Genomic DNA, 118,325 nt, shown 5'->3' with positions numbered 1-118,325 from the left:
ATTCACGTCCAAATATTACCCAACAGGCTTTCACTCTGGCTACACCAAGAAAAAGAGAGGGGTCTCAATATTAATCAACAAAGATGTAGCCTTCTCACTTCAAAAGAAAGTGGGTGACAGGGAGGGCAGGTTCCTTCTCATCCAATGTCTCATTAATAACGAACATTATACTTTCATTAACATATGGCCCACATGACAACCAGATATCCTTTCTGAATAAGATCTTAGCCCTGGCAGACAACCACAAACTTGGCCACTTGATCATAGGAGGCGACACAAACTTCATATTGGATGGCTCCTTTGAAACTTCCTCCACTTTACATGTCTCCCGCAAAACATCCAATAGACGTACCATCTCCTCCTGTGCCATTAGAAAATGACTACATGACTCAGGTTACGTAGACATATGGAGGATCCTCCACCCCACTGAGAAAGACTACACCTTTCATTCACAAGCACATAATTCCTACTCAAGAATAGACAGATTTCTCGTACATACATCCTTAATAGCCAAAGTTCACTCCACACATATAGGTCTTATACAGTGGTCGGACCATGCACCAATCACCCTTACTATATCAACCCAATTCCCCACCAAAGGCCGAGGTTCCTGGCGACTAAACGAGTCGTTACTAAGGGATCCCCATCTCACAGCACAAATCAAAATGGAACTAGAATCATACTTCCTCATCAATACCTCACAAGATACTTCGATAGAAACCGTTTGGCAAGCCCATAAAGCTGTAATTAGAGGCCTATTAATCAAACACGCTAGCTTTGCCAAAAAGCGACGGACACAGGCATCACGACACTTACACACTGTAACAAAACTAACCCTTCTCCTGAACAATACGACAAACTGAGGACCCTACAAACCACACTCAAGGAACTCGAACTAGACAAAACTAATCTCATATATTGCAGAGATTTAAACATAAGTTCTTTGCCCACGGGAACAGAGCAGGATCACTTTTGGCGTCCAAATTGTAAGCACGCATGACCAACTCGAGAGTTGCATACCTTCTCAAACCCGATAACACGAGAATTATGAACCCACAGGACATTGTGGAAGCGTTTGCACAATATTACAGTTCTCTATATTACATTGGAAGTGACCCTGCCTCACCCCCACCATCTAAAACACAAGTACAGGAATTTCTGAACACTGTAACTCTCCCTACCTTGACCCAACTTCAACTAGATTCAATTGCCAAGCCATTCACGATAGAAGAAATAAGCAAAACGATTGCAAACCTACCCCTACACAAATCACCAGGCCCAGACGGTTTTACAAATCTCTATTACTAGACCTTCTCAGGCACACTTAGTCCACACTTTACAAAACTTCTTAACCACTGCTTCAATGCCGGAGAATTACCATCAGATATGTTACAGGCCCACATTTCCACACTCCCGAAACCGGGCAAATCACCAACAATTTGCCAGAATTTCAGGCCGATATCGCTACTTAACTGCGATACAAAGATCTATGCTAAAATCCTGGCAGACCGCCTCAAACATATACTAACTCGAATAATACACAACAACCAATCAGGATTTGTCAAACACAGACAAGGTTCAGACAACACGAGGAAAATCTTAAATATACTGGCACACATGGAAACACACCAAATGGAGGGCCTTCTTTTAGCGCTGGACGCGGAGAAGGCCTTCGACAGACTCAATTGGGTATATATGCAACAAGTCTTGCTCAAATTTGGCTTCCCCAACCTATATGTAAAGGGCATAATGGCACTATACTCCAAACCATCAGCTAGGGTTACAAACGCAGGGTTTATCTTACAATCTTTCCCAATCACTAACGGCACACGCCAAGGGTGCCCACTCTCACCTCTATTATTTATACCATCGTTAGAGCCCCTAGCCTATAAAATTCGGAACCACAAAGATATAAAAGAAGTCCACATTAATAACACGGAATATACACTATCAATGTTTGCGGATGACATCCTTATCTCCGTAACTCAACCACATTACTCCTTACCGCATCTCATTACTACCCTAGATGAATACAGTAAGATTTCCTATTATAAACTAAACCAGACAAAAACCCAGGCACTACCGATACGACTCCCTCTGACGGACATCGTAACACTTAAAAAAGAACACTCCTTCGACTGGAGACAAACGTACCTTACATATCTGGGAGCAAAGATAGCGGCCACGTACAGGAGCATTAGCACACTTAATTTAGCTACCCTACCGCAGATGTGCCAGCAAACACTACATAAATGGAAGGATATCTTGTTGTCGTGGTTTGGCAGAATCAATGCTGTAAAAATGGTTATACTCCCGAAGCTGCTCTATATTTTTCGGATGCTTCCGATACCCCTTTCACCCACACTGAGCAAGCAAATCCAAAATATAATTTTAAAATATGTCTGGGCAAATAAGCGACCTAGACTTCCTATGTCTCTCCTCCAATCTCCCACTAAAGGCGAGGGCCTAGGACTCCCTAATGTGGCAACCTATCATAAAGCCGCTATCCTTGAAAACGCAATTAAACTTCATGCACCAAAACACACACTCCAATGGGTGGATATTGAAAATGATTATGACCCCAACAACGCAGTAATAAACTATATGTGGACACCCAAACATCTGAGGGACAAACGAATGACACTGCTACCCCTCACTAAATATACAATACAGTCTTGGGACCATCTCCACCGCTTTCATACGGACAACTCAACCTTTTCCATCTGGGCACCTATAACAGCCCTTAACTCTATCTCCCCATGGTTGTCCCTGCACAAGTGGAAAGAACTGGGGGTTTCCCGTATCACAGATATTTGCAAGCAAGGAAACATAATACCTTTCCCGGAATTACAAAATACATTCCGGCTACCACCATCCTTTATTTTCCCATATCTCCAGTTAAAGAGTTTGATATCACATAGGGTATCTTGCCCCCCAACATCCGTACGAGACTCACACCCTCACCTTCTACTCCTGTATACTGCTGAACGCGTTCGACTGAATTAAAATGGCCGCAGCCACATGTTCGGATGTCGAATGGCAGCCACTTCGACTACTTTGGCACTTCAGTTGCATCGGAAGTGCCCTTTCAAAAGTGCAGATCCTTTCCCATATGATTTAAAGGGGCAGAAATAGTGTAAAATACTGCAACAAGTAAGGGTAGGGACAGTTAACAATAAAAAAGGTGATGAGTAGCAAAACATAGTCTGCTACAGGGTCAATGGCATCATTAACTGATGCCTCTTCAGGGAGAATGAGCCTAAACTTGCCAGGCTCCTTTTTTGGCACAACACCCAATGGTGAGATTGCCAAGTCTTCCATAGGTGGGATAGCAAAGGGGCCAGCTATCCTACCCATACAGACCTCTTTAGCAAGTTTGTCCCTGACTACTTGGGAGAAAGAATTGACCAATTGAAGATTTCTTTGTAGGAACCGTACCAGGGGAGTAACCGAAACTGGCATCATAAAACCCTCCTGAAGACCAGACAGAAGCCATTCAGCTTGCTGCCGGAGAGGGTAAAAAGTCAGCCACCTCTCAATTGGATCGACCTTCAGTGGGGTTGGATCCTTTGAGAGAGGAAAATGAGTGACCAGAGAAGGCCGGCGACTGAGAATGTTACTTGCACTCAACTCTGGGATGGCCACCCCCACAGAATCTGAAGACGTGACAAAAGGAGCAAGCAGCTCCCTTATCATATTGCCTGTACTAGAATTTCCAGCATTTACTCCCCTTCCGCCTGCCACGGTTAAAAGTGCGTGAATAATGGGGAAAAAACGCTAGCTCTAGGAGGCAAGACCTTCTCTGGCTCCAAGTGCGACCAGAGGTACATATCTTGCACACCAAAGGACCAAGAGGGATTACTTGCCATGCGCCTTCTAAACTGGGATGTTTTGTACCAGACTCACCATCAGCTCTCTCCTGAAGTCTATAAGCCTCAGAAGAGAGTTTTAAAAATTCGGACATATTTCAATTCCCAAATATTCGCCTACACCTTGGGCTTGAGGTGCACATGCAAGGAGTAAATTGAATAGCTGCCCTGAGCAACTCTTGGCCAAGTGAAGAAGATGGGGAAGTCAGCGATGCCGAGGGCGGAACAGATCCGCCCATAGCACCTGAGTGATGCCCCCTTCCTTGCACTAGCAGTAATATTCTGAGAATGCGAAACATCAATTTCTGACCTTTAGAGGACAAGCCTAACGCGCCTTCATCCTGGCAAGTGTAGGAGGAAAAGACTCACCGACTGGCGCAGCTGCCTCCCGTGATCGGAGGAACAGCAACTCCCGTCTGAGATGTTCCAGCCACTAGATGAATGGGGCAAGCTGTATCAGTCCTCTGTGGTGATGTATCTTGACCTGTGGATCGCCTGGATATGTTGCGAGTGGAGGGATGTTCCATGTTTCTCAGTACCTCCTGCAAAACAGAAGATAAGATGGGAGCACCAAGGGCAGAGGACACAGCGGTGGCTGAATCAGCAGAAGTAGAGGCATGATAAGAAACAGGATCAGCAGTGAATGTAGGGTTAACAGGGTTGAAATTAGAGACCGAAGACATGCAAGGAGTGCTGCTTGGCACGTCTACCCTAAGGAGAGCGTGCATGGCAGTGATGTTAGACCCTGCTGCGTAGGGGCCACCTATGCCAGCAGCCGAAGACAGTGGTGTGGCATTGGACCCACTAACAGTCTGTGCGTAGGTAAAAGAACAGAGGCCGTACCCCCCCAGATGCTCCCCTTCAGAAACTGACAATGATAGCCCTGGTATGTCCCTCCAAAATTACTGGTCACCCCTAGGCCCAGATCTAAAGTCAAAGGAGTGCTAAAGCTCTGGGACCTGGAGAAGAAGTAGCAAAACCCGGGATGGTGAAGCCTGGAGAATCATAGACCCAGTAAAGGTGAGTTTAGGTCTAGCTCGTGACAGCCGCCATCCCCACCCCCTCCCCCCAGGAGCTCCCAAACTTACTTTTCTTGGGCCTGGAAGAGCACGGGGGACCTCCATGATGCTGGCCGTTGAAAATCGAGGGACCGGAAGTAACAGGCACGTCACTTGCGGCGGCGCCATTAATGGCGGCCGCGGAGTGGTCATGTGGAACCACCGGAGTTGATAGAAGCAGGTAGGTAGACAAATAAACACTCTTTCTCACCTTGCTGCAGCACTCGTTCACAGTCAGAGAGGCACAGATTCTCCAGTTCCAGATAAGGGAAAAATCATTCCTGGGTTTCGGCACCAATTTTGATACGGATAAGAAGTTACCCGCAGATATGTTCAGTTGGAAACCAAATTGTAGTTTTTATTCAAGCTGCTCGGGGCAAAGTAATTAGATCAGACCAGACAGTTTTGATTCAAAGATTACTTCCTGTTTTATTTCGCTCAACTATATTGGAATCTAATCTAAAAGATTGCAGTTTATTGATAAGCCTTCTATGTGCAACAGTGTCAAAAGAAAATTATATACACAAACACTACAATTGCTATAGATACACATAGACTACAGCCCCATTACACATACATTCACACTACAGCTAATAGATACACAATGCAACCCCAATCCATATACACACACTGCAGACCCTATACACACACTATAGCTACTAGACCAGGCATAGGCAACCTTCGGCACTCCAGATGTTTTGGACTACACCTCCCATTAAACTTTGCCAGCCTTATAGGTGTAAGAGCATTATGGGGGATCTAGTCCACAACATCTGGAATGCCAAAGGTTGCCTATTCCTGTACTAGACACACATACACAATGCAACCACAATACACATATACTCACACACTGCAGCCCATATATACACATGCACACACTCTACAGGACTTATACACACACCACTACAGCCCCTGCCAACAAACACAATTACTACAGCTTTATACATGTGCACCTGTACACACATTAGAGTCCCTAGCTAAACCTAGTACACCAGAAACAGCATGTTTCTATACACATTCAACACCACAAACAGCCCGTTCTACACATACCAGCTCTGTGACAAGTGCGCCTAGCTCATAATAGAAAATAGCTGCTGATGCCGGCAGCAGGGCCACATGCCGCGGCTTTTATCTCATGGAGTCAAAGGAATCCATGGACACTTACACGATCCTGCATGAGCTCATGAAATGGACTCTTGCATGGATTCCCACACTTTTTTCCAGGACTTTACACGTCTCAGAACTTATTCCAGCACTGCAGAACCAAGCTCATTGACTGAGTGTGATGATCCACTGCACTTCTTAAACATGGAATTAGCTTGGGAGACCTAACAGAAGCTCAAAAGCACTTATGCAGGAGAATTTGGTTGTCTGGCTGAGGTAGTGGAGTTGAAGTACAGAGCCTGGAGAACAGCAGGTAAGAATGAGGTCAAACCATTCTGATTCATTGGTGGTTTCTATTCTTCTTTACAATGGGGAGGGCTTCTCCGCACCAAAAGTACTACAATCAGTTTAGGCCTAGCTCGTGGTAGCCGCCGTCCTACAGTCCCCCTCTCCCTCCGGGAGCTCACAACTTACTTTTCTTGGGCCCGGAAGAGCACGGGGGACCACCTCTGCTTAACTTGTTGGAAAAGCTGAAAAATCAAGCTTGAGAACATGTTATTTAATTTGACCACATTTTTAAAAAAGTAACCAAATGTATTGAAGAAAATTTGGACGAACAGAAAAGCGTAATGTACGAAATATGGTTTGAAGTATATATTTTTTTAACAAATGGGAAGAACTGATTTTTCTCTCTCTCTCTCAGCATATAGACAGCATAGTGATAGGAGGAGAAATAGAAGCAAGGTTTATGTTTTTTCCATGCAATGTGTGTCCTGGCTCTGTTGCGACCAAATCATTTATAATATATTAGCACCATTCCTTGCCTCCACTAATTCAGACAGAGAGACAGACGTTCTTTTTCTAAACAAAGCAGTGCAGGGCTTAGCTAATTTCCTGAGAGCAATCAGCCAATGACCTTTTAGCCAATGACCTTGTCCTGCACTGCAAGGCTTTGCTCAGGAGGACTAACGGAAACTCCTCCTTAGGAGCTTCTGGCTCATGGTGATGGAGGCAGGGAGCAGCTCCCAGCAGACCCCAGGTATGAAGTCAAACCATCCTAAAATGGTTTCTCTACTTATGAAGGGGGAGCACCAGGGCACTCCAGGCACCATAACCACTACAGTGGTCTGTAGGGTTATGATGCCTAGAGTATTTCTTTGAATTATGTGAATAAATATTTCCCTTTAGATAAATTGTGTTTTATTTTCACTGATGCATATCCAGTGTAACTTTCCTGTAACCAAAAAGTCTTCTAATGTGCTGTTTAATATATTTTAAGTATCTGCAGCACCGGAAGAAATGCCATTAAATACGTAACGAAAAGATACTGAAAATGAAGAGAAAATTTAAGTGATGATGAGAAAAGGATGCATTGTATGAAGGGAGAGAAAGTGGTCGGAAAGATTTCAACATGTCACCTGACTGGCCCTGTATTAAAATATTGGGAAAATCATTGGAGTACAAATATAGACCTTTTCGAAGCCCCCACTTGATATATACAGTGTATACACAAATATATTCTCCTTTCCTCTCGCCCCACCACTTGCCTGCTTAATCCTGTCCTGTCTCACCTTATCAGATCTCTGTCCCCTTGTCTTGTGCCTTCCTTAACACACATCTTCAATTTCTCGCTCTCTCTTCTGGTGTTGTCCCTGCTGCCCTTAAACATGCTACTGTAGTACCCATCCTGAAAAAAAACATCTCTTGACCCGTCCTCCTGCCATCCTGCAAAGTTTCACTGCTTGCATTTCTTCCATCTCTGACTGGATGTCCTCCAGCTTTCTGAAACTCGATCTCTCTTAAACTAAGCTCCTTGTCTTTTATCCTCCTAATACTGATCCTCCTCTTTCACGCTCCCTTCAAGTTAGTGGTAACCACATCAGCCCATCCTTGCAAATGCGCTGTCTTGGCGTTATACTTGATTCTGGCCTTACCTTTGAGCCTCACATCCAATCTGTTACCAAATCCTATAGATTCCACCCTAAAAACATAGCCCGCATCCACCCCTTTCTTACGCAAGATACTACTAAGGAGCTTGTCCATGCTCTAGTAATATCTCACATGTGTTATTGTAACCAACTCATAATTAGTCTTCCGCTACAGTCTTTAATGAATGCTGCCTCCAGACTGATTTTCCTCTCCAGTCGGTCCTCTCACACCTCACCCCTCTGTCAGTCCTTACATTGGCTTCCTGTATCCTATAGGTGTCAATTCAAAGTACTAATCCATACCTATAAAGCATTGAACAATCCTTATATCTCTTCACTGATCCATAGGTATGCCCCTTCTCGATCTCTACACTTTGCCCATGACCTTCTCCTGTTCGCTGCTTGCACCCGTACGGCCAACTCACGCTTGCAGGACTTCTTGTGAGTGGCTGGAATTGCCTGCCTACCAACATCAGACTCTCCCCTAGTCTTCAATTGTTTAAGAAGTGCCTTAAGACCCATCTCTTTAGGAAACGGATGGATTCCCAGAGTAACCACTACCTCAAACACCTGTCCCTTGCTCTCTCCTAAAGGGCAGCACTCTCTCTTCCAGCTCTGCTTCACTCCCACCTTGCTTGATTGCTATCTCCTGTCCTATTGTGTTTTTTTTTACCCCACCTCCTATAGACTGTAAGCTTATTTGAGCAGGGTTCTCTTCAACATATTGTTCCTGTAAGATTATTGTAATTGTCTTATTTATTGTTAAATCTCCCCCCTTTTATAATATTGTAAAATGCTACAGAATTTGTTGTCGCTATATAAATGACAATAAGAATAATAAAATATTTATCCTTGCATACTAGTGTGCGTGGGTGTGGCATACAGAGACACGTTTGGACATTTACACAAAATGACTTTCAGTTGTATTAAGGATGGATGCCAGTATTGAGACTTTCTCTGTCCTAGATGCTAGGCTATATATACTAGGCAATCAAACTTCTGAGATACTTGATGTAGGCATTAAAAATGCTGAAGAAAACCTAATAAGTAAGATATGCCACAATCTGTACATATATAATACACGGTCCATATATAAGATCAGTGGAATGTCCAAATTATATAAAGATGGTTCACACATGAAGAGTTCTGCCCATATAGTCACTGATCTGAAATGTGCATGTAAGAAGAGTAAAGACCAGCCAACCCAGCCCAGTGGTATGATCTGATTGATTCCTCAATCACAGGGGCTCTCAACCCAGTCCTCAAGGATCCCCCTACCAGTCCATGATTTAGGGATTACCTAGGTGTGTCAAAGGTGTTTAGAAAGAGAAAAAAACACCTTAGACACACCCAGGTAATCTCTAAATCCTGGACTGGTAGGGAGTCCTTGAGGACTGGGTTGAGAACCCCTGCTCTATCAGGTCATAATGTGGAACAGCTGTGGACTTCTGAAAACATGCCTTGCTTTGTAACAACAGCAGTGGGCATGGAAGCAGGAGAAACTCGTGAAAAACAGTTATCGCTTTTATTGAAGAAAAACAAATATGCCTACAATCTAAAGAGGAAAGTTCAGCATTCAATACTGCTTCTGTGCTCCGTTACATTTGGGCTTTGATGTTGGTGCAATCCAAAATCCCTCTTTTGTCCTCCATGTGAAACGGATAGCCTTTTAGGATTTCCTAGCACCCAAATTAGTTTTGTCTCTCAAACAAGACTTTCTTAATGGCTGGCTAGTATTTTGAAGTCCTTGCTTATATAGCCACACGTACAATTGCAAATAAAATGTTTAAGGATGGAGGAAATTGTACAAGTTCATATGTAAACAAAACCTTGAATTTGTGCTATAAATCTGTTCAACTGTAATTCACCTCTTTCATATTAAATGCACCCACACTAATTATATATAATTTTGTTCAGGAGATACAGGGCTTTCATTACACATCAAATATTTATATATTAAACATAATTTAATGTGAATAGATGTAAAAAAATAAGAAATTTAAGTCTTATATTTGACTCTGTAACTCTGAAAACAACAAAAATCCTGTACATGGGGGGTACTGTTATACTCATTAGACTTCGCTGAACACAAATATTAGTGTTTCAAAATAGTAAAACGTAATGGATACCTTATGATCACATGGACGGCATAGCCCCTTGTGTGGGTTGTAGACTCCGTCTCATGCTACCACTAGAGTGAAAGCACAGCCAGCATTCAAAAGTGACCAAAACATCAGCCAGGAAGCATAGGAACTGAGAAGTGGTCTGTGGTCACCACCTGCAGAACCACTCCTTTATTGAGGGTGTCTTGCTAATTGCCTATAATCTCCACCTGTTGTCTATCCCATTTGCACAACAGCATGTGAAATTGATTGTCACTCAGTGTTGCTTCCTAAGTGGACAGTTTGATTTCACAGAAGTGTGATTGACTTGGAGTTACATTGTGTTGTTTAAGTGTTCCCTTTATTTTTTTGAGCAGTGTGTGTGTGTGTGTGTGTGTATATATATATATATATATATATATATATATTAATAGCAAAATACACATAGAATGATATTGATTAAATGTATATATAATTATATATATATATAATATAAAATAAATATGTAAATACGTAAAAAGAATTAGTTAAAAATAATTTAAAAAAAACATTTGTAATTTCGTTCTAACTCTATTTTGATATTAATATATATATATTATCAAAATACACGTAGAACAAAATATATATATATATCTATATACATAAGTATATACGTATATATCACCTATTATAGGTATTATATATATATACCTATATATAAATAAATAAAAAAAATATATATCAACACACACACATATATATACATATATACACACACACATTAATTCTACATATATATTTATGTAATATTTTTACATAATTAGGTGATTTTATTAATTACAATTTGCGGGACCTGCCTGACAACCCAGACCGAAAGCTTGCTAGCACTATATTTAACCCTGTAACTTTCCAAAACACCATAAAACTTGTACATGGGGGGTACTGTTTTACTCGGTAGACTTCGCTGAACACAAATATTAGGTTTTCAAAACAGTAAAATGGATTACAACGATGATTTTAAATGGCACTTATACTGACGATATAATTGTTGTGATACGTTTTACTGTTTTGAAACACTAACATTTGTGTTTAGCAAAGTCTCCCAAGTATAACAGTACCCCTCATGTACAGGTTTTATGGTGTTTTCAAAAGTTAGAGTCAAATATAAGGCCTGCGTTTCAGTTTTTTCACATTGAAATTCACCAGATTGGTCATGTTGCCCTTGAGACCGTATGCTAGCCCAGGAATGAAAATTACCCCCATGATGGCATACCATTTGCAAAAGTAGACAACCCAAGGTATTGCAAATGGGGTATGTTGAGTCTTTTTTAGTAGCCACTTAGTCACAAACTAAGGAGCAGGAAGGGTCTGCAAGGAGCAGGAAGGGTCTGCAAAGAGCAGGAAGGGGCAAAAGGAGCACAAAGGTAAAGTAGGAGAAGTAGCAGAAAGGGTCTGCAAGGAGCAGAAAGGGATCAGAAAGAGAAAGGAGCAGAAGGGCGCAAAATAATCAGAAAGGAGCAGAAAGGTGAAGGAGCCAAGGAGGAGAGAAGACAGTGTCAGGAGAAAAAAAAGACTGTGTCAAATGAAGGAGAAGAAAAGGAGATTGGAGCAGGAAGGACAAGTGAAGTAAACCCTCCACTTTATTCTGGACACCACATCATAAGGGTTTGGTACCTGGGCCTGTCAAAGAAACATTGGACCTTCTCATCTCCGCAGGTAAAAAAAAAAATATCAGTGTTAATGTGTTCAATTTTATTTACTGAGTGTCAGGAAGCACAGAGTGCAGCTGGGTAGGGGTGTCGCTGATTGGCTAGAGCGGTCAGCTGGCACTCTAAGCCAATCAGTAGCTCCCCATTCATAAAAACTTGTAGATCTGGAGTGTGGAGGAAGCGTTTGGGGTAAAACCATTTGAGAGCCCTTTAACGACACATGACATGTGTGACATGTCATGATTCCCTTTTATTCCAGAAGTTTGGTCCTTAAGGGGTTAAAGGAAAGAGAGCACCCAGGGGCTTCCTAGCATCATAGCATTTTCATTTAGATGCAGTTGTTATGGTGACCAGACTGTTCCTTTAATTTGCTTAAAGGAACACTATAGTGTCAGGAATACAAACATGTATTCCTGACACCATAGTTGTGAAAACGCTATTCACCCTGGCTTTATGTGATAATGACAATGCCCCTTCTCTTTCATGACACTGTCAAAAAAGGACCAAGCATGGATGTCATTACAATTATGCCCCCCCGGGAAAAATTCCTGCGGACGCCCATGGTGCTCACCCTTGCAGATATACGCAGTCCAAGGTGAAAAGGATAGAAACCACCAGGACTGTGAGTCTGTGCACAGGGGCTTAGGCAGGAATAGTAACCGGGTACGTGGAAACAGACCAGGGCAAATCCAGAAGAGTAGTCAGACACAGTTCCAAAAGTCAGGGCAGGCAGCAAACAGGCAAAAATGAATAATCCAAACAGAAAGGGTCACAAGCCAAGTCAGTCTTAGGAAACAGGATACAAGAAACAACTAACTGACAATGTTCTCAGGAAGGGGCAGTGTTTTATGCCCAGCTAATGAGTGAACTGCCTCAGGTGAACTTAGATGGACAGGTAGGAGTCACTGGTAATATCCAGCCCCCCAGTGCTGCAGGCAATGCCAGGAAAACAAGGTTTGAACCAGAGTTCAGAAGTGGCTCAGAGGCAGGAACTCGGGTTCAAATCCCCTTTTGGGCACTTCTGGGGGGACCATGCCTGGCTGTCTGTCACTTCATATCTCTCGTGCCAAGTAAATACTAGATAACATTTAGCTTCAGTGGTATTATGACTGAGCAGTTTAACATGCAGTTTAACATATGCTGGATAAAACATCATCACCTAACTGGAGTCCCCACCACACACATCTTTTGCTCTATCACGTACTGACCTATCCAAAGGCCATAACGTGCCAACCAACTACCCTTTTAAACAGGTACTTCATCTAATGTCTTTTATGTGATGCCACGTTTTAGTTTTGAGCGGTGGACCCAGTGGTAATACAAACTAATACTTCTCACCTGTTAAGAGACAACTATACTGTGCTAGTTCACACACCAATGCCTAGTCTAAGCTGTGCCCCCACGCATATACTTTGTAATTTTGTCCCAGCACCTATGTATGCCAGATACCCAACTAATGCCTGGCATAGACTGCTCTGCTAGGCATATATGTTGTATCTCTAAAGCATCTGTTACATCTATTCTCTATATGTCTCGACTAGCATGTGACAGAATACTTAACTGTAACCTTATGTTTATTTAAAAAAAAAAAAAGAAAAGAGGCTTAATATCACAGAGTCTAATATTCTATGTATACCTGTCAGGATTTTGTCCTGTACGTTGATTATTTGACTCATTTTACCCATTATCTAATATGCCTCAAATAAAAAACAGATTGACAAAAAAATTATTATATATATATATATATATATATATATATATATATATGTATATATATGTATATGTGTGAAGGTAAAAATGTCAGTGCAGTAAATGCAAAGTGAATAACACATAAAACATGCTTCAAAAATGCCACTGGAGTGGGTTGGGTGATCTTTACTATTCTTATGTGCTCATTTCAGATCCGGAAGTATATGGGCAGAACTCTTCCTGTGTCTGTTATTTATAGAATTTGGACATTCCACTGATATGATATATGGGCGGTGTTATATATATATATATATATATATATATATATACAGATTGTGGAATATTTTTACTTATAAGATTTTTCTGCTTCAGCTCTTTTACTATTTTACCACATAAAATGTTATTATCCTTGCTTTTTTGTGTGTTTATTATATTTTAAGGGCAGCTTACCTTACATAATGTATTCTATTTTATTAGTAGGTAGCGTGTCTCTTACAGAGTAAGCAGCAGCTATGTTATATCTAGTTTTGATACTCATAGCACTAGTTAGCTTATTTTAGCATATTAAAAGTTATGTGTTCAAACCAGGGACCTACTGATTGAGTTGTAATCCATCCTAATATAGTTATTGATATGTATGTATCTGTGTCCTGTATCTTGCTTAAATTAAAGTATGTGTCTTTGATCTTAAGTCTTTGAATGTGGGATCTGGTGAAGAGGCTTAGGTTCTTCCTAACCAGAATAGTTATAATCACGAGGCAGTTACATTCTGACTACCTGGGCTCTAGCCACATACACTACTAAGGACAGCAGCTGCACTGTCAGATCACACATGATGTTATCATTGACCTTGACCAGAGAGATGCCCAATGCCCATATGTCAGTCCTGCATCTGATAAGACATGTAACCAGGCACAGCGCAACATGAGTGATGTAGGACATCCCACATCCAGGGCTCAAAATGTCCACTCGTTTTTCCAGTTTGTGGAAATTGAGCTCTGGTGAGAAATTTTTGGGATGTGTCAGAACTCAGAAGCTGGCAGTCCCAGCAAGCAGTGCAGCCATGGGGAGAAGTGCTGCTTATATAGGCTTTACAATGGGCTGATTGTAGGCAGTGAGGGGCCAGATAATATTACACTCAGCCCCTAACATCACAGAGTAAATTAAATATATTGATGGGCAGTTTTTGCATGCTCTTTCCCCTTCCCTGTTGGGCCTGTTCACCACTCTGTCCTACTCAGCCTTCTGCTTGCAATGCCAATTGCCATGATTTGCTCTGTGCTGTGCTCCGACTTGCTAATCTGCTCACTGATTTTCTCCTCAGTCTTTGCCCTGATCTGTTCTGCCCTCTTCCTTTATCTGCACTCTTCTCTGCCCTGCTCTGTTCTTTTCAGCAATTCTTCATGCAGAAAGGCTGGCAAGGAGAGAGACGACAGCATATTTCACCATTCTAAGAGGGAAGAGCCCAGTCAATCTTTCAGCACAGTAACAGAGAAAGTGTCCAGGCACTTGTAACGAACCCCTTGTACTTCATATAGTACATTCGTTCGCACTCTCCCAAACTTCTATAAAGTTTTGTGATTATAGCCCGTTCGCATAGTGCTTTTCTTCATACTCTCCTGAAATCCCAGCAGATTGGGAGGACTATCAAGCACTTTGTTTTTCGCATACCCAAACATCGGTCATGACTTGATGAAGGGTACAACAGGAATGTTTTATTATGGCCAGATGGACCACTTTTAAACACAGACCCCCAGCATGGGGTCTCCAGCAAAAGTATAGGAAAACACGCCCAGGCGACTCTGTCTGGGAGATAATTAAGTATACTATACTTAACCACTTAAGGACCAAACTTCTGGAATAAAAGGGAATCATGACATGTCACACATATCATGTGACATTAAGGGGTTAAACTAATTATCTCCCGGGCACTGGAGGTACAGAAAATATAACATATTATACCCCAAAACATACATAAGATTAATAGGGACCCCACAAGTCTTATATCCCTGGATAGCCTGGATTTGAGTGCCGAAAGTGTCCAAATAGCACTCAGATCCCACAAATACAACCAAATTGCCAACGGGTAAAGTTTTGAACGACTGCACACATGGCGTCTGCCATGGTCGATCACTTTCGGGAGTTCCAAAATGAATAAAATACCGAACAGTTCCCCTGGCTCATAGGTAGCGATTGATCCTCTAGCTCGTGCGTACCTTTTCACCAAATAGCACTCTCCTGACTTGTTGAGAATAGAAGCAGGCGGTGGTACCAAGTTACCGATATTCGCGAGGTAGTGTGACCGGCTCGGAGTTCCAGACACTTGATGACCAAGTACCGCTGCCTTCTTTCGGGAGACAAGATTGCCACCATTTTCCAGTGCATGTGTTGTTCAGTTATACCAATGACGGCCGCCCAAAGAGAGCACTTAACTTTATGTTTACTTTGAAGATAATGAGCCGGGGTGGGGGGGTGGGGTGGGGTGGGGTTGGTCGTCATTCAGTAGATCAAACTACCGAATGCAGGGAAAATAACTGGGGAATGGGAACTCACAGGGTTTTTTTTCAGGGTGGTTTGACACATTTATTGGAACCGAAGGAACGCTGCAATGTTTTGACCATAAGGATAAGATGGGTCTTTGTCAAGCTTGACAAAAACCCATCTTGGGGTGGAAACATTGCAGTGTTACCTTGGTTTCAGTAAATGTGCCTGAAGCTATAGGCGTGCCTGACGCTGTATTCGTGCCTGGACTCTTTCTCTGTTACTGGTAATTACATCTGTTAGACTGGTGCTGGCCCTTGGTCTAGTTTAGCACCCTTTGTCTTATGTCGAGAGTGCGATTCCTTTCTGTATATTGTAAATCTTTCAGCACAGAAAAGAGATAGGTAGTGTCCTTCCTAGCCATGCATCTCACTTGTAGAGTAAAATTTCAAAGTAGGAAGGGGGAGGGTGATTGTAGTTAAATGTGGAGTTCTGTTCTGTAATTATTCACATTTAATAACTGCCAGACAGGCACACACGAGATCACCATACAGTCATCCTTGCCTTCTACACACAAATACACCCCTGCATTAACCGACACACATACACCCTGTTCACACATGCACTGTATCTTAATTCACACACAGATCTGCATTCGCAAAACACATGAGCTCAACACATACTGTAAAACTGCAGTCACAAAGTACAAATGCTAAAGATGCAGAAAAGGGGTATTTCTATGACAAAAGGTCCTAATTGGGACTGAAACATTGCAGAGTCAGTTGCTAACGGAATAACCATAATAAAGAAATTACCCTAAGCAACAAAAGAACTTTAGCAGAAGCGGTTTTGATGTTTAGGTCGTGCCCCTGTAGTCTTACTGTTCAATTCACTAATTGAACAGTAAGACTATTGGGGCAGCCCTAGCCACAACTCCAAAGTTGAGAAAAACGCGGTGAGTTCGTTTTCAAGAATATCTTACAGTGCAGTGTGTTTTCTTTATCTCATGCTCCGTTAATTAAACTTTAATGACAGGAGAGCCTGAAGCTAAGGGAAGCTAAAATAGTGTAGACTTATTTTGGAAGACAGCCACTGGAGGTGTGTTTAACCCTGCACATAACTGCAATATTTTACATTTCTAGGTTAAAATTACAGGACTTTTGCACCCAAACCACTTCGAGATGAAGTGGTCCTTTAAAATACTTTAAAGTAGGAAAAAAATTAATAAAAAGAGTAAGAATCCCCAAAACTGAAATGAGCCTGGTAAAATGTGCCTTTATCCAAAAACGAAAGCAAGTATTTGAATTACCGGTACATCTATTTCATCACCCACAGAAGAAAAGAAAGGGTGTTACGGGTAAAGACACCAAGTAAACTGGGGTCTTTTTTTTTCTTTGAGAGGAAGACAATGCTTTGAGTTCTAACCAGTTTTGGTCATCATTTTTTCTGAATGTAGTGGTTCTGTTGTCTATTGATAAGCCTGTTTCCTTTTTTATAGGAAAGCAACCAGCATGGGATAAAAGGGTAAGTAAAATGGCATTTTACTTCCTTACAAGGGGAGCCAGGGACCTAAACATTTAACAACGCCAAAGTGTTTATTTATGATAGTTAGTTAGTCAACTTGTGTTGAGTTATAAAGATTTTGAACTCTGATAGCATTTGATTCTAGTAAGTAATATCAAACACATGGTAGAAGCACTTTCAGCTAACAGCAATTTGTCCTGTAAGCATTGAACAGTAGTTTAAGGGGATACTATAGGCACCAATACAACTTACTGAAGCAGTTATGGTGCATAGATCATGCCACTGCAGTCTCACTGCTTAATCCCCTGCTATTTAGAAATGTAATAACTTTTGTTTATTGTTATGCAGGTAAGTATGCCCTACAACCATTACATTTCGGACCTTTTTTTTTTTTTTTAAATTCTTTATTTTTGAAATGTTTTCTTTTTCGTTGGGGTTAGGGTACAGAATAGAACAAGGGAGTAAGATTATTGTTACAGAGTTCGCAGAGCTTATTATCGCAGTTCATGACAATCTTACATATGAAACAGGTTTATGACGATTTTTCTTTGGTTACAGTATCTGTCGTTTGCTTATACGATATTACTCTGTACATAACATTTGTTGCTGCTCTAGATCTAAGGATTGGGGAGGGGTACAGAATAGAAAAGGGAGGGAATCGGGGTGCCCTATTTTTCTCTTCTTTTAAATCTTTATTTTTGTATTTTGCCCTTTTTTTTTTTTTTTTTTTTTTTAATAAATCTTTATTTTTCAATTCATGCACGTAGCAGTGTATAACATTAATTGAGCGAGAGGACATGCTTGTTCTATAGCATAGGTCTCATTTAGACATTGGCTTTACAATTTGACAACATACAGTGCAATAATGCCTTCGTATAGTGTGAACGGGGGAAGGTGGCAAGTCCTTGTCGTTTTCAACTCGTACTATGTAGGTAGGTGGTGTCCTCCGTTCTGGCGGTGTGTCCGATAATTCTATAACTCAGGGCTATAGATTGCCTTCGGTTGTATATGTCGAAAATTGCTTATGTCCTTTGTCACCGTGTACCTCCATTCTCACGGGGTACAGATATGTGATTAGCATGTTATATCATCTGCATCCCCTACACTCCTTTTTAGCATGAACAGTTTTAGAACAGGGCCAATCGACAGGTCCCGGTATACGAGAAGAGAGAAAAGGATAGAGGGGGAGGGGAGGATGGGGGGATAGGGTTGGATACGGGCATATCCATCGTGGGGTGAGCGGCACTTGGGTCGTTATTTTCTTCTCAGCGTGCTTGGTCAAATCTATCTGAGGCGTGCCTCTCAACGATTGGTGTAGTCCTCCCATGGCTCCCATGTTTTAAGGAACAAGGGGTATGTGTTTCGAACTTGTGCCGTTAATTTGTCCATGAGGTAGGCCTCTCGGATATTGCTTATGATTCTTTCCTTTTGTGGCATGTCAATTTGTAACCACGTCTGGGCTAGGGCTCGTCGTGCTGCCAGTGTAAGTTTGTTGTACAGCTTCTGCTCTTTATTAATCAATGTGTCAACAGGTCTAGCTATTAGGAATGACCACGGGTCCGGCCTGATTGGTTTGTTTAGCACTTCGGTCAGGAGGTGAGCTACCTCCTCCCAGTAGGTCACCACCCTGGGGCATGTCCACCACATATGTAAATATGTGCCCTTCTCTCCGCAACCCCTCCAGCATGTGTCGGTAGGTGTTTTACCCATGCGACATAATTTAACCGGGGTGGTGTACCACCTCATGAGTGTTTTGTAGCACTGCTCTTGGTGTATCACGCATATAGATACCTTTGCTGCTGCCTCCCAGATATCTTGCCATTCCCCCCCCTCCAGAGTTTGCTGTAGGTCATTCTCCCATTGTGTAACATATGAGGGGGTGTAGGCCCTGTCTGGTGGTGCACTGAGCTGGTTGTATAAAAGGGTGATGAGGCCGGTACGTGGTCCCTCCGACACGCATAAATTTTCATAGAATGTGGGCTTGGCCCTGGCGGCTGTTTTGACCTGTGTCGTGCCTGCAAAGTCCCGTAGCTGAATGTATCTAAAATGGTCTCTGGTGGTTAGTGGGGCGAGGGCATTGAGTTCCTCGAATGTTCTTATCTTGTTAGTGTGGTATAACTGATGATATCTTTGTATACCCGTATTTTCGATTCCTCTGAAGTCCCTAGCGTATTTCGGACCTTTTTAATAAAAACTTCTAACATCAATTTGTATCAACATATTTGCTTACACTGTTATATTTTTATATTCTAATCTACTGTACAATATTTCTGTGTTTCTTAATTATATGTTTCTTATAAAAAACAAACTCAGAATGCTCAAAATAAAATAGAAGATTAGCATAAAGAAGTTAGTGAGGGTTTTACCACCAACAATTAAATAACCCACTTGTTGTATATCCCCCACTTGTTGTATATCAATTGTGGCTTCAGCCTTCATTATTTTTTTTTATGGAAGCAAAATAAATGTTTTAATATTTAGTTTTTTTTAAATGTATCTTTGTAAGTGCTCTTTCTAATTTTAAGAACTAAGTGCCCCACAAGCATCAAAGTGGAAGCTAGCACATCAAATAATTATAGAAAACTGTGAGATGTGGTCATTTTCTGTAAAATGCTGTGAGTAACAATAGGGGAGAGAAACACTTGTTTACATGTTTATTTGTTTTGCACATTATAGTACACTCAAAGTGCACATACTCGCAGAAATCACACAATATTTTTAGAAGCCTTGTTTTGATCTTCATCCTTTAGCCTTTCATTCCTCCTCACGGACCTGTATATGAGAAAAGATGTCAGAACTGAAAGAACAAAGAGAGATAGAAGGAATATCCGTCATAATGTAATAAGACTTTTCTATCTATAATGTGATCCTATGCGGTGTGTGCGGCAGTAAGTATTGTAACTGGACTGGAGGAGATGGCATGCTTGACTTATTTAGAAACATGCATATAACATTTTAGTATATTATATACTCAACCACATCATCTATGGAGCTCTCTGAGTTAAGATAAAACATTTAACAATTGTTTTTTTACATAATAACCCCCCCCCCTCCTTATGACTGCTGATAAAAACAAGTTTTCCAGCTGAAGAAGTCTTCTTGAGTGAAGACTCAGTGAAGAATCATCGAACAACTACATGTGTCTACTTTCCTCATATTTCCATTTATAACCATGATCTCAAGAACTAGGATTGCAAGATCCATTGTGTTTCCCTGAAACCATAGAACGTTGTCATGCTGTTGGGCAGTATATTAAAACTGCTGCTCTACAGCATCTATAAATCATATGCTGTTGGAGGGAAATCAATATGTCAGTTGACTAAGTCCCTTTGGGATTTCTCTAATTAACGGATTTCCCTTCTTGCAGGATATAAATCATAAATGCAATGGTGGCACTCCAATTATTGCCTATATTATGAAGTGATGTGTGTCCAAGAAAACATGGCGAATCTGGAAAACTTATTAGGAATTGACCTGATTATGCCTTTAGTACGGTTTGATAAAGAAGCATAAATAGATATTCTCTGCATACCTTTATCTCAATGATAAGCTTATTTCCTCTCATAACTATGATGTTAATTGAAATGCCATTCTTTTTACACCAGAAAGAAAAGAACAGCAGTTATTGATATAAAGGAGTTTGATTAATTTATTTACTTACAATTTACTGGACTTTGCAGGCATAGAATGTCTAAAAATACATATATTCATATTTGACGACTGTATATGTATATATTTGTTACAAATCGCTATTTGTAACTGGCCCTTTAAATGAGAAATTGCCCTGCTTCCCTGGATTGTGGAGAAGCATGTTTGCCAGCCTCCTGCCTCATGACTATGGCCCCTGGAAGATTGTGCCCCTGAAAACTTATTAACATTTATTGGGTGTGTATGGCCCTTTAAGAACCGTCTGGGGACATATTGTGACTTTGCTGAACAATGCCCCTTTAAGACTATGTCCCCAGACCGGTAAAATAACTTGTTCCTGGCTTTCCCCCACTTGGTTCAGTAAATAGGGCTTACTGAACCAAGTACCACACAGGCAGACCACCCAGAAGCTAAAGTGTGCAGGCAATTTACCTCCCAGGCTGTGAGGTTACTGCCGGTCAATTGCACGTGGCGGCGGCCATCTTGGTTTCCTCGAATGCGGTCAGCGGTGTATGCTAAAGATTCTGTGGAACTAAAATCGGCTACACATTCTGCCGAACACCGCTGACCCTTACCTTCTCCCATACGGAACTTGCAGCTCCAGAGACTAAGTCCCGTTCAAAATGGGACTTAGTCGTTTTTTCGCATGAAATTGACCGACCGCACAGCCCAAATCTATGGAACTGTTTTGGGCAGGAAATTGTGCTTGCGGTCGGTCATAAAGGACTTCCAGCTAACTTTTGATCCACTGGAGGGATTTGGCTGATTTTTGGAAGGGTTTATGTTTGATGTATGCTGAGTCTGAATATGCAACTTTTATTGAAATTGAATGTATGGTTTTAAAGTTACAGTGTGTGTGTAAAAACTGTATTTTTATTGTATGTAATAATTGGTTTAACTGTTTATCTGAGGGGAGGGAACCTGTGGGCTGTACTATGCTGTTATTGGTTAATTTCATCCTCCCCCTGGGAGTGTCCTGTGTGTACCTTATCCTAATAAAAAGCAGGCTGGGTGTTCCAGTCCTCAGACCTCTTCTGACCCTCAATACGTAGCCGTGTCTCGTTATTGGAGGGAACTGCTATATCACACTGGGGATTGCTATGCGCTGCATATTCCCCTGAGCTCTTAATCACTTAGCTCTTTTAAGAGCTTGTTCCGGATACGCTCTCCAGGAGGAGAGATCTTCCCCACACGGTCCTGAATGCTGAAGGTTCATTCCAGGGTGGAAGGAAGACGGCGCGGCTCCAGTTAAGCTACGGCGGTTGTGGAGCCTGCGGTGGTTGTGGTGTCGTCTGCAGTGCTTGGAGTCCTCTGAGAGCGCTAGGAGCATCCATCAACGGAGGGTACTCGGTCGGGGTACACGGAGCTCCGTTACAGTGGTGGCAGCGGTGGGATGGCGTCCTAGTGCGAGGAGAAGCAGCTCAGAGACACTGGTAACGTTTGGAGTTACAATTGAGGGCAACGCTAGCCATTGGGCAGCGCCCCTGGCTACAACAGGATGGAATCAGCTGGTTTGCGGACAGCGTTCCATGATGAGGAGGAGAAGGAGGCCGCAGATTACAGGGATGCAGCCAGAAAGGAACTCTGGTATGATGCCCTGGAAGACGCCCAGTGGCGGCGAGGTGAGAGTCTCCCCAGTGATGAGCAGCGGCTACAGAAGCGTGTGGCAATGCGAATGTGTCTATTGGGAGAGCAGCCCCTGGATGAATGGGTGGCAAGACTAGAGACCCTGGTATGGCGAGAGATCGGGTTAGACAACGCATACCAGGCCCTCTGGTGGCATACCATTCGACTTACTCCCTGGACAGCCGAGCACGACTTACCGGAGGGGGATGATTATGATGGTCCTGGTCTACTTCTGGACGCCATGGAGGAGGAGCCTGATTTCGGCAGCACGGAGGAGTCTAGGTTCTGGGACATCTACGACTACCGGATGGGCATGTATGTCTGGGCTGACGAACGAGAGGTGAGAAAAGACATGACCCACCTGGCAACAAGGGAGTGGGAGCTGGAGCAGGACTACCTACACCTGCTCAGCTTCGTGCAGCCCCAACCTACCCGACAAGCAGAACCAGACCTCCCTGACTGGTCCGGCGATGCCCTCCAGATGGCAGGTAGAGATGGGACCGAGGTCTCTCTACCGGCCCTACAGGGATGCTGGGCAACCAACCCAGATCTCCAGCGGCAGTGGGAGTTACAGGGGGACGAAGGTGCCGTCCTTCCCCCCCAGCAGCAGTGTGTCCTACAGAGAGCAGAGACAGTTGGTCCCTCTCTACAGCAACAGGACAATGGTAAGGGAGTGGAGACAGGCGGTCTCCCTCTCCAGCGGCAGTGTGTACCCCAGGGGGCCGAAGGTGCCGACCTTCCCCCCCAGCAGCAGTGTGTCCTACAGAGAGCAGAGACAGTTGGTCCCTCTCTACAGCAACAGGACAATGTTACGGGAGTGGAGACAGGCGGTCTCCCTCTCCAGCGGCAGCCTGTGTTTCCGGGAAAGGAGCACAGCACCCCCTCTCCCCAGCGGCAGCTTACCCTAACAAGGGGAGACACCAATCCCCCAGACGGCGCAGATGGGACCGTGGTCTCTGTGCCTGACCTACAGGGATGCTGGACAGCCTTTCCAGATCCCCAACTACCCTCACCGGGACACCCAGAGGAGGGGGTAAGTACAAATTCCCCTCCCCAGGTAACTCCTAGCATGGCACCAGAGTTAACAGAGGCAATGTTAACCCCTACTGACGTCCATGTTCCCTTGGCTACTGAGCCGGACTATGTCCCAAGCATCCCAGCAGACGAGCTGGCAGCTGGGCAGAGTGCAGTCGGCCTCTGCCCTACCTTTGTCCCTGGTCCAGAGCCGGATGTCCGGCAGGCTACCCCAGCCGAAGAGCTGGCAGCTGGGCAGAGTGCAGTCGGCCTCTGCCCTACCTTTGTCCCTGGTCCAGAGCCTGATGTCCTGCAGGCTACCCCAGCAGAAGAGCTGGCAGCTGGGCAGAGTGCAGTCGGCCTCTGCCCTACCTTTTTCCCTGGTCCAGAGCCTGATGTCCTGCAGGCTACCCCAGCAGAAGAGCTGGCAGCTGGGCAGAGTGCAGTCAGCCTCTGCCCTACCTTTTTCCCTGGTCCAGAGCCTGATGTCCTGCAGGCTACCCCAGCAGAAGAGCTGGCAGCTGGGCAGAGTGCAGTCGGCCTCTGCCCTACCTTTGTCCCTGGTCCAGAGCCTGATGTCCTGCAGGCTACCCCAGCAGAAGAGCTGGCATCTGGGCAGAGTGCAGTTGGCCTCTGCCCTTCAAGTACCCTCGGCATGTGGCCTCATTACCACAGCCAAATACCCAGGTGCAGTGACTGTGTGTTGTGGGTGGGCTGTTCCTGTACTTTGATGTTGTGGGGGGGCTACTCGGACATCTGTTTATTGTGGGTTGGTGGATCGACTAACGGAGGCACTGACCGACAGAAGGTCAGTTGCCTGGTTAGTCTTCCCCCCAAAGGGGAGATGTGTTACAAATCGCTATTTGTAACTGGCCCTTTAAATGAGAAATTGCCCTGCTTCCCTGGATTGTGGAGAAGCATGTTTGCCAGCCTCCTGCCTCATGACTATGGCCCCTGGAAGATTGTGCCCCTGAAAACTTATTAACATTTATTGGGTGTGTATGGCCCTTTAAGAACCGTCTGGGGACATATTGTGACTTTGCTGAACAATGCCCCTTTAAGACTATGTCCCCAGACCGGTAAAATAACTTGTTCCTGGCTTTCCCCCACTTGGTTCAGTAAATAGGGCTTACTGAACCAAGTACCACACAGGCAGACCACCCAGAAGCTAAAGTGTGCAGGCAATTTACCTCCCAGGCTGTGAGGTTACTGCCGGTCAATTGCACGTGGCGGCGGCCATCTTGGTTTCCTCGAATGCGGTCAGCGGTGTATGCTAAAGATTCTGTGGAACTAAAATCGGCTACACATTCTGCCGAACACCGCTGACCCTTACCTTCTCCCATACGGAACTTGCAGCTCCAGAGACTAAGTCCCGTTCAAAATGGGACTTAGTCGTTTTTTCGCATGAAATTGACCGACCGCACAGCCCAAATCTATGGAACTGTTTTGGGCAGGAAATTGTGCTTGCGGTCGGTCATAAAGGACTTCCAGCTAACTTTTGATCCACTGGAGGGATTTGGCTGATTTTTGGAAGGGTTTATGTTTGATGTATGCTGAGTCTGAATATGCAACTTTTATTGAAATTGAATGTATGGTTTTAAAGTTACAGTGTGTGTGTAAAAACTGTATTTTTATTGTATGTAATAATTGGTTTAACTGTTTATCTGAGGGGAGGGAACCTGTGGGCTGTACTATGCTGTTATTGGTTAATTTCATCCTCCCCCTGGGAGTGTCCTGTGTGTACCTTATCCTAATAAAAAGCAGGCTGGGTGTTCCAGTCCTCAGACCTCTTCTGACCCTCAATACGTAGCCGTGTCTCGTTATTGGAGGGAACTGCTATATCACACTGGGGATTGCTATGCGCTGCATATTCCCCTGAGCTCTTAATCACTTAGCTCTTTTAAGAGCTTGTTCCGGATACGCTCTCCAGGAGGAGAGATCTTCCCCACACGGTCCTGAATGCTGAAGGTTCATTCCAGGGTGGAAGGAAGACGGCGCGGCTCCAGTTAAGCTACGGCGGTTGTGGAGCCTGCGGTGGTTGTGGTGTCGTCTGCAGTGCTTGGAGTCCTCTGAGAGCGCTAGGAGCATCCATCAACGGAGGGTACTCGGTCGGGGTACACGGAGCTCCGTTACAATATTTATGTACATTCATATTTCTGCTTTTAATGCCTTGTGTTTTTCAATCTGTGAGTTTAGCCCTGCATGTGTAACTGCATGCAGGGCTAAAGATAATCTTAAAAATTATTATGGTGAAGGGGGTTTAAGTTTAGAGATGGGTTTACACCATAGTTGGATTAAATAGGGTGTTAAGAGCATTAAAAGTTTTAGTTGGGTTATATTTATAGTATAAGGCATTGGAAGGCAACCTTTGGCGCTCCAGATGTTAGATGCTTTGCCAGCATCATGGAAGATGTAGTTCACAACATCTGGAGTGCTGAAGGTTGCCTACCACTGGTGTAAGGGGTACTTAGGATAATTAAGTTTATTGTTAGCGTAGGGTTTAATATAGTATTTAGGTACAGTAGGTGTTTAGAATTATTGAGTTTAGGGTTATAGTCGGTTTAAAGTAAGATTGGGCTACAGGTGTTGTTAAAGGGATTCTGTAGGCACCCAGACCACTTAATCACATTAAAGTGGTCTGGGTGCAGTGTCCTTGTCCCCTTAACCCTGCAATGGTAATTATTGCAGTTTCCAAGAAACTGCAATAATTACCTTGGAGGGTGAAGCCTGCCCTTTAGTAAATTAGTCATCTTTTTATAGTCACCCTCATATGATTAATAGTAGACCTGCAGGAGCTGTAATACAGTGTGCACAACTCAATGCTGTCCATGCTAATCTTACAATGCATTCCCTGTGTGAGAGGCTGTTAGTGGTCAGACAGGAAGCGATACCTTCCACTTCCTGTCCAGCCTCATACACAGACCCTGTAGAACCTGGGACAGCACTGAGTTTTACATCTTGTAGAACTGATCCTGCAGCTTTTCTATTAAGCATAGGAGGCTAACTGGACTACACATGACACTTGGCAAGGCTCCTGGTACTTATCTCTCCACACCAGCCCACTTAAGCCCCAAAAAGGCACATTATATGGGCAGAAAACAGGTCTTTAGGCAGGTCCCCACCTTTCCACCTGCATCTCTGGTTTTGCTCCTGAGTTTATTCACTTGAGACTCTGCTATGTCAGCCCTTTCCTGAGCCTCATCCAACTCATGCTGCAGTTTCTTGTATTTCCCCAAGTACTGATTGGCCTGTTCTTCCTGTGAAAATAAGCACATTCTAGTAAAAACACACATTAAGGAAACCATGCACTGCTAACCATAAATGATACACATGGCAAACAGGGCTATTTACTAAAGTGAGAATTGTTGGGAATTCAAGTGAACTCAAAGGGAATTTCACATTTTAGACCAAAGTAGCCAAACTAGAAGCATAGCTAATTTGGGGACTTTTCCCAGTTTTGCTATGTTTGCTGTAATTTGAATTTCCAACGAGTCTCACTCTAGTTGTAATATGCACTTCATAATCGTGGTCCAACCAAGACACAATGAGAGACATAAATAAGAACAATTCTCTTAAATAAAATACATTTTATAAAACTGACAGTTGATTAGTATGTGTTGCCACAATGAATGTCCTACTTTCCAAAGTTTGCCCCCAATTGTTCTTTTCCTGAAATACATATTATGGTGTTTGTAAGCTGCTTTGGAAGACAGCTATAGAAGTCATGGAAAAGATTAGCCTGTAGGTTCTATAAGCCTGGGCAGACTGTTAGAAATAATCAGGAATAATATAAAAACAATGGAAATGTTCTTTTTTTTTGCTTTGTTAAACAATTCTACCCAGTAAACAATGCTTTGCATTTTACCTTGGATAGGAACTCGAGGGCTGCAACTGGAATGGGCTTTGTGAGCTAGTAAGTATATTCTATTCAAGTAGATCTGTACATGAGCAGCCTGTTAGATAGGAGACGTTGTAGAAGTACTGCAATACTTACAGCCTCTTCACATTGATGCTTGTAGCTCTTAACTTTAAGTTGAAGCTTATCTATCAAATCTTGCATACGAATCAGATTTTTCTTATCTTCATCCGCCTATTATGAGAAAACAATGCAAAGAATAAGTGAGAAAATATATTTAACAATAGTGGCTAGTTCTTGGGATTTTCTCCAAATATTGAATTAGGGCAAGTTGGCTTCACTTGCTAACCAAGTTGCAAAATTTAGGCTAATATAATAAAGTTGGAAAGATTATCAAAAACTATTCTATAGAGCAGTGGTTCCCAACCCAGTCCTCAAGTACCCTCTTACAGTCAAGGATTTTGGGATTACCCAGTTGTGTCTAAGGTGTTTAAAAAACAAACAAACAAACAAAAAAACACTTTAGACACAACATGGTTATTCCTAAAATCTGGCCTGGTAGGGAGTATTTGAGGACTGGGTTGGAAACCACTGTACTAGAGGATCAAGTATCTATGTCATGACAATTTCTCTTAGAAAATGAACGTCAACTACCTGGTAAGTTAACTCCTTGATGCGGCGTTCATACTTGCGAACCCCTTTAAGTGATTCTGAATTGCGACGCTGCTCTACTTCCAGTTCATTTTCCAGTTCACGCACCTATAATATAATATATAATATAATAATATTTATTATTATTCCTGGAAACATAAATACTACAAAACTCTTTAGACTTTGCTTTTTTACCATTTACATTTTAATGAGTTGCAATTAAAGAATATAAAGAGGTGGCATGGCATAACAGACACTCGCCATTGTCTTCCTGATAAAACATGCCTGTGTAAAACACCACAAAAATGCAGACATGTCAAAGTCAGTTAGACAATCTATATAATGGGTGGCAAAAAGGTAGACCCACAGCTTAATAATGGCAAAGCATCATGGGGCGTGTAGTTCCAACAACTGGGGGCCTACCTATTCTCCACTTGTGATCTATTTTACATTGTCCTTCCAGCAATCTGCACATCAGTAATTATCATTACAGGTGGGACAGGTATACAGTGCTGAATTATGCTTCTGTTTTTTTAATACAGTAGCAATTCATAAGTGAACCTAGCACCCTTCTTGATATGTTTCTTCAAACTTTATTTTTAATGGTTACATGACATTTTATTCTCACTGAACTAAGTATTGTCTACCAAGTGCTGGAGTAATTTATTTGCACTGTAATAGGATTATATAAACAGAAAAGTGTTTGTTTATTGCTAGGAAACATTATAATGAAGTTCTTAATAACCAAAGACGTAATACTAACAATGAGCATTCAATTCTACAGCTTGCTGTATGTGTTATGCCACAGGTAGATTTCAGTGCCTTTAATGCATGTGTTGGAAACACAAATGAAAAATATCCCGTGCATATCTTAGTCCAATGCATTTAATCTTTAAAAAAAACAGGCCTCGGACCCATGATTGACTGGCTTTTTAAAATACATTTATTATACATTATTCATACCCTAGACTCCAGCTTTTGAATCTGTTTCTTTCCACCTTTCAGTGCGATTTGCTCTGCTTCATCCAGTCTCTTCTGCAGATCCTTGATAGTTTGTTCCATATTCTTTTTCATCCTTTCAAGGTGAGCGCTTGTGTCTTGTTCTTTCTTCAACTCCTCTGCCATCATGGCAGCCTTAATATAAGCATATGGCATGAGCTGTTAGTGATTCCACTGATATGTAAATGTTTGCAAAGATCATGGATTATTAAAATAATCTCCATAATTAGAAAGACATTGAAAATGCCATTGCAACCCAAGAGCAGAGATTCCAAGTAGACAATTATATGTCTACAAGAAAAAATATGCTTTTATGGACCCCTGTCCAACAGTTTTCATACAATCCAACAGTAGACATTGACTTACATCCGTGATTGCTTTTTTTGCTTTGTCTTCAGCATTTCTACATTCTTGAATGGCCTCCTCAACTTCATTCTGCATGTGGGACAAATCGCTCTCCAACTTCTTCTTCTGATTTATTAGGCTTGTGTTCTAAATAATAAATTGATAATTAATAGGTTACACTGTTTCTTGCAACTTCAAGTATTGTATTTGGGACCCAGTTCATAAGACTAGTCTTCCCTTCTATCATATACATAACATGACTTCTAGTCAATTCACAATTTATTCAGTAACCCCTTTCATGTACTATTATAACATTGAAGGGGAAAGCCAAACTTTTATCTATAGTTCGGCAGTCTAGACACCATAACAACAACACTGTAGTGGTTATTGTGCTAAGTGTGCCCTGACGCTGTCCCATGATAACATGTCAAACTTTTTTCAAATGGTTCAAAATTTGGTCAGGTCTGCTTTTTTGACATGGCTTAAGTGAATATTCCCCTTCTGTAATTGAGATATCAATTTCTTTCGTATTTAGATGGTTTCATATCCTATTTAGATGGGATTTATTGGCTGAGAGCTACAGCTCTCTCTATATTAAAGTATGCAAAATTAACACTCCTGTTACCTTTTTGGTGAATTTCAGTATGTGAATGTGTGGATACTTTCAATATAAAATTAATTATAGAGTACCCATTTATTAAAGGGACACTATAGTCACCAGAACAACTACAGCTTATTGAATTTGTTCTGGTGAGTAGAATCATTACCTTCAGGCTTTTTGCTGTAAACACTGTCTTTTCAGAGAAAATGCAGTGTTTACATTACAGCCTAGTGATAACTTCACTGGTCACTCCTCAGATGGCTGTTAGAGATCCTTCCTGGGTCATGGCTGGCTAAAATGCATCCAAACATTCAGTATCTCCTCCCTCTGCATGCAGACACTGAACTTTCCTCATAGAGATGCATTGATTCAATTCATCTCTATGAGGAGATGCTGATTGGCCAGGGCTGTGTTTGAATTATGCTGGCTCTACACCTGATCTGCCACTTTGTCAGTCTCAGCCAATCCTTTGGGGAAGCATTGTGATTGGATTAGGCTACCACTTCTGATGATGTCAGCAGACAGCTTGTTTTTTTTCTGAGTCTAACATCATGCAGATCTACAGCTTCTGGCTTGAATACAGTAAGATTTTTACTATATTTATGGTGGCATGAGGGGCCCAGGGGGGCTAGATGGTGGTTTTAACACTATACATGTTTGTGTTCCTGACCCTATAGTGATCCTTTAATGTATGCAATATTATCTGTGACTATATATTCATATCAAACCTAGAAGATGGTGAAGCTTACACATTAAAGCCCTGAATAATTTCTATAAGGAGTTCATATTCATGCAAACACTTAATATACTGAAACTATTTGCCATAAGATCCACACCTGAGAATGGAGCAGATTGACTCTCTCTGTAGCTTCCAGAAGTTCTTGCTCGGCAAGCTTCCGAGCACGCTCAGTTTGATCCAGTCCGGCCCGTAACTCATCAAGCTCAGACTGAAGGAGAGTGTTCCGTCTCTCATTAACTGCCACCTGCTCCTTCAGATCCTCAGTGAAATGAATGGAATCGTCCAGCTGGACTTGCAAATCCTAAAGGCAGCACAGATAGCAAAGTTTCAGAATAAATCTTACTACATAAATTGGGATTTATAGAGATATTCTAGTAAGATGATAATCCTTGGGGAGGTAAAATCTGTAAAGGTGCGTTTTGAGGGACTTTTTAAAGGATTGACGACTAGGGGAGAATCTGATTAGGGTAGGCAGGCTATTCCTAAGGAACATAACCACCCATGAGAAGTTATGCAAGTATTGGACAGGAGAAGGTCACCGGCAGAACGGAGAGACGGGGAAGAGGCACCTAAGTATTAGTAAAGAAATGTAACTGGGGCTAGGGTTGTTAAGAGATTTATAGGTAAAAATTGGTACTTTGAATTGACTTCTATAGAGTACAGGAAGTCAATTTAAGTAGGGGCGAGGTGTGAGAGGAGTGATGGGAGAGAAGAATCAGCCTGGCAGCAGCATTCATTAAAAACTTTAGCGAGGCAATACAGTCTCTGTGGAGATCAGTTACTTTTGCAGCCTCTCCCCTTGCAGGCATTGCTATTCAGTATTATCTGTCTAAGTTGAATTATTTATACAATGCGGTTTGGTAATATTACACACTTCCAGGCATTACACTGGATCCCATGTACGGACATACTGATACCTTGATATGCGCTTGAAGATTACGCAGTGCTTTGGTGGCTTCTGTGGCTTGGCGTGTAGAATGACTTAGCTGAATTTCCATTTCATTCAGGTCCCCTTCCATTTTTTTCTTCAGCCTAATGGCCTCATTTCTACTCTTAGTTTCTGACTCCAAGGTGGATTGAAGTGATTCAATGATGCGCTGCTGATTTCTCCTAATTTTGGCAGGAAAGTGGTTTAATTTTATATAATTCCATTTGCTTTTTATCATTTATGTGTACACATTTTCTATTCAATATGAGAACCTTCCAGTTTGGATAAATTGGATTAAAGATACAAAATAATTTTTGTAACCAGTAACTCTACATGCTTAACAATGACTGGATTTTGCAATTCAGTCACTGAATAAGCCTGAATTAGGTCCGTATTTCAGCCTGAACGAATTCCGACAGACAGTTAAAATCTGGACCCGAATGCTTCAAATCTGTACTTATATTTAAAAAACAAAAAACAAAAAGACTATCTTTAACCCCTTAAGGACACATGACATGTGTGACATGTCATGATTCCCTTTTATTCCAGAAGTTTGGTCATTAAGGGGTTAATTGCAAGTCCATGAAAATCATGAATACAGTTTTACAACAATCTAGGCAGAGGCAAATATGATGTTTCAATTATCTTGCCTAATCGTGTAATTCATGGAATTAATCCTACATATCCCACTGACCTACATAGCTCATATCTGTCTACTGGGCAGGAGTTATGTGTGATATGCATAGCAATCCCTTTGAGAACAATGGTGGAATCATGGAGTGGTTCATAAATTTCAGCCACAAAGATTTGCACCCAAAAAATGAACACTTTTTCTCTTTATGTCTCTATAACGCTTTTTAAAAAAAAAAAAAAAAAAGGTTAAAAACCAGGGGTGGTCTGGAATGTCTTTGTCAAATTTGAAATATATACATTATACAGTCTAGCAGACAAAGTTTGTTTTTAATACCAGTTTATAATATCATATTCCTGCGTGTCACTCTCTCTATATACCTGTATCAGTTAAAAGACCACTAAAGGCTCCCAAACCACTTCATTTAATTGAAGTGGTCTGGGCACAGTGGTCTTGTTATTTTAAGCCTTCTATGAGGAACACTGCTGTTAAATGCAGCTCTAGTGGCTGTCTTCCTGAGTGGAGGTGTCTTAGCACTGGTAATGAGGTGAGTAAACTTTATTTAACTTACATTTTTACCAGCAAAGGGGTGAGGACAGACATCTCAACAGTAGAAGGGAACGTATGCCCCTCCACCGCCCTCCCCGGTCAAAAAAAAAAAAAAATATTGAAATGTTGAGACTCTAAGCTCCCTTTATTAAAAATAGAGAACTGGATACAATCAACGAATTGGCAGCTCAATTCTTTACGACTTTTCAGGTATTTATGCATTGCTATCATTGGGATCAGTCAAAAAGACTTAATTGATGGAAATTTAGATTCACTGCAATATATTCAGTAAATACCAAATTGTAGAAAATTGATATCTTAACAGCAACATTTAGTCAATAATGGTTGCTTTGGCAAACAAATCTTCAACTCAACTCTAGTCACAGCTTTCCTAATTTCAGATTAAATTGTGCAGTTTGTTTTTCAGCTCACTACAATTCATTCATAATGAATAAACACCAACCATCAGAAATTTCAGGACTGTATATGGCATTACTGAAAGAAGTTATTATTAGCTTATGGCTAAAGATAATATTTGTGAATCAACTAGAATTCTATAGTTTAAAAAGCAATAATGTGCAATAGGGCTAATTATAACACAGCAACACTTGACAAAGACATTAGTTTAAACGTGTTGTGCTGTTATTTATTCTTTTTATGCCATATTTGTGACTTTTTATTATCATCCAACAAAGTGTCTTAACTCTACCTTTACCAAGGCATTCAGACTTTCAGGAATACCGAAAGCTGATCGATTGTGGGTAGACTACCTGGTGATATTATCATATACAAGCGATCCAAGCCACTGCCTGCTATATGAGGCTCTGGTAAATGTGAGTGGTTGTATGTAGCACCTCCTATGTTATATACTTAATAACAATAATGCACTATGTGGATTCTCTTATTGTGTTTTTATACAGATCTGTGATTCTTTTATAACCATATTCAGAGAAGTATCCACACTCCCCATTATTTTATTATTTCCTATTAGATCTCCATAGTGCTCTGATTAATATACTAAACATGTGATATTAGTGAGCAGGACAAAAGGTAGTTAGCCTAGCAATTTTATTTTAAAATATTGCATATAGCTTTAAAATACTGGGGAATTAACAGGGCCATCCTTATCATTGGGCACAGGTGCTTGCCATTCCTCTACATACTTGTAAAGAATTAAAAGTCCCAAATATACTAAAAGTACCAAAATAACGAACATGTTTATAGAACAATAGACAAAAGCCTACATATATTTTAGTGGCAGTAGGCAATGCTCAACAAATACCTGATATTTTCTGTCTCTTCATCTTTTTCTGCAAGTTTTCTTTCAAACTCTGCTCTTATTTGTGACAATTCTAGTTGGAAACGAAGGGATTTGCTTTCTTCATGCTCCAATGCACCCTTTTCATTGAAAGAAAATCTATGTTATTAAGTGGCAAATTACAAATATGTTCTGTAATTTAGATATCACTCCATGTTCTAAGAAACATAAACATTTTGCAGGAAAAAAAGAAAAAAAAAACACATTTTGTTTACTTGACAAGGTCCCCTCTTTCAAGATGTTTCAGATATATGAGATTCACTGGAGACTGGACAAAACCTGGAGGACTAGGAAGATTGTTCGGAGCTCCAGGACATTTATAGTTATCCTTTTTTACTTCTCCAGCATCCAGACTCCCTTGGTGCTACGGCCCATGTTTCCTCCCATAATACCCTCTGGCTGTCTAGCTGATGATTCAATCCAATGCTCTTCAAAGAGAAGCATTGTGGACTGATGTGCATGTACAACAAGCACCATACATGCATCCAAATGTTTTTAATAAAAAATATACTTGAAAATAACAGGTGATATAATACATTATATGCAGTGTAATGTGCTATAGGATAGTAATATCATCTCCAAAGACATTTATAAGACAATTAAACTTCTGTCTCATGGTTTATTATGTCTCTAAGAACCCTCGGTGGTGTGATTTTCCCATAATATACTTCAGATGTATGTATGATACAAAACATACATGTTAATAATGTCACCAGGAAAGCCACCTGTTCACTCTTAAAAGGATTGGTAGTACTTAAAAGATGAACTAAAGCAATGATGTCTAATTTTGACATATCAGGTCATTTGGAACCATATTTTAATGATGTTCAGTTAGCTTTAGTGTTTAGCTTTAAAGGGACACTATAGTCACCCAGACCACTTCAGCTCAATGAAGTGGTCAGGGTGCCAGGTCCCTCAGGTTTTAACCCTTCAGAGAAACTGCTATGTTTACATTTGGGGTTAATCCAGCCTCTAGTGGCTGTCTTTTGGATCCATCGCGCAGGGCGTCCATAGTTAAGCATTGATAAGTGCTTTTCTATGGACACTTTGAATGCGCGCGCAGCACTTGCCGCGCATGTGCATTCAGCTCTGCTGACGTCGGGCGGGGGAGCTGACGTCGGCAGGGGAGGAGAGGTCACCAGCGCCAAAGGAGCCCGGCGCTGGATTAAGGTAAGTGACTGAAGGGGTTTTAACCCCTTCAGTGCCATGGGAGAGGGACCCTGAGGGTGGGGGCACCCTCAGGGCACTACAGTGTCAGGAAAACCGCTTTGTTTTCCTGACATTATAGTGATCCTTTAACGTAAGATCAAAACATTTGCCGTGCTAAGCAGTCACTGTTACAGACAATTCTTTAGTATTCTATTTTAGTTTCATGTTGTGGGTCTCTGTTTGTTTATCAACAAAACAACACTGGTTGCAGGTATATGCCAGGTTGGCTAACAAATTGCATAAAGCAAAACATGTCAGCCAATCTTAACCTTTACATTTTGAAATAACACTATACAATAAAACAAGCTTGAACAAGTTGTTATGAGAAAACATTGCTATCTTGGGATTCTTTACATATATTACACCGGTTAGTCAAATGTTTGTTTTTGTTTCCTTGGCTTCAAACTATTCATAAACAGGTATATCTGCTTTGAGGCACAGAGGTGGATAGATAATTAAATCAGAGTATTCCTAAAAAGATACACCATACAAAAAAAAGAAAAAAAAAGATAATATATACAATTTACATATTTATAGCAAGAAACAAAAACCTTGACATTGCCTGTTCCAGTATACTGTTTATATATGTAACTAATAAGTAATCTCCCTTTTTAACCCTAGTTTTCTATTCCTTGTAATAGGTAGTGTGGGTGTTAGGCCATATCTAATTGTGTTATATATATACAAGTGCCATGGTAGTGGCTTGTATTAATAGGAGCCACTAAATTATATTACATGGCACTTATAGAAAATCAAGCAAACGTACATACATTTTATGTATATATCTTTAACTATTTAACCTGGCATGCTTACCTCTGCTTCTTCTAGAGCAACTTGAACCTCTGACTTTTCTTGCTCTACTTGTTTCTTCACTTTTTCTACCTCATGGAGACTCTTGTTTCCTTCACTGATCTGATCTGTCAAGTCTGATATTTCGTCTGAGAAAAAAATTTGGAAATTATTTTCTTAACAAAAAAGGAACATTATATTGCATACATCATTCACCATAAAAGCAATGCATTACAGCAGATACTGTAGGTCTTTACCCTTTCTGTTTCATTAAAGGGGCACTCAACAGCCCAAATACCAAATAAAGTTTAAAAATCACTGTTTAGTAGATATAACATATAATGGAAACATGCATGCATTTAATTATGCATTTTGTATTGGGAGTATATCTACAGAAAGCTTGCAAAAAGTTCTCTTGACTGCAGCATTTGCAAATCCTCCTCTTCTAACCCCGCCCAGACTTTCTATGGCTGTCCAATCACACACTTCCCAATGCAGCTCAATGAGAAGTCTTTACAAGGCAAGTGCCTCTTTAGTTTAGCTCCACTGAGCTAACCAGACCAGGAAGTAACAGGGCCTGTTGTGTGCTTGAAAACCAATGGGGTGTAACCAGGTTTATTTATAAAAGTGTCAATTTCTATTGAAATCTGCACTTTTTCAAAATGAAAAAGATAGGACAGACACTTCACAAAGCTTTTCAGCAAGCTAAAGTGCTTTAGGGTTCCTTTAATGACTCCTTGACAGGGACACAGAGTCCATGTGCACAGCGCTTAGCATATGGGCTGCAAAGGATCTAATAATCCACTTCCACCTCTTGCTGCATGACATCTGTACACATGGAGAGCAAAGTAGCAGACTACACTTGGTGCTTTTCATTAGCTGTGAAGATAAGAACTCAACAAGAGGTAAAACATACAACAAAAGTAATGGAGTTACAAAAAGGACAGGGCACCAAAAATGTACAGAGCTAGGTAAGATACAAAAAAGACAAGAGACATGGGGAGAATGAGAGGAAATAACAAATGGTGAGGAACCACAAAAGGATCCAAGGAATTGAGTCACCAGGAGAATAACATGCACCATAAACACTACAGTGCACTTGCTAACAGTCAGATTCCTGACCTGCGATCTGCCAGGCCCTGTTCCCCATCTCTCAGCATGTGGAATTAATTCACTGGGAAGTAATAAACAGACACTAATAAAACATTTTTTTACTGAGTAAAAGAACAATCCAAGGACCATGACCACTACACATCTCTGCAGGTGGAAGCGAGAACCAGAAGTCCTGCAGTACAAGACCAGCTCATAGGCTAAGATGTCAGCTGATCACTCTCAGCCAATGAGCCAAGCCTTGCAGTACCATGCTTAGCTCAGAAAGAGAACTTCCATCTGCAGCGAGAGATCTGGTGTGGGACCTGATGGATCCCATTGGTTTGACTAAAAAGTAAATAGAATTTGTGGAAAGTGCATATTTATGGTACAAAATACCAACTGACAAGCTAGGAGTTTATTTTTGACAAATTGAGGTGTGGGGTTTTGTTTGTTGCTCAATAGCTTCAGGGCTTGGTAGCTTATTCATTTTTGTAGGTCTTGCCTTGAAACTTACAAGTTTCTTAGTTTTTTTTTAATAGTAGAGCAGATTACTTGAGTAAATGTGCATAGATAACAGATGGAAAAAACTGCACATATACATCATAAACATCTTTTAGTAGAGATGCCTGAAAGTGTATTTCCACTTAATATAATGAAGTGGTCTGGACGTCACATGCCTGTCTTTGTAACCCTGAAATGTAAAATATGGCCCTTCTGCAGGGTTTAAATGCCTCTAGTTGCTGTCACTCTGACAGCCACTAGAATCACGTCTGTCCGAATAGCTGAATAAAACACTGCTTTTAGAAATAGTTTGGCCTCATAGAGAACATTTGATTGGCTCAGTGTGGCATTCTGCAGCACATGCAGGGTACTCTGAATACTTTCCTTTGGGAAAGCTTTGGATTGGCTGAGATCATTTCAAATTAGAAGGGGAAATTAGGGGGTGGAGGGTCACCCATAGTCAGGGCCGGATTAAGAGCCCAGTGGGCCTGGTGCTGACAATTATGATGGGCCTATTTACAGAACCTTATCGACCAAAAACACTAAAACGGTCATACCTCCCAAGCGTCATGTATCTGATGGAGATGGTGTTGGAGGGAAACTCATAGGATGCAGCTATAAGAAAACACATACTCTATGCTAATCTCTCTCTACTTTATGCTTTCATCTTTCAAGTAAATCCATACCCCCTAACAGCAGTGTCCAGTGAAGCAGGAAGTCAATGGGCGGGGTAAAAGGGTGGGCCACTGGTGCGAATCACGTCACCAGACCTGCCAAAAGGGGAGAACATGCCCAAAAAGGGGGCATGTCTGTCCAAAGAATTTGAAGGACAGCCTGGCATGAATGCATGTCAGGCTGCCCGCCAATCCTGCAGGCTGGCCAACTAAGGGCATACTATGCAGGCAGCATTCTGAGCTTGACATAAATGCGTCTAATGATGCGCTCACTCCATGCTTTCTAAGGACTGTCCCCTAGCACTCGCTGGTCCACTTGTCTCCTTATCTTCTTACTAGCAGGCAGAAGTTCCTGGTATACAGTCTGAGACAGAGAAAAGGTGTATGTAGTGAGTGTAGAAGAAAGGAGGGGACATACCACAGTGTTAGAGAGACCAACAGCCAGTCCACACAGGTTTTAAGCTTCCAAACTTAAAGGAACACTATAGTCACCAGAACAACTACAGCTTATTGTATTTGTTCTGGTAAGTAGAATCATTCCATTCAGGCCTTTTGCAGTAAACACTGTCTTTTCAGAGAAAATAACACTGGCCACTCCTTAGATGGCTGCTAGAGGTCCTTCCTGTGGCAGTACTGCCTAGTGTGCAGCACTGCCATTCAGTGTCTCCACCCTCTGCATGCAGACACTGAACTTTCCTCATAGAGATGCATTGATTCAATGTATCTTTATGAGGAGATGCTGATTGACCAGGGCTATGTTGGACTTGTGCTGGCTCTGCCCCTGATCTGCCTAGTTAACAGTCTCAGCCAATGCTATGGGCAAGTATTGTAATTTGCTCAGACCACCACTTCTGATGATGTCAGCAGACAGTCAGTTCAGAGGCAGAGCCAGCAGCTGCAGACTTGAATACAAGTTATATTTTACTATACTTAGGGAGGCAAGAAGGGGCCAGGGTGGTGGTTTTAACATAATAGGGTCAGAAATACATGATTGTGTTCCTGACCCTGTAGTGCTCCTTTAAGCAAGAGTATGTGAAGAGTAGTTAGGGTTGCCACCTTTCTTGGGAAAAAATACCAGCCTTAATCATTTGTATAATTACAAGGAGTGACATCAGAGAAAATTCTGTAAAATCACCAACAAACTACTCACAGTTTGATTCTGCTGTATAGATGGATTGCTCCCAATGTCTCCCTGTCTCCCAGTGTCTCAGTCTCGCAAGTCACCCAGTGTCTCAGTGTCCCTATGTATCACAGTGTCAGTGTCCCCATGTCGCCCAGTCCCCTAGTCTCCCAGTGTCTGTGTCCCCATTTATCCCAGTGTCCCAATGTCTCAGTGTGTCCCCATGTCACTAGGATACTGGGGACACAGTGAGACCCGGGGACACTGAGAGACATGGGGACACACAGACATGGGGACACTGAGACATTTAGGGAAACTGGGAGAAATGGGGACACTGAGACACTAGGGACACAGACACTGAGACATGGGGACACTGAAACATTTTGGGACACTAAGACTCTAGGGACACAGAGACATGGAAACACAGACACTGGGAGACTAGGGGACACTGACTGGGAGACAGACACTTGGGGACACTGGGAGACATGGGGACAGTTGTGGACATAGACATGGGGACACTGGGACATATAGGGACACTGGGAGACATGGGGACACTAGGCACACTGAGACACTAGGAACACAGACACTGGGAGACATGGGGACACTGCAATATTTGGGGACACTAAGACACTAGGGACACAGAGACATGGGAACACAGACACTGGGAGACTAGGGGACACTGGCTGGGAGACAGACACTTGGGGACACTGAGAGACATGGGGACACTGAAACATTTGGGGACACTGAGACACTAGGGACACGGAGACATGGGAACACAGACACTGGGAGACTAGGGGACACTGGGAGACTAGGGGGCACTGGCTGGGAGACAGACACTTGGGGACACTGGGAGACATGGGGACAGTTGTGGACATAGACATGGGGACACTGGGACATATAGGGACACATGGGGACACTAGGCACACTGAGAGACATGGGACACAGACACTGGGAGACTTGGGGACACTGAGACACTAGGGACACTGGCTGGGGGACATGGGGACACTGGGAGAAATGGGTACATAGTGTCTCCGTGTCCCAATGTCTCAGTGTCTCCCAATGTCCCTATGTCTCACAGCGTCCCCATGTGTCTCAGAATCCCCATGTGTCCCCAGTGTCCCCTAGTGTCTCAGTGTACCCATGTTTTCCAGTGTCCCCAAGTGTCTGTGTTCCCAGGTCTCCCAGTGTCTGTGTCCCCATATGTCCTAGTGTCTCAGTGTCCCCTAGTGTCTGTGTCTGTCCCCTAGTGTCTGAGTGTCCCCATATGTCCCTTAGTGTCCCCTAGTGTCTCAGTGTCCCCATGTGTCCCTACTATCTTTCCCCCCATCCCTCACTTACTGTAGAGCTGTTGTCTGGACTCTGTGCTGTGTTGCTGCTCCCTCATGGATCAGTGAGTAGTAGAGAGAGGCAGGGATATGCTGGACCTTCCTATACCTGCCTCTCTCCAAACACAGTGACCCCTAGTGGCCGGTGCTGGTATTGCAGAGTAATCTCCATTTATTCTGAGAAAAATACCTGCATTTGTATTGCTGGTATTACTGCAATACCGGCACGGCCAGCCTCAAATACCGGCTGTGCCAGTAAAATGCCAGTCAGGTGGCAAACCTAAGAGTAGTGTGTAAAAAAAAAAAAAAATTTTTTTTTTTTAACCCCTTAACGACCGCTGACGGTTCAGGACCGTCAGCGGTAAAACGTGCGTTTGGACCGCTGACGGTCCTGAACCGTCATAACGGTTTTGGGCTACTTACCTGATCGCCGTCGGTCCCACGGCGGCGATCAGTGCTCCACCCGGTCCAGGGGGGTTGCCTGTCTGCCCAGGCAGTCCCCCTTCGGCAGATCAGGACCCCACGGCCATGTGATCACTCGATCACATGACCGCAATAGGTGTCCATGTGTCTGCCTGCAGGGGGACTGTCTGTGCTGACAGGCAGTCTCCCTGCAAGTGAAAAATCCAAAATAAAGTGTAAAAAAAAATCTGTGTAAAAAAAAAAAAATAATATGTGTATATATATGCTATATATACATGTATTATATCTATATATACCTATATATAATATATGTATATATATCATATATATAATGTCACACTAAGTGTATTTTTATATTTATATATACGTATATAATTATAAAAATACACTTATATTTAAATTACACACGAATATATACAATATATATAATAACTATATATATGGTATATATATATTATTATAAAATACAAATAATATGTTAATAAAAATAAATAACAAAAAATAAAAATAATTTTTAATAATTAAAAAAAAATTATATATATATATTCAGTTTTATTCTAACAGTATTTTGATATTGATATATATATATTTATATCAAAATATACTTAGAATGTAATGATATATATATCTATGTATAAATAAATAAATAAAAATAATACGAAATATACATATGTCCACATACATAATTACATAAATAATTTCATAAATATACACGTAGACGTCAAATATATAAATATGTATATATATTAAAATTCTACGTGCATATTTATGTAATATTTTTACCTAATTAAGTAATTTTAATGATTGCAATTTGAGGGACCTGCCTGCCAACCCAGGCCAAAAGTCCAGATAATTTAATTTGCTAGCACTGTGTTTAACCCTGTAACTTTCTATGACACCCTAAATCCTGTACATGGGGGTACTGTTTTACTCGGGAGACTTCGCTGAACACAAATATTAGTGTTTCAAAACAGTAAAACATATCACAGCGATGATATTGTCAGTGAAAGTGAAGTTTTTTGCATTTTTCACACACAAACAGCTCTTTCACTGAGGATATTATTGCTGTGATATATTTTACTGTTCTGATACACTAATATTTGTGTTCAGCGAAGTCTCCTGAGTATAACAGTACCCCACATGTAGAGGTTTTATAGTGTTTGTGAAAGTTACAGGGTCAAATATAAGGCTTGATTTTACTTTTTTTTTTTTATTGAAATTTGTCAGATTGGTTAGGTTGCCTTTGAGAGCGTATGGTAGCCAAGGAATGAGAATTAGCCCCATGATGGCATACCATTTGCGAAAGAAGACAACCCAAGGTATTGCAAATGGGGTATGTTCAGCTTTTTTTAGTAGCCACTTAGTCACAAACACCGGCCAAAGTTAGCGTTTTTTGCATTTTTAACACACAAACAAATATAAATGCTAACTTTGGCCAGTGTTTGTGACTAGGTGGCTACTAAAAAAAACTGGACATACCCCATTTTGAATACCCTGGGTTGTCTACTTTAAAAAATATGTACATGTTAGGTGTGTTTCGGGGATTTATGACAGATAACGGTGTAACAATGTCACTATTGATACATTTAAAATATATATATATTGAAACAGCAATTTCCTACTTGTATTTATAGGCCTATAACTTGCAAAAAAAAGCAATAAAGCATGTAAACACTGGGTGTTTTTAAACTCGGGACAAAATTTTGAATCTATTTAGCAGTTTTTTTCATTAGCTTTTGTAGATAAGTAAAAGATTTTTCAAGTAAAAGTCCAAAAACATGTTTTTTTTTTTTTTTTTCACCATATTTTATTATTTTTTTTTAAATACAATATATGACATAATATATATACTGGTATGTAAAGAAAGCCCTTCTTGTCGTGAAAAAAACAGTATATAACTTGTATGGGAACCGTAAATGAGAGAGCGGAAAATTACAGCTAAACACAAACACCACAAAAGTGTTAAAACTGCTCTGGTCCTTAACGTACAAACATCGCAAAAACAGGCCGGTCCTGAAGGGGTTAAATGGGCCTATTCCATGGGCCTGGGCCTGGAGCTGCAGCTCCATCAGCCCCTATGTTAATCCGGCCCTGCCCATAATGTTATAGGGTTCCTTCAACTGAACACATTAGATTATGATCAGGAATTTAGTTGTGCTGTAACATAGAGGTATCTTTTGCTATGAACAAAAACATATGTCAGTTTGTTGGACAATACAAAATCGTATAAAGTAGATGGTCAAGGTTATGGTTAGAGCATCTTCATTGACTATAGAAACTCGTTAAGGACAATTTTACCTTGCAGATTCTTATTTTCCCTCTTCACGGTTTCCAAGATATCTAGAGCTTCCTCATAGGCATTCTTCAATTTAAACAACTCAGTGCTGAGGCTTCGGGCTTCCTTCTGTGAGGCTTCAAGCTCAGCCTGAGCTTCCTCGTACTTTTGCTTCCAGTCAGCAATAATTTTGTCAAAGTTGCGCTGCTTTTTGTCCATGACTGCAGCAGATGCGTTCGCTCTCTCCAAGTCAATCATTATATCTTCCAGCTCACTCTGCAAACGGTGCTTTGTTTTATCCAGAGAAGCGCATTTAGCATTAGCGGCCTCGACTGCTTCTTCTGCTTCCTGAAGACGGGCAGCTAGCTTTTTCCTAAAAGGTGAGACATAGGAGATAAGTTAATACATATGATAATGTTATAAGCAAGACTCACAAGTCATGCTTTACTAGACAGTCTTAAAGCTACCCAACACTGCATCACTCATAACTGCAAGCCTGGAGTGTCTTAGATAGCTCTCACAAGGGTTGAGTATCTACTCACCAGGCCTGAATTTTCACTTACCAATTGGGAAGTGGAAACTATAAAATATGTACTATATACTATATGGATATGAGAGCACTAACAATATCTATGAGGAGACTTAGCCACAGAATATTGAAATTATTTAATTACTAATGGACAGTGAAAAATGCAAAAATTCCAAACAGATAACCTCAAACCCTGATTCTAAAACTAATACAGAGTGTAACAGCACTGAGTGTGAACTGGTGCAACTGGAAAAAAAAAGTGGTATCCAATCCATTAATAATGACATAGTTCATTTTTTATAGTGAGTAGGTTTGGCATGGTTAGGATGTTCTAGTGAAGAACCACTTTATGAACTTAAATGATTTACTTGGCTTCTTCAAGTTCTTCTGTCCTTTGTATTGCATCTGTTTCATATTTATTTCTCCAAAGTGCCACTTCAGCATTGCCTTTTGACAAGCTCCTTTGGAGTTCAGCTTTGGCTTCCTGCTCCTCATCAAACTGTTCCCTAAGGAGATCACAATCATGTCTGGAAGATTGCAGAGCATGGGCTAATGCATTCTTGGCCTAAACCAACAAAGAGAAATAGAAAATACTGTAATTTTTCATTTGATGGATGACCCACTCCTTTTGAATCTACTGCAATTAAATTGCATCTCATATCAGGTTTGGTAACTGCTTGCGAAAAAAATATTAGTTAGAAAGCTTAGTAGACAATATGGACAAATTTGTCATACTGAGTGAGCAACTGATAGACACAAACCTGGATCAAGTCATAGAAAAGATATTACCCACAGAGGTACTTTTTCGTGTTATTTTTCGTATTAACCGTAACTTGATCAAAATACCAAAATTTGATAATGCTGGCTTAGATATTTCTCCATCCCCTGTGCTGACTGATCCCATCTGCCACTCCTCATATTTTGCTATTCACATTGCATCAATCCCCAACTGGCATACTCCTTGGGACAATAGTGCCTCCATCCATTCCTATACTTCCCTACTGTTCTATCGTCCATCATTCTTACATCCTTCCTGTATTCTATCCGACCAATAGATTTTCCCAGTTTCCCCCTTCAAATCATCCTACGTTTCTACAATGGCTCTCAGTCTTGGATGTTGTACTAAGTAGTTCCCCAAGTTCCTTCTTCTGATTCTATTTATTTCAATGTATCCTATTTTGAATGTACCCATCAATGACTAATCTGTCTTGCTTCGTTCTATGTTATTGTCTATTGTCTAGATGCCGATGCTGATGCTATGAAAATTTCCAATAATTTTTAATTGATAAAAAAAAAACGTAAAAAACATAGCTCATATAATATTTATTCTTGAGCCCATTGTACAGCGCTACGGAATTAGCTGGCGTTATATAAATAATAAAATAATAATAATAAACAGCATCAAGTTGTGACCTCTAAACTCTAAAGATAGAAAGAGAAAAATAAATAAACGAAAAAATGGGTTTTCTACCATATAAGAAGCCTTTCTTCTGAAAGCATAGTTGTTGGTGCCATGCCAAAGTTGGTTCCCCATAAAGATTGCTAAGTGATCTCTCAGAAACCTGCACACAATGTTGCCTAACCTCAATTATTCTAATCCTAACCATAGAAGTAATACTAACATTTCCCAATGATGTTATTGTAACTATTAACCTAACTAAAATCTTATTTTATCCCTAACCTTAAAGTAAAACTGCAGTGTTAGAAATATATATATCTATATTCCCAGGGCTGGATTGGGAATACAAAAGCAGCCCTGGGGAAAAAAATGTATGCCTGCTCTATAATTCATTAAGTCATAGGCCAACAAAAGCAAATACCATAGAAATAACATAGAAGAGGTTTCAGCACTCCAGTAGCTTCAGGCACATTTTTAAAATAATATTTGCACAATGTATTATAGTGAACGCTCTACTGCTATGGGTTACGGTACTTTAGTAATGTATGCAGTCATGATAAATATGGGTGCTAGACGAGAAAAACCTGAACCCCCACCAGGCACATAACAATCATAGAATGTAATACATTCCAAGCACACCAAGAGTTATTGCACATGATAAATGTATTTATTAAGGTAAGTATACCCTGTGTTTACAGGTATATGGGTTTATATGGTTTAGCACTTTATGTCAAAGACACTTTATTGTTACCCATGCAGTTATGTACATATTTGCATGTTCTTGCATTTTTGTTTTGCACATAAGCACTTTGTTGATATGCATTCATTCCAAAAAAAAAAATTGATTATGTGCAATAAGTCTTGGTGTGCTTGGGATTTATTCTATTCTGTTTTGTTTTGTTTTTTTAGAACCAGGGGAAGGGGGCGGGGCCTAACTGCAGAGCTGAACAGACGTGCTTGTCTGGGGCTCCAGCACTGCTAAGCCCAATCTTGTGTAATCCGCACTGACAAAGGCCATAACCGGACTTAAATTGCTGCCCAAAAGACAGAGGACTGGGAGTACTATATGAAGATACCAAAATGTGGTGTTACTCACTGGACCCACGAACTTGGAAGCCGCAGCCTACCAGCATGGACAGTGTGAGGGAGACGGCCGCTCCCCGACCAGCACACCAAGCTGAACATGCCAGTGTGGAACCCCGTTCCCCCCCCCATGGACCGGCAGGGGTCATCCCGGTCCCCACCGACCCAGAGCACACGGCTATACCGCATCCTGCCATCCCCCGGGGAGCCGATGGGAATGGCACCGAAACAAATAAAATGGTTAGGCCAATTCCTTAGCCTCTAGACGGCAACTACGTGGAAGATGCGCTCAAACGCCTTGACAAGATATTCAATGACTTCTGGGTCAAACTATACAAGCGACTGGAACAACCGCCACCCCCAACAACCCAGGAGGTAACGGAGCAGGGGACGGGAGGGCGACACACCATGAGCACACTTCATCCCCAAGCTCCTGCTGTACAAACAGACAGCTCACCCCGTCGTAAGGGAGGCAGAGGACCCACCCTGATGTACCGCACACGCCGCAAGCGAACCCCTCGCCACCAGAGGAGACAAGCTCCCAAGCCCATGATAAAAAGGCCTCTGAGGCACACGCGGAGAGACGAGAGGCACCGGACTGGACCCGCAAGACGGATCGACCGGGCCCAGCAGTCGAAAACACCGTGGCCGACCCAGAGCCCTGTCGGACTACAAATCCCTCACAGGATGCTACAGCCCCTTCTGCAGGTACGAGACTGGACCCGCATTCTTAACAAGCACGGCAGTGCTGCTCCATGCGCCAGCCTCAGACCCAGGCCCCGAACGGGCATAGGATGACTGGGCAGTAACATGACTTTGGAGGGCCGGCACAGGGATTTATGGACTCTAGCCCACCAGGAGGCTACAGGACTCACCCACCGAATAGCAATGGCAACAATACCCGGCAATCTATGGCTCCTGAATAGCAGTTGCAGAGATACAGTACCCACGGACTGGTGATCCTTAAGGTGCAGCTAAAGCCACTTAGTCTATAGACAGTCATAACAGTTAACCTTTCCACATCATATACATGTCGCAATGCATAGTCCCTGAGAGCGGTTGATTACGATTCATACTAGGATGTCTTTCATGTTTTTGTGCAAACTAGTCTAACTACTAATATAGTTGAAACATGCTACTTTTATTCATGCAGGCCAGACTAACAAACATGCCAGGGCCAATCATAGTTAACTACCTCAGGCATATATAGCCTCATCCTGGTTCTCCGTATGTAGATTTATATACTCACGCACTGCTTAATATAACATATTCACTATGACGTAAGCTTAAGCCTGTTTAAATTCAAAGATGTTCTTAAATTGTCTAAGCCTGTTTAAACACTACCAAGTTGTTGAATCTGATTGTCAAACCTCTTAATAATTTAACACATACAACTGTGCACGTATTAACATATACCCTATTATTACAATTGTTTCTTGAAAAGCATGAGGAATGCCGCACATGCTCATTTGTTATACCTTCATGCACTACAAAAATAAAGAATAATAAAAAAAAAAGAACCAAGGGAACACTGTCCTGCACTTGTGGCAGAAATCTTTCTTGGTATCAAGAGATCCCCCAATGTTCCACTTCTTAGTAAGTAATTGAACAGTACTGACTGGCATTTTCAAGTCTTTGAATATCTTTTTATATTCTTTTCCATCTTTATAAAGTTCCATTACCTTGCTACGCAGGTCTTTTGACAATTCTTTTCTGTTCCCCTGTTTATACACAGACACTAATTGCAATTAGTTAATTAAAAAGCCACAGATGTGGGAAATTAACCTATTATTGCCATTTTAACCTGTGTGTGTCACCTTGTGTGTCTATGTCTTTTGATTAATTTGGTTAATTTCTCAAATCATTATGATTTAAAAAGGAGCCAAACAACTATATGATAATAGATGGCTTCACTATCACTATGTGTGTATTTAAAAAATATTAATACAAAAATTGTTCCTTTCATGGTAAAATATGAAATTATGGGAGAAAATATGTGACTTGGCACACCATTGCTCCCCCTCCAGCAGAAAACAAGAGTCTACATACAAGCTACTATATATGTGGTATAGAATCCCACAGATTCTTGATAGGTTTGGTCCCTCACAGGATGGTCGATGCTGGAGGTGCCATGCATTGGGCACTTACCGCCATATCTGGTGGGATTGTCCATGGATAATTCTGTTCTAGAAACTGATATATGACATCATTCAATTATTCACAGCTAAACCTCCACCATTTCAACCGGGATTGTTCCTCCTCCACCATACCTAGGTGGCGACTTTAGCCTGAAAAAAAATCACTAACTATCCGCATCTTAAACACAGCTAAACATCTAATTTCCTTGGTGTGGCACAAACCTGACAGCTCTGATTCTCCAGGCTAGAAGACGTTAGGGAGAAAGAAGAAATCACCTTTAGTGCCTCAGGACATTTACACATATACACGGCTATCTGGACACAGTGGATTATTAATTTAGTAAATGCCCTAACTATAATCTGAGTGTAAAACTAGCTTTCCTTAACTTCCAGGACCTTGCTGAGGAGGAGTTTCCATTCTAGCTGATGCCTTATCATCGGGAGTGATGCGGTGGCCTCGTGCATGCTCCCAGCCTACATTAGATCTCCCTACCAGTCAGGAGTGCTAGCATGCATGTGTAGCACAGGCAACAGCTGATCCACATCACTGGACATGAAGTGGTTGGGAATTTCTGACAGGTATGGAAATCGGAAAGAACACTGGCAAGGTCAGCTGCTTGATGCTGGGGTGAAGGTCAAGTGCAGGGAAGGAACATAAGAGGCACAGATAATCTACTGGGAATTGAGAAGGGAGAGTTACAGTATTCCCTCACTTCTCTAGCCGGCTGCTAACTTTGCTGGTGTATTGGCCACCGGCAGCATGAATGTGACTGCACAGGCCTCCAGCACCTCCCTCCTTAAATAATTTAAATGGCATTAGGACTGACTGGCTCCTGGAGCCACAGCAAACCATGATATTTCCCAATATTCTGGCGACCGAGTACAACGCTGTTATAAAAGCAGAGCTCCAGTCCAATACTCTTTAAAAAAGAGAAAAGGATAAAAATACAATTAAATTATTCACCTTCTCTCTAGCGCTGAGTCTCTTTCGGTGCTGCTGCGGCCTCCTCCTTGTCTAATATAATTATTTTCTGATGCACATAGAGGAGCATGGGGGACCATAGGCACATGTGTGGCACTTGCCACGGTGTGCCTATGACTCTGCCATAGAGAATATAATGAACATTGAATACAATAATTCTCTATGGAAAATCAGGATGGCATTGCACATGCACGCATGATGTTACGGTATGGTAGAGTATAAGAGTCGGGAAGTAACCGTCCCGGCTCTCATACCAAGAGGGTTTGGAAACGCTGCTTCAAGTCAAGCTTCCAAGCCTTCTAATTATTAAAATAAACGGTTTTGGGAAGTAGGACTGAAGGCATTATAACAACTTCAATAAGATTAATTGACATAGTGTCTTCCTCTAACCCTAGATTTCCTAACTTCCTGGGCTGCAATGCAACCCTAACCATAAACTGCCTTAAAACCATAGGTTTACTTACCTTGCAGGACCGAGCTAAGCATACCTCTTCATTCACTGTGCATGTTTCTTACCGAGAGGTCAGGTAACAGATCTTTGGGGGGTCCAACTTTAGCACTACACAGGTTTTATCCTCTCATGATGTGATCTCCAAAGCATTGTATTTGTTAATTGAGATACAGTTTCTAGTTAAAGGGCCATTTCATTAGAAAAAACGGAATGTCCCACATTGGGACTGTGGTGTGTACAAAAAAGAGCTCTAAAGAGATATGAGCTCTATATGTTAGGGGAATGAGACTCAGAAATGGACAAGATGAAATATAGAATCAATCGTTGAGGGGATTAGAGTAAATACAGCCTCACAAAATCTATAATTAATAGAGTAGGGTTCACCCTTAATAAACCATGCCGCTGTAGCTGGATAAATAGTGATGTATTCTATACAAGTGTACAAAGTGGTTACCTCTTATATGGTTGTATTTCAGGGCTAATAAAAAGAGAGCACTTTATATAAATGCCGCTATAGGTAAACTATGTTGTATAGCAAGTGTACAAACTGTGCACTGTATAGTTTAAACAAGCTGATATTTGCCAATGGTTACAAGAAAAGAGCTAGTGGTTAACTTGGGTCACCGTATTATGAAGTCTTCAATAGATGTACGACATTATGTGTATTGTATCTGGATACACTGTGTCTACTGGAGCAATCAAAATATTATCAGCTGCTGAAAATACGTGAAGACCTGATACTCCCAAATTACCACCAACATAGAAGGATCGTATTATGAATAGAGAGATCTATCAAATACATAAAACTCCTAAGTTAGTATAATGGACAGCAAATAAAAAGCCTTTAGAGTACATATCACCATTGTAGGGCCGTTTCATAATCACCTTCTCAAAAAAAGTTCAACTGATGTCTGTCATTGTTATCATCTGGCAGCACCACAGTGTGATTTTATTATTCAGAAATATAGGCATGTTGTTCTTGCATAGGTAAAATTATGTCTTACATTTAACCAAGCAAATACATAAATTACATAAAGCACAGAAATAAAGGACATATTTTCACTTATTTCACAGTAACAAATGTTTACCTAAAATATTCGAAAACACCACACATTTTACCTTTGTCTCTTCTTCAAGTTGTCTTCTAAGCTCCTCGATTTGTTGAGTAAAAGAAGATTTTCCACGTGATAGTTGGCTTATTAAAGACTCTTTCTCTTCAAGAACTCTAGCATATTCTCCTGTTATAAGAATGTCGAAAACAAATGTAATTTACCCATTATACACATCTCCATTCTCTATTAATACATTAGTATATACATATATATATATACACTGCTCAAAAAAATAAAGGGAACACAAAAATAACACATCCTAGATCTGAATAAATTAAATATTCTTCTGAAATACTTTGTTCTTTACATAGTTGAATGTGCCGACAACAAAATCACCCAAAAATATAAAAATGGAAATCAAATTTTTCAACCCATGGAGGTCTGGATTTGGAGTCACAATCAAAATTAAAGTGGAAAAACACACTAGAGGCTGATTCAACTTTGATGTAATGTGTAATGTGTGTGTGGCCTCCACGTGCCTGTATATGCTCCTAATGAGGTGGCGGATGGTCTCCTGAGGGATCTCCTCCCAGACCTGGACTAAAGCATCTGCCAACTCCTAGACAGTCTGGTGCAACGTGACGTTGGTGGAAGGAGCAAGACATGATGCTCAATTGGATTTAGGTCTGGGGAACGGGCGGGCCAGTCCATAGCATCAATGCCTTCGTCTTGCAGGAACTGCTGACACACTCCAGCCACATGAGGTCTAGCATTAGGAGGAATCCAGGGCCAACCGCACAAGCATATGGTCTCACAAGGGGTCTGAGGATCTCATCTCGGTACCTAATGGCAGTCAGGCTACCTCTGGCGAGCACATGGAGGGCTGTGCGGCCCCCCCCAAAGAAATGCCACACCACACGATTACTGACTCATTGCCAAACCGGTCATGCTGGAGTATGTTGCAGGCAGCAGAACGTTCTCCACGGAGTCTCCAGACTCTGTCACGTCTGTCACATGTGCTCAGTGTGAACCTGCTTTCATCTGTGAAGAGCACAGGGTGCCAGTGGCGAATTTGGCAATCTTGGTGTTCTCTGGCAAACGCCAAACGTCCTGCACGGTGTTGGGCTGTAAGCACAATCCCCACATGTGGATGTCGGGCCCTCATGCCACCCTCATGGAGTCTGTTACTGACCGTTTGAGCAGACACATGCACATTTGTGGACTGCTGGAGGTCATTTTGCAAAGCTCTGGCAGTGCTCCTCCTGTTCCTTCTTGCACAAAGGCGGAGATAGCGGTCCTGCTGCTGGGTTGTTGCCCTCCTACGGCCTCCTCCACGTCTCCTGATGTACTGGCCTGTCTCTTGGTAGCGCCTCCATGCTCTGGACAGCAAAACTTCTTGCCAAAGCTCGCATTGATGTGCCATCCTGAATGAGCTGCACTACCTGAGCCACTTGTGTGGGTTGTAGACTCCTTCTCATGCACCACTAGAGTGAAAGCACCGCCAGCATTCAAAAGTGACCAAAATATCAGCCAGGAAGCATAGGAACTGAGAAGGTGTCTGTGGTCACCACCTGCAGAACCACTCCTTTATTGGGGGTGTCTTGCTAATTGCCTATAATTTCCACCTGTTTTCTATCCCATTTGCACAACAGCATGTGAAATTGATTGTCACTCAGTGTTGCTTCCTAAGTGGACAGTTTGATTTCACAGAAGTGTGATTGACTTGGAGTTACATTGTGTTGTTTAAGTGTTCCCTTTATTTTTTGGAGCAGTGTCTGCTCTATATGGGCAAAAGTATTGGGACCCTTGACCATTATATCAACTAGAACTTTTATGACATCACATTCTATATACAATAATACGTAGCTGGTCCCCCCTTTGCAGCTGTATCAGCTTCCACTCTTATGGGAAGGCTTTCCACAAGTTTTTGGAGAGTTTCTGTTGGAATTATTGCCCATCCAGCCAGTAAACCATTTGCAAGATCAGGCACTGATGTTGGATGAGGAGGCCTGGCTCGCAATCTCTATTCCAGTTGATCCCAAAGGTGATAAGTGGGGTTGAGCTAAGGGGTCTGTGTGGGCCAGTCAAGTTTAAACTAATTTAACTATATCTATATGGACCTTGTTTTGTGCACTTGGGCACAGTCATGCTGGAATAGAAAAAAATCTTCCCCAAACTGTTATCAGAAAGTTAAAAGCATAGCACTGTCCAACATGTCTTGATATGCTGAAGCATGAAGATTTCCCTTCACTGGATGTAAGGGGCCTAGCCCAACCGTTTATGATTTTTATACACCTGTGGCAAAGGGTCTAATTGAAATACCTGCATTCAATAATTCAGTTAAAGGTTTGTCCCTATACTTTTGTCCATATATTGTTTGTATGTATACACACTATATATATATATATTTATATACCAGGGTTATTCACTAAACACAGGATTCTGACAAAATCCAGTGGAAATGACCAACTACTGACCATATTAGTAATGCCAAATGCGGTTGGGCTTTGGTCGGTTCAACCAATTCTGTAAAATTAGTTTGGCAGCGTTCATAAAATCACTAATATTTAGTTTGGCAGCATTCATAAAACCAATTTAAAGCACAGGAATCTGAGACGTATCAATGACCGCATGGCAGCCAAAGATAAACCAAATGCATCCACCAGGATGCACATTCACATACTATCATTCACTTGCTTCTTTGCAAGGGAATTGATAATTTTAAGAATTTAAAGAACTGTTTGCCACTAGCAGCCAGAGGGTTAATTATGTAATGGCTAAATAGCGCTTTCTAGCCAACCACCATATAAAAAAAGAAAATAAATAAACAAAAATCTGATGAGGGTTAATAATATCCGCATATTACTATAATGAAGGTATTTTACCCCCACATGCCCCAACTACGTATACATATATACTAAATGTTTAAAAATATGGAGTGGTGTATGAGGGGGATTAGGCATTAACGTTCCCTGTGCTACAAACCAAGTTCGACATACCACCTACGACAATTTTCTCTTACTTTCAACTACTTCCTTTGTCTCCACCATAAATATAGACACAAGACCAACAACACCCCGCATTAGATCCCTAGAGCAATTATGCCTTACAGACAGGCCACCTAAGAAAATCTTGTCACGGATTTTTGCCCTCCTGATGTCACAAACCTCGGACACACCCGAGGAGTTTAGGGAAGCCTGGCAGAGAGACCTGGGCCACAATATAGATTAGCAGACTTGGAAACAAGCCTTTGTAGCAGAGGGCACACTACAAGTGCATCACACTTGGAGACTATAAGGAAACTCCAATACAGCTGGTACATGGTTCCAGACAGGCTATCCAGGATGTACCCAGGGTCACCGAGCATGTGCTGGAGGGGGTGTGCAAACCGGGGGTCAAGTACCGCATTTGATGGCCGTGCCTGGTCCTTGCACCATAGTGGAAAATGGTGGAATAGGTAATAATCAATCTTTTACAACAACAATACACATTAACACTGGAACAAGGTGTCCTCTCTATGCACAAAATCTCTAGACCTTGAACAGAGGGACAACTGATATTTCAGGTACTCATTTCGGCAATTATCCTTATTGCCAGAGCGTGGAAACAACCACAACCACCAACGAAACAAACACTGGTTAACCAAATCTCACTGAATTGGGAATATGAATGTATGGCTAGCAAATTTATCAAACCAAACCTGGCCGCAGAGGAGGCCAAACACAAATGGGATACCTATGTGAACCAACTCACCTAGATGTATGTAACATATAACCAGGGAAGGAACGGAAGGAACAAACATGGGTCCCAATACATGTTGGTGTATGTCACAAACTACATATAGCAAACTACATGACATAATAGCGCAAGTTAATAAAGAATACTACCCTCAAAACAGACATAGCTTAAATTCTTGTACAGACTGGTTCTGACCCTCATTTAGACTCAGAACAGGTTTAAGCTTAAGGTTATCTATATTTTAAGTTTTATTATTTGTTGTTGTTATTTAAAGAAGGTAATGAAGAGGCCCGACAACGCCTAACTATGTTAAAGACCAATCTTCCACTGTATATTAACCAAAACTTAGAAAGGGGAGAATGTATGGTCGGACAGTGTACATACAACACCTGCACCGCTTCCCAAACTCTCCCCATGCATGTTGCGTAAAACGCCCTCAGACCTCAGCACATGGCCTTAATAAATAAGAGGCTAAAAGGCAGTGTTTACATTAAAAGATATGCAGGGATTATCTATACACACCAGAATACCTACATTAAACTGTTGTTGTTCTGGTGATTATAGTGTCCTTTCAATTTCTTTTTTACTTTTTCATATGGTGACTGGCTAGCAAGCATTGACCAGCTGCCACATAATTAACTGTTTTGCTGTTGAGGGGACTGAGTTACACAATTAATTTTGCAGTCCATATGGCCCCATGTGCAGTTGGATGGTTTTGCCCCATTTGTTATGGGGCCATTTGGACTGGAGTGAATAACTCTGTATATGTGCAAAAAAAGAGAACACTAATTAGGCTTGTCTACCAATAACCAAAATAGTTTTATAATTAATGTCTAGCAAAACAACTCAACCAACTGGCACTATAATCTTAACCAGGACTTTTACATATACATCTATATTTCCTCTAAAAGACGCTTTAATGTTATGTATCTTTTATGTTACATGATTTATTTGTAGACATTTTTTTTTATTGAGGTTTTGTTTCACACAGCTGGAGTGCCAGAGATTGTCTGTTCCCTGTCATTCTAGCTGCTGTTCACTGCAACGTACATAAGTAACCAATTTCAGCATGACATTGGGGCTCAGTCCAAGACAGGTGGCAGTTCTTTAGAACAGTGGTTCCCAACCCAGTCCTCTAGTACACCATACCAATCCAGGATTTAGGGATTACCCCGTCGTGTCTACGGTGTTTTTAGAAAAGAAAACAAAAAACATTTTAGACACAAAAGGGTAATCCCTAAATCCTGGACTACTAGGGTGGTACTTGAGGACTGGGTTGGGAACCCCTGCTCTAGAATATCCTACTTGTGTGTGACTGCAGCCCTTTAATCTAACTGGCCCTCTCCCCCTTGCTGATATCCCAGGTGCTGTTGGTCTACCAGGGAAAATTAGACACATATAGTTTTCACTTTCCCCAGCATTAAGTGTTTAACACATTCCTAAATGACATATTCTGCTGTTTATAGAGAATCAGCTGGATGCTGCTACCAAAGTCTAAAGTCATAAAAAAGAAAATAAAATAAAACAATGAATGTCAATAACTCTGCAGAGGTTATACTTGGTTGAACTCACTCAAACGTAATGATAAGGAAAAGTCATAAAGTAATTTTAAAAAAAAAATGCAAGAACATGCAGATTAGCCACACATATAAAATACTGAAATTTCTTGGGAGTTAAAGGGCATGGGATATATCTGAAAGAGAACATGTTTACTCATCCAAAAAGTTCTGCTGACTTTGCATTTTATTTCTGCCAGCTTTTTGCAAGCTGGTTATGAATGCAAAACATAACGAAAAAAACATATCATTTAGTGAATAATTTTTTTTGTTAGTTTTGATCTTGCATACAGTGTTATTTACAGCCCCTTAACTTTTTTCTTGTGCACTGCTAGCAGTTTAAAAGGTGTCCAGTATATGACCTGTGAGCATATAATGTAGTATGTCTGAGTGGAACCTTGGCCAGGTCCCGATTTGACTCTTTTTTTGACAGTGTTATGGACAAAATACTTGAATGGATAAAATGTCTATTTTTCTGTACATGTGTTCCTATTCAGTAAAAGGCTTCCCTTTCCCCTCTGTGTGTTTGTAACTATTTCCTCTGTAAACCCCTCTCACCCCCCCCCCCCCCACCCCCACCCCCCTTCCTATTGAGCAAAGCCTCTGTAACAAAATGTAGATTCAATATGTTAAAGAAGCTGCTCCCTTTCTAACCACTCTCCCGCCCCCTTTGTTCAAATAATGGCTCTCTCTAGAAACATGCCACGTGTAGTAAAATGGAGCTGGAATGGGACTGGGATACAAAGAAATGTCATATGATGATGCTGGGGTCACGCCCAGTAGGGTGGGTTTAGACAAGACCCCCTTAGACTGTTAACCAATTGTTGAATGTATACTTTATGTTAACTGTGACTCTGTACATGACGTATTTATGCTTTAAAAGGGGCTCCCACCCCTTGGAATAAAGGCCATTCCTGAAGTCTTTCATAAACCTGCAATGTGTCCAGTGTGATTTACTTCTAGAAAGCATGCGCACAATCAATTTGGAAAGGAGTAGATAGACAAATAATCAAACAGTTTGATTTGAATCAAATCAACAGGACTCCTGAGCAAGGATGCCACAGGCAACTGTGGTACATTATGTGTGAAGGGGAAATGAGCATGACGAAACATCATAACCCAGTTCTCCCTGTACACATTGTGAAAGTTCTGTTAAAAGAAAGATCCACCTCTGAGTATACCACATAAGTATGTGTGTGTATATATATGTGTGTGTCTGTGAGCATGTGTGTTAATGCATCAGAATAGGACAGGGGTTCCCAACTCAGTCTTTAAGTACCCCCTACCAGTCCAAGATTTATGGATTACCCTGTTGTGTCTAAAGTGTTTTTTTTTTTTATTTCTTTCTAAAAAAACACCTTAGACACAGCAGGTCTGTGGTTGGAAACCACTGGGCTAGGGTGATCAAGTATGATTTGGGACCAATGCCTTGGATTAGGAGGCAAATGAATGCAAACTTAATGATGCAAGTTTGTGGTTAATGTGGCAGTTGTATGTGTGTAAAACTGTGTGTCTGGCAAAGTGTGCATGTATCTGATCTGTACATGTGCACTCCCATCTGGGTATATGGATCTGTGTGTAAGCGTCTGGGAGTACGGATCTACAGCCCTAATAGGAGAAGATGAGTTGGCCAATGGCTTCTTGGTTGAGTTAGACACCTGAAATAGACAGTCCATTTAAACAATGAGGCACTTGCATGGGATATATCTGAAAGTGTACATGTTTACTCATCCTATACCAGGTAAATTGTTTGTAATCTTTAATTCTTTTTTTCTTTTTCTTCTTTTTTTTAAGAAAAAGTAAAAATAAATACATAAATATAATATTGGCTCTTCACAAAGGTTTCAAATCTTGAATTAATTAAAATGACACTTTTACCATTTTCAGTCTGAAGTCTTCCTTTTTGGCTGGTTAGATCATTTACTTGGCGAGTCATCTCGTCTAGCTTTGTCTTAGTTTCATTTAATTGGTCTTCATATGTGCGGCACAATTTTTCTGATATAGCCTAAAAAAAATATAATGATTAGCTTAATAACTAAAAAGGAACAATACTTTATTCTTTGAATAATTTCTCTGTGGAGCTTCCAATTATTTATTTGTGGACAGAATGATAATGGGGCATTTGCATGTACACCCACATCTTTGACCTTAAATGTCAGGCTTCTTTAGTACATGTGTGGGGCACCTAGCTTTCTTTAGCTTATCCTTGTGTATGTGTATTCTGGCAATCACCAGCACAGTGGTAGCGAGGGAACCAGTACATCTGGTTTAGTGAAAGCAAAAAATAAATATTAGGGTTGGCTAATACTGACATTGCCACTTATAACAGCTTCCTCTAATTATTGTGACACAGGGATACAGCAGTAATTCGGTGTTTCCATATGATATCAAAACAAATGAGCAAGGTATTTGATTTTTTTAACGCTTAAGAATGTTATGAGTGCTTGCAGCAACCAAAGTACACAAGGCCCATAGGTTAATTAAAGAAAGATAGTTGATAAAACATGGGATATTAAGTCGATTAGGGCAGGCACAGAGATTGACAGGGGCAGATAAAAGTCAGTTGTTAAAGACATGGGTCCGTATTAGATCTATGTAAAGTTGCATAACATAAAAACAAGTGTTTTCTCTAATTATAAATGGTATCTCATCACATCCCAACTCCTCCAAAACCTATTCTTTCTCACTGCTGGTAAAGTGTTGTGACTTTCTCTAGTAGGGCCAAATGTCAACCTACTTAAATTTATTTTATTTGTTTTAAGTCTTTTATGCAGACACAATGTCTATCCTTTTACTATTTTACTGATGTTTTTTCACAACATATATAAACGTTAATGACTATCAATTGGTTACATATTGTTGCGATAATAGGTTACGTACACATTTACGACTTTTCTAAACAGCTGATTTTACACAATCCAATATTCAAGGCTAGGTAGCTATTTTAATGTACACTATAATGATATGATGAGATTTTTCCTAGCCCATGTCAAAGTCCATTTTAGTTGTCATTTCTTAAACTTTAATACATAGTGTAAACACTGTCATAAAAATATTGCATATTGTTACATATGGACATGTTACATAGCTGAAAAGAGACTTGCGTCCATCAAGTTCAGCCTTCCTCACATTTTTTGCTTTCATGTTAAGTTTATTTTCTACCAAATGATTTTTTTAAATAAGTGTAAAACATGTGCAAGGTTGTCATGGTTTCAAATAATTTAGGTTGTTTACTAAACAGGGAATTTCTCTAAGAAAGTCAAAATTTGTAAAAGCTCTAATTATGTAACTCTGAATAATCCTCAACATTATGTTCATCTTTTGGCTACTAAATGAAAATGCAATAAAAAGTATAAGATACTGGATAATTATGCAAAATCAGATCGCAACTAAATTAGTGAGTTTGAGGGACGACACACAATTTTAGTTTCCCTTTTTTCAGTTGAAAACCAAAACAATTTAAGAAAGCAATATGTCCAAAAGTAAATATAGAACAGTAGCCAAATGTCATCAAAGATCAATGCCTAATAAGAAAAAGGGGGTTCCTTAAGTGAGGGGTTATAAATGTGTAAGACCCTCAGACCCTGCAACAACAGTAATGTCCCTAGATTGTGGCACTCTACCACACCTGTGGTTGGTGGAAAAAAACAAGGAAGAAAAAGACTCCCTATTAACTGGTGGGTTTTTGAAATAATGATTCACTTTATTCCCTCACATCATGGTCAGTGGTATGAGGTTTAAAGATTCTAGGCAGGAGAACCAACAGCTTCCCACCCACTAATTCTCGTCCCATGCTGTTGGGTAGGGAAAATCAACAATATTTCCTTATAAACTGATGTGACATGCAGAATGTTTCCACCTTCTGCCAGAACGTACTATTGTGGGATCTCGGAAACTCCACTTCAATGAGATGAAGGTCCTTTAATAAATTTTGCTCAATATGGATGAAATTTATCCAAATTATTTTTCTGAATTTTCCCAAATTACTTTAAATTATTTTGTCTAAATTTACTACTAGAACTTCAGTATTTAGGCAAAAATAAAAAATAAGATGTCTTACCTTTGATTTAGCTAATTGTTCCATATTAGAGGCCAGGTCATCTGCTTCCAATTTCAGTTCACTCTTCTCCTTTTCAAGTTTCTGCTTAACTCTTTGCAGATTGTCGATGTGTTCTCCTAGTTCCGCCACACTGTCAGCATGCTTCTTCCTAAGAGCAGAGGCTGTGGCCTCATGATGTAAGGTTGCCTCTTCAAGATCTCTACGTAATTTTAGGTATTCTGCTTCTCGTTTTTTATTCATTTCCAACTGGGCAGATGTTGCTCCCCCAGCTTCTTCAAGTCTTTCACTTAATTCTTCCAGTTCTCTAGAAAGATCAGATCTCTGCTTTTCTACCTTTGCTCGAGCTGCTCTCTCTGCTTCCAGCTCTTCTTCTAATTCTTCTATGCGAGCCTACAAATATAAAATGCTGTAAGCTACACTAAGTATCAACAGAGAACCACAACACTTACCCAAACTTTAGAAATAACAATAAAACTGTTAACATTATTTAAAAAAGACACAAAACTGAACAAGGAATAGAGCAGCGCTAAACATGCTAAGAACATTAGAATGGGTGGCAGCACACCTGATAATAGGGGAATCCCTCCAACCCCCAAGAAAACTAGAACAAGTCAAACAACAATACACAGGTACAATAGCAGGGCCGGACTGGGACAAAAATTCAGCCCGGGCAATTAAAGGCAGAGCAGCCCACTATTAGGGGCGGGGCCAGAAAGGGGGCATGTCATGTCACCACCATTAACACGCACACCCCCTTGCCCCCCACCAAATGAGTATGTTAATGTGACGCTCCTCCAGAGCTAAAATAAATGCCATGAGTTTTTTTTGGGGGGGGGGGGGGGGAGAGGGTGGTTTGAGTTTGTGCTGCGTTTGCTGGCGATTCGTCTCTGGTGTCCTCAATAGTGGGATACCAGAGATCAAAACAGGAACCGGACTGTTAAAGAGTGTTGTGCATGTGTGGGGATGTTCCTTGTGTTGTTGTATATGTTTGGACGTTGCATGTGTGTAGAGCAATTGTGTATGTGAAGGGGTCTGTTTGTGACGTACTGCATGTGGCTAGGGGCTGTAGTGTCTGTGTCTCTGGGTTGTAAAGTATGTGTGTTTGTGTGTGTGTATTTATATAGGGCCTGTGGAGTGTGTGTTGTACTGTGTGTTTGTGAGTGTATCTAGGGGCTCTAGTGTGTGTATGCATATAGGAACTGTAGAGCACATGTGTATAGGGGGGATAATGTATGCATAGGTGGTGTAGTGTGTGTCCAGGGTGTGCAGAATATGTATTTATAGGGGATATAAATGCAGGGGGTGTAATGTGTGTGTTTATAGGGGTATAACGTATGAGAGTGCAGGGAGTGTAGTGTAGGTTTATGGGGTATAGAGTGTGTTTAGTGTGTGTATGTGAGTGCCAGGGGAATAGTGTGTATATAAGGGGTATAGAGTGTGTGTAGTGTGTTTGTGTGTAAGTGCAGGAGGTGCAGTGTGGATATAGGGATATAGAGTGTGTATTGTGTGTTAATGCAGGGGCTGTAGTGTGTATGTAGGGGTATAGAGTGTATGCAGTGTGTTTGTGTGTTAGTGCAGGGGGTGTAGTGTGTTTGTGTGTTAGTGCAGGGGGTGCTGTGTGTGTAGTGTGTTAGTGCAATGTTTGTTAGTGCAGGGGAGCAGTATGTTTGTGTGTTAGTGCAGTGTGTGTTAGTGCGTGTTACTGCAGTGTGTGTTAGTGCAGTGTGTGTTTGTGGGTTACTGCAGTGTGTGTTTGTGTGTCACTGCAGTGTGTGTTAGTGCAGTGTGTGTTAGTGTTAGTGCGTGTTAGTGTTACTGCAGTGTGTGTTAGTGCAGTGTGTGTTTGTGTTACTGCAGTGTGTGTTAGTGCAGGGGAGCAGAATGTTTGTGTGTTAGTGGTGCAGTGAGTGTTAGTGCAGTGTGTGTTTGTGTTACTGCAGTGTGTGTTAGTGCAGTGTGTGTTAGTGCAGGGGAGCAGAATGTTTGTGTGTTAGTGGTGCAGTGAGTGTTAGTGCAGGGGTGCAGTGTGTGTAGTGTGTTTGTATGTGTGTAATGTGTTTGTGTGTTTATGGCCTTAAAGTATTATTATTAAAAAGTAAAAAAAAAAAATCCATTTACTCCCCCTTTTAACTTTGCAGGGGGGGAGGGAGCATTCACATACCTGGTGGTCCAGTGAGGGGGCTACGCCACACACACACATCCCTGGCGGTCCAGCGGCAGGTAATTCAGTCTGTACCCCGCAGGGTACAGACCATCTCTCTCTCTCCATCTCGCGAGCGCCGTTTTTTTCAGAGCGTTGCCGCCGGTTACCATGGCAACGCTCTGATAATCTCGGAGCTCGCGAGAAGAAGATAAAGGAAGCTGCTCGCCGTGCGCGGAGGGAGACCGGCTCACTGCCCGATCTCCCCTCCGGCCCGTGATGGGTTAGACCTCCATCTTGGGGCCGGTGCTCCTGCGCATGGGCCGGCAGGGGAAATCTCTAGATCTTTCCTGCCGGCCTCGGCCCATGGCCATCGCGGCCCACCGGGCATTTGCCCGGTTTGCCCGATGGCCAGTCCGGGCCTGTACAATAGTATATAATAAGAACAATAAAATCAATAAGAGCAATAAAAAACCCACAGGATATAAAAATAGTCCACAATAAAACTTAAAAGAATAAAAAATACCAAATGGTACGGTACAGTCTCAAAGGTGGCTAAAAGGCAGGTAGTGAGGTATCCAAAATACCACTTGAGAAAGCCCTTAGGGGAGAAACGCGTTGTGGTTTTTATGCTGTTGTTAAAATGAAGTATTTTGGCTACCTCACTACCTTTTAGCCATATATTTTTAGAACTTATTATTATTTATTTTTATACTTTTACCTGACAGCTGGACCCATCACCTACTCTGGACAACCAGCCAAAGAAATCCTTGTTGGGGAATATACCACCCAGGCTTGATACATAGATCGGTTAGTCTGCTCACACTATTGTAAGTATATTTTTATTTACCTTATTGATACTTACCTATCTATATAGAGAACACTATTGGCTGCTTTTTTGTCATTCCATATGATCTACCTCATCGTTATCCAGTTGTGATTTACCATCATTCTACTTTGTACAAAAACCAGAGGGATATCCTGCAAGTGGGAATTGTATACCACTGCATGCTGTTTTACCTAGAGCTGGTTGTAGCGCTACCATATGTGAGTTGACATCTTATCTAAGTGCTGTTTGTCCTAGCACATACTACCACATTACACTATTGGCTTTCCTCTGTTTTTGCTTCCTTTTCATATTCTGCTATTAAGCAAAGCTACCAAGAAATTCCCATACAAGGACTAGAAGATCTATTGCCACCTTTGAGACTGTGCCGTACAATTTTTTATTTTTTATTCTTTTTTTATCTAAGTTTTATTGGGGACTCTTTATATCCTGTGGATTTTTTTATTGCTCTTATTGGTTTTATTGTTCTTATTATTATATACTATTGTGTTTGGAGTATTTTTCTTGGCGCTACCTGTATATTGTTGTTTGACTGGTTAACATTATTTAACTGCTTAAACAGGCAAAATAAATCACTATGTAGTCATGATTTAGAAACACAGAAACATAGAATGTGATGGCAGATAAGACCCATTCGGCCCATCTAGTCTGCCCAATTTTCTAAATACTTTCATTAGTCCCTGGCCTTATCTTATAGTTAGGGTAGCCTTATTCCTATCCCACGCACGCTTAAACTCCTTTACTGTGTTAACCTCTACCACTTCAGCTGGAAGGCTATTCCATGCATCCACTACCCTCTCAGTAAAGTAATACTTCCTGATATTATTTTTAAACCTTTGTCCCTCTAATTTAAGAATATGTCCTCTTGTTGTGGTAGTTTTTCTTCTTTTAAATATAGTCTCCTCCTTTACTGTGTTGATTCCCTTGATGTATTTAAATGTTTCTATCATATCCCCCCTGTCTCGTCTTTCCTCCAAGCTATACATGTTAAGATCCTTTAACCTTTCCTGGTAAGTTTTATCCTGCAATCCATGAACCAGTTTAGTAGCCCTTCTTTGAACTCTCTCCAAAGTATCAATATTCATCTGGAGATACGGTCTCCAGTACTGCATACAATACTCCAAGTGAGGTGTCCAAGATTGTAATGATGGCATGGAATTCATGTAATTAAGGGTTTAATGCAAAATATATTTGTACCTGTAGCTCTTTTATCTTCTTCTGCAGCTGGGCCAACATAGCTTGTTCATCTTCCATTTTGGAAGTCAGCTGGTTAATTTCAAACTCTTTTCTATTGTGTTAGAAAACAAATTGTAGTGTCTTTAAATACAGATATATTGATGTGGAACCTACAAAGGTTGTTTTTTTTTGTTAAAGGTAAACCATGATGTTATGTGCATTGACTTACAATGACATGTTTTAGAGACTGATAGTAAACCATGCATTAGTACTTTAGGAATAACATGTATTTGTTTTACAAATATAAGTAACCTTTGTGGTGGCAAATGAAGGAAAGATATTGTTTAACATTGTGATAAGATATGATAGCATTATACTGTTATTCACATTGCTTGTACCATAACACAGCAAAAATTGGCTTTCTGCATGGGATAAGCAGTCAAAAGCAACCATTAAGCAGTTATTGAGGCTCAAGTCTCATAATAATCTGCTAGACAGAAAGACCATAATTGGCCACAAGAACATAATCGGATAAGACTTAACCCTACTTTACAGGACTATGGCCCGATTTTATATTTTTGGATATTTTTTTCAAATTATTTAATATGTTTGGATAAACTTTTAAAATGCTTTTTTTCAAAATATTAACCCCTTAAGGACTGGACTTTTTTTGCGATGTTGTACATTTGCGACCAGGCATCTTTTTACACTTTTGTGGTGTTTGTGTTTAGCTGTAATTTTCCGCTCTCTCATTTACTGTTCATATACAAATTATATATTGTTTTTTTCAGGACAAAAGGGGCTTTCTTTACATACCATTATTTATATAATCTCATGTAATTTAATTTTTAAAAAATGAAAAAATATGATGAAAAATTGAAAAAAATACATGTTTTTTGACTTTTATGTGAAAAATCTTTTATTCATCTACAAAAGTGAATGAAAAAAACTGCTAAATAGATTCAAAATTTTGTCCTGAGTTTAAAAATACCCAGTGTTTACATGCTTTTTGCTATTTTTTGCATGTTATAGGGCTATAAGTACAAGTAGGATATTGCGGTTTCAAAACATATATTTTTAAAATGTATCAATAGTGACATTGTAACACTATTATCTGTCATAAATCGCTGAATAACACCCCACATGTACATATTTTTTTTAAAGTAGACAACCCAGGGTATTCAATATGGGGTATGTCCAGACTTTTTTAGTAGCCACTTAGTCGCAAACACTGGCCAAAGTTAGCGTTCATATTTGTTTGTGTGTGAAAAAAGTAAAAAACTAAATTGAACGCTAATTTTGGCCAGTGTTTGTGACCAAGTGGTTACTAAAAAAGACTGGTCATACCCCATTTGCAATACCTTGGGTTGTCTTCTTTCGCAAATGGTATGCCATCATGGGGGTAATTCTCATTCCTGGGCTACCATACGCTCTCAAAGGCAACGTAACCAACCTGGCCATTTTCAATGTAAAAATATTTGACCCATATATTTGACCCTGTAACTTTCAAAAACGCTATAAAACCTGTACATGGGGGGTACTGTTATACTCAGGAGACTTTGCTGAACACAAATATTAGTGTTTCAAAACTGGAAAATGTATCACAACAATTATATCATCAGTAAACGTGCTGTTTATGTGTGAAAAATGCAAAAAAAGTCACTTTCACTGACAATATCATCGCTGTGATATGTTTTACTGTTTTGAATCACTAATATTTGTGTTCAGCAAAGTCTCCCGAGTAAAACAGTACCCCCCATGTACAGGTTTTAGGGTGTCGTAGAACGTTACAGGGTAAAATACAGTGCTAGCAAATTAAATTCTCTAGACTTTTGGCCTGGGTTGGCAGGCAGGTCATTTAAATTGCAATCAATAAAATAACTTAATTATGTAAAAATATTACATAAATACGCACGTAGAATTTAAATATATATGCATATTTATATATTTGAAGTCTACGTGTATATTTATTTAATTATTTATGTCATTTTGTATATGGACATATGAATAGTTCGTATTCTTTTTATTTATTTATATATACATAGATATATATACAATTTCATTCTAAGTGTATTTTGATATAAATATATATATATTAATATCAAAATACAGTTAGAATAACATTTCGTATAGATATATAATTTTTTTTTAATTTTTATTATTATTTTTAATTTTTTTAATTTAATTTAAATTATTTATTATTCGTATTTTATAATAATATATACCGTACATACAATATATATATAGTTATTATATATATTATATATATACGTGTGTAAATTAATTATAAGTGTATTTTTATATTAATATATGTACATATTAATATAAAAATACACTTAGCATGACATTATATATATGATATATAGACATATATTATATAGGTATAATATATGTCTATATATCATATATATATACACATATATAATAATATTTTTTTTTTATTACCTTTCACTTTAAATTTTTTTATGATTTTACAGTTGCAGGGAGACTGCCTGTCAGCACAGACAGTCCCCCTGCAGGCAGAGACTAGGACACCTATTGTGACCATGTGTGTTTTTATTGAGTGTGTATGCACGCATACTGTTTAAAGTTTTACTGTGCACGTATAGTGTGCATGTATAGATATTAAGTGTGCATGCACATGTGTGTTTGTGCACTGTGTTTCAAATTCCCATCTGCTCCTCTTCATCTATCCCCATTCTCCTTCTATTCATTTAACTCTCCTTCTCCCCATCCCTTACTAGTTTCTCTCTTCTTTCTCCTCTTTCCTCACTTTTTCCCCTCTTCTTTCTCCCTTTCCCTTACTTCTTCCTCCCCTTCCCTCACTTTTTCTACTCTTCTTTCTCCCCTTTTCACACTTGTACCCATCTTCTCTCTCCCCTTCCCTCACATGTTCCCTTCTTCTTTCAAACCTACCTTCACTTGTTCTCTCTTATTTCTAACCTTCCATCACTTGTTCCCCTCTTCTTTCCCCAATTTCTCACCTTCCCCCCTTCTTCCTCCCTATTACTCACTTCCACTTCTCTTCTTTATCCCTTAAACCACCTGTTCAGCTCTTCTGTCCCCCTGCTTCACACAATTGATCTCTACTTTTCTCCCCCAATCAATCACTTGTTCCCCCCTAATCTTTCCTTTGCTCATTTGTTCTCCTCATCTCCACTGGTTCACTTCTTCCGTTGCCTCCTTATATGTCTCCCTACTGCAAGCAGTCATAGGTACAGGAGGTTGTGAAGGGTTATGAAGCCGACCTCATCTTTGCATGCTCTTCTGTAGTTCCTTTGGCTACCTGCTAGTAATTGAAGACCTGTCACTGTGGTTGCCGGGCAAGAAGAGGAAAGAGCTATTCTCGTTCTTGCCTTAGCACTCCTTTTGTACCACCACCACCAATCCAGGGTTCCAGCAGTGATGGCCCTCTCCTGGATGCCACCCCGAGGCTATGGTCTTGATTGCCTCATGGGGAATCTGGCCGGGTATATCTCAATGTATCATAAAATTATATATATGTAATATTTTTCAAAACATTAAATTAATTTAAAAGTTTGTTAAAAAATATAAAATCAATTGAAAAGCTTATCCAAAAATATAAAATATGTGTCTATAGCTTTGTAACTTTATAAATCTAAAACAAAACTAGTGCAAGAGATGCAAGAGAGAGTACTATTAAATATCTAAACAGACTCTTGCTAAAGTAACTTTATTCTAATTGTAAACTATTCGATTGTATGTACGGCTAACAAATAAATACTATGTTACAGTAAGGCTATTAAATTAATATTATTTTGCAATGCATTGCACGTACACATTTTTATGAGAATTACGGTAGCTTTTATAATTGCTTTACTTTTTAAGCTTTTCCTCCATTTGCTGTTTATCGTTTTCAGTATCCATGAGGCTCTCCTGTGTCAGCTTCAGGTCTCCCTCGAGCTTACGTTTAACTCTCTCCAAATCCATTCTGACCTTTTTTTCTTGTTCTAGTGAGCCTTCAAGCTGAAAGAAAAATAATTAAACAAATTAAAATTAGTTTAGTAAAAGGTGACTAAGTTATATCTTGTAAAAAGTGATTTTTTACGTTTTATCGTTATCAAATCAATAGATGCTAATGAATTTTATGAACAACCCAAGCATCTAATCATTTGTATTTGCTATCGTGGACATACCTTGCACACACAGACTCCCAATTGTAAGGAGTCTTACAATATATGATCAGTTTGACTTCTTACCTGGGGCCCATGTGGTGTCAGTGCCAGCACCACTGCTGCCGATAGAATGCTCAAAGCTCTCTGTCTGAAGTAAGCACGTAAATAGTTTGACTGTTTATAATGGGGGCCTCAGAGCATCCCTGGCACCATAACCACAACAGCATTCTGTTGTTGTTATGGGTCTTAGAGTGTTCTTTTAATACTGAAATTCTTAAGCGAAGTCCTGGAATAGCTTAATGTTGCATATTACAGTGTTTTCTAACTTTTGAAAGAATTCTAGCTCATATCTTTTTGTAAACATTAAATTATTAAGCAGTTGTGTCTGTAATCAAGCACAAGGAACTTTGAGGGGCGAGTTGGACTAGTTTTGTTGAGTAATTACACAAGTTTCATAGGAAAAAATAAAATCATACTCTGTAACTATTTGACAAAGGCCAATGTGCCTATATGCATTATAAATGTGTTCTAAAAAGAGCACAGGCAGTCATTTGACATAAGTTTATGCTACCAAGATTCATCATCTACTCTCTCAATTTCCTGTGATCTGATACCCCACTTACTTTTGTGGGAATCCCGCTTACAAGTAAGAATTAAAAAATAAATTATAAAAATAATAATAATAATAATAATAATATAGATTCCAATTTGGACACTATTTTTTCACATATATTTTTCATTTAGGAAATACAAGTTTAACATAATATAAAACATTCATACACTTTTCCACTATATAATAGCTATGCTATTTAATAACAGTAAACTTTAATGTAATTAATTTTAACTTATATATGTAAGAGCATTTTGTTAGAATATATTATTTGTACCTGCACTATTAGACATTTTTATTTATCTGATATACAATGTTAGTTACCAGAAAGCTGGGAGATACAATTTTTCATTCCACCTTTCACACTGTCTTGCGTAAGTGCTGGGGATATTGGTTTGCATGCCTCCTATAAATATTAATGCATTTGCCAACATATTCAAATGTATCAAATTATATTAGTACTAGGAGACACAAATTTTAATTGCAATTCTAATTCCACTTTATCATATAATGGCATGTATTACATCATCCACTTGCTGCTCAAGTTTTATTTTCATCTTGGTCAATGAATTGACTTTGTCTTCTTCAGCTTGAAGGTCATCCAGAGTTTGCTGATGTGCCTCTTGTAAAGCTTTCTTTTCTCTGGTTAATTTAGTTATAGTTTCATCAAGAGCTGCCATTTCTTCAGTTAAATTCTTCACCTGTAAAAAAAATAAATCATAGTTTCACTAATAAAACAGCTTACAAAAAATTTAACTTTAGCTTCCCCTAAAATAGAGAACACGACTGCCTGGGAACAAATGTAAATACATACCTTATTTTCAGTTGCATGTTTTTCTTTTTCTGCTTTTGCCAAGGTTATCTCAAGATCATCAATATCTTTCTTAAGTTCTGAACATTCATCCTCTAATTTTCTTTTCTTAGCGCTTAATTCTGAGTTCATCTCTTCCTCGTCTTCTATACGCTCTGTGAGGTCTTTGATTTTAGATTCCATTTGGATTTTAGACTTAATGAGTAAGTCACACCGTTCCTCTGCATCAGCCAATGTGTCTTGTTCCTGAACAGAAATATATATTAAATTCCAACCATAAAGAGATCTAATAAATCCTAAGTATTTTCCAAATAATTAAAGAGTGAATTTATGTATGCACAATCCAGGCCAAGTGCTTTTTTTTAAATTTTGTGCAGGTTACAAAGGTTTATGCACATTTTGTAATTTTCCAATGTGTGCTATTGAATGTTTAGGTAATCAAAATAAGGCTTGTTTTTATGTCTTTACTAAAAATGTCTATATTAAAGCGGCACTGTCACCTTCAGGAGACCCCTGATGATGACATTCCTGCGGGAGGTCTGCTGGCTGGAGGAGCAAGAAAAGGTGAGTTTAACTTACCTGAACCTGTTCCTTGTTGGCACCATCATCTTCTCCCGGGTTGTCCTCTTCTGCTGACGTCACTGCTGCACCCGCAAGAGTACAGCATTGAGGTCTATGGAGGATCCCGCGAGATCGTGTAACGGCTGGGGGATTGACAATTCTAGACGATGGTAGGTCCGCCAAGTGTCTAGATGTGTCAGATGTAAGAAATATACTGTGCCACAGTAGTCCATACTTTATCTCAGTATATCTCTTGACTGGATTGGAATTTCTGTGAAATTCCTATACAGTCAATATTACTATTTCAGAAAGATTTTATCCTTATGAAAAAATCATTTTATGTGTGTGGGGAGGGGTGCTGTTGCTGCTGCTTTAAAATAATATACACACTGCAATGGTTTATCATTAAGCCTGATAAGTTACAACCTTTCACCCAAAGCATGAAGTATAACATATTCCTGTGAAAAAGGGGAGGGCTTACAAAGGCTGCAGTCATAAGAACTGCAACTTTTGCGAGCTGTTTTAGACTGTACCCTCAATGAATACATACATAAAAATATACATGCATTTATTCATTTGGGGGTGTTTCCCCCCGCCAAGTGTGGAATGGGCCTTTAAACTTTACTAGAATAGGCTTTTCATTGACATCATATTCCGGCTCCCGCGGCATCAGCAAAAGGCGCGCGAGGGAGCAGGTCAGAGAGATCAGAGCTCCCTCGCCGCCTCGGAATCCAGTTCAGCCGCACGCCACGCTGGTGATCCAGAAGGTGACCTGGCAGAAGGAAGCACTTCCCTCCTGCCGGTCACTGGAATTTTGCGCCCCCAGAGCCGGTGCGCCCTAAGGCGGCCGCCTGTGCCGCCTTATGGACGCGCCAGCCCTGAATCCAACACTTTCCCTTAGGGAGGCTATCATGCATGTGCAGCAAAACCCACGCTGCACCAATCAGCATCTCCTCATAGAGTTGCATTGAATCAATGCATATCTATAAGGAAAGTTCAGCGCCTCCATGCAGAGCATGGAGACCCTGAACACCAGTGCTGCACACTGTGAATATACAGTCTTTACATTAAAAAGTCTCAGGGAGAGGCAGTAGACACCAGAGCAACTACATTAAGTTGTAATTGTTCTGGTGACTATAGTGTTCCTTTAACCCCTTAAGGACACATGACATGTGTGACATGTAATGATTTACTTTTATTCCAGAAGTTTGGTCCTAAAGGGGTTAAAGAGGCATTGTCATGGCCGTATCCAGGTTTTTTTTTTACCCCACCTTCCGACCCAACTAGATCTAATTGTCCCCCTAGTCAACCCGAAATGCCCCTAAGCCCCTCATACTACCTATTTTTAAATCTTTATTTTGTGCCAGGACCAAGGTCCCTGTGGGACACATCATCTGCCCACACTAGGTAGCGCTGTGAAATTCCAGCACATGCCCAGTTAAACACTTGGGCATTCGCTATTGTACGAAAATCGGACGGGAATTTTGTCTATTCATTCATTCGCCTTTCTGACGAACGAATGTCAGATGAACAAACAAACACAGAATATTGGTGTGCGTTTGTTCGTTCAGTTTATTACAAGGAGGGAAGCAGCTCCCTCCTTGTAATATGTAAAAATAAAAGATCCCCGCCACATCCTAAGCCCCCCATGTCCTCCCTCACTCTAGGGGTTGAATATGACCTGCAAATTAGCATAAGGGAGATTAAAATCTCCCGAATGCCCCTACTCGCTATGCTGTGAGTAGGGGCATGTCTACTAAATAGTGAGCAGCCTGTGGCTGCTAACTGTTAAAAAAAATAAACCCCCCCGGCCCCAACCCATGAGTGGCAGATAGGGGCGATAAATTACAATAAGGGGGGGAAGACCTTTTGTCCTCCCCCCCAGCCCCCACCCATGAACGGTGGGTGGAGGCCCTGAATTACAAGAAGGAGGGGGACCTATTGTCCTCCACCCGGCCCCCACCCTTGAGCGGTGGGTGGGGGTCCTAAATGACAATGGGGGGACCTATTGTTCTACCCCTGGCCCCCACCCATGAGCGGCGGGTGGTGGGCCTAAATGACAATGGGGGAAACCTACTGTCCTCCCACCCGGCTCCCACCCATGAGCGGGGTAGGGGCCCTAAATTACAATAAGGGGGGACCTATTGTCTTCCCCCCAGCTGCATATGGGGGCTATAAATTACAATAGGGGGGGACCTATTGTCCTCCCTCCCGGCCCCCACCCATGAGCGGAGGTAGGGACCCTAAATTATAATAAGGGAGGGACCTATTGTCCTCCCCCCTGGCCCCCATCCACGAGCGGCGGGTAGGGGCGCTAAATTAAAATAGGGGGGGTACCTATTTACAATGGGGGCCCAAAAAGAAGACATCAAATGGTAAGTATTTTTTTTTATTTACAGGTTTTTAGTTTAATTGTCTCTCCCTCACTTTTTTAGGGTGGGGGGGTAGGTAGGGATTTAATTTTTTGGGGTTGAGGTGGTGACTAGGGACTTGGGGACCCCTTGTCACCTGGGGGGGGTATTTTTACATTTAGCCCGACGCATTGCACATGGGTGGGGGCCAGGGGGGAGGACAATAGGTCCCCCCCTCATTGTCATTTAGCCCCCCCCCACACACCACTCATGGGTGGGGACATGGGGGAGGACAATAGGTCCCTCCCCCCTCATTGTCATTTACAATAGGTCCCCCTGCCTTATTGTTATTTAGGACCCCCACCCGCCACTCATGGGTGGGAGCCGGGGAGGACAATAGGTCCCTCCCCATTTTCATTTAGGGTCCCCAACTGCCGCTCATGGGTGGGGGCCGGGGGGGGAGGACAATAGGTCCCCCCATGTTCATTTAAGGCCCCCACCTGCCAGTCATGGTGGGTGGGGGCCGGAGAGGAGGACAATAGGTCCCCCCCATTTTTCATATTTAGGGCCCCCACCTGCGGCTCATGGGTGGGGGCTGGGGGGGAACAATAGGTTCCCCCCATTATCATTTAGGGCCCCCACCCTCCGCTAATGGCTGGGGGCTGAGGGGGAACAATAGCTTCCTCCCCATTGTCTTTTAGAGACCCCTACCCGCCGCTTATGGGTGGGGGCCAAAGGGGACCGTATGTTACCCATTTAGTTGCATAGCTCCCACTCGCGGGGCACTGGTGAGGGCTAGGGTGGGATACTATGTCCCCCTCGCTAGTTAATAGATGCCCCACCATGGGGCCATTTGTTGGAAGAGGGGTGGGATTTTTAAAAATATTTTACAACAATGAGCAGCCACAGACTGCTCACTGTTTAGTAGCCTGGCCCCTAGTCATGATATAGGGAGTAGGGACAGAAGGGAGATTTAGAACTCCCTTAATTACTAATACTAAGTAGTCTTTACTTAGTATTAGTAAATTTGGCTGAATTACCAATTTTGGTCTTTCAGCCTGTTAGTAGAACACAGAGGAGGTGAGAATTGTGGGAAATTGCTCTGACCACAGGAAATGGAGCACACTTTGCTCCTCCGCTGGTCATAGCTGGTCAGGCGTAGGAAAAATACATAAGACAAATAGTCTCTACTTTCTGATATGTTTTAAAAAAAACTAGATTAGACAGGAAGAAATGAAATACTTTCTGCTTGTCCATCTCATAGGACGCTGTCGTACATCACTTGATCATTACTTTTAAGACAGTGTCATGAAATCAACATAGGAAAATCACGTAGGGATGTTTTTTATGCCCAACCTGACTAGGTGTCTAATAAATTAATAAAGTATAAATGATCTACTGATTTCTTACTGCTTGAAGCTGAAGAGTCAGATCATTTTTCTCCTGCACCAAAGAAACTTGTTTTTCTTCAAGTTCTTTTCTTCTGGCTTCAGATTTTTCTAAAGCTTCCTTCAGTTTCAAGAACTCGTCTTTCATATTTGCCATTTCTTTCTCTGTTTCTGCAGACTTCAGTAGAGGTTTGATCTTGAAATAAAGCTTCATCCATGGCCAATTCTTTACTGCCATAAAAGCACGGATATTCCACTGGATCACAAGCAGTGCATCTCTAATAAAAAGAAAACAGATGGGAAAAATTTATTCAGTTCAAATATAATTAACATTGAAATGGAAAACCCCAATTAAAATCATAATTATATATTTTGGTCGAATGGCAACTAAGGTTACTAAGGCTATATATATTTAATTTATTTATCAAAACGCTAAAGGATTTCAGTTTAACAAATGCATGTGCTATAATTATTTTGTAGTCAAATATTACATAAACCTCTCCTAATAGGAATGTGATAATGTATTCCTGCAGCGTAGAAATGTAAAAAATTATAAGACATGGACTCAAATCTATACACTTTTGACATAAATGTGCAGTTTCTGGGCCAGTGATAGCTAACCTTGACACCATAAATTGTTTCTGGACTACATTTCCCATGACGTAGTCCAGAAACTATTTATGGTGTCAAGTTTATCCATCACTGGTCTGGGCAGACGTGGACAGAGTCATAATTACTATGTACCTCACATTGGAGGACATTTATCAAGGGAAAAACATTTATTCTGGGGCAAAATGCTAAATAAGGAGCAATACCAATAGAATGTCTCTCAAAATTAGAACTTTGCACCCAGATGTTTACCTTGACAAATCAGCCACACAGCGTGATACTTGTTGCAATTCAAAAGAACAATTATGATTAAATATGTCCATTTCTATTACACAGCTAACATAATACAATATTAAAACCAGTGACATTTGCTGCATTTGCTGTATTCTTTATGTTTTACAGCTTCTGCTGTGAGCTCTGCTATCATAATGTTCTTTTAAAATTTATAGTGGTGCTGAGCTTACCTCATAAATCTCTGAAGATTGGAGTGGCAGAAATAATGGGCTTATAGAGCAGAACTATTAAATAAATAAACCCTCAAGCATAACTTGCTGAAACCTAACCTACACGTCCCACTTAACACATCTGCCTGGAATAACCATTTAAGTTGTCAAACTGTTCTGAAACGGTTTGACTACTTACTCTGGGATGGGATCCTGGCACTACTGGCACCATAACTACTACACTGAGCTGTAGTGGTTATTGAGCCTGGATTATTTCTTTATTATTTTCTTTAAATAATCTACAAGTGCCCCTTCCGAGATCAGGCTCTGGATTCACCACTGCTTTAGCTATACTGGATATTTTCCTGATTTTATTACAAATCTCTCCAGTCACACAATTGTGAATTGTGTAAATAATCTCCATATTGATGCTGTTGTTACCTTCTTTCCAAAATCTTCTGGAATTCTATACGCATTAGTTTTCCCCTTGCTCTTGCTTGGATCATTGTAAGAATCTTAGATAATCTTTGATCTCTCATTTCTTCCAAATGACCCAAGAGTCCAGCCTTGAAAAAGACCTTTAAATCACAAGAAATTGAATTAGTTACAAACAGAATATTATTTTCCTTCACATCTAAAAAATATGTTTATATTCATAGACGTGAACATTCATTTCTCTACATAACAATATTGTATATCTAAACATATATCATCTGTGTATTTCTCTACATCTCCCTGCTTATTAAACAATGTTTTACCTTGGTATGCCCGAAACGATACTGAGTATGGTCAATGTCCAAAGTTCCACAAAGTTTTTCAGAGGCTTTTCTACTGTCTACGAATTTATCCTCTGGGATAGCACTTGGGTTTAGGATCCGGTATCTGTGAAGGCAACCAGTTTTACTTCTTTATTAGTAAAAAAAATTAAAAATAAATGATAGGTGTAGCCATACCCTATTACGAGAAATAGCTATATGGAAAATCTTTCCTTCTACCACTGTTTATATGTTCAGTTTTCAAAGTTAGGAATTAAAGTACTGCTGTAAGGCCTAAATAAGCCATCGAACTGAACAAAGGCCATTATTTATAAGAAAATCATGTTATTTCTAAGCTGACATGACATGTATTATTCTGGTTCTAAATAGGCCATCAAATGGATCAAAGGCCATTATTTATAAGAATATCATGTTATTTCTAAGATGATATGGCATGGAATATTCTGGTTTTCTCCAGTTGGTCAACATGTGTGACTTTATTTACAATAATTGTATTTAGAGCATACAAATGGATGGGCATTTTTAAAACTTAAATAGGTTCTCATTGTGCTATTGGACACTACTGTATAAAGCTTGTGGTATAAAGCTGCCCAGTCGTTTTTAGAATGTGTAGGATAATATCAGATGAAGTTATGTAAATCTGTTGAAATCTACCTCTGTTTGAAGTCAGCATACAAAACTCTGTTTGGAAACCCTTTCCGACAAATACGAATCCCTTCCAAGACACCGTTACATCTCAGCTGATGAAGTACCAAAAATGGATCCATTGCACCTTGTAATAAAAAGAAACAATATAACAGAGCAGTGTAAAGGTTATTTCTAACAGTGTCATTCGCTAAAGTGTAAATTGTCAGCTATGAAATTCACTTTGAATTCCTTTTCATTTCCGAACAATTCACACCATAAAGGGACACTCCAATGCCAAAATGCACAATAAATGAAAACCACTGTTTAGTAGATATACCCCAAGTGAAAAGTTGCATGCATTTGAGTATGTATTTTTTTTCATTAGGGTCTGTCTAAAATTAGCTTGCAAAACCTGCAGTTCTCTTGTCTGCAGCCTTTGCAAGCTCGCCCCTTCTAACCCCACCCAGATTTTCTGTGGATGTCCAATCACATAAGTCCCAATGCAGCTCAATGATAACTCTTTGTAAGTCACATGCTCTGTGCAATTGCTGCCTCTTGAGGTCAGCTGCATTGAGCTAACCAAACCAGCAAGTAACAGGACCTGTTGTCTGCTTGAAAGCCAAGGGGTGCAACCAGGTAAATGTTTTAAGTGTCAAATGTTTTAAGAGTCTCACTTAATTCCCGTATAGCTCTGATAAAAAGGGAAATAGTTAAATCATTTGAATAGGCGTAGGCAAAGTTAGCAGGGAAGCATACTGTAGTTCATATTGTACAGATTCTAGCATCCCCTTCCAAGACACAGGATATGGGAGTAGTGCCTGAGTACGGTGGGTGAATGTTTTGCAGCATACTTCTATCTCGTTTGTCATCAGAATAGTATCTACCTTACCAACTTTACATTATTCATGCAGGTGATACAGTGACTATTCCTGCACTAGTGTATCGCTATATTCCATTGCCACTGTCTTCTTATACTGCCAGAATTAATCAGAGTCACATAGACCTATGGTATCTCATACTAGTATTCCAGTGGCAATAGGGATTTTAATAATTATATTAGCTTTACATTTATTATTTTCCTCACTGTTTTGTACATGAGCACCTATTCACCGTTTGTTATTTGTATTATATTCAATAAAATTTATTTATTTTATATATTTTTCATTTTTATCTAATTCCACGTCTGGCAACCATCCTGTGGGTTTCTGACAACTACTATTTAATATATTTCATCTATCCCAGTCCCTATCGGTACACATCTCTAGTTTGTAAGCAGTACACTTTGTTTCAATTCATATTATCACATTTAGAAACAATATTCATGGTATCATCGATGTATTAAAATATCGCCAGTTTTATAGTTTTAACAGTGAATAGTTACCTGGAGTTTTTGTTTCATTGGGGATAATGCAACGTACAAAATGAGGTGCAGTTGACCTAAGGTTGGTCATCAGTTTATTTAGGTTTTCCTGAAAGTGAAGCCAACATATGATTAGGTAAGAATATATTTCTAGTTTTATAATCTGTATGTTAAAACTGCTAGGTTATGTAGTTATTTATATTTAAAAATCCAACATAACACAGAATAAAATATATGGTTTCATGTTATCAGTGGTGTACATATGCTGCTTGGCTTAACATTCCTCATGGGACAGTTCTCTGCAGATGAGGAAATAGTATTTTCAGTCACAACAGCTCTGCTAAAAACCTCTTTATCGACAAAGATTAGAAATTGAGATTGTTATATTACTCTATTATCTGACCTTATACAGGACAAGATGTGTTGATCTGTCAATCAGCTATCAAAAATGCATCCGTTAAAGAAGTAGTCTTATACCATAAAAACAACACCTAGTTTTGTTAAATACAGTTAATTGAAAGTTTAATATGTCATAGGCGTATATTATCACTAATTAATAATCCAGGCGTGCATAGTTTTTGCAAATCAGTGACGAATACACTTTTTTAGCTTGTCATGTTACACTAATTAGCACATTTGAATCTTTGATAAAATGCCAACACCGAGCACCAGTACATATCGATATGAGTCTATTAGCTCTGAAAGTTGATCTAAGTGGCACAAATGGGTAATGTTACAATTGATATTGTTGCATCCATAGAGGCAATGGCTATGCAGAATTACCTGAAGTCTTTCGATGTCCCTGGAATCCAGTAGATACTGCCATATTGATATTGTATAGCATATAGTTATGTAATATACTGCATTATCATTTGGCCAATATTGTATTGATACACAGGAGCAAAAAGAGAGACAGAGCTAGGTTCTGGAAAATCACTGAATGGCGTTATAGCTGAAATAGCATATAGAACAATGCCAGACATTGACAATCATTAAATACATTTACGTTCAAATGAAGGATACTAAATAAGTGAAATAGTCATAATTGAATTATATAGAAAAAAAGCATTGGTTTCTAAAATAAAATAAAATTACTTTGTGCATAGATGACACGGTTTGGAAAGAAGCACCTTTCTTGCGTTTCTTTTCTCCAGTTTGGTCTACAGGAACAAAGAATATTAATGTACTCAGCATTCAGTAATAATTGTACATTATATATTACAAATGTATTGCAATATCTATAGTAATATTGTATGATACATAAACACACAAATACAAAAATAAACGAATTGCATGGCAGAACTCTTCTCCATAAGACAGACTGACAGACAGTATTCCTCCACATTTCTGTACAAGACTATGCAGTTATCTTGTTTAATGGACTTTTAGATGTCTTGAATGAAAATCCCCAATGATTGATCCCTAACTAAAATTATACATTTATAAATTAGATTTGACCAAATCTGTGTTTGATAAAACTTCTCACATATTCAACATCAATACCAAGAAGTACGTATGGGAGACAAGTTGAATTACAACCCTGCAGAATTTGTTGGCGCTATATAAATAATAATAAAAATAATAATAGGAATAATTAAAAGACGGCAAGCACGTGTTTAGCCAAAAAGTAAAGTTTTCCCCAAAATTGTACCCAAAAACTCCATCAAGGATTGAAATGTGTACTGGCTCAAATACTTTATTTCTCAATTAGTAACCATTGTAATATAACATATAAAATGTGTTTGCATAATATATAAAGTAGTTATATGTAGCAATATTGTTTTTGTTGTCTCGTTAGTCATGAAGTCATTCTGGTCTCAAACTTATCACTGCAATAAAACATGCAATTTATTTTAGAAATGACTACTTAAGTAACATATCCTTGTTAAAATTTGTCATATTGTGTTGCTCATCACTGTTTTATAAATATAATGCACCATATAATAAATTACCAGCATAGAAATTATGATGATGATAAAAAATTACAATATTCGTATGTCCACTTTATTTTGTTTGTCTAGTACTTACTGATATGTAACGTCGCAGTATTATTATAAAGTTTTTAGAATATATTCGATCTATAACAATAATAATAATAATAATAATAATAATATGTTACTCACCGCTATCTGCACTGATATAGTTCTCAAACAAGCTTCCCAGCAATTTGTTGGAAGATTTTTGGAAGAGAGCCACCACTGTTTCATTTAGTGGATCTTTATTCTTTTCCAACCAGCCCATAATGTTGTATGGAACCTTAGAAATACAACAGAGTAAAATAATTGTATTATTAATCTCACTATTATAAACAATGGATATTATCATTTGCATAATGGGTGTTTCTTTTGTTTGCTTGTGTCTTAGAATTAATGGAAATTATAATTACATTTTTAAATTAGAACTTTACCTTTACTTATCCTTTTAAGGAAAGACCAAGTCATCGTGATATACTGACTCAGCTCTGGCTGAATTCTAGATTAAGGTTTTTTTTTTCTATTAAAAAATATGAGGAATTTCAAATTGTCCTTGTATTTCTTAAAATGTATTCCATGTATCTCTCACCTATTCTGAACCATAGTATTCCCTGAATGTCTCAAATTTTCCATTATGGAAATTTCATGAATATATATTTATGAGTCTCAGTTCCAATGTGTTACATTAGTGTCAGGTTATGTATCTGAATTCCAGTGCATTCTAATTTAGAACGCTGTGCAGCCAACTCTTTATATATATTTGATATAGATAGCATATTGTTTTTTATGTCATATCACAGTCTTTTGATGCAAGGTTAAAATCACTTTCTGCAATTTTAGTTACTACAAAGCATTTGTTTCTTAAATTACAACATCATGTTTGCTAGCTGCATGTATTTCATAAAATAATATAACACTAGAAACTTATATGTGCAACAAAAAACTCTAGACTTTAAGTTAGCCATATTTAGCATATATCTTATCTTTGTGCTTACTCACCACACCAGCATAATGAACAAGTTCAAAATGAGCTTCATATTTCCTCTTTTTATCTGGTCTGGGTTTTTGGAAGTTATGAGATTTTCCCAAGTGGTTGTCATACAGCTTCGATTTGAAAGTTACATCGGAAGCCTTAGGGAACATGCACTCTTCTTCAAGGATTGACAATATCCCCATAGGCTAATTTCAAATTGAAAAGATACATAAATTATGATGTTATTGTAAACACAAAATATATATTTTTTTACATTTGTTAGTATATTTAGATAATTCTGAATGGTTTTATAGATCAAAAAATTACGCATAACTATATAAAAATGCAAAATAAGGATTTTGGGAATCATTTTTATTAAGGATTTTAGGAATCATTTTTATTAAACAATGGGTTTTCTAACTTTGTTTTCTATTTGTGATAAAGCTGTTGAATAAAAAAAAAGAAGGGGCAGTCACATCAAATCACATTTCGTGACAACCTTTCAGCCAACCCAACAGCCTTTCCCAAGCTTTGTGTCTCCTGAAATGTTCTCCGTGTTCATATTAAATACCACTGGATGTGATTTGGTGTGCCTGGTCCCTTTTTAATTTGATTTGCTACTTGTAATTTGGCCACTGAGCACCCTACTCCAACACTTTCAAGAATGTGCTGGATAACTTTGAGATAATAAACAGCTGTCTAATTAGTCCCTTTTTGTCTTTAAAATATGGTATACACATCTGTGAAGTGTTAAAAGTACATTAAATGGGGGACGGGGCCTGGCTGCCAAACTGAAAGGCTGCATGCAGTGTGGGCTCTGTACAAAAGATGACAATTATCGCCTAAAAACAGTATTTTGAAAGCAAACAAACGGCTAAATTTGCGCTGATACCTACCTGCAAGCTACTCTGCTACAGCACAAGGGTTTCCAGGCGTCCGACAAGCAGATTGAGCCCCCGCCGCCACTGAGGCCTACCTCGAGGTGAGAGCCTGGGAGAAGCGGCCGATCTCCCTACTGCCTCTCCGACCGGAACAAGCTGACATTATACGGGTCCTGCTCCCCCCCCTGCCGGTGGGGGTTATCCCGACACCATCACCACAGCCAAGCTTCATCCCTGACAAGCACATTGTCTTAAAGCAAAGACATAGAGGGGCGCAATCTGCCTCAAAATGGCGGCTACTGCACCAGCTGCAGACACACTGAACCAACTGCAGACACTCGAGCAGCGCCTGGACAACCTCCTCGAAAACTTCTAGCAGAGAATGCAGAACAAAGGGGCACAGACCCAGAGGGAGCCGCTACACCCTACACGACCGCATTACTCACCGCCAGAAAAACCACCTGGAGTGGCTGGCGGGAAGAAAAGACCGCACACGACGTCTGGGAAACTGAGACCAGCGAAGCGGAGAAGGCGGCCCATAAAATCCGAGGCTCGCATCTGCCTTCCTAGGCTGAGTGCCCGAAAGGGAAACACCCTACTGCGTACCCCACATGCCCGGACGGGACTTTTCCATCACACAATCGCCCGGGACCTCGCTTGTGGTGCTGAAAGTGACTGGAGCAGTGGAAAGTGCACAAGGGCCCTTGAGAAGGCCTGGGGCCGGCAGAGTGGCCAAAATTGGATGCGGCCCCTAAACCAACCTGCTAGCAATGTCCTGATCGTGGGCATAGGATGAACGCATAAACACACTCCTGGACAGTACCACAGCATGCACACCGAGACTTACTCACAGGCAGCTCTAAGAGTATGCTAGCTCTAAGACATACTTTTCATAGTAGTACTCCTTTATTATCAACCGATATGTCTTATTTTCACCTCGTTTTTACCTAACTAGTACAGGCTATAACTTAAGACATAAGTACCTAACCTGCATTTACTAACAAATAAATGGTGCCATTCTTGCATGCCATAATACTGTATTCACTGTATTACTGTTTTAGCGTGTACATGCTGTTGTGGTGATACAAGCTTGTTTATGTTATTCAAGCACTGCAAAAATAAAGATTGACAAAAAAAAAAAGTACATTAAATGTTTTATGGGGATTTCTTTTTAGGCAATTCAGCTTATTTTTTTTAAATTATTTTGTGTTGAACATTTTAAAAAGCAGACAACCTTTTTCATCACTTCACTGGGAATGATTTACATATTTAATGCATTTTCCAATAAATGAATAATCATATATTCCACTGTGGGTAAAATATTGAAGAATATATGTGCTCAGTAATCTAGGCATAACTTAACTAACAATCAGTCATCACTGATAAGCAGCTGAAACACCATGGGCTTTAATCACTAGGCAAAGATCGTGTGTTCAAAAAGGACAGAATAGTGTAGGAACAAAACAAAGGAAAGGTACAGTAAAATATAATAATACTGTATGGTAGTAAAAGAAAGAAAGGCTAAATGAATAAGTACCCCAAAAGTACTGCTACCACTCCTTTCTGGGTACTTATTTAATAACCCTTTTCTTTTTTACTGCCATAGGGTATTATAATATTTTACTGTACCTTTCCCATGTTTTGTTCTTCTATTTTACTGGTTCCTACACTATTCTGTCCTTGGTGCACCCTGGTTTTGTTCTTTTTTTAATTCCTATTTGTGTTTAGGGGTTTTGGAGGAAATCCTCCTTTTCAGGTGTGCTACCTCTTGTCCTCTTATTTAGCGCTGCCCCATAACTTTTCTGCTTCCCAGAGATTGTGTGTTGATAGCCAACTTGAAAAAATAGGGCCAAAAAAGCAGAACTGTGATTTCTGGATTTTTTCTTTACTACCTTAGCTATAATTTTATATTGCTTGTCATATCACTAGAGTTGATTATATAGAGAATAAGGAATTATGGTTTGGTTCTGCTCCAATAAATATTTGCAATAATTTTCTTTAAACAACAATTGCAACCATACCTTTTCAATCAGGTCAATACAAGCTTGCAAGTCTAGCCCAAAATCAATAAACTCCCATTCGATGCCTTCCTTCTTATATTCTTCTTGTTCCAAGATAAACATATGGTGGTTAAAAAACTGTTGTAGTTTTTCATTTGTGAAGTTGATGCAAAGCTGTTCAAAGCTGTTAAACTAAAGGAAAATATAATTTATTTGTCTCTAAAGATTGTCATTGAGATATATGCTCTATATACAATTTACTAACTAATATTCAGAAGATGCTTTTATTATGCATAAAGAAAAATAAATCCCTTAAAATACCAGCAGCTCATTTATAAAACACCTTGATATGCACTATAAAATATCTTTAAAACAAAGAGGTTTTGTATTCTAAATAATTATTTAATGTCAATTAAAAAATGGAATCTGCAAATTAAAGAGTTATTTACTAAAGGAGAATTGTTGGTAATTCAAAGTAAATATCACATTTTAAGTCAAAGCAGCAAAACGGAAGTATAACTAACTTGGAGAATTTAACTGTAGACACAAGTTCCCCAAACAAAGAGTATAAGCACTGTTATAAACAAGTAGAGCTTTATTGAAAGTTGCCTATCTATGCTTAATTATTATTTCTACATTTACTACATCTTTAGCTCCTCTAAACTGGAGATTTAACTATCTTGTTATGCTTGCCTAAATTTACACATAAAGTTTTACAAGTAATTCTTGTGGATATTATGCAATATTTTTCTACTCAAGAAAGAAAAGTTTATATTCAACTGGTGATCTCCCTTTATGTAAACTTTTACTCCAATGTACTGCAAATTTGCAAAAACATAACAGTCATCAAACTCACATCAAAAATCTCAAATCCAGCAATATCAAGGACACCAATGAAGAACTGTCTGGATAACTTTGTGTCCAAGGTCTTGTTGATGCGAATCACTAGCCATTTAAACATTCTGTCATATATGCCTTTGGCCAATGCACCGACAGAGTAGACAACCTACAAATAAATAAACGTGCCCAAACTTTATGATTTTGAATAAAAATGCTTCATTTAAAAAGGTTTTGTAAAACACTTCATAGTCAAATTATTACTATTTTAATATAAGTAAAATTCTGACAAACTGGATGGATAGCAAGAACAGAGAAAGAGAAAAAGTTTGAGATATGAGAATAAATGCAAATATACATTTTTTGTCATATATAGTAATCAGGGCCAATGCTACCATTAGGCGAATAAGGCATTTGCCTGGGGTGCCGGTCTCTGGGGGGCGCCAACCGGTAGATTTCCTGGTAGGCAGCCCTGCTGCTATCTGGGGCTGGTGTGCTGGCCGAGCGGCTCCTTCGTCATCCCCCTAGTATTCAGCTGCTGGGCTCCCTCTGCCTCCGATTACCTGCTCGGGGAGCGAGGTATGCTGTAACCCCAACACCTGAGAAGAGCACTCTGCTTCTTGCAGGAAGGGGGACCCGGGACATGACTCTGTATCCTGGCTGCCTCCTGCCTGTGAACACCGGAAGCTCTCTGAGGGGAACAGGAAGTAGCCTGTGCTCACAGTGCACTGTATCCTGTTCCCCCCACCAGGAACAACTGCAGCTACCTGCGGGCTGCACCTCTCTCCTCACAGCACTTATGTATAATCCATCTGAAGGAAAGGTGTACTAATTAAAAGTATGAGTGTATGAATGTAAATTGGTCTGTGTGTATTGAATTGATGTGTTTGTTTGTGTTAATAAAGTGTGACTATATGTAACGTTGTGTGAGTTTGTGCTTGAGTGACAGTGTGTGTGTGTTAGTGAGAGTGTGTAAGTGGCACTGTGAATGTCACTGAGAGTGTGTGTGTGTGTGTGTGTGTGTGTGTGTGTGTTTGTGTGTGTAAGTTAAACTATGTGTGTATGTCAGTGACAGTGTGTGTGTGTGTGAGTGGGTAAGTGATACTGTGTGTGTTAGTGACTGTGTGTAAATGACACTGCGTATGTCAGTGAGGGTGTGTGTGATAGTGAAAGTGTGTAAGTGACACTGTGTATGTCAGTGAGAGTGTTTGTTAGTGAAAGTGTGTAACTGACACAGTATGTCAGTGAGAGTATGTATGTTAGTGAGTGTGTAAGCGACACTGTGTATGTCAGGGAGAGTGTGTTTGTTAGTGAGAATGTGTAAGTGACACTGTATGTCAATGAAAGTGTGTTAGTGCAAATGTGTAAGTCACACCATGTATGTATGTCAGTGAGAATGTGTAAGTGACAGTGTGTGTATGTGTGTGAGTGTGTGTGTGTGACCATGTAAATAGATACTTATATATTAAAATATACTTATAATATATATTAATATAATTCTATATTAAACAAAAACAAATAAAACATAAATTCATTTCCAACATTATTATATAGTAAATACCACCAAATGCATTGAAAAAGAGTGTATGGGTATATGTATAAGGCAGTATGTGTCTATTGATGTATGCATTAGGCAGTATGAGTTTATGAATGTATGTACTAGGTGGTGTGTGTGGGGATTTATGTATTGAGCTGTGGGCGTATGGTTGATTGTATGTAATAGGCATCTGTGTAGATGGATGGATGGATGTATTAAGCAGTGTGTGTATATGGATGCATATACTGGATGAGTGTTTCTACGCAGTTTGTTTTCTTCCCTAAATGTTTATTTATTGCAATTCAGAATTTAAGGAATAAACCTGTGAGAGAATGTAGTTGCCGTCATGAGGGAGCAGCAAAACGGATTGTTGCCTAGGGTGGCAAGAATCCTTGCACCGACCCTGATAGTAACAGAGAAATTATATAAATAATAAAATAGGCGAGTATCCTGGTTTTTCGTATAGGCATTAAACATTTGGAAGAATGTGGATAAAATGCCACCAGAATCTAAAAGACGCTACATTCAACATACATTATGATACAGTGGTTCCAAGTTTACCTTTTCGCCCTAGAATTAGATTTCATTAATATGGTCTTAATTCCGAAAATGCAGTTTGAAGAACACTGCCTGAAACAAGTCTGTCCCCTACATTATCAAACTTGCCATCTAGTTAATATAAGTTTTAAAAAAATCAATGCTGTAGGTATAAGTTTGGACAGCCAATATCAATAGGATACAAAACAGAACCTAGTAATGGGAAAAAGCTTACCAATGAATGGCCATGGGTTTTTGGTGGTCTGCTAATTAAGTAAAATTTAGACTTTAGAGCTTTGGTAGATTTAGGGAACCCAACCAGGTAAGATAGAAAAATAATGATCTACAAATGTGTTAAATATCATAGTGAGACAACAAATGTGCAGCATATCTTGACCTTATCTGTTTAAACATTGTTATTATACCTCGTTTCATAAGTCATTACAAAAGCTTGTATTTAACACTGCACACCCAAAATAAAGAATTAAAATATATATATATATATATATATATATATATATATATATATATATATATATATATATATATATATTGTAGTGAGATGTTGATCGTTTTATTACACAGCATGCCCTATAGCAGGGGCACTCAAGGTTCCTTTGCACGGCACTCAAAGCTGCCAGAGACAAACAGGCTCTGCCCTATCAAAAGTCCCAGTGAGATATCTGCTAGTTCAAACTGGGTGGTCATTACAGGTGGTTAGGGACAATCCTTAATTTATCTCAGATCAGTTCCTCACTGCACTTGTGAATGGGAATCAGCACTGGAGCCGAGCAGCCCACAGCAGCTATCGCGGCTCCTGCACTTGACCTGTACTTGGTCAGTCTAGTTCCCACTGGACCCAGGAAAGCTACCCACACTGCTAGATATACACAGAGCTGAAAAATAAGCCTCACTCTCAAATAAATAACACAGACAGCCCATACACACACATGCAGTCCCACAAAGACAACAACACTGACAACCCCACAATCAGTCTCTCACATGCAATATTGAAATTAGCGCAACACATAAACTTACCACCAAACACACAATGTGATACATCATACACAGACCCAATTACTCAAGGAGCCCCCATATACAGCCCACATTCATGTTAATGCACAATACACAAACAACTCATGAACAAATACTGTACAATATAACACAATACTACAAAGCAACTGCAGCACCCATAAAAAACACAAGCAGAATACGGCAACATACACACTTCGTTTAACACAAATAGGATCAGCATATATAGCAAATATAATCACATGTTCAACAAATGCATGTGTTCTAGTGTATTAACAAATAAATAATGCAAAACTATTTACATTTGTATATATCTAAACAACTTCACATAATCATGAGAACACACTAAATCAAACACATATTTATATGTGTAGAAATGTATCCAGTAGTCAATAACACATAAATGAAGACCATAAAGACAACCGTTAAGTTCTTACCTGTTCCACTGTTTGACCTTTGGTCACATATTCATTACCAACTTTAACTCTAGGGTGCATCAGTCCCTTCACCAACTCAGAGGAGCTAACACCCATCAGGTAGGCCGCCTTATCAGTGCCTAATTAGAGAAACACAATTAACAGAATACGAGTTTGTTATTTGCGAGCAGGAAAAAAGACACTAAATTAAGAGTTATGTACACATCCATCACACTCATTAACAAACATTTATAAGTCTTCATAATTGTAATGATGTTTGCAATGTGAGTATGCATTTATCTCTCCCCAATCCATTTGGACAAATCTATAAAAATCGATATAATATAAAATCAATATATATCTTTGTTACCATAACCACCATATCACCGAGCTACATATCTGTTAAAAGAACCTACATATCACTGAGCTACATATCTGTTACCAGGACCTCCATATCACTGAGCTACATTTCTGTTACCACAACCTCCATATCACAGAGTGACATATCTGTTACCAGGACCCCCATATCACTGAGCTACACATCTGTTACCAGGTCCCCCATATCATTGAGTTACATAGAAACATAGAAACATAGAAACATAGAATGTGACGGCAGATAAGAACCATTCGGCCCATCTAGTCTGCCCAGTTTTCTAAATACTTTCATTAGTCCCTGGCCTTATCTTATAGTTAGGATAGCCTTATGCCTATCCCACGCATGCTTAAACTCCTTTACTGTGTTAACCTCTACCACTTCAGCTGGAAGGCTATTCCATGCATCCACTACCCTCTCAGTAAAGTAATACTTCCTGATATTATTTTTAAACCTTTGTCCCTCTAATTTAAGACTATGTCCTCTTGTTGTGGTAGTTTTTCTTCTTTTAAATATAGTTTCCTCCTTTACTGTGTTGATTCCCTTTATGTATTTAAATGTTTCTATCATATCCCCCCTGTCTCGTCTTTCCTCCATGCTATACATGTTAAGATCCTTTAACCTTTCCTGGTAAGTTTTATCCTGCAATCCATGAACCAGTTTAGTAGCCCTTCTTTGAACTCTCTCTAAGGTATCAATATCCTTCTGAAGATAGGGTCTCCAGTACTGTGTACAGTACTCCAAGTGAGGTCTCACCAGTGTTCTGTACAATGGCATGAGCACTTCCCTCTTTCTACTGCTAATACCTCCCCAAGCATTCTGCTAGCATTTCCTGCTGCTCTATTACATTGTCTGCCTACCTTTAAGTCATCAGAAATAATCACCCCTAAATCCCTTTCCTCAGATGTTGAGGTTAGGACTCTATCAAATATTCTGTACTCTGCCCTTGGGTTTTTACGTCCAAGATGCATTATCTTGCACTTATCCACATTAAATGTCAGTTGCCACAACTCTGACCATTTTTCTAGTCTACCTAAATCATTTTCCATTTGGCTTATCCCTCCTGGAACATCAACCCTGTTACATATCTTAGTATCATCCGCAAAAAGACACACCTTACCATCAAGACCTTCTGCAATATCACTAATAAAAATATTAAAGAGAATGGGTCCAAGTACAGATCCCTGAGGTACCCCACTGGTGACAAGCCCAAGCTTCGAATATACTCCATTGACTACAACCCTCTGTTGCCTGTCACTCAGCCACTGCCTTACCCATTCAACAATATTGGAATCCAAACTCAAAGATTGTAGTTTGTTGATAAGCCTTCTATGTGCAACAGTGTCAAAAGCCTTACTGAAATCGAGGTAAGCAATGTCTACTGCACCACCCTGATCTATAATTTTAGTTACCCAATCAAAAAAATCAATAAGATTAGTTTGGCATGATCTCCCTGAAGTAAACCCATGTTGTCTCTGATCTTGAAATCCGTGTGTTTTTAGATGTTCAACAATCCTATCCTTTAACATGGTTATCATCACTTTCCCCACTACTGAAGTAAGGCTTACTGGCCTATAGTTGCCCGACTCCTCCCTATTACCTTTCTTGTGAATGGGCACAACATTCGCTAACTTCCAATCTTCTGTATCTGTATCCAGGACCTCCATTACACTGAGCTACATATTTGTAACCAGGACTCCCATAACACTGAGCTACATAACTGTTACCAGGACCTCCATATCACTGAGCTACATAGCTGTTACCAGGACCCCCATATCACTGAGCTACATATCTGTTACCAGGACCCCCATATCACTGAGTTACATATCTGTTACCAGGACCCCCATATCACTGAGTTACATATCTGTATCCAGGACCTCCATATCACTGAGCTACATATCTATTACCAGGACCCCCATATCACTGAGTGACATATCTGTTACCAGGACCCCCATATCGCTGAACTACATATCTGTTACCAGTGCCCCCAAAATACTGAGCTACATATCTGTTACCAGGACCCCAATCATGACTACCCAATTTTGGCAGGCCCAGCATTTTGTAAGTCAGTTTTGCTTATGTCAGATTTTGCAGTCAGCATTTATTCAGTTTTTTTAATTTTTGACATGAATTCTATTTAATGTATTTGCATATCTTCCTTACTTTATTTTTTTTTTTTTCCAGGTGTGCCATAATTAAAGGTGGCTAGGACATATCAGTTCCATCTTGCTTTCAGCCAATGTGCGAGTCAGATCAGTTATCAGATAAAAGATGGTTTCTTTATGGGCACCAGAAATATATTTTTTAGAAGGCTCTGTGTGAGTGGTTACTTTGTGTCGGTGTGGGGCGTCTGTAAGTGTTATATCTATCTCAGTGTAATACGTGTGGTTATGCATGAATTCACTTTTAATTAACTGTGAAGTCTCACTTTCGTGAATAACCCTGTCAATGTTACCAGTCTTTACATCATCATATTTTTCATATTTTAAAAATTGTGGTACTGTGTCCAGCCATTATTATATATAGACTCACTTTCTGTGCCATCGGGCTCTGCTTGCTCTTCTCTCTGTTTCTGCTTAAATTTCATATTTCCAAAATGCATTATAGCACCTGTCAGTTTATAGGCACCATATTTTTCTTCAGGAATAAATCCCAGAATATCAAATGCTTGCTGCAAAAGAACCAAATGATGAATGTTGTCAGAACATAAAGAGTAGAAAGAGGGTGCTACCACATAGTGATCAGAAACAGTAATATGTTACAACCAGCCAAAACACTCCATAGGCTTCTCTTCCTTTTCATGTATTCCCATTTCTTCCACTTCATGTTAATACAATGCTATTAAAAACAAAAAATGTTATACATATTTTCCCAACTATGTGAGATTAGATATGTATTCACTAATCTCAGAATTGTGGGTAACTGACAAATTAATTGTAAATTTTACCCCAAAATAGATGAATTGGAAAAATCACAACTCAGCCCTCGTATTTTGCTATTCCCTTGTCGAGTCTCCACAATTCCCAGTTGAGGGGTTTAACCCCAATGTCTTCAAAAACCAGGATTGAGAACAATCTTTTTATAATCTCTTACAACTCAGATTAGAGATTTATATAACTGTACTAGTATTAGTCCTTGCTATCGACTGCAATGGGTGGCATGTGTTGTACATTATTTATTTATAAGACTTTGTAGAAAGAAAATCCAGTTGCCTTACATCCAATATTTTTTTTTTTTTTTACATTCTCTAGTGCAGAGAAAACATACATAGGATAGCAGTGACATGCAACAGGAAAAGTAAGCTAAATATGAGCGTTAGACACAAGGATATTTATTAAGATAATATAGATATACGCGATATCAAACACATCTAAGCTTAAAGCATATACTTAGCAGTGGTTAACTAGATGTGTGCTTGTCAAATAATAAGGTTGGAAACCAATGGGCACGAATCATCTTAGTGTAATTGTGCCCAACCATACGAAGCAACGTAAAATAAGCAACAATAAAGATTAGGCTAAATAGGCACACCATATCAATAGGAATCTCCCAGCTAGTACAGCTGAAAGCCATGAAGAAGAGTTGTAAGAGCCATAGTGACTGCATGTGCAGGTGGGTAAGGCCCAGTGTAGACATTATGAAACTGTCTTGGAGGTCAGATTAACAGACAGCCTGTAACAAAAATAGTGGGTCTATCGCCCAGGACAACAGCAGTGTGTGTGGGACGCTCAGCCAACTCCCTGACTAGGTGTAATGCCTGGAGACCCGCAAAGTCTATCTGAGATAGCCACACAGTGGTACCAGGAGACTAAATCCCTCCAGCCCCAGGCCTGTTGGGAGCCGATACCTTGTGTCCATGAATTCAGTGGCTCACTGGGATCGAGTTCTTCCCATTCGGGGACTTTGTGAGGCCTTGCTGGAGATAGGTGCTCCAGCGTTGGTATCTAGCAGCCTTACGCTTGTGTGGATGGTGCACTGGGGGTGAGCTCTGGGTGGCTCTCAGCCCAGGTGGGTTGAAGAAAGCCTAGTGGTTTCCATGTGGACTGATTTTCCCAACAGGGGCCACCTTGCTCTCTCTCCATTAAACCCTCCAATCCCTGTTAAGTAGCTGGAATGCTGGCGCAGCCCAATTTTTATTTTTTTTGTGACAGTAAAATCTCAATCATGTTGTACCTATCTCTGACTAAATAAATATGCAATTCAGCCTGTGTTAAAGTAGTGTCTATGTTAACATCAGCTGAATTGCCACAATAACTACAACAATCACCTGTTTATGTCCACTGACAAAGTTAGTAGTGCAAAGATGAAGAAATACATTATCAAATTGCGGTTCTTATTTAGGGCTGCTATACACTAATCATGCAATGTCTGAAAGTAATATTTAATACCTGTCAATAACCAATCTAATACTTACATCAGTTGCCATCAGTTCTTCACCATCATCCAAGTTATCCACCGTGACCACACCTTGTGAGCTAAAATGAAAGTCATAGGGGTTTGTGCTCACCAGCAACAAATCTGCAAGTAAACATAAGGCACACAATCAATTTACTACTTGAGAACAGAGGCAATTGTCCACATTTTGAGCCAAAACAAAACCTAGAATGTTCCATCGTAATTGATGGGTTTCTCATGAAGTGCACCTATAGATATTATACCGTACATTGTTTTTAAACAGCAAAATATGGCTTTCTTTTAATATCCTGTATGCATACCTAACACAACAAGTATGAATATAATTCTAAAAATGGGAAAAAAATATTGCAGTTATTCTTATAATCATTTTAAACACCAAGTGCAACTCAAAATAGATTCACATATCAGTCTTGATTGCTAAATTACTCATGTCTAGTATCTAAATACATTCAGACATGTAGCTAACACTAACCCTAAACCAGCCCAACCCTAAGCCTACTCTCGTGCTAACTCTAACCTTATACCTACCCTAACCTTATCCTTACATTATGCCTAACACAATAGTCATTAACCATTACCCTACACAAACCCTAACCCTACCCTGTTAACCCAACCTAACCATCACACTAAACCTAACTAAAAACTCAAAGGGATTCTCTGTGAGCACACTTTCTCGAGCTGCAGCTCATGCATGCTGTTCCTGTTGAACACTGTCAGCAGGGGGTCATGCAGGGAGACCCTACCAGGATACCAAGAAGCCATATGTCTCTCTCTCTGGGGGCAAGCTGAGAATCAACCCGCAAAATACAATCACTTAGCTAGGATATATGCAGCACTCAATTTGCATGCTGCATACAGCTCATCTGTCAGTCTGGGACCGCTAACTATGATCCCCACCTGACAGAGGGAAGTCTCAGATATTGATTGATACTTTGGTCTCCTCTGTGTGTGCATGGATTTACGCCTACTCACACCAAACTGCAAGGATGTTCCATGCTGGGCTAACACAGACTATTGGCAAGATATGGCTCAGGATCAGATATTTTACTGCTTTTTTTCATGAGCTTCATTGACATATGGAAGTCCAAAGATTCTGCTTAACATTCCTATATAAAATAAAGCTTGTGATGTTCTAATATTGATGAAATGATTGAGATGAACATACTGATGATTCAGTCTTACCCTGGAGTTCAGCTTTTTTCCCACTAGTGATCTGGTAAAATATGTGGTAACTTCGTTCTCCAGGCTGCTGAAAACTTACTCTAGATTTTTCCAGTAAATCTATGGTACGATTTAAAAAAAAGATTTGTAAGATGCAAATAGTGTAAATCATTCAGTGATATTACATATAGTAAACCTGACAAGTTTGCGAGCAAGATAAAGTATAAAATTTAGCTTAAAATGTGTCTCTCTGACACGTAAATAAAATCCCTTTAATTCTTAATTATCATCATTGGAGGTCTTTATAATCACTAATTAAAATTTTAAAAAGGCCCAGTGACAGAACTGTGTGCAATGCCTTATGAAATACATGTGCATGTCAAGATCAACTATCTTCTGGTTAAGAAAGAAATGCATTTGCATGCTGGGAAAAACTGGTAAAACAGCATAACAGTTATCTGTGTTTAGGAAACATTGTGTTTAGTGTATATGTGCGCATTCCATAGATCCTAAACTCTCACATCAGTAGAACACATTTTCTTCAAATCTGTGCCACGTTACTTGTAGTTGTTAATATTCAGGTATTTATGCAGCTGGAACCAACCATGAGAAAATGTACATGAGAGCCACATCGTGCATTGAAAACTTACAGATCTCTATATCAGCAGATGACAGCTTGCCTGTGGTCCCAAAATGGATCCGTATAAATTTACCCTACATAGTGAAAACGAGAAAGACTTTAAAAAGTGTTTAATAAATTCCTTTGTAAATTAAGATACTATGCAGAAAATTGGTAGCGATTTCAAGGATGATGTGTATGGAGTCTACTGAATTACTTCTTGTCTCTGGAAACTGAACATTAGGGAGCCAATTAAGTTGAAATGTGGTTACATCTTGATATACGAAGTTTCATAGCTTAGGTTTCATAAATGTGACTTCACCTGATTATTATTCCTGTGACTACAAGGTTGCAACATATCGTATAATTATTATTGAATAACATTAAAGGAAAACTCTAACATTAGGAATACAAATCTGTATTCCTAACGCTATACAGCCTGTGTCACTGTTTAGGTGACTAGGGCCCCGTTCCGTGGCAAATAAATGGTTTGTTAAGCATTTATTTGGTTACCTTAACCCAGCGCCGGGCTCCCTCGGGACTGGTGACCTCTCGTCCTCCATGGACGTCAGCTTCCGAGTAGAGCCGAATGCGCATGGGCTGCCAGAGGTGCGCATTCAAACCCGCCCATAGGAAAACATTACTCAATGCTTTCCTATGGGGATCTTGTTTGACACTGGACTCTGTGAGGACATCCAGCATCAAATAAGTGTGATTTATCTGTGTAAATCGTGGAAGCGGTCTCTAGTGGCTGTCTGGGAGACAGCCACTAGAGGCTGGATTAACCCTCAGTGTAAACATAGCATTTTCTCTGAAACTGCAATGCTTTCAGCTGCAGGGTCAAAACTAGGGGAACCTGGCACCCAGACCACATGATTGAGCTGAAGTGGTCTGGGTGCCTATAGTGGTCCTTTAAATCAACAAATGAAATACACTCTCCTTCGTTGCTTTAGTCCATTCCTCAGTACTCATGATAGAAACATAGAACATAGAATGTGACGGCAGATAAGAACCATTCGGTCCATCTAGTCTACCTAATTTTCTAAATACTTTCATTAGTCCCCGGCCTTATCTTATAGTTAGGATAGCCTTATGCCTATCCCACACATGCTTAAACTGATAGAGACTGACTGGCTCTGTTCTCACTTGTTTGGCTTTAAAAACTCTGATGTGAATCACCAATCGCCAATGCTCCAGAGCTGTTTGCAATGTCTATTTCTAAATATGTGTAATAATATCTTTTTCCTGGCTGTGGACATTTTCATACCCCATCTCTGTAGGACATGAGGATAACGCAGCAATAGTACGGTAGCAGAAACATATTTCATCTAACGTGTGTGGGTGGTGATAGTAGGTAATGATATTAAAGTCATAAAGAAGATAATAAAAGACTAATAAATTACACTAAACAAGTACCACTTGACATGTAATTGAGCCATGTCGCTGTTTGTAACACTCACAAACTGTCAGTTTAGGATGGATTGCAACCATTCTAGATACAACTTCCTATTTCTGTTATATTCGATGATAGAAGGTAAATGGTTTCTTATTATTAGATACTGTGAACAAAACTACAAGAAGAAACTTACAAAACGAGACGAATTGTCATTTCTCAATGTTTTGGCATTTCCAAATGCTTCTAGAGCTGGGTTTGCTTGAATGATTTGATCTTCAAGTGTTCCCTAAAACAATCATTGAAATATAGCGATATCAGTTTTAAAAAGCTAAACACAAGGAATCATTGCCATCAGAATTCTTGGGGCCCGTCATCCATAGATGCACATTCCCACATTCACAGATACACACTTGCACACACAGAAAACACAAACACACAAGCATACTTAGATGCACACCAAACTGCCACATACATAGAAACACAGATACACACTGCCACACATATACACAAACAAATACACACTTCTAGACAAAGATTTACACTGCTGCAAACACACAGATACATACTGCCATGCAAACACAGACACACATAACAAATCAACTTACCCCGGTCTTGGTAGCAGGTTGCTAAAATCAAAACATAATGGTATTACAATTCTGATATTTTTCAGATTTTAAATAAAGAGGGAAAGGGATGGAAAGGGGAATGATCGGAAGGCATATTCCATCCCTTTCTGATGATACAGATGAAGATGATGACATTATACAGTTTCAAAACATTAAAGGTTATAAAAACACATGTCTTTAATAACAGTATTTAAACTTTAAAGAAATATTCCATTATAGATTTAATGTATACATGAATATAAAGAACAACAATTATCACACATACAGCGCCCATATCTGATAGATGACGTTTCAACTAGCATTGCAAGTGTGTATAAAAGTGTTCTGTGATCGCCATCTACTGGCTGCTTTCATAATTACACTCTATGTAATTATGCATGGAACCTGCTTCCCAGTCGATTACACTGTGATCAGTGCTGGGCACTAATCACAATCAGCTTGGGGACAGGCAGGGAGACACTGTCAGGGTCTATGCAAGCCTGCAGTCCAGAAACACTGATCTGAATGTAGTTAAAGACCTCTATGCAATGCTGACTTTTCTCACTTCATACAGGCTATATAGGTCAGTGTAAGGGTTTCATGATGTGAGCAGGGATTGTGATGTTCACAACACAATCTAGTTATATGCACTATATCGCCTATTTAAGGATCTACTTGCAGTGTTGGCTTTCAGCGCAGCATGCAAATCATCAAAAAGTCTGGGGCCACTAAAAATGGTCCCAAGTAAAAGGGGGGAAACCAAGGTATCAGTTGAAATATGGGTTTCCTTGGTGTGAGCAGGGATTTAACAATTTTCAGTTACATTCCCCTAAAATGATGCGTTTGAAAATAAACAAATTATGCTTTAGGAAATAAACATATTGCTGTTATTTTAACAAACATTGCTACTTCATTGCCTTTTTAAGCAGTACATGATCTACTAGGATCACTATAGGGTCAGGAACACGAACATGTATTCCTGACCCTATAGTGAAAACCCACCATTTAGGTGGCCTGCCCCTCCCCCCCCCCCCTTAGCCCCTCAGAATGGGGTAGAACTTACCTTAATTTAAGCTCTCCATGGGGAAATCATTGGATTGGCTAAAATTGGCAAGGGGGCGGGGCCAAATGCTGTTTTGGTTTATCAGCACCTAATCAGTACCTTTGCTTAATTCAGCGTCTCCATGCAGAGCATGGGGACGCTGAACAGCAGGGCTGCTTACTGTGTAGCCCTGAGCCAGGAATCCCCTCCAGTGGCCATCTGAGGAGTTTCCACTTGGAGGTGTCCCTAGGGGAAATGTAAAAAAATGCCTTTTCTCGGAAAAGGCAGTGTTTACATGAAAATGCCTGAAGGGGGCTATAATACTCACCAGAACAACTACATTAAAGGACCAATATAGTGCCAGGAAAACAAACTTGTTTCCCTGGCACTATAGGGTCTTTAGGTTCCCCCCCCCCCCCCCCCCTCAGGGTCCCACTCTCGCTGGGGTTAAGGGGGCTGAAGGTGTTAAACACTAACCTTTCTCCAGTACCAGGCTCCCTTGGCGCCGGGGAAATCTCCTCCCTCTTCCAACGTCAGCGCCGAATGCGCATGAGCGGGAAGGGCCACGCGCATTCAAACATTCCATAGGAAAGCATTTCTCAATGCTTTCCTATGGACGTCAGCATCTTCTCACTGTGATTTTCACTGTGAGAAATTCAGAAGCGCCTCTAGCGGCTGTCAATGAGACAGCCACTAGAGGCTGGATTAACCCTAGTGTAAACATAGCAGTTTCTCTAAAACTGCTATGTTTACAGCTGCAGGGTTAACCCTAGATGGACCTGGCACCCAGACCACTTCATTGAGCTAAGGTGGTCTGGGTGCCTATAGTGGTCCTTTAAGCTGTAGTTGTTCTGGTGATTATAGTGTCCCTATAAACTTTATAAAAATTATTTTATCTTTTGATTAGGTATTTCGTATACCTGTTTAGCTAAATGTTTCCAAAATTGCTAACGTACATTTCATTAGCCAAAAATGCAATTTATTTGATAACTGATGATTTTCACACCTTATTTCCTGTCTGACTTTCTAACTAGTTGTCACTCCTTGCTTTTTTCAAATGCCAATTTCTGTTAAAATATGAGGGTACTTTTAACAAGGATTGACAGAAGGGTTACAATTCGATGCCATAGTATTAAAGACAAAGACACATCGACTTACGCTCTTTTTACCAGTTGGGTCGCCAATAGCAGCTATGGTGGCAAAGTACTGAATAACACGTTTCGTGTTCACAGTTTTGCCAGCACCTGATTCTCCACTAGAATTATGAAACACAATAGAATGAATAAATATATTTTTTCCAGGTATATTAAATACGCATTTAACACAAGACAGAGCAGAAAATATCTACTTGCATACAATGCAGAAATTCTCAAAATTAATAAAAATGTGTTAAGCACAATTCAAGGCATTCTAGGGAGATTTCATGATACAAAAAACCATATACTCTGAGGTTGTTAAATGTACAGGTGATCTGCAATCACTGCTTTAAAAATAATGTCATTAAACTGCCTTTACCGTACAACTTTTAATTTCCTGTCAATCTAATTGTTCTACAGATATTTTGCTTAGTTTAGTTGCAGGATCAGCAAAATATGCATAATTACTTTTCATTTTCCAAATGGTCCTCCTTTTATCTTGGGAGATGAACAGGTTTAACAGAATTAAATAATTACACAAAGTCTGTTATAGGACTGGTAGTCAGACAAAATGATTTTCATAGTCAATAGCATTAGGTTAACTAGGAATTCTCAGCTATTACATGTGCTATTTGGATTGTGAATTAGAAGGGTTCATAATAAAGCTTAACATTGATATGAGACATAAGACATTAAACATTAAATTAGAATAAAACACCAATGATGTTCAGGCATTCAAAGCAAATACAATGATTTACATAGAATATGATATAATGCTCATTTTTATTTATTTGTAACATAAGAAAATTAAAAATAGCAAAATAGCATTGCCATACCTTTGATATAAATTTTCACTTCCCAATCCTTAAATTCACTAAGGCATAATAACCTTGTAACTAAGTACACAAATCACCTACATTCACGTTTATATCATATTATCATTATTATTACTATTACCTTTTACACACACCTGTTAAAATGAAATTCATTAGGAAAAATTGTACTCACGTAATCAACATTGACTGGTTCTCTCGATCTAATAACAAAAAATATAGAGGTAAGGATAAATTATGTTAGTACATAATGTGATATCAATTGCAATGCTACACCTATTGTACGTTAGAGATTTTCTTTCATTTTTTTTTTATTTTTTTATTACAGGCAACTTTCGCCAAGTACTTGTTAAGGGTTAGGATCACCTGCATATCTCAAGTTGGACCTTCGAAAGTCCTCCTTGGGCTATATAACCGAATTAGATAATATTGTATAATCTCTATAAGTATTATTAGGCTGTTAACGTTTTTTCATTAATGATGGAAGAATTATATTTCTTAGCATTAGATGTATTATGGCATTAGGGACGGATTGCTAAAGTTTACACTGAGAGTACATTTATAATATATTTTATTATTAGCTACTGTATTTCCGATCAGAGGCCAACTGTATTTCGTTGTGTTTTTACGTACACTTCACAGTGAAAATAAAGTTGAACCTGAATCTGTTCTAAATCAACATCATCATAATAATAATAATAATGATTTATTTTTACATGTAAAACAAAATTTAGAACGTTATACATAGTTGTAATGGATCAAAAACTAGGTTTACTATTGACAGTTAATGCATCATGAAATCACTTTGTACTCTACTGTTGAGAATTATGCATAAATGGCAGGATAGAAGTAAAGACTGAATTCAGTAACATATTTCAAACATGTAAAACATTAACTACATATGTTAATACATGTCTAATAAATATTTTAATATTCCTATATAAAACAGTGAAAGATGCAATATGTCCTGATTCAATTAATCTTTTAACATTAAATCATTAATTACTAATGGAAGCAGCAGCACAATACTTACTACGTAACATATCATGATAAGCATTATCCGCAATGGAGAAGATGTGGGGAGGGGATTCAGATCGTCTTTTGCCCTTATATGCAGCGACCACCTCGGTCTTGTAGACTGGAAGTGCTTTGTAAGGGTTTACAGTCACACAGAACAGTCCAGAATAGGTCTAAAATTAAAAAAAATAAAAAGTGAAAAAAGGACTTGATCTTATTGAATGTGATCTGTGTTATTTTATTGTAGTATATGTTAATGACTAATAATCTTTACTGACATATAGCAAACTAAATAGTAGTCTGGGTTTTAGAAATTATGTTTGACTTTAATATAAAATGAATAAGTATAAGGGATTGTATTTTTAAATATATTACTTTATTTCCCCAAACTTACATAGATCATCCAGTTAGCATAGCGTTTACGCAGATTATACAGCACAGATGCCTCATTCAGATGGGTCAACATTGCCATATCTTCAATCATGTCAAACTTGGGAGGGTTCATCTGCTGAATATCGGAATCCTTAACAACAACAGTCTACATATAGATGCGGGGAAAAAAGCAAAAAATCATGACACATCATAAGAAAAATATACATTTGCATTGTGATGATGCATGGTACTTTATATTCTTGAAAAAAAAAAAAACATGGCACTCTCCTAACACTTTTCAAGTGTGGTGTGTTGCCTAGGTGCCACCCTCGTCAATATATAAGAAAAATAATAATGATAGAGGGTGCAATCACAGGACTTCAAATTCAATCGTGGTTTAATGAAAAAACAAAATTACACCAGCAAAATAATCGATGTTTGACCCTAGCGGGTCTTTTTCAAGATCCAAAAAGGGTCGAAACGTTGATTATTCTGCGGATGTAATTTTGTTTTTTCATTAAACCACAAGTGAATTTGAAGTCCTGTGAGTGCACCCTCTATCATTATTATTTTTCTTATATATATGTATATATATATATATATATATATATACACACACACACACACACACACACACATACATATATATATATATATATATATATATATATAATATATAATTTTTATAGCATTACTATAGTTATAAGCTTTCTTAAATTAAACATATGAAAACGTTGTAGAGGACCAGATACTGCGACTCTTTATAAGTTTCTAGATCTTATATTAGCCTGGAAATTGAAAGGGGGGGGGGGGGGGGGACGGGGAGGCATATACCGTATGTTGGCACAACTAACACATACAGAGGAATATTAGTTTCAATTAGAATTGTCGCCAAGATGTAACTTTAGCGGAGTTGGAATATAATTCCATATTTAAATTAAAATTATTTTAGCCTAAATTTTTCCACTCAGATTTTTTTACCGACTAAAACAGACGCGATTCTGAAGCGCAAACTAAGGAGCTGCCGACATGGAAATCAATAGACTATGTGTTAACATTTATCTCTTTGCACCAGAATAGCACCAGGTTTGCCTTGATAAATCACTCCAAAGAATATAATTATATATATTTATTTTTACTGGAACAAAAAGTGTATTTTTAGACTATAGACATGTTTTCAAAAGCTCACCCTTATATATATTCAGAAATAGTCATATAAAGTTATTCAGGGCAGCTATTTTGTTTTCTAGCAAACTAAAGCACTGTAGATTGATGTTATAATTAAATCCGCTATTGCTCTATTTCTTGCCAATCACTGTGTGAACAGAGATCTAGGAGATTTCAATACTCACTATGGATCCTTGTGTATACTTATATAATAATTAAAAGCAATGTTATCACAAGCCATCGTCTAGGAAGGTGTGTTAGAACTTTCGTGTGATGGTTTCAGTTAATAGTATTAAAAAGAACAGTTCTGCATCAGAACAAATAAAGTCCAGCAGCCTACAGCCATAAATATAAATCCATATTTTCCGTGACATCACTAAAGGGACTTCTTGAGTTTGTTAAAAATTAAACTTTAATTTAAGCTTTTATTCAAATATTACAAAAAATGTAAGAAAAATCGACTTTTCAGTTTATATGCTACACTTTCATCAGGATTCCAGGATAAATATATATATATTTTTATAATCTTTGACATCCATTAAAAAACTGAAAATAAATTAAGATGAATTGAACAAAATGACTTTATTTATTCTAAATATTTTAATAGGGAAACATGAGAACTACTGCTTGAGAACTATTATAACGTTTTATTAGCGAATAGATTCTGTATCTTTCCCTGTAGTTAAACTTAATATACATACTTCCAATCAAAGTTAATGTAAGTGTATCTTTACCTTTCCACCAGCAACCTCAACGGTAACTTTATCACCGCTGGTCTCCTTAATCTCCGCTTCCAGATAGGCTTCTTTGTCATCCGGTATCCAACATTTCTTTTTACCTGTTGGGAAATAATGTATGACAAATATTTTTATCTATCTATCTATCTAATCTATCTATATATATATATATATATATATATATATATATATAAAGGTAAAAAACAGGAGCACTCACTTGGATTTTTCAAATGTGTATTAACCGTTTAACCACAAATCAACATCAACGTTTGATGTTGATTTGTGGTTAAACGGTTAATACACATTTGAAAAATCCAAGTGAGTGCTCCTGTTTTTTTACCTTCATATCTACTGGCCTGGAGGCACCCTGGTAATATTTTTATACATCATATATTTTTTTGGTGTTGAGTGCCAGAGTCTGGTTTGTTATATATATATAACATAGCAGATGAAGAGCACTCAAGTGGACTTGAGTTCAATAAATCAAAATAATATCTATTTACATACCATAAGCATTGTCAACATTTCAGTCATCGAACTGACTTTCATCATATAACTAAATGCCTCATTCAAGTACTTTTGTAAGATTTAGATCAGGTGTTTTCTAAAGCCCATCAAAACACATAGGAGTTTAGTTTTACTACACCTAGTATCTACCGTTTGACCTTCCCTGCAATAGACTCTTAGAGGAGGTCCGCATAAATAATGGAATTTGAAACATATTCTCACAATAACACATGTAGATGCTTCACATACAGAGAGGAATCTATGACCTAGCAGATACAAATGGAATTTTTTTCTGTAAGCATCTAGTATTGTTTCTTTCTAACTACTGGCTAAGCATCATACCATAGTAATAGACAATAGTTGCATTGTTTTTCCAAAATATGAAGAAAAATACTTGTAGATAAATTAAGAAATAGCATTTTGAAGCTTACCTTCAAAAGCAATTGTTTGTTGTATCATTAACTCCTTATCACTCTTTCTTAGAAACGTAGCCGCCTCCCCGAAATCCGACATGTCCATCATTTTGACAAATGTAGATAATATACAAGATCAGTCGCTAAAAGATATGGGAAATTGTTAAACACACGGTAACAGTACAGACTCCAAAATATTTTTCTTTTTAAAGCGTTACCCAAAGAAGAAGAAAAGTATTAAAAAAATGTTTTACTTCATACTGAAATAAATTAGTTTGTCAGTTTTTGTTTTGGAATATTTGAAAACTATATGAATTAAACCTAAAACATAAATAAATTAAATACATTTTAAGGCATGTGACAGCTAGTAATTTTTCACACAAAGCTGACACAAATTGTACATTTTAGGTTGATTGACTGTTTTAATTGTATGTTATAAATAATGTGTGCAATATCATATCTTAAATATTCATGTTGCACAAATAATTTTTTTAATCATTATATTAAGTTTCTCTTAAATATATTTACCAATATGTTACCTAGTTTTCAAAGCACTAATAAACTATTAAAATTCCTAATTTTATAATACATAAAAAGGATATTATTTATTACAATGGAATAATTTGGCATATTAAAACAAAGGAAATTAGTGTTAGAATACATACCCTGCTAAGTATACGATTGAGTTGGCAGTCCCTGGAGAATACAGACTTTTATATCAGGTCTTCAAGGTCAATATGCCTAAGTACCTTTCCTTTGATTCTAATTTAGTCTGTTGGGTGTGGGATGATCAGAGTCATTATACATTAAATTCTTCGGGGAGTGGTTAATCCCCTTGTTTGTCTCTCCCCTTCATTGTTAGTCCATGACATAATGGAACTACAAAATTGTTTCCCAAATCACATGTAACACAAACACATGAGTGAATGTGTGTCCAATGGTTTCAAAACATTTTGTTATCAAAAGAACACTTCAGTATTATTGACAAGCCAAATGAGAACAATAGAGCAACAAAATAATATGGTTAGCCATCCACTTTAAACGCAACCTTTAGTGACATAGCATAACATTCTATTAGGTACCTGTGCCAGTTTGTAAGAAATCTATTGATCTTTGACTGTTTATATGCTATAGAGAGCATAACATTTGACATTTCTTAGGAAAGGAAACATCTCATCTGTGAATAATGACTGTTTCCTAGTAATTATAACCAGCTTGTCTTAGTCTTAGGGCCAGTCTTTGTAATTTTGGCACATAGACCATCTGTGCCTCCAGGGTGTATTTTATGCTGTTTTACACTGATTAATTCCTGTGAGGACACCATCTAACAGGTTATGATGCCATATCCTGCTGCTTTTTCTGAAATACACATACGCAACATACAGAGATGGTGGTGTAGTGAAGCTTCTGAGGCAGATGGTTGCACTAATTGAGAGCTCCATGATAAATAGTGTATTTGAACTTTCTTGGCTGTATTACCTTAACTCTATAATTTGGGCACTTTCTGTCGCACATTTAGGTCTGTGGAAGCAATATGAGTCGTAAGACCAATATTGGGAGAGCTTTTGCTGCAATCACATGGTGTAACTGGGCCCAAGATGGCCTCCTATCCAGATGACTACTCTAAATTATCTGATGACCTGTCCCTTGGGGCTAAAGAAGAAGACACACCTGCCAGCGCCGGCAAGGCTTGACAGACCAACTAGGAGTTTTGGAAACTACCTCCTGTGACTATACACACCAGCTTACCTGACTTCAACAGTTGGTAGAGGAGTTACAGCAGCAACACTAAACTTATGAAAGATGCTTTGTGGTCCTTGAGGATATGTAGCAAAGAAATAACATAATGGTACAGGGTATCTTGGAGGATATTCTGGCGGCGGAGTTACCACATCTATTACGATGCTCCCTAGTCACCCTGCTACCTCCAAGGCTGTGGGGCTGGATTCTTCTGCCTCCATAGATTGCCCAAGGCTCGGGCTACAGTGCTACAGGACTTGGAGGTTCAATTCTAAACGGCAGAGATAAATACACAGTCATGTGGCCATAAAGGAGCACATGTCCTGTAACTTTGAATTGATGTCACTTACCTTTTATGCAGACCTCTCTAGCAGTACACACTAGCATGGCAAAAATCACTGCAACTATTCACGTCCCTCTTTGAAAACACAATATCCAATATCGCTGGTGAATGTTTTGCACAATTCTGGTCCTTTATGGTAACACCAAGCATACAGTTCAAAATCTTCAAGGGGCAACAGCCGTATTAGCAACACTGGGACTTCCTCAGGACTCCCTTAGCTATAACGGGCCCCGAGCAGCCATTTTTTTTTTTACCCCACCGTAGGGATCTGGTGAATGTTGCCACATTAACCCCAAGACAGTCCACACTTGATTTATATGATGCAGCAGTTACAGTGTGAATCTTATAACGTGACACAATGTACAGCACAATGGAACTTGCTGGTGCTATATAAATAATATAATAATAATAATAATAATAATGTGACCTTAAAAAGTTTGTTTATTTATTTATTTTGTTCCAACATTTTATACTTTATTTAGTGCGCTGTTCTGATCCATCCATAGCCCTCAGGTTGCTTGCTTTAAATACTAAATATTTAACCCTCCCCGCCTCCCCCTCCCCCCCCCCCCCAACCCACTGCCTTGAATCATTACGAATAGCTAGATTTACTGAATATTTATATAGCAAGTTATAAAATGTATGTGCTCCTCGGTACTTTTTCTATCATCTAAAGGTTAATATGTTTCAGTGTTTGCTGATTACACAAAACTCTGTAAGGCAAACTCAAAGTCTAGCATGGGCCACATAAACAAGGTTTAAGTTTATGTGGGCCGCAAAAAAAATCCCATAGGTTTATTTTGAAAGTACAGTATAAAAAAAACAGCATCCCCCTCTACTAAATGACAGTACCCCACTCTATTAAATCCCAGTCCCTCCCCTCTACTAAATCCCAGTCCCCCCCCCATATACTAAATCCCAGTGACCCCCTCTAGCCAACAAGCAGACTCCACTCACATTGCCACTGCCAGTATGCAACTCCAGAGTCCGGCCTCTGGTATACCCCAAATGGTGCCGTCCACACCCTGTGCCAAATCTGATCCTCCCACTACTTCTTGAAACCCTGTGAAGGTGGAGCACATCAATGTCATGTAGGAATGTGATGTGGAGTTGCGTGCCTCCATGCACCTCCAGGTACTCCACTGTCCAGTCGCAGCCAATGCAACACTGACACACACTCACTGACACACAGACTCACTCACTGACAGACACACACACACACACACACTCACTGAGACACGCACACATACAGACACACACTCACTGACAGACACACAGACAGAGACAGACACACACACACTCACGCACTGACAGACACTCACTGACACACACAAAGACACACACACTCACTGACACATACTCACTGACAGACATACACACATAGACATACACACACACACACATTTATTTACACATTCTTGCACTCACATCATTTTATTTATTGCTCCCTACCTTTGGGAGCTGGTGTGGGCCCTCTTCTATCTGGAGCTCAGCTCTTCAGTGCTCCCTCGCCTGCAGTTTAGTGATGTCGGTTGCCGGAATATGAAGTCATATTCCGACGCCCGGCATCACTACAGACGGCGTGTGTTAGTGAACAGTGAGGAGCAGGAAGGCTGAGCTCCAAATAGAAGATCTGGTGAATGTTGCCACATTAACCCCAAGACAGTCCACACTTGATTTATATGATGCAGCAGTTACAGGGTGAATCTTATAACGTGACACACACAGACAGACACACAGACTGATAGACACTCTAACAGATACACACACATGGACAGGCACACACTTATTTACACATTCTTGCACTCACATCATTTTATTTATTGCTCCCTACCTTTGGGAGCTGGTGTGGTTCCCTCTTTTATCTGGAGCTCAGCCTTCCTGCTCTTCACTGCTCCCTCCTGCGCAGTTTAGTGATGTCGGGTGCCGGAATATGAAGTCATATACTGGAGCCCGGCATCATTACAGACGGTGCGCGTGAGAGATCAGTGAGGAGCAGGAAGACTGAGCTCCCTCACTGCCGCCAGGAACCTCTCCTTCCCGGCCGGGTAAATTTTAGCAGAGTAGGCACCTGCAATATGAAGAAAGCAGATGCCTACTCTGCTTTAACACTAAGCATGCACTCACGGCTTGCCGGGCAACAAAGATGTCCATTGTGGGCCGCATGCGGCCCATGGGCCGCAAGTTTGACATGCTTGCTGTAAGGTAATAGAATTTGAGCAAGATATTACTTTGCTACAGAGGGATTTAGATAGATTGGGGAACTGGGCACTCAAATGGCAGATTAAATTTAATGCAGAAAAATGCAAAATGATGCGCTTCGGGGTAAAAAATGCACAAGCAACTTATACCCTATATGGTAGGGAATTAAGGATAACAATACATGAGAAAGATTTGGGAATTGTTTTAGACAACAAACTAGGCAACAATCAATCAGTAAGTTATTGTTATGTATAAAAGGGGGCATTAATTATCGGGATGAGAATGTAATTTTTAGGTTGTGCATGTGCAAAAAATTCGGTTCGGTTCGGCTCGGCACTTCCGAAATTCTGAACTTCGGCAATTTGGGACTTTGGCACTTCCCAAATTCGGGACTTCGGCAATTCGGACATTTGTAAGCATCCATCTCTTGCCTCCACAACCACTTACACATCTCTAGGGCTCCCTAACCCCTAACCCAACCTTTAACTCTACCCCCTAACCCTGCCCTTAACCCTAAACCTAACCATACCACTAACCCTAACCACCACAATCCCTTACATATCTCGGGTTAGGGGTAGGATTAGGATTAGGGGTAGGGTTATGGGTAGGGATAGGGTTAGGTGCCCGGACTGCCACCACAACCACTTACACATCTATAGGGCTCCCAGTGCCAGGAATTAGCTTATTGATCTTGATTCCGGTCATCATTCACTTAATTTTCCTTCCCTCTCTTGTTTTGCCACTTTTAAAAAATCCGAAGCACTTCAGCATTTCTGCAATTTGGTTCGGTTAGGCACTTCCAAAATTTGGCACTTCGGCAATTCGAATCATCCGAATTGCCGAAATTTGGCCGAATTTACATTCGGAAAGAAACTTGCACATGTCTAATAATTTTGCCTCTTTTTAAATCACTGGTAAGACCACTTGTTGTATATGCTTAATAAAAAGCAATTGCCCAAGGACCTCTGTATTTTTCGTTTTCAAGGTATTCAAGGTAGTAAATTGGTAGAGTGTGCACCGTAAAGACTTTAATTCTCACTCGCCTCATACTCCCTCAGGGATGTCCAAACCCACTGTTTGAAAAAATCTCCCTGGATACCTGAGGAAGCAGAGTCCTGGTTTGATCATTATGAAATGACAGTGAGTTAAAAGGGTGTCCCCAAACGAAAGGGATATGATTGAGCAGTAAATGTTCAGTAATTGGTTTCCACTGCCGTTTCTTTAAGAGTATGGTAGATGATAAATCTTGAAAGATCTGTAATGTTTTGTCCCTATATGAAACCTCCATGTCCCTACATTTACGCACAATTGCCTCTTTAGTTTATTTCCTACCTAGGGTCAGGGATATCAGGTAAAAGGGGTTTGAAAATCTCAAGGACCATATTCTGCACGTGTCCTTCATCTCTTATTTCCAGTATGCCTCTAATTTATATATATATATATATAATTTCATTCTAAGTGTATTTTGATATTAATATATATATACACATATATTTATATCAAAATACACTTAGAATGAAATTATATATATATATACATATATATATATAATTTCATTCTAAGTGTATTTTGATATAAATATATGTGTATATATATATATTAATATCAAAATACAGTTAGAATAAAATTACATATATATATATATATAATTTTTTTTAATTTAAATTATTTTTATTTTTTTATTATTTTTTATAATAAAATATATATACAATATATATAGTAATTATATATATATATATATATATATATATATTATATATATATATATACACACACACATGTAATTTTACTCTAAGTGTATTTTTATATTAGTATATGTATATATTAATAAAAAAATACACTTATGTGTATTTAAATAGCTTATATATAACATCATACTATTATATATACATATAATATACATATATATTTTTGTTAATTATTATTTTTATTCAGGTAGTCCCCCTGCTGGCAGCACTGCTCTTTTAGAGCAGCTAGGTGGGAGCAGCTACACTCTGTCCCATGGCCGATTTAAACCTGAGATCTATCTCCCTGCTCTTGGCTCCTCAATTCTCTCTTGGGGGATCTTTTGGTTAGGGAAGAAATCTCGAAGGCAATTTCAATTTATTTTATAGAAAATAATACACATGAAATCAGCAGAACTACCTTATGGGCAGCCCACAAAACTGTAATTAGTTTAGAATTGATTAAAATAGCCCCTTACAGGAAAAAGAAAAAAATCTTTGTTTGAACGCCAGAAAACTATACGTAAGTTGGAATTTAGACATAAAACAGTCCCAGTGGAAGAAATACTGCTGGACCTCAAAGCTAGCAGATTAAAAATTAAAACACTTTTACTACATGATGCCACTATGAGAGCGAACCGGATCAATGCTTCTTTGGCAAAATGCTTAAAGCCGCATATGCATTCCAAACCGATAACAGCTATTAGAGCTGTTTCAGGAACTCTGGTTTCGGCAGCTGATGAGATTTATGGAGCTTTTCGGGAATATTTATCTACACTTTATAACCAATTCCCAGATTTGGATGGAGAGGATTCGGATCGGGGGTTACGATTGAGAGAGTTTTGGGGTTCACTGAACCTACCTCCCATTCCCAAAGATATCTTAGAATCCTTAGGGACCAGGATCTTTATGGAAGAGATTAAATCTGCTATTTTTGCCATTAAAGGGGGTAAAGCACCTGGCCCGGATGAATTTAGTGGCAGCTATTACAAAACATTTCAACAAATCCTTCTGCCATATTTGCAGGAGGTTTTGGATGAAATACGTCAGACAGGAATTCTTCAAGCAGATTTGACGATTCCAAAAATCGTCCTCCTCACGAAAAAGGATAAAGATCCTACGGCAGTCGAGAATTACAGACCCATCTCTTTATTGAATGTGGACACAAAAATAGTAGAAAAGGTTTTAGCCCTATGCCTGTCTCCTCTCCTCCCCACTCTGATCCACCCAGATCAGGAAGGTTTTGCTCCTGGAAGGCATTTATATGAGAACACTCGTAGAGTCATGGATCTTGCATGGTTTATGGAGAGAGAGGTTGCCCTCTTTGCTCCTGTCATTAGACGCAGAGAAGTCATTTGACAGAGCCGCCTGGCCACATTTATTTTACTTGTTACAGTCCTGGGGTTTTCCTGACTATTATCGCTCTTATTCGAGCTTTATAGTCTAACTCTCAGGCTTTAATACAACTTCCCAGTTCAGATGGGATCACCTTTGGGATATTCAATGGCACACACAATGGCTGCCCCCTCTCTCCGATTCAGTTCGCTCTCATATTGGAACCCCTTTTAATTTGCATTAGGGAAAGTGGAGCTATTCAGGGAGTGTGGATTGGACAGGAGAACTACAAAGTCACGGCTTATGACGACAATATATTAATTACAGTAGTGAACCCTTCTCAATCTATCCCTGCTCTCTTCAATTTGATAGAACAATTTGGGGTGATCTCAGGCTACAGAGTAAACTATTCTAAATCTAGTGTGGTACCCCTTCATATATTGATGCAAGAGCAAGATAGTTTACAAATAAAATTTTACTTGTCTTTTGGTAGCTCCTTATGTTATTTAGGTATTAAAATTAGTCGCTTCCATAATACGCTATATTCAGACAACTACTCACCCTTAATAAGAAACCTGAAAAAGGACTGATAGTATTCAGAAAGGAATAGACATATTTGTCAGAATAAGCATCGAAGAGTGGCCAGAAATCTCATGTACCCAGAGATTAAGGGGGACTAGGCCTCCCTAATTTACTTATTTTGTATTATTATGCTACTCTATTGACACAAATAATTTGTTGGCACTCATCTCCCGGGGAACATAGCTGGGTAAATATGGAGATTGACTTGATAAATCCAGATTTACCTGCATTTTTTTTTTATGTGGCTTACCAAGGTTTCGAGGCCAGTCCTACACACATCTTGTCCAGCTATTTTAAATTCTATATATATATATTTGGAATGAACCTAAGCTGAAGTATGGTCTGACTAACCCCCTCCCCCATGACATCAGTTCTTCGGAACAGGCAGTTTAGCCTAGGAATGGGACAGCATAATTTTAAAAACTTGGAATGGGGAGGAATTCATAGATATGAAGATCTTTGGCTAGGAAGAGATGTGACTTATTTTTCTAACTTAAGTGTAGACTTGAAGCCAGGAGATTTCTTTTGTTATCTTCAGATTAGAGATTTTGTCTACTCTACCAAAGTCAGGGCGGCAGTTCAGTTTCCTCTTACTGCTTTTGAAAAGATATGCAAAACAGGAATTATAAAAATAGGTCATATTTCTGATTTATATAATCATTTATGTGAGTAACCTACATATCAAATTGGGAAGCAGATTTGGAGGTGTCCTTGGAGGCTAATAAGTGGACAGATATTTGGGAAACCGCATAAAAATTATCTATATGTGTGATTTCTCAAGAACAGATGTTTAAAATCCTGTTTAGATGGCATGTCACCACTGTCTTCCTGCATAGAATTGATCCCAACTGATCTTTGCTGGCGGGGGTGTGGGTGGACAGAAAGGGACATATTTCCATATGTGGTGGGTATGTAAAAAAAATAAATAAAATGGTTTCTTCTGGGATCCGTGGAAAGCCTGTATAAAAAATGGGATATGAATGGAGGTATATATATATATATATATATATATATATATATATATATAAAAATACAGAATCCAGCGCACTCGCTTATTAACTAAACAGTGATTTCAAATCTTAGAGATTGTAATAGTTTTATTTAAAAACACCTCACCTAGGCAAAAAATGATGGGGGTTTAGTTACATTATATGATCATACATTGCATAAGCCTGCCAACTACGTCAAAGTACCCCATATTCTGCAGGTCCTATCCTAGTAGCAGCCTAATGGTTGTTCTTATGAGATTAATCCACTTACTTGGGAAATACTTCCTTACTGGGACTCTCTGCAAGTCAAGGTTAAATAGGGTCCTGGAATGAGGCACCTGTTACAGGGAGGGGTGCAAAACCAAGGAGTTGGCCTGGGACTTCCAAATATATAAAAGAAACCAAGAGGGCTGCACTCATCTGAACATGCATACATTATAGGGTGCTGCTGGGGCCAAAATATACAAAATACAGAATCCAACGCACTCAGTTATTAACTAAACAGTTATTTCAAATCTTAGAGATTGTTATAGTTTTATTTAATAAGCGAGTGCGCTGGATTCTGTATTTTGTATATTTTGGCCCCAGCAGTACCCTATAATGTATGCATGTTCAGGTGAGTGCAGCCCATATATATATATATATATATATATATATATATATATATATATATATATATATATATCTCCAAAAGTACAAGATAGCACTCCAGGGACTTCCAAGTCGAATGAATAAAACGTAGCTTTTATTAGCTCAAAATAAAAATCAACGTGAAAGTCTGTGATACAGACTGAAACGTTGATTTTTATTTTAAGCTAATAAAAGCTAAGTTTTATTAATTCAACTTGGAATTCCCTGGAGTGCTATCTTGTACTTTTGGCTGTATCTGTTTGCTGATAAGCACTGGGCAAGTACATCAAGCAAGGTGGAGTGCATTACTATTTTTGTTATATATATATATATATATATATATATATATATCCTATTGACGAAACAGGGGGTGCGGCTTCACAAGGCTCCCGGCGCTGGAACGAGGTGAGTAAAAAGGGCTGCCTGGAGTGTCCCTTTAAATACCGGTAAGCTAATTATCTTCCAGGAAGAAAGAGCCCAACACAAAAAATAAAAACAAAAAAGTACCTAAAACATGATTAAAACATACAATAACCCCACATATCCTACATTCCCAAATAACCCTGATCTGAACGCCCAAGTTGTTCAAATAGTGCGCAGATCCATGCAATGCAGGGGAAACGCCACCGTGTCAAAGTTCTGACCGGCCACACACAGTTTCAGGGCATATGGTGCTTTGGCTGGTCAACTTTCGGAAGCTCCAGCGTTCACAATATGGGGTGCTCGACCTGGCCCTCAGGTAGCGTTTATTCCCCTTAGTCTCAGGCACCTTCCCTCCAAAAAGCACTCTCCTGGCGGGTCGCAAAGTGGTTCAAAACCTCAGACCAAGTTGCCCGGGAACCGCAAGGTTACCTTATGCCAAAAACAGTTCCATAACATTCCCAGCTAAGTACCGCTGAGGTGAACGGGAACCACAAAGTCCTCATACCGAAATTAGTTCCATAGCGGTCGCGGCTAAGTACCACTAAGGACCATTGGTGGGTTTGGTTCATTCGAACGGCCACCAAGGAGTTAGCGTTCGGTTCCATATAAATGAAGGGAAAGTGCTGAACCAGGGTCACTGAGGGAAAGCTGCTGATGGCAGCTGGGCAGGGTAACTCCCGAACAGGGTCTCAGACCTGGACCATAGTCGATGGGCAGGAGACCAGCTTCCACACTCCTCCAGGAGTACGTGGCAAATGTTTGTGGGAAGGATTGTTTGTCACAATAATATTCAAGAATATAATTTTCAAATTGTAAGGTAATAGCTTCTTGATTCCAGGATAAATCTGCCTGCCATTCCATTGTCAAAAATGATTTTTTCCTAGTTTGTTGCAAGATTGGAATTGCTTCAAATCGGGTTGTTTTACCTTCTTTTGGATCAATGGGAAAGGCTGAACTTGATGGACACATGTCTCTTTTCAACCTATGTAACTATGTAATATAATGCTCTCCGTAGGTCAATAAAAAAACCTGCCTTTATGGTATTGAATTTATTTAGAGTTGTCTCAGATGTATATTGTACCGTTAAAAGTTCATGCATATTATAACAAATTTTAAATCATAGATTGATATGCATAATATAAATTCAAATACCTAGTTTGCTTGTTAATATTGGTATACACTTGTTTACATGTATTGTTATATCCTGTCTGTGGATTGAACAAGAAAAAAAAACAGCCCTACAATCTCACTAGACCACCAGATATTGCCACAACACTCATGGTCTAGATATCTGGGCTCCCAACACTTCAACTAGGGAAAAATCTCAAAGAGCACCTTTTTTTTTTATATATAACTTTCATCAATTGATAATACAGTCATGGGAAAAATAAAGTACACCCTCTTTTAATTCTATGATTTTACATATCAGGATAATAACAATCATCTGTTTCTTAACTGGTCTTAAACTTAATTACAACCTCAGATGAACAACAACATATGACATTGACCATCTCATGATTTATTTAACAAAAATAAAGCCAATAATTATGCAAGGTAACATGTATTCTAAACTATGTAATAATTACGATTGGTAACAATCCAGGATCTTAACTCTAAACAGTGATGCATACCCTCCACATATACCAGTACATAATCACAAACATCACCGCCAAATACTCAGGGGACAGGGGATGATGTTGCATTACATCAGATCTGCCCAATATCTCACACCACAACTTCTCAGAAAAGTAAAGAAGGTAGAGAAATGGCCATGAGTTAACCCTTTTCTGTTAGTATGGATTGAAGATAATTTTTCTTCAAAATCGCTTATTTTGAAAAAGTAGTTTATCCATTTACTATAACCCAACATTTAGTGAAAAGACTTGTAGGTTCTAAGCAGCTCCCTGGTGACTATTTTCATAACACAGTCTGTAAGAAAAGAATGTGGAAACATGTATTATATCTGGACTAACAGCTGAGATAATGCACAGTGCAGTTGCCAAATTTCTGTTGAGCTGGCTTCTAATCTTGACCTTGTCCAAGCTACATCCTCACTTTATTGACCTTTTAATTGCTGAAAGTTACACCACTAGAACATTAGGTATTCTATTGATTCCATTTTTGGGTATCAGTGTATAATTAAAAAAGAATCCTAAAAACATGCTGTAAATAAATTGTATTTCTTGCTTCTATGTGGACCTGGATTTAAATGAAAGAAAAATGATTCAGTTTTCATATGAAAGCTTAGGTTTAAAAACAATAATAAAGTATGGAAAAAAAAGTTAAACAAAAAACAGAGGGCTTAGGTCAGGGGTAGGCAACCTTCGGCTCTACAGATGTTGTGGACTACATCTCCCTTGATGCTTTGCCAGCAATATGGCTGTTAAAGCATTATGGGAGATGTAGTCCAAAACATCTGTAGAGCCGAAGGTTGCCTACCCCTGGCTTAGGTAAACTGATTAGTATTGATGTATTATTTAGCTATCAATGGTGAATATAAAATCTTTAAATGCGGGGGCGGAGCCTGACAGCCACACTGACTGGCCCCACATCTTGGACAGGCCCTGTCAATCACCAAGGAGTATAGTCTGGAGCCTCTGACGACTTCTGACTGAAGCTGAACCTCAGACCTGTCCCATAGGCTTTCCCATCTCACTTACCTGTGGAATCTTCCAAATGCCTTCGGGCTGTCTTATGGTCTCCAACTCTCATAAGGCGCACTTCCGGTGATGAAGACTGCATACAGGCATGCTCCGTTGCGGAGAGAGGCAAGCCCTGGGACTTCCAATTGGGCAAAACAAAACACATTTTTCTCAAAGGTTTTGCAAAAACAATGTGTGTATAATTAGTGCAGATTAAGAAAAGTAAATAAATAAATGTATTTGTCCTGATTTACAGAGTACATAATATGTCTATGATTTCAGTTTATTTTTGGTAGTTGCAGATCACAAAACACAAGTAAAATAAAATTTCAATGTCGAATGATTTTAGAATTTGTCTTGTAAGCCACTACAGAAAACAAAATTGCCATACGAAAGTACCGTATATATTTATATAAAGTAGGCATCACAGGCTATTTACCATAACAATTTAACTGTCTGTCTCTGCAAAAAAAGTGTAAACGGTGCTTAGCATATCAGGTTGTTAACATGAGACAAAGTCATGATACATAAAAGCAGATTCAAGCATGGCATAGTCGTCAAAGATAGTGCACAATTTTTTAAATAACAAAACAACATGTTATAACAATGGACTAAGTGTGACGTAAAATTTCCTGAGTAAGACAGGTTGATTAATGGTTATCCCTGGTGTGTCAGCGAGTATATGCGTATCGAGTGTTAGTGCATATGAGCATCTTGACGAGACAATTGGCAGCATATGAGGTTTAAGAAGCATGATTTGAACAAGCTAATGGGATGCATAGGTTGTTTTTACAGTGTGATGCTATGCTAATTTAGTTGAAGAAAGGTACACACCTTAGAATAAGAATACCCGGTGGGGGTGTTAAGCCATGGCCCTAGGCCTCCTGGTTGTGTGTCCCTAACTAAGGGGGTGGGGGGGGGAAGAGATATTAGGGAGGACGCCAATTAGTAACTTTTGGGATATGAGCTGTTGCTTACAACTAGTGTATGTATGCCTTGTGGTGGTGGCAGTTCTTACACAGTAAGCGTTGCACAATATAGCATAATACAAGAAAGAAAAAAAATAATACTGATAACTATAGCCAGATGAGCGTTTAGAAAATAAACTGTTAGTCAGTCCACATGTCTATGCAGACCCGTCAAAAGTTCAGATGCT

At 39.6% G+C, this 118,325-nt stretch overlaps 1 protein-coding gene across 2 annotated transcripts; it reads right to left on the bottom strand.

Moving 5' to 3' along the window:
• Nucleotides 1-19,958: 19,958 nt before the first annotated feature.
• MYH15 (myosin heavy chain 15) lies at nucleotides 19,959-105,340 on the bottom strand. 2 transcript variants are annotated; one of them, XM_063457465.1, is made up of 43 exons: nucleotides 105,225-105,340; nucleotides 104,578-104,702; nucleotides 103,637-103,740; nucleotides 101,758-101,901; nucleotides 101,380-101,536; nucleotides 100,522-100,549; nucleotides 99,536-99,632; nucleotides 97,336-97,356; nucleotides 96,924-97,016; nucleotides 95,366-95,429; nucleotides 94,737-94,835; nucleotides 93,553-93,656; nucleotides 91,671-91,809; nucleotides 88,787-88,905; nucleotides 85,263-85,412; nucleotides 84,428-84,598; nucleotides 81,552-81,731; nucleotides 80,703-80,835; nucleotides 79,675-79,739; nucleotides 78,601-78,688; nucleotides 77,247-77,364; nucleotides 76,575-76,698; nucleotides 76,258-76,394; nucleotides 74,787-75,042; nucleotides 70,468-70,710; nucleotides 70,178-70,354; nucleotides 68,749-68,894; nucleotides 64,929-65,019; nucleotides 60,745-61,134; nucleotides 58,563-58,689; nucleotides 51,458-51,576; nucleotides 44,654-44,850; nucleotides 43,780-44,129; nucleotides 36,371-36,495; nucleotides 34,313-34,428; nucleotides 31,840-32,032; nucleotides 31,020-31,223; nucleotides 29,604-29,729; nucleotides 29,202-29,372; nucleotides 28,242-28,346; nucleotides 27,726-27,821; nucleotides 26,854-26,988; nucleotides 19,959-20,215 (listed from the first exon to the last, which is right to left on the bottom strand). In XM_063457465.1, the coding sequence occupies exons 2-43, from the start codon at nucleotides 104,666-104,668 to the stop codon at nucleotides 20,198-20,200; spliced, it is 5,811 nt and encodes a 1,936-aa protein (XP_063313535.1). In that variant the 5' UTR covers nucleotides 104,669-104,702; nucleotides 105,225-105,340; the 3' UTR covers nucleotides 19,959-20,197. The 2 variants fall into 2 exon arrangements, with proteins under 2 accessions (XP_063313535.1, XP_063313536.1); XM_063457466.1 differs by lacking the exons at nucleotides 19,959-20,215; nucleotides 26,854-26,988 and adding an exon at nucleotides 27,613-27,644 and having other exon boundaries at nucleotides 27,675-27,821.
• Between the last annotated feature and the right edge of the window lie 12,985 nt (nucleotides 105,341-118,325).

Source organism: Pelobates fuscus, chromosome 1 (genome assembly GCF_036172605.1).
Source record: "Pelobates fuscus isolate aPelFus1 chromosome 1, aPelFus1.pri, whole genome shotgun sequence".
NCBI lineage: Eukaryota > Metazoa > Chordata > Amphibia > Anura > Pelobatidae > Pelobates > Pelobates fuscus.
This window is presented reverse-complemented; position numbering and strand designations above follow the sequence as displayed.

Coding starts and splice junctions, on each gene's coding strand:
- MYH15 (XM_063457465.1), bottom strand. CDS start 104,668: ATGATGGACATGTCGGATTTCGGGGAGGCGGCTACGTTTCTAAGAAAG. Junction 78,689..79,674: donor CCGTGTCATCTATGCACAAA/GTAATTTTATTT, acceptor CTTCACTTTCAG/GAAAACCTAAATAAACTGAT. Junction 27,822..28,241: donor TCAAGGAGTTAACTTACCAG/GTAGTTGACGTT, acceptor TTCTCATAATAG/GCGGATGAAGATAAGAAAAA.